Genomic DNA, 117783 nt, shown 5'->3' with positions numbered 1-117783 from the left:
ATTGTGGATGCTCTCAGGCCATCCACAATAGGAATAGCCCAGCAATAGCCCAGCCATAGCCTAGCCACTGCCACATCATAAATAGCCCAGCCATAGCCTAGCCACATCATAAATAGCCCAGCCACATCAATAGCCACATCACTAATAACAATTATATAAAATGAAATAATTAACAATCACACAATATACGGAATTTAATTTACGAGACATATACGGGAAACATTAATAATACTATTAAAAATTTAAAAAGTACAATAATTTAAAAATATTACAATAAATAAAAAAAGTACAATAATTTTTTAAAAAGTACAATAATTCACTCCTCGTCGCCGTCGTCGTCTCCTCCGTCGCTGTCGCCACCATCGCCTCCGCCTCCATCGCCTACTCCCAGCAGCTTCCCTCCGTGCCGCCTCCAAATCCTCCTGCATGCTCAGGAGCAATGTTTGAAGCAAACTCTTCTCTACGGGGTCCACCGCTGCCCGCCATTCGGCCATCGTCTTGACCATCTGAGCGCGCGTTTGTTGACGCGCGAAGAATTTGAGATCCGCTGTGGATTGGCCAAGGGGGGATGCCGACTGGACCTCCTGTGAACCCCCGGCGACCCCCATCGCCTCCCGTTGAGCCCGCCTGTGCCCAACCGGGCGAGTATGGCGAGCAAACGAACGAGGGGTCGGGACCTCCTGGGCCGTATCAGGGAGGTCGTGGGAACCACCGCTACTGCCGCTGAAATCACCGGAATAGTTCAGCCGTTGCTTCTTCGGCCAGCCAGAGACCAGAGTCGACACCTACTCGGAACTTCTCGGAGTCGTTCAGTACAAGATAGCAGTTCCAGTAGGTGAAGTCCTTGTACACCCCCTTCAGGGGGAAGGCTTTCTCCGCTATCCTCCTGCAGTCGTCCTCAGTTTGCCCACTGCTCATCATGCGGAGGGCGTTGGTGTACAAGCCCGAAAATCGGGAGACCGCAACCCTGATTCAGTCCCACGCCTTCAGGCAATTCTCCCCATTGCGTGGCCTCCCCTCCGGGCAAAACCTCTGGTAGGCTGCTGCTATCTTGCCCCACAAGTTGACGATCCTCTGGTTGTTCGAAACGAGAGGATCGTCGCAAACACTCACCCACGCCTTGGACAGCGCGACGTTCTCCGCGTCCGTCCACCTCCTCCGTACCGTGTTGTCGTCCTCACCCGGCTGCGAGGACTCGCCGACCCTTTTCCCTTTGCCTTTCTTCTTTGGGGCGCCCCGACCCCGCCCTGCGCCCCCGTTTGAACGGGAGCATCCGGAATACCGGAAAGATCTATCCTCAAGTCATCGAAGGAGAAAGTGTCAAACTGGGCAGGAGGCGCAGCCTCCGTTGGCGTCGATGTGTGCGACGAACCAGTCGAAAAATCAACACTGGGGCGATAGACGTCCCCCGGCGTCCCTTGCGTCGCCGGTACCCCCCCGGGCATCATCTGCATTCCGGGTGCCCACCCCGGCATCTGGACACTGGGTGCCCACCCCGACATCGCCGGAAACGCCCCCGGCGGACTTCCCCCCGCTGGTATCCTGGGCATCATCTGCTGCCACGAGTTCATGTTGTAGCATGGGTGCATCTGACTCGGGTGCATCTGACTCCATCCACCTCCCACGGGGATCGAGGGAGTTTGAGTTCCGCTACTCCCTGAAGTAGGCTCGTTGTTGAGATCCATTTACCGTTGTTGATCTTGTACAGTAATTTAGATAGAGAGAGTATTCGTTAATACAAGTGGTGCGAATGAAAATGACATGCAAGTCGCGTATATATAGTGTTTCGGAATTAAAAAAAAAAATTCGCGCTAGGCCGTGCGCTAGGCGATCCGGACGCTGCAATAGCGCCTAGCGGATTGCCTAGCGCACCGCCTAGCGTCGCGGAACCGCCGAGCGCTAGGCGGTATTTTATCGCGAAATCCGCTAGGCGGTTACAATAGATCGCCTAGCGCACCGCCTAGCGCCGGCGCTCGGCTAGGCGGTGCGCTAGGCGCTATTGTGGATGCTCTCAATGAGTTTTATGGATTCTATTGTCGGTTATCACATGTGAAAGGATATTTTCAATAAGAAATTGTACTTTTAATCGTAAAGATATTTTAATAAACCGTACTCAGATTATCTATACTAGATTTATATTGATATTACGATATGAGTATACACTATACCCACAGGCGGATCTAGCTAAGAACAAGTGGTTACAACTGTACTCCCAAATTATATCTTCAAGTAGTTACAATTGTACTCCCAAATTATGTCTTCTTAATGTTATTTTGGAGAGATTTCGAAAAAAAGGACTCAATTCGCATGCCTTTCGAAATTTGGGATTAAATTCGCCGACCTTTCGAAATATGAGATTGTGGCATGCGAATTTTTCAGAATAAGGAATTTTCACATTTTTAACTATTTTCTCTTCTTTTTCAATATAATTTTTCTCGTAATGTTTACAAATTGACCAAATTATCCCTAAGAGTTCAATTTTTTAAATGGGTAGTCAATTTATTTCAAAAAAATTTCACTTTCTCATTCAATTTATCTTCAAAGGGTTCATGAAGGAATAAAAAAGAGACGATAGAGAAGTGAAATGATACTTGTTGAGAATATGAGTGCACTTGTGCTCTATTTCTTCAATTTTCTGAGGTGGGGTTTCGTTTTTATAGTGATTTTTTTTTGTCGAAATTTTTTGCCTCTGTGTTTGGTTTGAGGTTCCTCCTTATCCTCTGTATTTTTGGGTGAGAAATGAACAGAGCAGAGTGGGAGTGATAAAAGAGTGGGAAGCGGAGAGAGTTAAATGAATCAAATATCCTTCTTATCATTTTTCTTAAATTTTCGTTCTTATTCTATTTAATACAGTGCAGTTATGATAAAAATTAAAAGTGCATCTTGAAAGTGATTTGCATAACTGCGTGTAAACAGAATTGGAGTACAAATATTAAAATTGTGGTGAAAATATTAGAGGCCAACTTGGTCAATTTGTAAATATCATCAAACAAATAATAAGGAAAAAAGGGAAAATAAGTAAAAATTCAAAAATCTCTTATTACAAAAAATTCGCATGTCACCATCCCATCAACGAATTTAATCCCAAATTTCGAAAGGCCTGCAAATTGAGGCCTTTTTCCGAAATCTATCATTATGTTGAGATTCATTTACAAGAATGTTAAGTGGCGTAGCAGTCAATGATAATCTTCTCGCAGCATATATCCGTGTTTTATCTTAATTAAAGATTTTAGGTAGTTTATGTATGTTCTTTCATTTTTATACTCCTTCCGTCCCGTAAGAGTATTCACTTTTGGTTGGGCACATGCTTTAATACACAATTGGTAAAGTAAGAGAGATATAAAAAGAAAAAATATTTAAAGTACTCTTAGTGGAGAATGAGTCTCACCTCATTAGAGATAAACTTTTTCCAAAATTACAGAATGAGTATTTTATATTTATCCCAATTATAATGTTAATATATGTGTATGGATTTTTTTTTTTCTAATTGTTATTTTAGAAATTAGGTAGTTGTATTTTATTTTAGTTTTATTAACATTCTAACACGTTGGTATGAATTCAGAAATATAATTAGTCGTCATTTTTTCTTTTTTTAGATATTAAGTAATAGTATGAATTTTCAGTTTACTTGTGCTATAAAATTAGTGTTATATTTTGTATTTTAATACATGTAATTTTAAAATTGAACATTGTTATAAAATGTTATACGATTTTAAATAATATTTTATTATTAATATATTATATATTTATTTATTATAAAATTCACCTTCCCAGTAAAAAAAAAGTCTGGATCCGCCCTTGGTATACTCAATAACTCGACCCTTGTGATAGCTGGGAAGAGAGAGTGATACCAATACTTGTATTTGGGCTTTTGACGCAATCAGTATAATTCTCTAATTCATATAGTTTTAGGCCATATAGAGGCCCACGGGCAACGGGCTTTTGTATCCTAATAAAATTGAGTGATTTTCTGTTTTTGTAAAAAATAAAATATTTAATTATTTTTATTTTATTTTATTTTCTGTTTTACTCTTTCTTATATTTCCTATCTTATTTTCTTTTTTTTTTTATTTTAACTTTTTCATTTAATCTTTATTTAATATTACAATTTTTTATCTCCGTGTTTAAAAGAAATTACTCAATTTAACTGGAGAGAATGAAATATATAAAGAAATTACTCAATTTACTGGGGAGAATGAAATAATTTTTAGTGCAATTCACGCGCCCATCCAGAATCACCCATCGTATCAATTTATGACTTCCAACTTATAAATTACACTCACAAATCATACTTGCACTTGCATCAAAATTTTAAAAGAGGATTCTTGTAAAAATTACATATTGACGCGCGAGTCGCGACAAGCTTATTTTATTTACTTATTATATCATTGATATAAAATTTCACATTTGTTATACTTTAATCTTTTCAATTCTAAATTTTCAAGTCTTAGAGCATCTTCAATGGTTGAACGGACGCCGTTTGTCCGTCCGTGCCAGCAGCACGGAGGAGGTCGTCCGCTGTTGTGCTCGCGCCGCTGGCACGGCGCTGCTCGATGCATCGAGCACGTCCGTGCCAGCGAGCAGGTGACGTGGCGGCACGCGATTGGGCAACGGCATAGCCGTTGCCTTTGAATATTTTTATTTTTAAAAAATTCGGTATTTAATTTTAAAAATCGATAAAAAATAAAAAAATATATTTTCCAAATCCCAAAAATATGGCCGTTTTTTTGCCTGTTTTTATGAAATTTTTTGATTTTTTTGAATTTTTCCCCCCAAAATCATCTATAAATACACATTCATCATCCATTTATCACATCAAATCATCTCTCATTCATCTCTCATTCATAATTCTCATACATACTATCTACACCTTCATCTCTCACTCAAAACCTTAAATGGATTTCACCCATCTTATGGCGGAAGCGGAGCGCGAAGAACAAGAATACTACGAACAACATCGTGCCGCTTACGAAGCATATGTCGCTGTGAATAGCCCCGCTCCTCCTCCTCAACGAACTAGATCAACTTGCCGCTACATCCATCGTGACCGGGAGGGAGCCCACGAAAGGCTCGTTGCCGTCTACTTTGCCGACCAGCCGCGGTTTCCGGCAGATTACTTCAGGCGACGTTTTCGCATGTCAAAGAGCTTGTTTATGCGAATTGTCAACACATTGTCCGCACGTGTTGAATTCTTCCAAACAGGTCCAGATGCAGTCGGCCGGTAAAGTATCACGCCATTGCAGAAGTGTATGTGTGCCATCCGACAACTCGCTACTGGGCAAACGGCCGACCTCTTCGACGACTATTTGCATATCGCTGAGTCCACTTGAATCCTTTGTCTAAAAATTTTTTGCGAGGGCGTTCGTTCAGCTTTCGGTGATGAATTCCTTCTGGTACCCACCACCGATGATTGCCAACGGTTGCTTCGTCTTCACGAATCAGTCCATGGCTTTCCCAGAATGCTTGGCAGCATTGACTGCATGCATTGGAGGTGGAAGAATTGCCCGACTGCTTGGAGGGGGCAATACCTAAGCGGTCACAAAGGCGGCGGCCCAACACTTATCCTTGAGGCGGTCGCCGACTACCGCCCATGGATTTGACATGCATATTTCGGCGTTGCCGGATCCAACAAAGACTTGAACGTGCTCTATTCTTCACCACTCTTCAATGATGTGATGAATGGTGTAGCACCGGCGATCGACTTCACCATCAACGGAAATACATACCACATGGGTTACTATCTCGCCGATGGTATCTACCTAAGGTGGTCGACTTTCATGAAGACGCTCAGCAACCCGCACGACCTGAGACGGGTTCTTTTTGTGCAGCATCAAGAGTCCGCGCGGAAAGACGTCGAAAGAGCCTTTGGGGTCCTTCAAGCCCGATTCAACATTGTGAAGGCCCCGGCTCGGCTCTGGTACGTGAATAATATCGCCAACATCATGTACACGTGTATTATCTTACACAACATGATCATAGCCGACGAAGGACCGAGGGCGGCTAGCTTCCACGACGAGGATGAAGCCGGAAGCTCAACCGCGAGGTCTCCCCCACGCCGAGGTGTGCATACGACGGTGGGCCAGAGGATCGAGACAAGGCACACAATGCGCGATACCCGAACCCACATTGAGCTACAAGGAGACCTAATCAAACACATGTGGGCGAAATTCGGCAACGAGTAGTGATTTTTTTTATTTTTAGTATTTTAATTATGTAATTTTTAATTTTTAGGATTTTAATTATGTCGTTTTTATTGTATTTGTCATTTGTAATATTATTTAGTTTTTTTTAATGAATTTTAATATTATGGAAATGTTTTTGTTTAATTGAATTTTAAATTGAATTGTGATCGTCTTTGCGGAAAAACACAGATGTGGGTGTTGTGCTCTTGCCAGAGAGCAGACAGAAAAAGTGGAGCCGGGCCAACAATCGTACTCGCTGGCAAGAGTACGGTTGGGGGTGCTCTTACAACGGTGAATGGCCTAACATTGAGAGATAGAGAGGTTTGGCATGGCTCTGGCGACGCCCACGTGCCGAATTCTATGTAGAATTGTTGCACAAACATTTTAAACGTTTTATTGTCTGAATTAGGCAGCTACTAACTATAGTGTAGACTGTAGTGTGTATGAAATGAGTAATTTCTTTTTGAGCGCATTTGTACTGGTGCGGTGGTCCCTGATCAACCCATGTTACTACCACTAACACTACCAACGTTGCTCTCACTATTATATTTATAATAGAATATGTTTGGAGGTGAAAAATGTATGTGCAGTACTTAAATAATTGAAGTTTTAAGATATTTTACAATGAAAATAATTTATAAATTTTTATTAATTTAAAATAAGTTATATATTTCTCATTCTAACAATTTAGGAAAATATTAAAATTTTAAATTAAATAACTATAAATTTAAGAATTTTTATTAAATATTGTATAGTTGAATCAAGCTTGAAATCATGTGAATATTTTCATATCATTTCTATTTTACTGTTATTGAAATAACAACACTAATTTCTAATTTATTTCAGTTAAATTTAAAATTTATATTATATACTTGCATAATTTATGTAGTTTTAGCTTTATTCCTCTTTCAACATGCAATAAATGGCTTTGATAACCGGTCTTGGGGCCGCACGATAAATTTTTTAGGCCTTCTCATCTACTATTTCACAATTATATCAGTGATAAATAGTAATAGTAATATTTTATAAGAAATATTGTTCAAATTAAGTACTCATTAATTAGTTCGTAAGTACTCCATTCGTCCTACTATGGCATACTTGGAAATTGACACGAGATTTTAGGTAATATTGTTTTGTGTGTTAGGTGGAGAGAGAAAATAATATATTTATATTAATGTGAGAGGAAGTTTTTTCCAAAAAATAGAAATGTGACATACTTTGTTGAACAAATAAAAATGAAACTGTGACATCTATTATGGGAGAGTATATTAATTTTCTGTCAGGTCATCCACAATGGGGCGGACGATAGCGCGCCCGATGCATCGGGCGCGCTATCGTCCGCCCCTGTGGCACCGCGGACGACGGATGATGTGTCGTCCGCGCCCGACGGTTAGGCCGCGGACGAAGCGCGGACGATAGGGCATCGTGCGTGTCATCGTCTGCCCACTGTGGGCGACGCGGACGATGGTGCGGACGATGCAACGCGTTTTTGTTTTTTTTTTTTAAATTTTAAAAATAAAAAAATTTGTTATATATATACCCCTGGCTTCACTTTTCATTTGTAACTTTTCGATTCACATTTCAACTCTCAAATTACGCTATAAAACGGATTCCGGTGGATACTCAAGTCCTAGTAGCCCGATGTTTGGAGATGTCCCACGGTGGCCGGGTACACAACCTGGCAAATATCGGTCGTTCGACGCCAACACGCAGTACGATCCGGACTTTAGTACGGATTCGTACGGTCTCTCCGACATGAAGCCGTCTCATTGAATAACATTTAAATTAAATAACAAAATAATAGTAAAATGCTTAGGGCGCGCCTTAGGGTGCCCCACTGCAGGTGAAAGGAAATGAGGATAAAATGCTGACGTGGCGGTACATAGGGCGGGCTTTATGCCGTCTTATATATGGCTTTGTGGACAACCTAATATTTGCCTAACTTTATCATTTACTGCCAAATTCAGTACCCAATCACATGCTTAAACTGAGATACGTGATGAATACGACTGCATAGTGTTTTTGAGTTTAAAAAAAGAATATTTTATCGTGAATTACAAAATTAACCCATGTAAAATGGATTCTGTACTTTTTGGATCTCTAAAATATCGATAATATAAAATAGTATCCTATATATGGCTTTGTGGACAACCTAATATTTGCCTAACTTTATCATTTACTGCCAAATTCAGTACCCAATCACATGCTTAAACTGAGATACGTGATGAATACGACTGCATAGTGTTTTTGAGTTTAAAAAAAGAATATTTTATCGTGAATTACAAAATTAACCCATGTAAAATGGATTATGTACTTTTTGGATCTCTAAAATATCGATAATATAAAATAGTATCCTATATATGGCTTTGTGGACAACCTAATATTTGCCTAACTTTATCATTTACTGCCAAATTCAGTACCCAATCACATGCTTAAACTGAGATACGTGATGAATACGATTGCATAGTGTTTTTGAGTTTAAAAAAAGAATATTTTATCGTGAATTACAAAATTAACCCCTGTAAAATGGATTCTATACTTTTTGGATCTCTAAAATATCGATAATATAAAATAGTATCGCGTTTAAAGTGGGCTTAGTATATACATTAAATAATTAGTATATACATTAAATAATTATTGAAAAATAGTAATATTTATAATAATAAAATCTATAAATTACATAAATGATAATTGTGTAAGAAAGTAATAATGAGAATAAAATGACTTATACACCCCTTCAAGGTTTCACGGTAAAATAATCAGCTGAACGTGAGTTTTCATATTCAACTGGAGGATAAAATAATCAGCTGAAAATAATAATGAGAATAAAATTCCATAAATGATAATTGTGTATAGATATTAAAATGGCGCTGAACTATTTCAAAAGTAAGAAATGATAGTGTTATCACTTATCAACAATTGCATTAGACAAGATAAAACTGAAGCCAAAAAATTATATTATATGTAGGACATGTTCCATCATCAGCATATGTGGATTTTATTCAATGATATTGTGGGTCATGTGTGTCTCATAAAAGGCAAAACTCTTCATTATTGAAAGTATCATTAAATGTATACATGTGCATATTATCGCCAGAAACTTTATAGTAATATTATCTGCGTCCAAATAGTAATTATTTCTATTTTGATACATCTTTTAATTTATACTTCTTCCTTTTCCTTCCTCTTTTAAAAGTAGAAAATTTTGAAATAATAACAGTTTTAATCCAAAATTAATAAAATAAAAGAGATAGAAAAAAATGTGTATTAGTAAAAAATGAATCTTACCTTATTAGAGAGAGATAAAGATAGATAAAAAAGAAAAGAGTTTCTATTTTTTGGGGACGGAGGGAATGTAATTTATATTTTTGAAATTTTTTAAAAAATCATTCTTTCTATCATAATTTATTTCATATAGTATCGCATTAATTTTTTGCAATAATCTTGTACTCCATTGTTTAAATATCAACTATTCAAACTATTATTGTTATATATGTAGGGGAAGTTAAAAAGAAAACAATAAATTAAAGTACTTTTATTAGTGAATGAATGTAACACAGAAATTAAAATCCCATGAGAAGCCAAAATGTTAGTATTATTATTTATACAATACGTGTTACTATCTTCTCGAGTGTATAATATTGTTGTGGGATTTAGTCCTCATATATTTGTATGGATACAAAATAATACTCATAGAGTCATAATAATAATAATAATAATTAATATCTATAAACAAAATTTAATAGTACTTGTTTGCATGAAATATGTCCCACAACAAATAGCAACATTATTTAACAAAAAAGAGGAAGAGAATACATACAGCTAGAAAATGAAAGGTTACATTTCTTTTTCTTTTAATTTTGGATAAGGATCGGTTTGTATTTTGTAATCAAAATTGCTTACTTAAGATAATATAGAAAGGATAAATTTAGTGCGTCAAGAAATAGAAGTCAATTAGTATAGTACCTCATATTTACATATAAGAACATTGCAATTGGATATAGAAGTATATTATATTTGTACATCGTTTTCGTCACATGCATATTCATCAATATATCAAGTTGTCTACATTATCTAAACAACAGGATCAAGTTTGTGCGCAGTTCCGTAGATTAGATTTTAGAGTAAAGGTCAATTTTGGTTCCAAATATATGCTCAAAATACGAATTTGATCTAAAATATTCACTTTTTTAAAAACGGGTCCATAACATACGAAAATGTTGTCGGTTTGGTCCTAAACATACGAAAACACTGTCGATTTGGTCCCTTTTTGACGATTTCGTCAATTTTCTGACGGTCAGCCTTGAATTAGCAAAATTTTGACCAGATTAGTAATTAATTAAAATAAAAAAATTAAAATAAAATCTCTCTCACATCTCTCTTCCTCTCCCCCCTCTCTCCGGCAACACCCAATTCATCACTCTCCCTCATCAATTCTAAAATATGAGATTTGTAGTTGTAGGACTAAACCATTAATTCCATCAAATTGCTTCAAACCTCCAACTCTAGTTGTTGATTCTTCAATGGCGTTTCAACGATTTCCACATCCTTCCCCATGATGCAAGGATTCGATAATCCATTCCACGAATTCAGCAGCTCACCCAAACACCTCGCCACCTCCTTCATCGACAGCCTCCTCTCTCTGCATGACCTCACGCATTCGCCGACACCATATTCCTCACCCTCGCATCCCTGGGCACCAGAACCCTAGGATCGTACTCACTCATGAATTTCCGCTCTCTTATCATCAGAATCTCCCAATCCACCACCAACGGCGACGAATTCACCATATCCAGCTCTGGCGGTCTAGAGAGCTAATCGGAGGCGGTGGGCCAGGTTAGGGGCGAGGATTGGTGTGGAGGAAGTCGTACAGATTGCCGTTGCTCATGAATTCGACGAGGAGGCGGCGGCCATGGGAGTTGGTGGAGAAGCCAAGGAGGTTGACGAGGGAGGGGCTGTAGAGGGAGGAGAGGATGTCGATCTCATTGTTGAGGTAATTGGCGGAGGGCTTCTTGGAGTTGGAGAAGTTGGCGGTGGCTAATTGGAGGTCTTTGTAGGTGAATTCTTGGATTTTGATAGGGTGGGAATGAGAATCAGATGTGGAGATGGAGGAGTCAATTTTGCAGGAGGTACCCCTTTAGAATTGATGAGGGAGAGTGATGAATTGAGTGTCGCCGGTGAGAGAGGAAGAGAGGAAGAGAAATTCTATTTTAATTTTTTTAAATATTTTAATTTTGTTTTAAATTAATTTTATTTTATTTTATTAAATTATTATGCATCATTATACTAATTAAGTCCAAAAAGCGTTAATTGGGTGCTGACCGTATGAAATTAACGGTTACACCAAATTAGGACCACTTCGTTAACAATTTCAAATGTTCAGGACCCGATTTTCAAAAAGTGGGTGTTTTGAACCAAATTCATATTCTGGCTATATGTTTAGGATAAATTTTGACCTTTTACTCTAGATTTTATTGCATAATCATGTGCATACACCAAAACTTGCGCCACGTTTCAAAATCATGTTTAGTAAATGGTACTTTGCAACCAAAAAAAAAGAAAAGAAGCAAATTTGGTCAAAATACTAGTCAATCATGTAAGTTTAAAAATCAGTAGCTAGTATTATAACTTTGACATTTTTATTATTTCTCATGAACTCAGATTTAAGACTAATCATGTTCGATGTGGCATCTGAAAAATATTACATGGACAAAACGTTAATTATTGAGAATCAAACTCGTAATTATATGAAAATCAGTTATACAAACTAACTTATACAGTACCGAGATTGTGATCAATTGAGGTTTTTAGCCTAATTAAGAATTGAGATGCATTATCAGCCACTCATTTTCATTAAATGAATGGTCCAGAATTTGCCACATGGAAAATATTTTTAAATTAATTAAGTATGAAATGGGAAAATGGTAATTAGGGGAATTTCAACGCCGCCGCGTATTTAAGGGGACTGCCGAATGCGCAAATGTCAGTCACCTCCGCCGTGTCGGCGACGCCTAATTCTCATTCCTTCCGCCGCCAGGATGAAGGATTCGGAGGCGAAGGCTTGGTAGTCGCGAGAAAATTGGAGAGGAGGAGGGGATTGTTGAATATCGACTTGAACGTTGCTCCGCCTGAGGCTGCTGATTGCGAGTTCGAGGCGGAGGAAGGCGGAAATGAACCGGAGACTCCGCCGGCTGAGGATTCCGTGAAAAAGCGGACTTATCTGACGAAGGTAAGGCGAATTTCAACGTGGAGGTGAAAACCGCCGAAATCGGCGGAGATGCAGAGGAGGAGAGGAGGAATATACATTGGATTGCGCTGCGCGAGAAAAAGGAGGAAGAAATCAGGAAGAGGAAGAGCGGCGACGGAGGAGGAGGCGAGGAAGAGGATCGGATTCGACGGACAGCGACATTTGGTGGCGGATTGGAATCGCGAATCTTCGGCGGAGGTGGTGGTGCGATCGACGAGGGGGTGGCGGTGGCGATGCCGAGGAAATACAGTGATTCGATGCTGGGATCGACGGCGGTGGAATTGCCTCGGTACGACAAGTCCGACACGATTTTTTGCATAAAGCGGAAGTCAACTACATATACAATTCATGTCAACTATACACATATAATGTCAACAATGTGTACAATCCATGTCAATTACATATATAATCCATGTCAACTACATATATATAATGTCAACTACATATATCTACATATATTATATGTAAAACGTTGTTGTTGAAATAAATAATATAGGTCGTTGACATGAAAATATTTGTTGTTGACATTAATTATTTGTAAAATGTTGTTGTTGACATAATAGTTGACATAAATAACATTTGCTGTTGACATCGTAGTTGACATAATGTCTCTGTAGTTGACATCACGCGAAAATGACAATTATGCCCCCTAGTTGACATAATGTCTCCGTAGTTGACATCACGCAAAAATTGTGAATGCGTGGCTGAAAATGCATCTTAGTTCTCAATTAGGCCCAAAAACCTCAACCTAACATGACCTATAGTATCATTCAATTAAATTTATAATTTAGGAGATATTATACACTCCATATATATACAATTTATGTACATTTATGGACAATTGAGAAAATTATTAAGTTTCAAACTTGTGAAACTTATCAAAATTTCTTAACTTTGCCCTTCTACATATATGACTTGCTAGTAAATACAGGAGTATAATCCATGAATCATTAATATTTAGCTATCTATTTAGGTCCACATAATGCATGCGCGCAATTGCATTCATATTTATAATTGTAAGTAATTATAATATGATACCTAACAATTACTCCTACATTAATACATTACGATCGATTAATATGATATACTTTTATTTTGTCGAATCTACGATCTATCTACTAATATGTGACACGAAACAGTCCAACTCGAAGCACGACGAGCCACCTTCCTTCGCCGCGTCCCTGACGGCCCTACCCAGCTCCGCCGCCCTCTTCCTCATCGCCTCCCCTTCCTCCGATGCCATGAGCCTCCGCACCGCATCCTCCACCACGTCCGCCTTCACGACCTCCGCCCGACGGGCCCAGTCCCTCACGACGAGGCCGATCCCGAGGACTCTGGCGATCAACACCGTGTTCCTCGGCTGATCCGAATGCATCGGCCACGCCGCGATCGGCTTCCCCATCGACATACTCTCCATGCAAGAATTCCACCCGCAGTGGCTCATGAATCCCCCTGTGGCCGAGTGCCCCAGGATATCCAGCTGCGGCGCCCAGTCTCTCACTACCAAACCTGTTCCTATAATTCTTTCTTCAAACCCCTGGGGCAGCTGGGCCCTGCGCCAAGCTGCCGCCTTGAACACATCTCCAGTATCAGCATCACGTAAAACCCACAGGAATTTTTGGCCGGATCTCTCGAGTCCCGTTGCCAGGTGGTGGATTTGATCGTTCGAGAGCGTGGTGGTGGTGCCAAACGAGACGAAGATGACCGAGTTCCGGGGCTGCCTGTCGAGCCACTTGAGGCATTTGTGGGGCTTTTTTCTCTTGGGTGAGACGATTGGGTTGAATGGGCCGAGGGCCCACTGCTTTTTTGCCCCACTGATGTGGGGCTTTTCCAGGAGGTCGAGGAACGGGCCCTCGACCTCCTTGCATGTGTTGTAGATGCGGCCCGAGTTGAGCTTGAGGTACTGATGCTGCTTCACCACGAATTTGAGGAATTCGGGGGTGAAGCAGCCCTCGAGGGCCGGGAGCCCCGAGAGGATCTCTGGGTCGACGGCGAAGGGGCGGCCGCCTGTCTCCCAGAGGAAGAAGAAGATGGTGTAGGCGGAGACGCTGTGGAAAATGTAGGACTCGGCGTTGGGGAATTTGACGAAGTCCTGGACCACGGAGCCCATGAGGGAGTCGTACACCACGACGACGCGGCGGCGGGAGGCGGAGAGGGAGGCGAGGAGGTCGGCGACGGGGCGGCGGAGGGAGTGGAGGGTGTCGAAGAGGGGCTGGAGGTGGCCGGGGAATTTGATGGCGGCGGAGGGGTCGGGCGGAGGGGCGGTGAAGTGGAGGGATTGGAATTCGTGGAAGAAGATGTTGGAGGCGGAGACGGGGTCCCAGCCCTGGGCGCGGCGGCGGGCCTGGCGGTTGTGGGTGGCGGTGCCGACGTAGTGGACCGACACGCCGCGGGAGGAGATGAGGCGGGAGAGGTGGAGGAGCTGGTTCAGGTGGCCCTGAAGTGGGAATGGAACCATCAGCACCGCCACGTCGTCTTGGAAGAAATTCGACGCCATTTTGTTGCTTTGGTAGAAAATGCAAAATTGAGTTGCGTCTCATACTCCATTTATGATGGTTTGGTTGTGTAAATTGCGCGTGCGTCCCACGCGTATCACCTCTGATTCGTCCACCATATGAAGAGTCATTTTGATTTGGTACATGTTTTAAGAAAGTATTTATCTTTGTGAATCACAAAAAGTAAAGATACATAGCGAGTTTAATATTTGAACCATTTTTAGTAGTCCATCCGTTCCTTATAATTCGTCATCATTTGACCAGGCTGAGTTTTCTTATAACGGGTTTTAAGAAATTTAATAAAAAGTGAGTTGAAAAAGTTAGTGACATGTTGGTTCTACTTTTATATATTCCTTTTTTTAATAAAATGTGAGTGAGAATGAGTTAGTGAAATGTGGGTCCACTACAAAAAAATGAGAGTAAAAGATGATAAATTTTTAGGGACAGATGAAAATGAGAATACGTGACAAATTTTCAGGACATATGAAGTATTATTAGTTTTATAATAAATTGTGAGGATAAAGAGTTAGTGAAATATATGGTCCGCATATTAAAAATGAAATAAAATAAATAATTTTTTATAATTGTGGACTATTTAAAATAATAAAATGACTCTTTAAAGGATGAGGATCCTCTGAGATGCAGTATAGCACAACAACTACTGTTCTACTGTGCTATATTGCACAGCAAGGATTCCCACTCGTGTTTAGTTATATGGTGGTAGAGGGAATACCAATTTTAGGTAGATGCGTGTAATACACACGTGGTGAGAGAATTAAGGAGTTTGAATATAAATTTGGGAGAGATTCACGTGAACTCCATATGGTTTTCCTTCCAGCTTATTTATGAAATATGAACATAGCGACTATAGTTTGTTTCCTTGTTCAATGAGTCTTTAGTTTTACATTGGTATCTTCTTATTGACTCGATTAGTACTGTTATATTCAAACTTCTTTCGTGCAAAAAAACACATGTATCATGTGTTTTCTAAGAGGTCACATTTTTGTTACACAATGTGTGAATCTATACATCATCCCACCATTACTTGTTCTGATCATGATTGCAGCAGTACGACTAAATTAACTTAGGATGTCGGAAGAATCTATTTTGACAATTCCTTGTTTTCAATTCAAATTATGTTATGTCAAAAACTACTCCACTACATATTACTACTATTAACCTAGATAGGCCTAGACTAAAAAAAAAAATACATATTACTACTATTAACCAATATATATTTATATACAAGGTGCAGCTAAATCTATATTAAGGAGAAATTTGATTTACCTGAGAAGTCATCGTTGATCGTACTCCATCCATTTATCATTAAGTATCCTATTCCAACCGTCCTATTGTAGTAGAGAGTAAAATAAAAGAGATAATAATCATTTTCCAAAATGAGTGCTAAACGAAACGCTTTTACTATGGTGAGATGGAGAGAATATTTTTTATCGGTGCGAATTTTAAAAACGTGTTTGACTTTATAAAAGAAAGTGGAGAAAAATAGTTAATTATATATTGATTTTATAATAAAATGTTAGTACAATGAGTTATTAGAATGTGTGGTTCATTTGCCAGAAAGAGTAAAGGAAAATGAGACATTTATTGACAGACGGACGAGAAAAAATGATCTCTAATAGCGGACATAGGAAGTATGATAGAAAATTAGGCCCAAACTCTTAATAACGGACAAAGGGAGTATGATTGAAAATTAGGCCCGAACTCTTAATAGCGGACAGAGGGAGTATGATAGAAAATTAGCCAACTCTAATAAGGTCATTGTTGGGATTTACGCACACAAGGCTTTCACACACTCAATAAGATCACACACACACTCACTGTTGTATGAGATCACACAATGCAGAAAACACACACACTCACACTTTGAGTATTGAAGATGATAATTTTGGAGAGAAAACTGGAAAACTCTTTATTGATTAAACTCTTTATTGATTAAACTCTACTCTAAACTACATACACGGTGAGCTATTTAAAGCTCTATAATCACGTAGCAACTGCTACTAACTAACTACAAGAAGAATCAAGAAAGCAAGAAGAATAACCGCTACATCTCAGCTAACTAACTGCTGCTCCAACGGCTAGTTCGGCTAGGTTGCTTCTACCTTCTCGGTTCAAGACCGAACTCCTTCTTCGGCTCAATACCGAACTCCTTCTCGGCTTACAACCGAACTCTTCCTTCTCGGCTCATTCCAGCTCAACGCCGAGCTTCCTTACCGAGCTTCCATACCGAGCTTCCATACCGAGCTTCTTTACCGCTGAGCTTACCGACTTCTGCCTTCTTCTTCTTCTCGGCTAGTTCCAGGCTAGTTCCAGCTCGGTAAGCCGAGCTTACCGAACTCCTTTCTAGCCGAGCTTCTTCCAACTGAAATGAGCACTCCATTATTACAATTCTCCACCTGAGGGCTCATCTCAGTTCTTGCACAAACATTGATCCATTTCTTGCAATGATCAAACTTGTCTCTACCTAGAGACTTTGTTAGCATGTCAGCCGGATTGTGCAAGGTGTTAATCTTAATCACCTTCACTCTCCCCTTTCCATCTGTATTCAGCTTGGATTTGTCCACCAAAATCCATGTTTTGTTCTTGAGTAAAGACTCTATTTCCTCATTCATGGCTTCAATCCATCTTTCTCTATCTTTACTCTGCATAGCTTCTTTATATGTGAGTGGATCTGCACCATCAATACCTTCAGCTGCACACAGAGCATAATACACAACATCAGAGAACTTTGTTGGTGGCCTTGTTTCTCTTCTAACTCTGTCCCTTGCAAGCTGATAGTCCCTGATAGAGTCTGATATAGACTCACCAGCCTGGTTGCCCTGAGTTGGAGCCTCTTCTTTATCTGAATCAGACTCACTCCCCGAGTCAATGACTCCACCTGCTCCTAGGCCAACCCCCACAGGCTCCACCTTGAAGAAATCACCCTCATCTTCATTGGAGTCCGGCTTATCTTTCAGGAATGGCATCTGATCCTCCAAGAACACCACATCCCTACTCACCAAGACCTTCTGCTTACCGGGCTCAATACACCAGAGCCTATACCCCTTAACACCTCTCTGATACCCCAGCAAGATACATTTCAGAGCCCTAGCTTCAAGCTTACTTTGCCTAGCATGAGCATAGGCTGCACACCCAAACACCTTGTATTTTGAGTAGTCACTGTGAGCTCCATACCACATGTAATCAGGAGTTTCAGATTTCAGGGCAGTAGATGGGCATTTATTGATGAGATAGGCTGCTGTATACACAGCCTCACCCCAGAATCTGCTGCTCAAACCAGACCCAAGAAGTAGGCACCTCACCCTCTCTAGGATTGTCCTATTCATCCTCTCCACAACACCATTTTGCTGAGGATTACCAGGAACAGTCCGGTGCCTCTTCATACCCTTCTCTTTACAAAACAGATCAAACTCAGCAGACAAGAACTCTAGGCCATTGTCTGTCCTTAAGCATTTAACACTTCTACCCTTCTCTAGCTCAACCTCCTTACACCATATCTTGAACTTTGTGAGTGTTTCAGATTTTTCTTTAAGAATATATACCCACAACTTTCTTGTATAGTCATCAATGATAGCTAGATAATACTTTCCTCCACCAATTGAACACACCGGTGAAGGCCCCCAAAGATCACTATGTATGTAGTCTAAAGGGGCTGTAGAAGAGTGAATACCTGTAGGATAGGGTGCCTTCTTAGCCTTTCCAAGTATACATTGCTCACAGGGGTCCATCTTGTTGAAATCTCCAGAGATCAGACCCTTCTTGATGAGTTCTTTCAAGCTTCCTTCGGCTGGGTGGCCCAATCTCTTGTGCCATAGCATTATGGAATCATCTGACACTGCATTGCTTTCTCCATCAACAGCCCTAGCCTTCAGATAATAGAGAATATGCTCTCTGTCAGCCTCCATCATCACTGCATCTCCAGATTTCACAAACAATTTTCCTTGACTCATCAATATGGTGAACCCTTTCTGTTCCAGCATTCCCAATGAGATGAGGTTCCTCTTTACTTCTGGAATATACCTCACCCCAGTTAGGATCTTTATAGAGCCATCTTGTAGGCTTAGCTTTACCTTCCCTATTCCTTTGATTTGACAAATGTGGTTATTTCCAAGAACAACCGTACCCGATGCTTCTTGAAGATCATGAAACCAGCTTCTATTGGGGCACATATGGAAGCTGCACCCCGAATCCATAATCCACCTATGACTGACCCCACTATCACTGATATTCATGAGTTGAGCCGGGGGATCAGCACTCTCCACACAATCAGATTGATTGTGTCCCTCTGAGGCCATCTTTCTCTTCCATGCATGACAATCTTTCTTCAAATGTCCAGGTTTCTTGCACCAATAGCAAGCTCTGGTTTCCTTCTGAGCATCTGAACTTGAGGGTTTAGGGCCCTCAAACTTCTTCTTGAAGTTCTGCTTCTTGAACTTCTTCACATTCAAGGCCTCTGCAGCTTGAACATTGGAGCTTGCAGAGCCTCTGTTGGCTGTCTTCTGGAGTTCTTTGGCCATCAAGGCTGAATATACTTCTGCATAGGTGATAGGTTTATCTCTTCCATAGATAATTGCATCACTTAGCTGGTCATACGAGCTAGGTAAGGCATTCAATGTGAGAATGGCCTTATCCTCATCTGAGATCTTGACATCAACAGATCCCAGGTCATCAATGATCTTGTTGAACTCCTCTAGCTGCTCAATGATGGACCTATCTCCAGAAAAACTATAGGCATACAGCCTCTTCTTGAGATACAGCCGGTTAGCCAAGGATTTGGCCAAGTAAACTTCATCTAACTTGTCCAAGATCTCCACCGCAGTCTTGGCTTCTTGAACTTCCCTCAAGACCTTATCTCCAAGGCACAGAATCACTGCAGAATGTGCCTTGAGCTGCATCTCCTCCATCTTTGCCTGAGCTTTTTCATCAAGCACTGGAGCCTTTCCTTTCTCATCTGGTTTTGCAAGAACTGCCGCCAAGCCTTGTTGAATTAAAACCGCCTTCATCTTCATCTTCCACAGGCCATAATCATTCTTGCCTGTGAACTTCTCTGCATCAAGCCTTGCTGCCATCTCTGAAACCGTTTGATCCTCTGCAAATCAGCTTCAATATCCCTTTCCCACAGACGGCGCCACTTGTTGGGATTTACGCACACAAGGCTTTCACACACTCAATAAGATCACACACACACTCACTGTTGTATGAGATCACACAATGCAGAAAACACACACACTCACACTTTGAGTATTGAAGATGATAATCTTGGAGAGAAAACTGGAAAACTCTTTATTGATTAAACTCTTTATTGATTAAACTCTACTCTAAACTACATACACGGTGAGCTATTTAAAGCTCTATAATCACGTAGCAACTGCTACTAACTAACTACAAGAAGAATCAAGAAAGCAAGAAGAATAACCGCTACATCTCAGCTAACTAACTGCTGCTCCAACGGCTAGTTCGGCTAGGTTGCTTCTACCTTCTCGGTTCAAGACCGAACTCCTTCTTCGGCTCAATACCGAACTCCTTCTCGGCTTACAACCGAACTCTTCCTTCTCGGCTCATTCCAGCTCAACGCCGAGCTTCCTTACCGAGCTTCCATACCGAGCTTCCATACCGAGCTTCTTTACCGCTGAGCTTACCGACTTCTGCCTTCTTCTTCTTCTCGGCTAGTTCCAGGCTAGTTCCAGCTCGGTAAGCCGAGCTTACCGAACTCCTTTCTAGCCGAGCTTCTTCCAACTGAAATGAGCACTCCATTATTACAGTCATTGATGGTTATTATAATTCCAAAGTTGAATTCATTATTCAATTTATTTTCAAATGCTACCAATTTTATGCATCTCATTCATCAAACTAAATGCTTATCAGAGTGTAAGATTCATCTTTATGATTGACGTATTTTTTTTAATGAGCAAAATACCTTTCGTGTCTTATGATAGAAGATGAAACTCATTTTCATTGCTAGTCTTTCAATCAACCCAAATATGTATATACGCATAATACCTAATCATACTTTAAATTTATAAGTGCGCAATAATATGAATATGGAGTAATAAATATGGTGCAACTAGTTTTACTCATGAAAGTGACGCGAGCAGAACTAGACCTTAGCTGTTTTGCAATTATTATTTTTGTTTTTACCTCATCAAATGAGAAAGTTTAAGACTATTAATACATGAAATAATGGTTATACAAGAGTTTTATGACCAATTTTAATCTTATCATCTCAGAAATAAATATTTGTCGACTTTAATTAGGAAACAAAATTGACTTCTACCTACCCATAGCCCATAAATATACGTACACTTGTTTGCTTATAGATATTCTCTCCATTCCGAAGAAGATAATTTATTTTGTAAGTGTTACTAAATTTTAGGCAAGGTAAAAAAAAAAATTAATTGATCCTATCTTTTATCAACTTATAAATTTTTATTTTGTCAATAACTCTTGAATTGATGTTGCAACTGAATTAATTTTAAAATAAATATTTCTTTGGTCCCCAGATAGTTGAGTCGTTTTTATGCACTCGTTTTATAAAAATGATAATAAATAATTAAAGTGAAAATAGTGCAATGTAAAAGAGAGAATATTATAGAGAATAGTCTCCCTCTTACTTTACTTTTTTCACTACTTTAACTATTTATTATCATTTTTATAAAACGGGTGCAAAAAAGAAACGCCCCAACTATCTTAGGACAAAAGGAATAAAAAAAGAAAAATAAATAAATTTAACTAACACAAGAAAGATTGATTACATTTTGAAGTTCGTTAAACAAAAATTCAACAAAAAAACCTCTTACATTTTGAAGTTCATTAAACAAAAATCCAACAAAAAAACCTCTTAAATAAAACTGCATTAGTATAAGATCTAATGAAACAAAAAGCATTACTACAAGAACATAATGAAACAAAAAATTATAAAAAGCCTTATAAAAATATAATAGTACAAGTACTCTAAAGGTGTTTTACCTATTTTATTATGATCATAGAATCGTATGTGACATAGGATCCAAATCGCTTTAACTTTTCAAAATTATTATAAGAATGTGAAACGAAAGAAAATGTGATATTCAGTTGGGATATGGACATATGGTTTATAATTTACAGTAAAAACATCTTACGAATTGCAAGTTGTAATGGAAATTGTCTTATGGTTCGTTTTGTATACGAATTGTAATTGAATTGGAATTAGAATTCTAGGAAATTGAATTGGAAGTATATTAACAATTATAGATTTGGGTTTTAGTACTCAGGCCTAACAATTAGAAAACTATATATTGGTTGTAGATTGTGAAGATTGAGTGATGAATCGCTGCAATCGAGCTACTACCTCAACACTAAAGAAATCGAGCAAGCTGAGACGCTTCAGCAGCCGTCGGATCACGAGCTTAAGATCGGATTAAATCAGGATCGTTCGATTAATTTCGACCATTAGTTAGAATAGTTTAAATAGCCATTAGTTTGTTTTCTGTTAGCTTAGCTTGTGTTTGTTTCATTCTCTAGTTTTCAATAAGATTTCTTCTCCACAAATTCTCTCTTGTTTTCTTCTCCGATCAAACACACACACTCACGCGAACACAATCCATCTTAATCGTAAAAATTGGCGCCGTCTGTGGGAAGCACGATTTGATAATCGATTCAATTCTTGCGAGAAGGAAGCGGATCTGCGACAGAGATGGCATCAAGGTTTGAGACGGAGAAATTCACCGGCAAGAACTATTTTGCCCTGTGGAAGATGAAGATGAGGGCTATGCTTACCCAGCAAGGTCTTGTGTCCGCTCTGACGCCGAAAGAAAAGGAGGAAGAGGGCAAAGATCTTGATGAAAAAACAATTCAGCAACGTGCGGAGGTTGAGGCGAAGGCGTATAGCACTATCGTTCTTTGCCTTGGAGATAAAGTACTCCGAGAGATTGCGATGGAGAAAACGGCTGCAGGTATAATGGCTAAACTGGAAGACTTGTATCTTACTAAATCGCTTGCAAATAGGTTGATTATGAAGCAACGTTTATATTCCTATAAGTTCTTGGAGGGAAAGGGGGTATTGGAGTAGTTGGAGGATTTTAATAAGGCAATTGACGATCTGGAAAATATAGATGTGTTGATTGGGGATGAGGATAAGGCGATTTTGTTATTAAATGCGCTCCCATCGAATTACGATCAGCTCCGAGATGCTATATTGTATGGGAAGGAAAAGACTGTGAGTTTTCTGGAAGTGCAGGCTGCCTTGAGATCTAAGGAGCTGCAACATGTTGAGGTGAATTCTGGAAACTCAGTCCATGAGAGCTTGAATGTAAAGAAATTCAAGGGAAAGAAACCATACAAGAAGTATAGTGATGCACCTAAGCCAACTCCAAATGAACAAAATGAAACAAGATCTTGCCATTGGTGCAAGAAACCCGGCCACCTCAAGAAAGACTGTTTTGCTTGGAAGAAGAAGCAGCAAGAAGGTGGGGGAAGGGTTGTAAATTCCATCAAAGAAGTGGATGATGGTGAGCTTCCAGTAGCATTAAACGTTACAGAGAAAAGGGAGAATGGTTCTTGGATTATGGACTCGGGTTGTAGCTTCCATATGAGTCATAATCAGTCATGGTTTGAGGAGCTGAAGGAGGCTTCAGGATCTGTCATCCTAGGGAATAATCAGGTGTGCTCGATCAAGGGGATTGGGACAATCAGGCTGAGAGTTGGGAATGGATGTGACATACTGCTCAACTCAGTGAGATACATACCAGATATTAAAAGAAACTTGATATCTCTGGGATCCCTTGAGAAAAAGGGATGTAAGTTTGAATCTGAAGCTGGCATCATGACTATCAGTAAATCTGGGAAGCTATTGATGAGGGCAGTAAGGAAAGGGAGCCTATACTACATGACAGCAGCTGTGGAGAGGTCTATTGTGGACAAGGCATATGTTCTTGTTGCTGAAAGCTTGAGGACTTGGCATTCTAGGCTTGGACATCCAGCTATTGGGACTGTAAAGGAGCTAGCCAAAAGAGGGCTTGTGCAGTGTGCTGAAACATCAGATGATGACTCATTGAAGTGTGAAGATTGTATGCTGGGGAAAGCCAAGAAGCTGAGTTACCTGAAGGCTGTCCACATCTCCACAAAGCCACTGGATTATGCTCACAGTGACTTGTGGGGTCCTGCTAAGGTGAAATCAATTGGTGGTGGAAGATATTACATGAGCATCATTGATGATTACTCTAGAAAGATATGGATTTTCATATTAAAAGAAAAATCAGAGGCCTTCATGAAATTCAAAGAATGGTGCATTTCTGTGGAGGCTGAAAAGAGCTCAGTCTTGGGCTGCTTAAGGACGAATAATGGCCAGGAGTATTTGTCAAGGGAATTTGATGACTTCTGTAAATCAAAGGGGATTAAACGGCACAGGACAGTCCCTCAAAATCCACAACAAAATGGTGTGGCAGAGAGAGCAAACCGCACTATTTTGGAGAGAATAAGGTGTATGCTGTTTGCTGCTGGTTTGGAGAAGAGATTTTGGGCAGAAGCAGCATCTACAGCTGTTGTGTTGATAAATAAGTGCCCTACATCAAGCCTAAATGGAGATATACCTGATAATAGGTGGTATGGCAGAGAAAACAGCTATACAAATCTGAGGACTTTTGGCTGCAAGGCTTTTGCTCATGTTAGGCAGGGAAAACTTGAGCCAAGAGCCATAAAGTGCATTATGTTGGGCTATCAACCAGGTGTAAAAGGTTATAGACTCTGGAGTATTGAGCCAGGAAATAGAAAAATCATTGTGTCTAGAGATGTGGTTTTCTGGGAGGCTGATATGCCATTAAAGAAGAAAACTGATGCAGTGGTATCTGAAGAGCTGGGTGATTCTGGGGTTACTGGTGTTGAGGTGGAGCACCAGAAGGCTCAAGAAAATACAGAAAATGTTGAAGCTGATGCAGATAATAGTCCACACTCACCTACAGATAATATTTTGCAATCACAGCTTCAACAGCCAGAATCTGAAATTGGGGGCAGTTGGAAGTTGGCTCGAGATAGAGTAAGAAGAAATGTGAAGCCTTCTACTAGATATTCAGATACAGAATATCTATTTTTCTGTTTATTTGCTGCTAAGGAAGTTGAGTGCTCTGAACCAAACACCTATGAAGAGGCAGTTGCCAGCAGAGAGTCTGAAAACTGGAGGCAGGCTACGATTGATGAAATTGATTCATTGTTGAAGAATGGCACATGGGTGTTGGTGGAGAAGCCGGATGGGAGAAGGATAGTCAGCTGCAGATGGATTTTCAAAAGGAAAATAGAAGGTGCTGAGGGTGATAAGGTCAGGCACAAAGCTAGACTAGTGGCTAGAGGCTTTTCACAGGAGCATGGGATAGATTATGATGAGGTGTTCTCTCCCGTTGTGAAGTATACTTCAATCCGAATATTGCTGGCCATTGTTGCTAGAAAGGATTGGGAACTCGAGCAATTGGATATCAAAACGGCCTTTTTGCATGGGGATTTGAGAGAAACAATATATATGGCTCAACCCAAGGGGTTTGTAAGACATGGAGACGAGAACAAGGTATGCTTGCTAAAGAGAAGCATTTATGGCTTGAAACAAGCCAGCCGACAGTGGCATTTGAAGTTCAATAAGCATATGGAAGAGAGTGGTTTTCAGAAATCTTCATATGATGATTGTGTGTACATAAAGAGTGTAGGTGAAGCAGCTGTTGCCTATCTGTTATTATATGTGGACGATATGCTGCTAGCTGGGGCTGACTTGGATGATATTCAGAGAGTGAAGAAGGATCTCAGAAATGCTTTTGAGATGAAGGACTTAGGACCGGCCAGGAGAATCTTGGGCATGTCCATAGTCAGGAGAAGGGAAATAAAGCAAATCTACCTCACACAATCTGATTATGTTGCTAGACTGTTGAAAAGGTTCAAGATGGAAAGTATAAAGAAAGTGGCAGTACCTATGGCTCAACATTACAGATTGACAGCAGACCAAAAGCCAAAGGATGAAGCTGAGGTGAGGGAAATGCAGAATATACCTTATGCTAACATCATTGGAAGCATAATGTATGCCATGATCTGCACAAGGCCGGACATAGCTCAAGTCATATCAGTTACAAGCAGATACATGACAAGCTATGGAAGAGAACATTGGTCTGCATTAAAGTGGCTGATGAAGTACTTGAGAGGGGCTGCTGATTGTGGGATCATGTTTGATGGTGGTGCTGAATATGTAGGGGATGCTCTGGTTGGATGAAGTGATTCAGATTATGCTGGGAACTTGGATACAAGGAGGTCTCAGTCAGGGTACCTCTTTACACTATATGGATCAGCCATTAGTTGGAAGAGCAGCCTTCAATCTGTGGTTGCCTTGTCTACTACTGAGGCTGAGTTCATGGCACTAACCTCGGCAGTAAAGGAGAGTTAATGGCTAAGGGGAATATTGAAAGACTTTGGTGTGCATCAAGATTCGGTGAGCATAGGTTGTGATAACAATAGTGCCTTATGCATGGCGAAACACCAAGTGTATCATGAAAGAAGTAAGCACATTGATGTGCGGCTACACTTCATTCTGGAAAGGATAGAGGATGGAGAGATAAAGATCTTCAAGGTTGACACAGCCGATAATCCAGCCGATATGCTGACAAAGCCAGTGCCGAGAGGGAAGCTGGAGCTGTGCATGAATCTGATAAACCTTAAGAGGGTTAGCTGATTGGCAGTCAAATCATCAAGGTGGAGTTTGTGAAGATTGAGTGATGAATCGTGAAGGGTGAGAGTCTAGTGAGTTATGCGCTTGCAAAATTCGATCTAAGCAATTGCTAGGTCGAGACACCACGCTTCTCCGAATTAACTGAATCACAGGGTCCAGTAACTCGAGGGATCGAATGGCGCTCCGGTCGTTGGGCACTCACGACTCTCCTTCAACAATTAAATTTTCTCAACCCGAATACTATGGATTAGTATAGGGAAGTGGAGTCGATCCCACAGAGATGGATTCGTATGGCTAGTATTGAGAGAATTTGGACAAAATGGCTGCTGCCACGCAAAAGGGGTTGAGATTTTAACTACTACTAGACCTAGGCACAAAACGTAAATACTAGACCGAAGAACAAAGGACTCTTAAACCAAGTAACAGGCAGAAAAGTTTATACAATTCCTAGACCGAGTACATAACTACCGATAACCACTAGACAAAGGAAATAAAAAGTGGGGACCATGAAATCCAAGCCTGCCAACGTACGGTAAAGCTGCAGCTAACAATCTTCATGCACTTTTCTAACTAATTCAGATTCGCAAATGGAGAAAACAGAGGAAATACCCAGATTCAAACATAATAAACAGATTTGGTCGACGGAAACTTACAATAACTCGAAGATACGACAAATCTACGTAAACTAGGCGAAATGAAATGTAAATACGTAAACTAGGCATGGAAATCAAGTACTCCTTCTCAGATTACGTCGGACGCTTAATCCACTCCGGATCCAAGCCATCCGAACCCAACAAACAGCAAAACCAACGCCATAACTCCGATTTTCACAGATCTACTCCAATCTCAATCAATCATGAACAATCTGCAAACAAATCACAAACTCCAGCAAAACCCAACCTTCGATTCATCCAAAAAGCAGAACCATTCTTCAGATCCAAACAACAAGTATCGGCAATAAATCAGAACCAACTGCAAAAATAACTAACTCCGACAATCCTAACTCGAAATCAATCGAACTCAACCAGCAAACCAGAAATGAACACAATAGACATAAGCGAAAGTAAAATCTGGAATAAAACCGGAAATATTGGTTGTCAAAAGAAAACCGAGCTTCGAACAGCGAAGCTCGGCGGAATCAGTGTAAATAGCAACGGAAATGTAAATTGTTTCTTCGCCCTTGAACTAGGACGGTGTTACAACCCTCGAACCATTGTCGGAAAGCTAAACGTGAACCACCAGCCAAGTGCTAACTGGAATCTCTCGCGAATTCAGAGTCAAGTGTGTGGAAAGGTGAATCGAGCAAGGAGCTGTTAGTGAGGCCTCTAGCCGAGAAGGTCCCTCCAGCCTGCATGCTTCTCCCTTTTATAGATGCGGACATAGCCTTCTAGAGTTTTCGTAGAAATCCCTATTCTACCCTTCAACTCCGAGGCTTCCTCCGTCTAGCAATTTTCTTCCAATTGTTCACCCTTTCGCCAGTTTCCTAGGACCATGCAAGCGTCCTCTTCTTTTCCTGGATCTGGCGAAAAACTTCACATACCTGACTTAATTCAATGCGTTAGACCCAGCAATTTCATGAAATGAACCCCTAGACCGATGCATGAAATTAGCCTTATCAAATCGCTGCAATCGAGCTGCTACTTCAACACTAAAGAAATCAAGCAAGCTGAGACGCTTCAGCAGCCGTCGGATCACGAGCTTAAGATCGGATTAAATCAGGATCGTTCGATTAATTTCAACCATTAGTTAGAATAGTTTAAATAACCGTTAGTTTGTTTTCTGTTAGCTTATCTTGTGTTTGTTTCATTCTCCAGTTTTCAATAAGATTTCTTCTCCACAAATTCTCTCTTGTTTTCTTCTCCGATCAAACACACACACTCACGCGAACACAATCCATCTTAATCGTAACATAGATGAATATTAATTCAAGAAGTTGTAGGCTTTCAACAAGGTTTTATGTAAGTTAGTGGCTAAGGGATTTACTCATAGAGAAGGAATTGACTAGAATGAGATATTTTCACCTATTATAAAACATAGCTTCATCATAATTTTATTTGCTATTGTGGCTCATAGAGATGAGGAATTACAACAGTTGATGTTAAAATGGCCTTTCTACATGGGAAATTGGAAGAAAGAATTCATATGTGATGCACTATTTATTAGCACTACAGTTATTTGCAAGTATACAAGATATGAATAGTATAGCTGATAAACACACATTTTGCATGTTTTTAAGACCTAAATTTGACTCGTTTCGATTGTCAATCATGCATATTATGTCCATTATTGCTTGTGTTTCTAAATTTTAGTTTTTTGAAGTGTTTGTTGGAATATAAAACTTAGAATAAGGTACAAAAATTATGTGCAGTGTATGTATTTTGTGTATCGTGCATAATGTAAGAGCTCTCTTACATTTCTTCTCCACTTACTACTTTACTAAGAACTCTCACTTACTTTATTTTCTCTACCTCTCTACCTTTTTCATTTCTTACTTTATTTTTCTTTACTTTATTCTTCTTTAATTGTAGCTATGTACTGTATAAATTATTCCCATAATATCCTAGTTCGTTTGATGCTTCCAAACGAAATCTTATCCCGAAGTTTACATATACATAATACGTGCTCAATATCTTGAAATAAATTCAATAATTTGAATAGGAGGTGATATGGCAGACAAATGAATACGGATGACGGTTCTGACTAATAATGGTGAATGAAAAAAAGGAAAGAGGGGGTGATGTGGGAGACATATACTATGATTTTATGATCAAGTGTATGAATTTGATTGTTCAAACTACTTACACGGTTTCTAAAAGTAAAAAATATGATATTTAATTAATATATTAGAGTTAATTAAGTGTTTTTTATTAAGCGATCTTTCGTTACACTTAAAATACTAACTTAATTATACTAAAATATCAATCCCAAATTTACAATTTTAAAATGAAAAATGCAAGTAATATGAGACGGAGGGAGTAATAAATAAGAAAAAGATCAAGAAAAAATGATTGACGTGTTATTAAGAGAAATTAGATGCTTTATTAGTGAAAATATAATATACTCGATAGATAAAGATTTATTTTTTTGGATTGATCAAAATGAAAAAATAAAATTAATTTTCATAGTAATATTATAAGGAGTTAAACACCAATTTAAATACATTAAAATATAAAGTAATATTTTATACATATCAGCTTGTAACTCAATTCAGATGACCATGTCGACAAGGGGCGATTATGAGAAGATATGTTTAGATACAGAGTACTTGTTTATTGCGAAATTTGGATGTTGAATAAAGATTGAGTGGTTGGTTTGCATCATCTTTTGTCAGCTACTTGAACTTAGCAGCCAAATATGCAGTTTTACTCACTTTTACATCTTTTCAGTTGATTAACTTATTGGATTATGTTTGGTCAAAAATGACTTTCGCTAATACTCCATCCGTTCCCTCATAATCTAGTCATTTTTTCATTTCGAAAAGTTCCCTCATAATTGAGTCATTCCATATATAGTAATTTTTTTCTGTTTCTTAATTTACTCTCTCTTACTTTATTCTCCCTACTTTATTCTTTCTACATCTCTCCCCCTCTCTCTCTCTCTCTCTCTTATTTTTTTTATCTATTTATTTAACGCACTCAACATCCATTTCTTAAACTTCGTGCCCAAAAGTTTCGCCTCAATTATGAGGGAACGGAGGGAGTAATAAATATGACTAAACATTTTATCTATGTTTATAATAGATGATCGTGATATATTCATTTTTTGAAATCCGATTCTCAATACATGAGAAATAAATAGATTAAAGTTAGTCACCATAAAATTAAAAGGAGCTATGTGAAAAAAAAACAAGGAATTAAATAACTAAATGTTAATCATCCCAAGTTGTAATGATAAATTTACTGAATTTATATATTTTTTTATTTTACTTAAATTTCAGTCATTTATTAATATTAAATAGTATTACACCTGTGCTATGCACAGACTAAAATATTTTTTAAAAATATTAATTTAGGTTATAAATTTATTAAATAAAATTAGAAACAATATCATTATATGAAATATGTATATAATAAATATAGATCAGTAATAAATATACTATGAAACAATTAATCACAAACTATAATATTCCAGTGTTAAATCATAGGAGAAAAAAATAAAAGTAATAAGTATGGATTATACGAGACAACACAACCTTGATCAAAACAAAACTCACATCTTCATCAAAGTCACAAAAGAAAATTTTGCAATGAGGATTATGCTATCCAATAACATACTCACACAAGACCTTGTTTAGCCACAATATTTCTAACCCACAAGAGTTGAACCATTTTTTAGCTCAATCGCACGATTTTCATCTTCAACAACATTGTATTCAAATCAATCTTAACTACACACATATATATGTAAACGTTTTTGCATGTTTAATTAAAAACTTTTCCACCTCCAAGCCATTCAATTTATCACCAAAAAACATTGCACTTCCACTTCCACTCCCCCTAATTATCACCAAAATAATTAAAATCTTTTTATTTTCTTAATAATCATAGCATTGTATTCAAATCACTCTTATATATATATGGGTGTGATAAACTACAAACCCTCTATAATACAAACTATACAAACTTTAATCCTACTCACTTAATATAATTAATCAATGGTTAATATAAGAAATTTTTCTAATGTCAACATTTCCTACAAATCTGTACACTCCATTGACACCGAACAATCAGAATTTGTACACCCCCGTTGACATAATTTGTACACCCCGTTGACATCAGCCCCCGTTGACAGAATTTGTACACTCCGTTGACATCAGCCCCCCCGTTGACAGAATTTGTACACTCCGTTGACATCAGCCCCCCCGTTGACAGAATTTGTACACTCCGTTGACATCAATTTGTATAGTTTGTATTATAGAGAGTTTGTATTTGATCACACACCTCTCTATATATATATATACAATCATATATATATATATATATATATATATTAAGTGTATAACTAGAAAGCAAATCTCAGCCACTCATTATCTTAATCCAATGATCAAAATAAGTAAACATTTTTAGTTAATAAAAACTACATAGGGGTATTTTAGGAAAATCAACTTTAGTTAATAAAAACTGCATAGGGATAATTGCTTTGTTAGCATTTGCTTTTGAATTCATGGCGACGGCCACAGTGGGGGTGGCGTCGGAGAGGATACTGGCGGCGGTGGGGGAGCTGGGAAAGGCGATCGGGACGGAGGGGCTGGTGGCGGGGCAGGTGGTGGACCTCAACTGCATCGGCGAAGCAAATGTAGGATTAGACACGTTGGAATTCATACACATTCACAATCATCGTGAAATCGGAATCGAAATTGAAATCGAAAGAATTTGCAGGTGAGGAATCCAAACCGAAATTGAAATTGAAATCGGAATCGAAATCGAAATCATTGAGAAGAAAGGTTTGTATGGAGTCGAGCCAAGCCAAATCGAATTCAGATGTGTTTTCAGCTTCCATGGATTTGTATGGATCTGCAAATAAGGTGTTTGCAAACAGCAGAATCAACATAGCTATGATCATCAAATTAGACATTATACTGCAACAGAGAAAAGAGAGAGGGATCAAAGTTCCAGCCCTCCAGGGAAAGAGATGTAGTAGATTAATCAATTAGAAATATTGAGAAATGATTTATGCATTTACTACGAAATTATTGAGTAATATGGTTATATGATTAATGGATTAACTTTATACACGTGCATAAGCATCGGTCCCTGCACCACTATATTTTGTTTTTTTTTATTGTGATGATCTCCCAATATGAATATGTTACGCAAGCTTTTAATATTAATACTCCTATTTTGAAAATATAAAAATAGTATTTGTGACGACGTAACTCCGGTGAACCTCAATCAACTATCTGAGTCGACCACTGAATTATGAAGTGTAACTTACTAACTTTGGTGATTTTTAAATTAACCTAAAGCAAATATTACAGAAACATCACTTTAAGCATGTTTTTACTCCACTGATATGAAGTTTCTGTGATCCTTGCTTATAGTGATCTATTTTTTTCATATCAGTGAAGTAAAAACATGCTTAGAGTGATGTATTCCATGGTTAGAGTGAAATTTATGTAATCCTTGCTTATAGCGATCTATTTTTTCATATCAGTGAAGTAAAACATGCTTACAGTGATGTATTCCATGGTTAGAGTGAAGTTTATGTAATCCTTGTTTATAGTGATCTATTTTTTTCATATCAGTGAAGTAAAACCCTAAAAACATGCTTAGAGTGATGTGTTCCACTGTTAAGTGATGTTTCTGTGATATATGCTTGTAGTGATCTATTTTCTTCATATCAGTGAAATAAAAACATGCTTAGAGTGATGTGTTCCACGGTTAAGTGATGTTTCTGTGATATATGCGTATAGTGATCCATTTTCTTCATATCAGTGAAGTAAAAACATGCTTAGAGTGATGTTTTCCACGGTTAGAGTGATGTTTCTATAATATTTTCTTATAGTGATCTATTTTGTTCACATCAGTGAAATAAAAACATGCTCAGAGTGATGTTTTCCACGGTTAAGTGATGTTTCTGTGATATATGCGTATAGTGATCTATTTTGTTCACATCAGTGAAGTAAAAACATGCTTAGAGTGATGTTTCTATGATATATGCGTATAGTGATCTATTTTGTTTACATCAGTGAAGTAAAAACATGTTTAGATTGATGTGTTCCACGGTTAAGTGATGTTTTTGTGATATATGCGTATAGTGATCTATTTTCTTCATATCAGTGAAGTAAAAATATGCTTAGAGTGATGTTTTCCACTGTTAGAGTGATGTTTCTGTGATATTTTCTTATAGTGATCTATTTTTATCACATCGGTGAAGTAAAACATGTTTAGAGTGATGTTTTCCACGGTTAAGTGATGTTTCTGTGATATATGCGTATAGTGATCTATTTTGTTCACATCAGTGAAGTAAAAAACATGCTTAGAGTGATGTGTTCCACGGTTAAGTAATGTGTCTGTGATATACGTGTATAGTGATCTATTTTCTTCATATCAGTGAATTAAAAATATGCTTAGAGTGAAGAGAAAGCAATCCATATAACGGCGCTCCCGACTTGTCCCCAATTGGCAATTGTTGTTCTCTCTCAAAATCTATTAATCTCAAAAACAACATTCGTCATCCATGAAATCACACTCCTCTCTCGCATAAACCCAAATTAGTAATCGAAGAGGAAATTCATCCGCAGCCATGGCAATTTCCTCCCCACTGCTAATCCTTCCCCTCTCTCTACCACTCCTCTTCTTTTTCCTCGCTCCTCGAATCCTGCCGCCGCGCCAAATCTCCATCTCCCTCCTCGACGAGCTCGACGACCTCCCCCTCTTCCACAAGGCCATCGCAATGGACTCTGCCAATTTCCCCCGCCGCCAAATCGCACCTCTCCTCCACCCTCCGCCGCCCTAAAATCGCCTTCCTCTTCCTCACCAACTCGAACCTCCACTTCGCCCCCCTCTGGGACCGCTTCTTCTCCAATGCCATGCTCAGCCAGTACAACATCACTTAATGAAATAGTGGAGAATCGATAGAGAGTTTGAGTAGAAGAGATGACGGGCTGAAGAAAAATTATCTAAATGAGAGAGATTCATGTTTTACCCAGCTTTGTTTGTAAATGACTATTTTACCCCCGCCTACTTATATTGTGAAGTAATTTTCTGGATCAATTTCGAAATCCTAAGCTGAGTTTTCAACCCTTGATTTCTTAATCTTGTGGTTGAAATTTATTCTCTAGTTATATATACTTAAGGAGTACTTGCCCTATATCACTACTCTATATATATATATATATATGGATGTATTATAATGAAATTGGACTGCTCCAAGCCTGCCATGTGGCAGGAGAAATTATATTAAAAATAAAAATAAAAATAAAAATTGAGAAAGGGTATTTTTGAGAGTTAACATTTCAGCGGTGATTTTTCCTAATTTTCTCTCCCAATTCACTCAACCTACAAATCACAAAAAGAAATCACCCCCACCCACTGCAGAAGCCAAAACAATCTCCAATTGCCTCCTCCAACCTTCCGGCGAAACCACTTCTTATTGTTAGAAGTCTCAAGATTGGCTTGATCAACCAAGACGGAGATGTCTTGATCAAGCCATCGATCAAGTGTGTTGAACAAAATGGTGACAAGATTGGCTTGATCAAGCCATCGATCAAGTGTGTTGAACGAAATGGTGACAAGATTGGCTTGATCAACCAAGACGAAGATGGCTTGATCAAGCCATCGATCAAGTGTGTTAAACGAGATGGCTTGATCACGCCATCGATCAAGCATGTGAATCATGGTCGTAATGGACAAGTTGAGCAAGCTGTGGACCGAGGCGCCAAGCCACTGGACCTCACTGTACGTTGCATCGATGCGAATGCGACAAAGAAGATTGAAGCACGTGCTGTGCAAGGAGAGCCACGAGCTGATGCCACGGACAAGCCAAGCAAGACAGCTAAGATGGAGGACCACACTTGTACTTGGAGAGACATGTTGATACATGGATTAAAGAAGAAGGAATCATTGCAGATTTATTTTTGATTAACATAGCTAGTTTTGATTAACGTTGTTAAAGGATGAAGATTAAGGAGAGATTCTAGATCTTTCCAATATGTAGTATATATAGGATCAGGCTGTAAGTTAATCAATCAATGAAACAGCAGCCGAGGCTCTTCACCAACTATTTTGAGTTATGTTCATTTACATTTTTCTTCGCATGATTTTCCACAGTTCTTTACATGGTATCACAACAAGATCTTCTTGATCTTGTCTCTATACCCCTTTCTCTACATTTTTGTTTTCTTTTCACAAATGGCAAACTCCAGCTCTACATTTGGAGGCATTGCTCAGGGTCAAAACAATCAGTCTTTCTATGCACAGCAGCTGCCCCCCATATCAGTGAAGCTGACTGATGCAAACTTCTTAATGTGGCAACAACAAGTTGATGTCACTGCCTATGGATATGGGCTTGAAGGATTTCTGAATGGAGAAAAGAAATCTCCACCCCAGACAATTGTTATTGCAAAGGGAGAAGGGGGATCTGTCATTAATGATGAGTTTATTTCATGGCAGAGGCAAGATAGGAGAGTTGCAACATGACTGCTTTTTTCACTCTCAGAAGGAGCTCTGGGCTTGGTGGTTGGCCTGAGGTCTGCAAGGGATATCTGGAGTGCCCTTGAGACCAATTTTTCAAGCAGATCTACAGCTAAAATAATGCAATACCGGCAGCAAATGCAGAATCTCAAGAATGATTCCCTGACCATGAGTGAGTACATTGGAAAGATGAGAAATTGTTTTGATCTTCTTGGATCGGTAGGCTGCAGAGTATCTGAAGATGAGCAAGTGATGCACATTCTTGGAGGATTAGGACAATCTAGTTGTGTGTGCAATCAGCTCAAGGTCAGACTCATGGAGTTTAGGTGATGCTACTGCTTTTCTACTCACTTTTGAGTCAAGGATGGAGACTAATTCCTCCAGCACAGAGGGGTCACAACCTCTTCTGAATCTGATGCAGCCATCAAATCAAAAGAAAGATTTCACTCCATACAACACTAGATTTGATTCTGGAAGTGGCAGAGGTGGAGCGAGAAATCAGAGAGGAGGAAGAGGCTATGGCAGAGGAAACAACAAGGTGGTGTGTCAACTTTGTGATAAGCCAGTTGTTTTCTCTTTCTCAATTGGTTTATGTTCCAACATCTGCTGTTTTATTCTTGTCAAAATGATTAGTCTTGACCTCGTCGTTCCGGTTGAGCTGTTGAACGTCGTTGTTTTATCCTTCTCTTTCTTATTTGTTTATTTGATTCATTTTTGGCGCAATATGTTTTTTTTTAATCTTAGATTGCTTGGTTATGTATTACGTATTGCATTTCTATGAACTCACAATTGCATATCTGTGTTACAATTGCACTTGTGAAGATTGAAGATTCGGACAGCAGTTCGGCCACCGTTTGGTGTCGCAGAGGGAGAAGGCTGTGAAGTTTCTAACTAAACCATTGCGTTGATGCGCGAAATATCGAGATCCATGTCACCATGACACTAGGAATTGCAGCCGAAAACCATAGATATTTAGCTAGGAATAGTACTTAGTTGTTTTCCTTGTATATTACATTGTTCGTTTCTGATTGTTCTAGTTGCATTTGTTAGAACTGTTGTCACACCTAAATGTATTTTTTTTTGGACGAGCATAGTTTGATTAATAGATTGCTTATTAATATAGTTGACATTGCTTGTTAGTAATAAAAATTTTGCTTATTACATATTATAAACCATTCGCTAGAGCACTCAATTTCATTGTCGTGTGAGAATGAGTTCTAGATTGCATATTCTTTTGTTGGTTTTTATTTATTTTCCGTGGAAGTTTGCATGCTCGTTTACATATGTTTAATAGATTGCATATGTTTACTAGATTGCTGATTACTATATTTTACATTGCTTGAATAATAGTATTTAAGGATTGCATACTACATTTTTTGAAAATATTTTTTAGTGCATTTAATTTCATTGTCGAAGAGTATGACTTGATTGCATATTCGTTTGTTGGTTACTACATATTTTAGGGGTAGTTCGCATGATCGTTTGTTATGCACCAAATGTGAAGATTACATATGTTTATTAGATTGTTGATAAATACAACTGACATTTCTTGTTTGTTATGTAAAGTTTGCATGCTACATTTTTTAAACATTCCATAGTGAACTCAATATCATTGTCGTAAAGAATGAATTCCAGATTGCATGCTTGTTTGTTGGTTATTGCTTCTTTACTAAGGAAGGTTTGCACTCTCTTTCATTTTAGTAATACCTGCATGAAAAACGCAATATCCTCTGCTACATAACACGTATGTTTTTGCATAAATCCAGATGACGATAAATGCCAAAAAAAACATGGCCAAACTATTAAACCAAGGTCAACAAAAGTTTAAAAACATCATAGTATGTAATAAATCAAAGACTAACTAAAGTCCCAAAATGGTCCTTAACATATTGCATTTTTTTTTGGTCCAAAACATTATCTTTTGAATTATTCGGTCCCTCACATTTAAATCGGATCACATTTGGTCCATTTTGGACGGTTCCGACAATTTTTTGACGGTTTTAATTACCGGGTCACAAATCCGTCACTAATTGGGAGAAACTGATCCGTCACTAATCCGTCACTAATTTGAGTAGGGCAGATTTATTGCAATAGGTAAGGTGACGGCGAATCAGAGGTGGAGGCAGGAATGGGATGCAGTGGTTGCAACCAAGGTAAGAAAATTATTTTATTGAAATTTTGGGGGATATTAACGACTTTGCAAAATTCTAAATCATCCAAGACATAAAATAAACAATTAACTAGGCACAAGAATCCCTTAGGAAAGTGATTTTGATAGATTACTAATTTGAAAATATTAAGAAAGTTGATAAGATTTTACATTTATGGAGTACTATTAATTAAATTCAGTTAGGTAATGGTTATAATTATTGAATTAACTAAGTATTTTTCTATTACTATATCTAATATATTCATTATTGTTCTAATACATAACCTTAATAATTAAATTAAGATTAGTGACGATTAGTGACGGATTTTGTGACGGATTTGTGACGGATCAGTTTCTCCCAATTAGTGACGGATTTGTGATCCGGTAATTAAAACCGTCAAAAATTTGACGGAACCTTCCAAAATGGACCAAATGTGATCCGATTTCAAATGCGAGGGACCGAATAATTCAAAAGATAATGTTTTGGACCAAAATAAAAAACCCAATATGTTAAGGACCATTTTGGGACTTTAGTCTAAATCAAAAGCCATCACAAATGGACAATTAGTTAAGCCAAAAACCCATCAACCTATCCATCTATATTCAAACAAAACAATGTACTATCAATTATCAATCAACTCATGAGGTTCATCTCCATCGGAACGAATCTCTGATCCACATTCATTATCTGATCCTTTGTAAGGTTCAGCGTATTGACTTCAACAGTCCTCTTCCGACTCTTTGGTTGCCATTCTTTTTCTAACCATTGTAAAACTGAGTATTGCGTTGCAAGCAATGGACACAATTGTTATAAAATAGTGGAACATAAGCAATAACCAAGCTATAGTATCGATCAAATGCTAAGTAATTAATAGATCCCAAATGTAGCACTTATAAAACAAACAAATAATAAAATTAGAAACAAGCAATGACTCATCCATTATCAAGCACATAAATACAATGCATTTTAACAAGCAATTATACTGACCACTTATTATGTAATAAATTGAACAAAAAAATAAGCAATCACGAACCACAAAAAAATGTAACCAAAACTGAATTATTCTTAAGCAATTATTGACCTTAAAAGAAGCAACTATGAATCTTAAGATAAGCAATTATGTGATTATCATCACTTTAACGATTACAGATTATCATCATTTTAAGAAGCAGGTACAACAATCAATTAGTACAGATTATGCATAAACCAACCCTTTAAGCAATTAAGAAAATGAATTAATATCGAATGAATACTTATCATGCATAGACCAACATAGTAAGAAACAATCAATGTAACTATTAGTACAAATTATCATCAATTTAACATATCAGCAATTACCCACCTTAAGCAGCAATTAAGAAAATGAATTAATATCGAAGGAATACTTATCATGCATAGACCAACATAGATAGTAAGAAACAATCAATGTAACTATTAGTACAAATTATCATCAATTTAACATATCAACAATTACCCACCTTAAGCAGCAATTAAGAAAATGAATTAATATCGAAGGAATACTTATCATGCATAGACCAACATAGTAAGAAACAATCAATGTAACTATTAGTACAAATTATCATCAATTTAACATATCAGCAATTACCCACCTTAAGCAGCAATTAAGAAAATGAATTAATATCGAATGAATACTTATCATGCATAGACCAACATAGTAAGAAACAATCAATGTAACTATCAGTACAAATTATCATCAATTTAACATATCAGCAATTACCCACCTTAAGCAGCAATTAAGAAAATGAATTAATATCGAAGGAATACTTATCATGCATAGACCAACATAGTAAGAAACAATCAATGTAACTATTAGTACAAATTATCATCAATTTAACATATCAGCAATTACCCACCTTAAGCAGCAATTAAAAAATGAATTAATATCGAATGAATACTTATCATGCATAGACCAACATAGTAAGAAACAATCAATGTAACTATCAGTACAAATTATCATCAATTTAACATATCAGCAATTACCCACCTTAAGCAGCAATTAAGAAAATGAATTAATATCGAAGGGATACTTATCATGCATAGACCAACATAGTAAGAAACAATCAATGTAACTATTAGTACAAATTATCATCAATTTAACATATCAGCAATTACCCACCTTAAGCAGCAATTAAGAAAATGAATTAATATCGAAGGAATACTTATCATGCATAGACCAACATAGTAAGAAACAATCAATGTAACTATCAGTACAAATTATCATCAATTTAACATATCAGCAATTACCCACCTTAAGCAGCAATTAAGAAAATGAATTAATATCGAAGGAATACTTATCATGCATAGACCAACATAGTAAGAAACAATCAATGTAACTATTATTACAAATTATCATCAATTTAACATATCAGCAATTACCCACCTTAAGCAGCAATTAAGAAAATGAATTAATATCGAAGGAATACTTATCATGCATAGACCAACATAGTAAGAAACAATCAATGTAACTATTAGTACAAATTATCATCAATTTAACATAACCGCAATTACCCACCTTAAGCAGCAATTAACCATCCCTTCTTTTTCTTTTTTTTTTAAAAGAAAAAAAAGCAGCAATTAACAAATCACAAAACTACAATCATTCAAAAAATTGTACTAAATAACAAAATGTAGGTTAATTACCGAAATGCAGATTATCATCAATTTACAAATCACAAATTTGCAATAAACCAACCCTCACGCAACAATTAACAAATCACAAAATCATAAAATAACCAGCAATTGACAAATTCTTAAGCAGCAATTAACGAATCCTTAAGCAGCAATCAACAATTAACCAACCCTTAAGCAATAATTAACAAATTACAAAACTTGAATCAGTCGAAAAATTATAGTAAAATAATGAAAAGAAGATTAATTACTGCAACCAAATTAGAACAACCAGTAATTAGAACCTCAACCAAATTTTAGCAATCAGTGATTTGAACCACAATCAAAACAGAGAGTGATTCACCATGAAGCACAACAAAAAACGAAAGTAAAATCAAAAGAAAAAACTAGGTCAAGGGCGTATGAAATAAAATGCAGAAAAAGAACTCTAAATTTTTTTTAAAAAAAGACAAACCTTCTCCAACGGCGAAATACACTTCCGAAGATGAACTACGATGCCAACAATAGAGCAGTAGAACTCAATCAATTTGAGGAACTAGATTTCTTGGATTCGGAAACCAGAGATTAGTTGTACGGGAGAGAGTAAGGGTATCCACTATGGATAGCCGCGGGTTGGGGCAGGCGTGGGGTGAACCATAGTGTAGGCGACGTCCGCCCCGGGACGGAGGAGAATTTTGGGGCGGACCGGCATTCGGCGAAATCAGGGCGAGGACGCGCCGGGCGGCCTTTCGCCGCGCCTATAGGCGCACCGGCCATAGTGCGCCGGCGATAGGCGCGCCAACGGTCCTCGAATTTTTTTTTTTTTCAAAATTCACTCTATAAATACCACTCCTCCACCACCCATTTTCACCATTTTCACACACTCTCCCTTCATTCACTATCTACACTTTCACTCTCTAAAAATGCATAGTGGAGACGATGAATCACCCGACTCGTAGGAATCGGGCTATGGCGGCAATCCTTCACAGGGATATGGCGGCTATCCTACTCAGCCGTCGGGATATGGCGGCTGTCCTTCTCAACCGTCAGGCTATGGCGGGTCTCCGTCCCAGCCGTGGAGTTGGAGTCAAACCCCCCCGTCGTGGGCATCAAGTCCAAACCTTCATCCATCTCAGTCGTGGAGGTCTTCTCCAACGCCCCCACCTTTTCAGCGGAATCTGAGTCGGTCGGCATTTGGAGATTACAGACCCAACCTCGACGCGCTTAACCAGCCACGTCCGGAGTCCCCTTCCCCATCTAGTCACTCTCCTTACACCGAAGTAGGTCAAGACGCACTGGATACCATGATGGGGCTGCTCAGTTCCGGCGTCCCGGATACGCCGGTTGCACGGGTGGAAACGCCCGTTCCGACCCGAAGCAGCGCAGGGGGCAGTGGCAGAAGGAGCGGCGGACGTGGTGGCGGTGGCGGTGGATCGGGAAGCACCGGTGGCGGCTCGGGCAGTGGCGTCGGCAGTGGCCGTGGCTCGGGGAACAAACGGGGCAAGCTCTACACGAAAGCGGAGTCCATTGTCGTGGCGAGGGCTTGGGATGCCATCACATCGGACCCCATAGTGGGCACCGATCAGACCGAGGGGAGCTTCTGGAGGCGCGTCCTGATGGCGTACGACGAATTCAAGTCGCGGGGCGTCCGAGAGCGCGACCCAGAACAGATCTGCAAAAAGTGGTCTCGGATTCTCCCGCCTACCAAGCGGTTCGCGTGCACATACCAGAACAACCTTATGTACGCTGAGAGTGGCCGAAGCGAAGCACACGTGAGGGCCCTGTCAATGGGCCAATACAGTACGGAGGGCTGGCTGAAGTTCACAATGTGGGAGGAGTATCAAGTCCTCGCGGATTGTCCGAAATTCAAGGCCATCTGTGCGCAAGAGGTCAGTGGAGCTCCTACGCCGAAGCGTACAAGACACAACCTTGCTGGGGACTACAGCAGTGGAAGCGGCTCGCACTCGTGCGAGCAGAGCGACGAGCAATTCGAAGAGCCCGCCCCTACACACACTAGGCGAGGACGGTCCCCGGGAAAACATGCCTCTATCCGTAGTGCCTGATGGGCTAGAAGTGCCTCCCACCTATCGTCGGCGCCGTCTGGATCGCGTTTCACGCAGCCCGCCCCAATCCCACCGCCGATGGTTCCTATTCCTGCCGAGGTCTTGAGGGAGAACCTCGATGCGCAGTTGATGCAACAACTGCAGGACGTCTGCGGCAAATACGGAGCGGAGACTGGCCCGTTCATCAAGAATATATACTTGAAGCTCATAACTCGGCTTCAGCGGCGTCTATGGTTGGCTGATGAGGCAACTGGGGCAACGACAGTCGGCAGCAGCGAGGGAGGCGGATAAGAAGACGAGGAAGCCGACACCGACACCGAGTAGACGATGGCGGAGTTTTTATTTGTATTTTTTTTGTATTGTATTTTAAATATTCGTTGTACAATTTTACCCTTTTCAATACAACGAGTATTCGGTCCCAATTATCTCGGTTTCTAATTATTTACACTGCGGTGATTTTAATTATACTTGATTGAAATAAAAAACAATGTTAAAATGAAAATTGATTATAAAATTTGGCGGCTATTGGAAGTGTCCACCATAGTGGCGGAAACAAAATTTTGGAGGTGTGGACAAAAAATTTGGGGCTATGGATAAATTTTGGGGCGGGGCTATTGGAGTGTCCACTAATGTGGACACTCTAATGAAATTGGGAGAGAACGAGTCGGTTTCTGGAATGAATTTGATCCGCCCTAATTTAGTAGGATTTTCCATATCTGATGCAAATCAAATTAGAGTAGATTGACAGAATTACCCTCGCCAGCAATATCTCCTATGTTAAACAGCGATCCGGAGTCTATTTCTACAAATCAATCTAATGCTTCCATATAAGAGATCTAAGGGTTATGATTAGTGGTATGGTGTCACTCTAAAGATGGTGTCATCCTAATGCTCCCATACATATATATATATATATATAGAGTTGTGATAATATGATAACCCCTAAATCACGTAATAACCCTATAACCAAATCTGAACCACACATATTTTATAATCTTGTGGTTGAGATTCAAACTTAGATTTACTTCATAAAAAAAGCGCGGGGGTAAATATGTCATTTCCCTCATTTAATTTCTGAATTTCGCCAAATATCACGTAAAATGATAAAATGATATATGTTAGGTTTATTGCATAGAATGATAGTTTTGCAGGATAGAATGATACTCTGAGTTGATAAAATGATAATATGTCATTTCCCTCATTCAATTTCTGAATTTCACCAAATATCACGTAAAATGATAAAATGATATATGTTAGGTTTATTGCATAGAATGATAGTTTTGCCGGATAGAATGATACTTTTGACTGACTGATAAAATGATAAAATGATAAAATGATATATGTTAGGTTTACTGCATATAATGATAGTTTTGCCGGATAGAATGATACTCTGAGTTGATAAAATGATACTTTTGACTGACTGATAAAATGATAAAATGATAAAATGATACTCCATCCGTCCCTGAAAATTTGTCACCTATTTCCTTTTTCGTGCGTCCCTAAAAATTTGTCACCTTTCACTTTTACCATTTTTGGTAGTGGACCTTACATTCCACTAACTCATTTACACTCACATTTTATTATAAAACTAATATATAAAAGTATGACCCACATGCCACCAACTTTTTCAACCCACTTTCTATTATATTTCTTAAAACCCATGCCGGGTCAAATGGTGACGAATTTTGGGGGACGGAGGGAGTATATGTTAGGTTTATTGCATAGAATGATAGTTTTGCCGGATAGAATGATACTCTGAGTTGATAAAAGATACTTTTGATTGACTGATAAAATGATATATGTTAGGTTTATTGCATAGAGTGATAGTTTTACCGGATAGAATGATACTCTGAGTTGATAAAATGATACTTTTGACTGACTGATAAAATGATATATGTTAGGTTTATTGCATAGAATGATAGTTTTGCCGGATAGAATGATACTCTGAGTTGATAAAATGATACTTTTGACTGATAAAATGATATATGTTAGGTTTATTGCATAGAATGAAAGTTTTGCCGGATAGAATGATAGTCTGAGTTGATCAAATGATACTTTTGACTGACTGATAAAATGATAAAATGACAAAATGATATATGTTAGGTTTATTGCATAGAATGATAGTTTTGCCGGATAAAATGATACTCTGAGTTGATAAAATGATACTTTTTACTGATAAAATGATACTTTTTACTGATAAAATGATATATGTTAGGTTTATTGCATAGAATGATAGTTTTGCCGGATAGAATGATACTCTGAGTTGATAAAATGATACTTTTGACTGACTGATAAAATGATATAGGTTAGGTTTATTGCATAGAATGATAGTTTTGCCGGATAGAATGATACTCTGAGTTGATAAAATGATACTTTTGACTGATAAAATGATAAAATGATATATGTTAGGTTTATTGCATAGAATGATAGTTTTGCCGGATAGAATGATACTCTGAGTTGATAAAATGATACTTTTGACTGATAAAATGATAAAATGATACTTAAATAAGATTTTACGTATTTAAATGAGCGAAATTTGTATATCTTAGGAAATAAGATTTTACGTATAACTGAACCTCATACATACGTGTAACTGAACCTCATACATCTGTATATAATGGGAAATAAGATTTTACGTATTTAAATGAGCGAAATTTGGATACATAAATTTTATCATGAGCAAATTCAGAAATTAAATAAGCGAAATGACATATTTACCCTCTGTGCCTTTCTTATGAAGGAAAGCTAAGTTTGAATCTAGACCACGTGATTTTAAAAATGTGTGGTCCAGATTTAGTTATAGGGTTATTACGGAAATTGGGGTTAATGCACCCCTTATATATATATATATAGAGTTGTGATCAATGTCGAACCTTTCCTAAAGACCGAACTAGAGACCAAATTAGGGCCATCCATTTTTCTTAATCTTGTATTTATGATTAATTTACAATTAATTTAGTATTTTATTCAATAAATTTTATTTTTTTTTTTTTTTATTGAATAAAAACTTGACGGAGTAAATAATGAACTATATTCACTAAATAATGAACTAAATAAACGTATATTATGAAGTAATTTTGACATGTCATTGAAATACATTAATGATACAACAAATTTTATTGTTAAACGTTAAGAGGTAGTAATGAACTATATTCAATAAATAACGAACCAAATGAACGTTAGTAATGAAGTAAATATGACATTTTATTGAAATACAATGTTAACTGTGTTAAACGTCAAGCAGTAGTAATGAACTTATTACTTCATTCAGTCATGCTATTACTTCATTCCATTAGTTTATTACTCCATTTAGTCATGCTATTACTTCATTCCATTAGTTTATTACTCCCTCCGTCCCATAGTAGATGTCACACTTGGGAGATGACACGTGATTTTAGCAGATGTTATTTTGTGTGTTAGGTTGTAATACTCCAACTTTTTCAACCCTTTTTATTTCTTCTCGAAAGGAAGTCGTTTACGCATCTGAAAAATTTTGGCCTTTATTTCTTTTGTCAAGAGAAGTATTTCATTTTTTTTGGCCTATAACAATTATTCTTTTCCTATCCCAATTTATTTATTCCCGAGCCCAATTCTTTTTGGAACTATTTCAGCCCAATTTTGGAGAAGACCAAGTTAGGTTTTATTTCATCAATTTTGAGGCCTTCTCCACTTCCTTTTTGGTTACCACATTTGAGAAGGAGAAAGAAATCATATTTTAAATAAAGGAGCAAATCTCGGTCATATCTCCAACATACATATCTCCCCATGATTCCACGTTTTTCTTTTGCTCAACAAGTTCCATCAAAATCGAGAGAGGAAACCGAGAGATGAGGGGAGAAAAAAAAGTGAGGCAGCGGCTGTGTCGCAGCGAGGGGCTGGCAGATCAAAGAGAAATGGCTCGAGGCGGAGCGCGATATAACGGATGGCGAAGACGGAGAGAGGGTGTGAATAAGGGCTGGGGCGGCCGAGTTCCGGCAAGGATGACGGTGGTAGCAGCCCCGTCTAGAGAAGTTGCTCGATGGAGAGCTCACCGTCGCTGGACTGTGGTGACAGCGGAGTTCGTGAGTTGGTGACACCAGCGGCAATGATCGACGTAGGAGAAATTTCTTGGATCGAATGGCGACGGGTAGCGTTGAAGCCATCGTGGTTCGGAGCAGAGACTGTGGCGAATTGCAGCGGCGATGAGAGAAGAAAGATAGGCGGAGAGTTGAGCCTTCGAGCTCGCCGACAGCGACGACAGAGTTACATTGATGGAACAAAACGAATTGGTAGAGAGATGAGTGATGGTGATCGAAAGAGGAAAGGAGATAGAGGCATGTGACACGTTGAGAGTTCTTTCTATGAAATCGGAGACATGAGAGTGAAGAGGGGATGACGAGAGATAGATGGAGGAGTGACAGCGGCGGTGCGATGCTGTTCGGGACAGCGATGGCACTGCTCATCTGCTCGACGAATCCCGAACAGCAGCAGCAGCGGCATGGCAGGCTGTCCCGGCGGAGGAGCAGCGCCCGATCAGCGGCTGCAGCGGGGAGGCAATCGCGAGAGACTTCGGGGGTGGTGACTTCGCGTAGGAAGGACGGCAAACAGCACGGGGAGTACGAACAGCAGCAATCGCGAGAGAGAAAGGGAGACAACGGTGGCCGCGAACTGAGGCTGGCCATGGCAGCAGCTATCGGCTCGACGGAGAGACAACGGCGCTGTAAAATAAGAAAGAGAAGATGGAGAGAAAAGCTAGACGGAGGGAGAGCTGGTGGGGAGACTTCAATGATATTTGAGATTTTCAATTGGGAAAAAGTTAGGAGAGAGAGATCGACGAGTGAGAAAGAGATGGTTGGATTTTGATTTATGTTGTGTTGGGCCATAAGATTGATTCAAGTGAATTGAATAAATAGTAGTATTAGGCTAAGTTTAATTTAGATGGGGCATGTGGTTGGAGTATTAAGACTAGTTGGCTGGCACGAAAAAAATAAAGTGACGAAGGGAACTAGTTGTGGTTTATGCTGGAAACATTAAATTGTGTTGGGCCGAAGGAGATAAAAAGCTCGGGCAGCCTTGGGAATAATTGGAAGAAGGGAAGAATGGACTCAAGGAAGGATTTTCTCCGCGAACAAAATTGGAGTCGAAGTAAGGAGCTCAAATTTAGAAAATTAAACGAACGGGGTGGGCTTTCGAACTAAAGTGTTTTCAAGAGCTTTCGTTTTAATATATCGGTTTGAGCATCATGTTATGTGTGATTGATTTATTGTATTTATTCCAATGATGAGGCGAGATATGTGATCAAAGTGAAAGTGTTGTTGCGCATGTTATGTGGTGCTATGTGTTGATTTATTGAGTGATATTATAAAGTGTTTGGCTTTGTTGATGTGATGTGAATTGATGCTCGACCTTGACAGCAAAGTGATTTGTGTTTCAAATACGTTTTTAAGGAAAATAAAGTTTGCAAAGGGAATATCATGCCAAGTTTTTGTTTTGAGAAATGTCTATCTGTTTGTTTAGCAAGGGAGTTGTCCCTACTAGACCTATTGAAATCGAATTCGGGTCTGACTAGGGAGTAAGTCCCTACTCAGGCTAGTGTACACCAATGGGGATCGTGAGACGTCTTTTGGGTCGGCCGGTCCAGTGATTGATTTTGCGGCCACATTCTCATTTCACATTATGATGTTGATGTTGATGAGATTGATGTTGATGTTGATGATTGCTTAGTGGGAAGTGAGTCCCTACTATGAGTTTAATCGAATTCGGGTCCTAGCGAGGGTGCATCCATACTCGGACTAGTGTACACGATGAGGACTGTGAGTCATCGAACGGGTTGGCCGGTTTTCGTGCTCGTGGAAAGTGGCCCCCTTACACGGCACCCTAAAGAACAGATATGGCAGTTTCTTAAATAAATCAAGGAGAAATGGTTGTGTTTTGAAATGATGAGGAAAAAGGATTGGAGGATGGGTTGAAAGTTTGTGTTGGAGATATTTTTAGTGTCTCGGGCCTTTTCAAGTTAAAACCCTAAGGTCACTCAATGGTGGCATGATATAACTGTTTTTATTAAAATGTTTTGGCATTTGTTCACTGAGTACATCAAGTACTCAGCCCTGCATGTGTTTTCCTTATGTGCAGGTTGAGCGGTGACGAGCGTTGTGGGTGTTGAGCATAAAAGTGAAGAATGTCTATCAAATGTCTAGAATATGTTGTGTCTCCATACATAACATTATTTTACTCTCGAAATGCTTCCGCTAAATATTGTTTCTTTTGAGTTCGTGTATTGTTGAGATATTTTCAATTGGAGTTGGTGATTATTGAAATGATACTCTGATTTTATTCGAACTATTCCCATTTGTTTCGAGCTATGGTCGAGTTGTGTTGTTTTCCCCTTTCTTCCCCGCTTCCTTAATGCTCCCCTAGTCGCGTTCAACCGTGTTTTCTATCCTTTGAAAATGCGGGCGTGACAAAGTGGTATCAGAGCAATTTTTCTTTCCGCTCTGGACCCGAGAGTCTTTTTTCAGTCTTAATCTAGATTCGATTCTCTAGAAAAAAAATGTATATTGAAGGCTCAACATCCTGCTTCGCCACGCTCAACCATGAAAGAGGTAATTTATTTTTATGAGAATTTTTTTAATGCGAAAGTTTTGGAGAAATGAAGATGAGAAAATTTTTGAGAATGAAAGAGGAGAAAAATGTTTATACGAACAACGAAGTAAAATCTTTCCGTGAGGGATTGGTTTCAAATTGAGAATAGTATTTTCTAATGTTTAAGAAAAGAGCAAGTTTTGAAGAGAAATTATGAGTTTGATTTTGAGTTTGAGTTTTAAAGTGAGAAGATAGTTCAAAATATTTTTAGATAAGTGAGAGTATTATGAAGATGCTTTGTTTAGAGTCAAAACCTTTTAAAGTTTGAAAGTAAAGACTTTTGACTTTTGAAGAAAAAGTGTGAGTTTTGAAGAAAATGTTTGTTTTGAAAGTAGATGCGAAATGTGAAAGCGTTGTGTTTTGGGAAGCGATATGTTGTGTATTATAGTTGTTATTTGAAGTATAAATGACTTTAAATGTGATATTTGTTGATCTATGAGGTGGTGAAATGTGTTGTGAACTAAGAGTGCCTAAGACTAAGCTAGATGGAACGTGCGCGATCCATAGTTGTAAGTTGACAATTTATCTATCGCTTTCCCGAGCGATGAAAACTAACGGGAAAGGGAAAGTGGGGCGAAATTCCTAGATTATCGAAATATGAGACGAGAGGATCGAGATAGAGGATGGACGCCAATGGACAATGAAACTCTTTCTATTCTTGGAATGGCGCGAAACGTTGGAGCAAGCTTGATGTGTGAACTATTTTACTATTTCCTACGTTTTCCCTGAACGACAAGAACAAAAAGAATACGAGGAAGATTTCAAGAAGTGGAAGATAGCAAAGACGAAATGAAGTTCAAACGCAAAAGATGGTGCAAGACAAGGAGGGATGATGCGAAGTGCGCGATTTAATTCAATATAGTCTAACCTCGCGTAATTTATTAAAAATGGCAGCGATGTGACTTTCAACTACAATGTTAATTAAACAATATGAGGAAGGTGCTTGGAAATTGGAAGACAAGATGATGGAGAAATTCTATATTCGAAGGACGTAAGCAAATTTCGGGATGAATTTTTTGTTAAGATGGGTAGATTGTAATACCCCGACTTTTTCTACCCTTTTTATTTGTTCTCGAAAGGACGTCGTTTACGCATCAGAAAATTTTTGGCCATTATTTCTTTTGTCGAGAGAAGTATTTCATTTTTTTTGGGCCTATAACAATTATTCTTTTCCTATCCCAATTTATTTATTCCCGAGCCCAATTCTTTTTGGAACTATTTCAGCCCAATTTTGGAGAAGACCAAGTCAGGTTTTATTTCATCAATTTTGAGCCCTTCTCCACTTCTTTTTCGGTTACCACATTTGAGAAGGAGAAAGAAATCAAATTTTAAATAAAGGAGCAAATCTCGGTCATATTTCCAACATACATATCTCCCCATGATTCCACGTTTTTCTTTTGCTCAACAAGTTCCATCAAAATCGAGAGAGGAAACCGAGAGATGAGGGGAGAAAAAAAAGTGAGGCAGCGGCGGTGTCGCAGCGAGGGGCTGGCAGATCAAAGAGAAAGGGCTCGAGGAGGAGCGCGATATAACGGATGGCGAAGACGGAGAGAGAGTGTGAATAAGGGCTGGGGCGGCCGAGTTCCGGTAAGGACGACGGTGGTGCAGCCCCGTCTAGAGAAGTTGCTCGATGGAAAGCTCACCGTCGCTGGACTGCGGTGACAACGAAGTTCGTGAGTTGGTGACATCAGCGGCAATGATCGACGGAGGAGAAATTTCTTGGATCGAATGGCGACGGGCAGCGTTGAAGCCATCGTGGTTCGGGCAGAGACTGTGGTGAATTGCAGCGGCGATAAGAGAAGAAAGATAGGCAGAGAGTTGAGCCTTCGAGCTCGCCGACGGCGACGCCAGAGTTACATTGATGGAACAAAACGAATTGGTAGATAGATGAGTGATGCGTTGAGAGTTCTATGAAATCGGAGACATGATAGTGAAGAGGGGATGACGAGAGATAGATGGAAGAGTGAGAGCGGTGGTGCGATGCTGATCGGGACAGCGATGGCACTGCTCGTCTGCTCGACGAATCCCGAGCAGCAGCGGCATGGCAGGTTGTCCCGGCGGAGCAGCAGCGCCCGATCAGCGGCTGCAGCGGGGAGACAACGACTGTTCGGGGGCGGTGACTTCGCAGAGGAAGGACGACGGACAGCACGGGGAGTACGAACAACAGCAATCGCGTGAGAGAGAGAGGGAGAGAGAGCGGTGGCCGCGAACTGAGGCTGGCCATGGCAGCAGCTATCGGTTCGACGGAGAGACAACGGCGCTGTAAAATAAGAAAGAGAAGATGGAGAGATAAGCTAGACGGAGGGAGAGCTGGTGGAAAGACTTCAATGATATTTGAGATTTTCAATTGGGAAAGTTAGGAGAGAGATATCGACAATTGAGAAAGAGATGGTTGGATTTTGATTTATGTTGTGTTGGGCCATATATTGATTCAAGTGAATTGAATAAATAGTAGTATTGGGCTAAGTTTAATTTAGATGGGGCATGTGGTTGGAGTATTAAGACTAGTTGGCTGGCACGAAAAAAATAAAGTGACAAAGGGAAAGTGGCCCCTTACACGGTTTTCGTGCTCGTGGAAAGTGGCCCCTTACACAGTGGAGGGCCTCGAGAGGGGCGCAAATTCGGACCAAGTTATATTGAAGATAACCGAACCGATTGGATCAGGTAGCAAATTTCGTTGCCACTTGATCGATGCAAACTTGCTCTCACTCGTTTCCTACCACTGTAATTTGTAAACTCCCAATTTTGCACTACTTTAACAGTAAAGCGGCAAGTTCGGGGTCGATCCCACAAAGAAGTTGGTGTATCAAGTGTGTGAATAGTGAACAGGGGTTTGGCTGCTGCCACACTTTAACTTGAGAGTTTTTAACTACTGATTTTACTCTAGGCAGGATTAAACTTACTAACTTGATCAGGGGAATTTTAACTACTGGGTCAAGTGCATCGTAACGAAACTGAAACTAAAGCGGTAAATGTGAGGATGAAAACTAAAACAACTTTGGTTAAACTAGAACAGTACAGCGTGAAATTTAAACTAAGCTAACTTTCTGGAAACTACGAAAGCAATTAAAACCGAGATGGTCCTCGGCGAGAAATTTAAGAAAACGCCGACAGATATCAAGTATTCTGCAGCGCTCCTTCGATCGCCCTTTCTAACTAAGCAATAATTTATCTAAGCTAAGCTAAGTTATTCTAGAGAACTGAACTAAGCTAAAGAACTACACTAAACTAAGACGGAAAGTAAAGGATCAGATTCTTTTTATGTGGTGGCACATCCTCTATTTATAGGCTCGGCACGACCTCCAGCTGGATAACGATCTTGGCAGGGAATATTCGCTCATGCTGAGAGTGAGCGACTCATTGATTGCTATGTGCTCTTCTTCTAGAATGATGACGCTTTTTAGTAACAAATTCGTGACTCAGCTCCGTCCTTGCGTCTCATATATCAGCACGTGTCCCCTTCTAGAACGTTGTCCTTGATAACAGAATGTTGCGCACCATCCAGCTCATAGCCTCGCGTGTCCTTCTTCTGACATCCAGCGGTCCCCTCCTTAACTGCTTGATTACTCCCCTTGATCAACTTCCCCTGAAATCTGGCCTTTTTCGCCTATTGTACTAGCTTGATCAGTTTGGCCTTGTTGCCTTGGTCAAGCGGCATTCCTGCACATTTAACACTTGTTTTGCGTGATAAAACCGATCAAGTAGAGTACATTTTACCCTTAAACTGATCAAGTAGCGTAAATGATTGTTGAAATGATACTCTGATTTTATTCGAACTATTCCCATTTATTTCGAGCTATGGTCGAGTTGTGTTGTTTTCCCCTTTCTTCCCCGCTTCTTTAATCCTCCCCTAATCGCGGTCAACCGTGTTTTCTATCATTTGAAAATGCGGGCGTGACATAGGTGGTGAAAGAAAATATAATTTTATAATTGATGTGAGAATAACTTTTTCCAAAAGAGGAAATGTGATATCTTTTGTGGGACAAACTAAAAAGAAAAGTGTGACAGCTACTATGGGACGTATGGAGTACTTGTGTTATGACATAATTATCTTTCAGTTGAAGTAAATTTGGTAGGTAATGAATGCGAAAAATTAGTTCATAACATACATTCATTTAGTTCATTATTTAGTGAATATAGTTCATTATTTACTCCAACAAGTTTTTATTGGATAAAAAAATTAAAAAAATTAAAAATAAATCAATTTTTTTTAAAAAAAATGTAAAAAATAAAAAAAAATGAATAAAATGTTAAACTAATTGTAAATTAATCCTAACCACAAGATTAAGAAAATAAAGGGTCCTAATTTGGTCTCTAGTTCGATCTTTAAAAGTGGATTTGTGAATAATGATTCTCTCTATATATATAGAACGTTTTTGCATGTTCAATTTCCCCTAATTATTACAAAAATAATTAAAACCGTTTCACTTTCCTAAATATAACACAAATAAATAAAACCTTTTCATTTTTCTAATTTTATTAAAATATTCACAATGGCAAAACTTGTTATTTTCTTCAAAACTCCCCTTTTATATATGTATAGAGATTGTTGATAAATATTCTCAATCTCACACAATTAATTTAAAATAAAATAAAATAAAATAAAATAAAATAAAATAAAATAAAATAAGAATATAAGTAATACACATGGGCCAAACAAGAGTAATAAAATCCAAATTAATAAATTACAACATTTGGGTCTAACAAATAATTAAAAGGAAAATAAAAACAATTGTTGGAGCCAATTTGATAAGGCCCAACTAGTTTTTCCTACGTCAATTTTTTTCAGCCCAATAAGCCTAGAAAATGACTACACGTCTTCACACGTAATTTCTCTTCTTCCTGCAGCAATATGCAAGCTCGTAACAGATTAGTGTCAAACCCAATTGCATAAAATAAATGTAGGCACTTTCTCAAGCTTTTAGAGTAGCCCACCTAACATACAAGAACTCATAACTTGTCACACATAACAACTTGAATAGAGAAAAGAATGCCAAATGCCCGATCAAACCATCTTGAGTAAATGCAGTAGCAATACCGACAATCAAACCATAATGCAGTAGCAATACCGACCCCCAAATCCGAAAGGAACGACTCCATCCGTTCTCCATTAACTGTTCCTTATTTTCTTATTTGGACGGTCTCCAATAAATATCTCATTTCATTTTTACTATTTTTGTAAATGGGCATATTGTGGTCCACATTCCCACTTACTTTTGTTCACCGCTTTCCATTATAAAGTCTAACAATTTCTTCAAACTCACACCGGTTAAATATGAGACATTTAATGGAGACATGAAAAGGGATTATCTGGAAATCCGACATGGAGGGAGAAGAATTGGATGGCGACAGCAACTGAGGCGACCAAGTCGTCCAATGATCAAAGTCTCCGCACAAGGATGGCAAGTCGTCCACGATGTCCCACTCGCATAAGTCACAGCGCATGTGCTAAAGTCCAATGAAATTCCCATCATAAATTTCCTAAATAAATAAAAAACCATATAAAGTCATATGAAGAATTGAAGACAAACATCAAAATTTTCAACATTTCAATTATTAATCAAAAGGAGGAGAAATCAAAGACCAAGCCGTATTGCGTTAATAGCTCCAAACATGTAAAGTTGAATCATAAAACTCTAGCAATTTCCAAACATCATCATCATCATTTCTTTCTTGCAGTCCTCAAGACAACAACATACATAATTGAAAAAATCTGATATATTTTGTTACATGCCTTGCAGAGACAGCGCAGTTGATTTCAGAGCGGCACAGTCGCAAGAAAAAAAGCTTATATAAACGACAACCACACATCCTTAGACACCACACCAGTAAATTGAAAAAAAAACCTCTCCAATGGCAACAAACCAAGAAGAAGTCCCCTTGACCGTGTTGATGGTGCCGCTGCCGGCTCAGGGCCACCTCAACCAGCTCCTCCACCTCTCCCGCCTGATCGCCGCCCGCGACATCCCCGTCCACTACGTAGCCGGGGAGGCCCACATCCGCCAAGCTCAGACCCGCCTCCACGGCTGGGACCCATCCTCATCCCCCTCCGTCCACTTCCACCACCTCCCCACCCCACCCTTCACCAACCCACCCCCCAACCCCAACTCCCCCATCAAATTCCCAGCCCACCTCATCCCCTCCCTCGTCTCCTCCATGCACCTCCGCCAGCCCGTCTTCGAGCTGGCTCAGAGGCTCGCACCCACCACCCGAAGGCTGGCCGTCCTGTACGACTCCTCCCTCCCATACGTCGTACAGGACGTGCCAACCCTCCCCAACGCCGCGGCCTACTGCTTCCACAGCATCGCCGCCTTTTCTGTCTATTCCTTCCACTGGGAATACACTGGAAAAACAACCAAGCTGAAGAACGAATCCTCTTTTATTGAACAAGTTCCATCTGCAGAAGGATGCTTCCCGCCTGAATTCGCGGAGGTTATGCAATTTCAGCATAACCTCCCGAAGATCAGCTCAGGAGACATCTACAACACGTCGCGGGTGATTGAGGCCACCTACCTCGATCTCCTCGCCAACGAGAAATCTACCGGGACCGGAAACATCTGGGCTGTCGGCCCGTTCAATCCAGTTTCGGTATCCGAAAGCAAGCAGTTTGAAGAGAGAGAAGCATGCTTGAAATGGCTGGATGTACAGAGCTTGAATTCAGTGATTCTGGTTTCGTTTGGGAGCACGTGTTCTTTATCGGATGATCAAATTTCGGAGATTGCCGAGGGATTGGAGAAAAGTGGGCAGAGGTTTATATGGGTGATCAGAGACGCCGACAGAGGTAACATCTTCGAAGGAGATGTGAGAAGAGCTCCGTTGCCGGAAATGTATGAGGAAAGGGTGAGAGAGAGGGGGCTGATTTTGCGGGATTGGGCCCCGCAGTTGACGATTTTGGGCCACAAGGCGACAGGTGGGTTTCTGACGCACTGTGGTTGGAATTCGTGTATGGAGAGTATAAGCATGGGCGTGCCAATGGTGGCATGGCCCATGCACTCTGACCAGCCCAGGAACGCGGTCCTCATGACCAAGGTTCTTGGGATAGGGGTGGAGGCCGTGGAGTGGGCCCATCGGGACAGGGTTGTCCCATCGGGCGCAGTGGAGAGCGCGGTGAAACGATTGATGGCTTCCGAGGAAGGGGTGGAGATTAGGAAGAGGGCTGAGGAGTTGGGGGATGCGGTGAGGAAATCTGTGCTTCAAGGAGGGATTTCTGTCAAGGAGATGGACTCATTCATTGCCCACATCACTAAATCAGATTGAATGTACTTCCGTTTTAATAAATATGAAATATTTGGTTTTCGGCATCAGATTTCTTATAATGTTGTTTTGTTAGTTAACTAAGAGGAAATAAAGTAAAATAGATGAAAAAGTAAGATAATGTTATTTTTATTTTAAAAAATGCTTCATTTTTAATGAGATTTCGCCCAAGTTTGACCTAGAAAGAATGGGAAGAGATACTCCATTTCCAGAGGAGTAACAAGTGGTTTAATCAATTACGACACCGACTATAAATAATTTATGATATCAGGAATGAATAATTCTCACAAGATAACAAAAAATTCAGTCTTATCAATGTTAACTTCAATCAAACAAAAACATGTATTTCTTCCGTCACATATTAGTAAAGACGTTTTATTTTGAGCACTTATTTAGAAAAAAAAATAATTTAAATAAAGATAAAGTAAAATAAAAGAGATAATAATGAAGAGAATAATCTTATTTACATTATTATTATATCTCTTACTTTACACTCTTTTCACTTTAACTATTTATTATCATTTTTAAAAAATAAGTGATTGAAACGAAACGCCTCTACTACAGTAGAACAAAGGGAGTACCAAGTAGAATGATTATTTTACTTTTATTTAATTTTTACGTTTTTTTTATTTGAAACATTCTACTAATTAATTGCTCACCAATTTCACCGTCTCTCAATAAATGCCCACCTTCCATACCAAAACAAAAGTAGTCAAAACAAGTGTTCAATGATGGAGAAAAGACAGTGCAAAGGTACTGTGTTCTAAGAAAATAAAGGAGTTTGCAACGAAACAAGGATAATGCATCGATGCCAACTTTTAAAGTCTATCACAAGGGCATGAAGAGAGAAAAAAAATTGAAATCAATTTTTATGTGTTTCGAAAACATACAAATTAGTTGAACTTTTGTTTTAGAGGTTATCATCAACTGTCAATAAATTGTAATATTGAAACAAAATTTATCGTTATATTTACTAATATTGATATCATGTTTGGTACGTTGATGGAATGCAATGACATTTCTATTTTCATTCTATTTTTGGTTTTATGCATTTAGCCATGGATTGGTCATTCCATTCCACTTCTCCTTTTCTTCTTATTTTAGATTTTTAAAAGAATATACTCACTCTGTTCCATGTTATTTGCACTGTTGCTTTTCGGCTCGTCACAAACTTCTTACACTATTTATAGTATAAATTAGAATTAATGCATTTAATTAATATGTATATTTAAGTTAAGAGCTTCTTTATTAAGTGATGTCTCATTACACTTAAAATTCTAATTTAATTACACTAAAAAATCAATTATAAATTTACGGCTTAAAATGAAAAGTGCGAGTAACATGAGACGGAGGGAGTATAACATATTACTATATTATATTTCAAACTCAATATCATCTAAATCTTATACAGTAATTTTTAAAATTTTAAAAATTTTAATTGTTGAATTTTTCCAAACACTACACTCACACGCTCACATACTAGACACACACTTATTCACACAATACATACGACATAGACACACTCATACACACACACTACATGTAGTGTGTATTGAGTCGCAAAACAATTATACTAGTACTCCCTCCGTCCGTCATTAGGAGTCTCGTTCCTTGGCGACACGAGTTTTAAGAAATGTTAAGAAAAATTGGTGGAAAAGAGTTAGTGGAATATGAGTCTCACTTGTATATATATATTAGTTTTAAATGACATGTGAGTGGAATGAGTTAGTGTAATGTGGGACCCTATTACTGTGGACCGACTAAAATGAAAAAATGAGACTCCTATTCACGGACCGAAGAAGTAATATTTTTTACTTTTAATATCTTTATAACCCCCAATTTAAAATTCTGATAGTCATGAAACAATTGATAAATGAATTCCAAAAAATGTGGCTGTTCGTATAGAGCCAGGTACAAAAAGAAGAAGACAAGTAAATGTTCAATGATCTGCTAGCCAAAATCATCAAAAGTTCAACACTAATCTCATTTTAAAATCAAATGCCAACCCCAAGAGTGCTTCCCAATTCTAATTTATGTCCAAGTAGCGCAAAATTAAATAGAATATGAGATGAATGCAAAATACTCCATCCGTTTCCATATAAATTTTAAGAAATGTAGTGGAAAGTGAATGGAAACAGTTAGTGAAATGTGAGTCATACTTTTATATTTCCATTTCATAATAAAATGTGAATCAAATGAGTAAGTGGAATATGTGGTCCATTACCAAAAATAGTAAAATGTATGAATGTCAATTAATAGAAAACGGATGAAAGTTGAAATTGGTATCAATTAATGAAGGACGGATGGAGTAAATGATTGTTAGGCAATATAGGTCCAAAAATGCATGAGGGGAGAGGTAAATGGAGGGGTAAAGTCATATAACTACCATATTTACATTTCTTTAATGAAAAATCACATTCCAAGGGGAGAGGTATTTGAGAAGGTATTATACATCTTTCCCATTTTAAAGAGGTATCTTTACCTCTCCATCAATGGAGAGGTAAAATCTCATAACTACCATATTTATCTTCCTTTCATGAAAAACCATTCTCCAGGGGGAAGATATTTGAGAAGGTATCACACTTTATATTTTTTAATGCATTTTATACTATTATTTTATTAATTTACCTTTCTTCATACCTTTTTCCTTTGGAATGTATTACTTTTTAAGAGTGTATATTTTACTTTATGAGAAGGTAAATAGATAGTATACCTCTTTCATTTATGTCTTATCGTTGGAGATGCTCTTATAAGCCAACAAATGAATTAGATGATAGTAGTACTTAAGAAAAACATGAATTAAATGGCACTAAAAACCAAAATATAAAATGTAAGGGTATGTTTGGAGGCCCATAATTTCAATGGGCCTTAGATTTAGGGCTCTATGTTTTAATTGAATAATTCAAAGATCCAAAAATGCATGCATGCTCAATTATAAGCCAGCACATGAATTAGATGATACTCCTAGTACTTAAGAAAAACATGAATTAAATTGCATTAAAAAGTAAAATATAAAATGTAAGGTGATGTTTGGAGGCCCATAACTTCAGTGGGCCTTAAATTTAAGGCTCTATGTTTTAATTGAATAATTCAAAGATTCAAATTCGCTGCAGTTAGTATGAAAATTAAACTATAAATAGAATAAATTTTAAGTTAACTAATATCAAATTTAACATATAATCACTACACTGCATTACACCTATCAAATAAGAGGGAAGAATGGAGTAAAATACAATGCATTAATGGAAAGAAAAAACTCACGTTAATGAATTGTTGGTATAAAATTAAATTACTTTAATTGAACATTAATTAGAATACCCAATTAGCATGGAGTTGTCAATTAGTAGTACTTCTTATTTGGTCCAACTAATTTAAAATAAGAATTTAAGAGCTTATCAGATGGCGTTATGTCACCAATTAATATGTGGTGGGATTTTAACGATAAATTCTTATTTTAAGATAGTTTCCAATTGAACCACTCTCTTTAGGTTGATTCTCAAATAGATTTTAAAATCACTAATTTCGATTCTCAAATAGATTTAATTTCATCTACCTTATTGGTTAACTGGACTGGAATTTTATTTGATTTTTCTTTCTTTTTCTCTCTCGTTTTCTTTTTCTCCCCTGCGAATTAGAGTTTCTTCGGTCTACTCAATTCAACATTCTATTATCCAATTATATCGTTGACTATAATTATTTAAAATAAATTTTAAAATATATTAAAATCATCTTCAAAGTTTGTATATAATAGCCAATAAAGTTCGATATTATGTCAATAATTAGGGATGTACAACTCCCAAAAGTATGAATACAATGAAAAACATCACTCTAAGTTTTAACTTATTTTCCCTACAAATAAAATATCTTGAACTACAGATAATAATTTTGACAAAATGTGGCGTAGATAAATTCCAAGTTCCAACTCATCCTAATTTTGAATTTCAACAAATGAACTAAAAACACCTCCTCTGAATTACTTTTATTAATATTTTCCAAACTTTTTGTAATTTCCCCCCCTCCTTGCCTTAAGGCTATTTAACAATATTTAATCAATCTCTCCCTATTTATTTAATTTCTCTCTCTCTCTCTCTCTCTCTCTCTCTCTCTCTCTCTCTCTCTCTCTCTCTCTCTCTCTCTCTCTCTCTCTCTCTCTCTCTCTCTCTCTCTCTCTCTCTCTCTCTCTCTCTCTCTCTCTCTCTCTCTCTCTCTCATTTAATTCATATTTTCATCTAGGCGGCTGAGAGCATCCGCAACGCGGTGCCGTCGCCGTTCCTATGCCGTTCCGGAGGAACGGTTTCGCGGCGGCACGCGTTGCAGCGTGCGTTCCGTCGCCATTCCGTGCCGCCACCGTTCCCATGCCGTGCCGCGTTTCGTTCCTCCGGAACGCGGAACGAAACGTTCCGCCACGCGCCGAGGCGACGTGGCGGACTCCCATTCGACGCGTGAAGCCCACTCGCTGCCCCGCGAGTGGGCTTCGTCCCGATGACGCAATAATTCATTTTTTTTTTAAAAAAAATTCGAATTTAATAAAAAAAAAAATTTTTTTTTTTATTAACGGTAATGAGACCGTTAATTTTATAGCCGTTTTTTTTTTTTAATTTATTTATTTACTCTATAAATACTCCTATTTCATACTCATTTCAATCACAAACACACATCTATTTCTCTCTATTTCCACCCCAATTTTCATCTCAAATCAACTCTATTTTCCTTCTCCCAAATTTAATCAAACTAATGGATCCTTATGAACAAATGCGTCAAATATTGGAACAATCACTTGAAGAAGATCGACGACGGGAGGCGGAAGAAGCCGCTCCGCCCCAACGTCGCTCCCGTACGTACATCCATCGTAACCGGGAGGAAGCCGCCGCAAGGTTAGTACGCGACTACTTCTGCGATAACCCGGTTTGGGGAGATACGTACTTCCGTCGCCGTTTCCGCATGGGGAAACCGTTATTTCTCCACATCGCGAATACTTTGGCAGCCCGGGAAGAGTTCTTCCAGGAAGGGTTCGACGCGGTCGGACGTCCCAGCCACACGACGCTGCAGAAATGTACTGCAGCAATCCGCCAGCTTGCGACTGGACAAACGGCCGACATGTTCGACGAATACCTCCACATCGGAGATAGCACTGGGCGAATGTGCTTGCTCAAATTCTGCAAAGGCATCCGGGCAGCCTTCACCGACGAATTTCTCCGGAGGCCAAGCACGGCCGATTGTCAGTTCCTTCTCGACCTTCACGAAACAGTGCACGGATTCCCAGGGATGCTCGGCAGCGTCGATTGCATGCACTGGCAATGGAAGAATTGCCCGGTGGCGTGGAAGGGGTCCTACACGAGCGGCCACAAAGGTACCCACCCAACCGTTATACTCGAGGCTGTTGCCGACTACCGCCTTTGGATCTGGCACGCGTACTTCGGGGTCCCCGGGTCGAACAACGACGTAGACGTGCTCAACCAGTCCGACCTCTTGACCGAAGTTTTGGATGGTAAAGCGCCGGCCATCAACTTCGTCGCCAACAATCGGCTTTATAAAATGGGGTACTATCTCGCCGATGGCATCTACCCGAAGTGGCCTACCTTCGTGAAGACGTGCAGTGGGTCTGCGAACCCAAAGCAGGCTCTTTTTGCGCAGAAGCAGGAGGCTGCTCGCAAGGATGTGGAGAGGGCGTTCGGGGTTCTCCAAGCGCGCTTCAACATCATCAAAGCCCCGGCTCGTACGTGGTTCATGGAGAACATGGTCGACATCATGTATACGTGCATAATCTTGCACAACATGATTGTCCAAGACGAAGGACCCGAGGCGGGAAATTGGTTCGACCCCGAATCCCCCGGAAGCTCAACCGCAAGTAGTCCGCCTCGAAGTGGAGCGCATCCGTCTATACAAGAACGGTTATCTATTCGTGCAAGGACACGCGACTCTAGCGCCCACACCCAACTCCAACATGATCTAATTGAGCACATTTGGGCAAACTTTGGCGGATGAAATTATTAAAATTGTGTACTTTTATTTTTTTATGATTTTAATTGTGTGCTTTTTATTTTTTTAAGTTTAAGTTGTAACTTTGTTTTAATGTTGTGTGTTTTTTAATAAAATGTGTTTGTTTTTTTAATTGAATTGAGTTGAAATTAAAAAAAATGAAATTGAATGAATAGTAATTTAAGGAACGGTTAAGGAACGGTTAAGGAACGAGGGTTGCAGGTTCCGTTCCTTAGTTAAGGAATGGAGTAAAAAAGTACAGTGGGGCCCTCAAATAGTGGTTTAAGGAACGGTTTAGGAACGGTATAGGAACAGCGTTGTGGATGGCCTGACACTTCAAACAAAAAGAAGAAAAGATAATTACACAGACATTAATGTGCTTCTCAAATAAATAGTATTCCTTTCTTTTCTCTATTTTTTCTCCCTTTCATTTATTTAAATTATAATTTCTTCTACGCGGTTTAGGGTTATTACTTTTCAAAACAGAACTTTTCCTAGATGTAAAATTTCTTGTGCATTTACCAAAAATATATCGTTAGTCTTTGTCTCTTTGATATTGTCAAATATGACGAACTAAATCCTTGGTCCCTTGCATTATTTGAAATTTCATTCGCATCGAGAACTAGGTCTTATTATTCTACTATTATTACTTTTATATTCGTACAATTAATTAATTTATTATGTGTATATAATTATTTTCATATTCGTTGATACCCTATTCCTACTCAACTTATCTAACATAAGTTTCTTTCAAGTCAATAAATTGTCACTAAAATTGAATTTGTAGATCTCTCATTTTTTTAAGTACTAACAATTACTACTATCAATGAGAAAAAATAAGACGAAAGAATAATTTGAAAAATGGAGGAAGAAATAAGAGTAAAAAAGTTGAATATAGTGGACATAGTTATTAGTAGATAAAACCTTTTAGGGTAAAAAATTGAAGAAAATAGCATAAAATGCACTCCCTCCGTCCCAATTAAGTTGAGTCGTATTCCTTTTTGGGATGTCGCATTTAAGTTGAGTCATTTCCTTTTATGACAAAAACAAAACATCCAATCAATCTTACTTTATTCTATTACTCACTTTACTCTCTCTTTATCTCTCCTATTTTATTTCTTCTCTCCTACTTTTCAACACAATTTCTGAATCTTCGTGCCCAAAAATTTTGTATCTAACTTAGTTGGGACGAAGACGGAGAGAGTAATAAAATAGTGCAAAAGTTATTCCAGTGATATTATGTTAATGTCCGATGATTAATTGTGCTAATAAAACTCATTAGGGACCTCAGAGTTGAAAGTAGCAATATGCATGAACAAAATTTGAAGTTCACTCTATATAATAAATAGGGCAAATGACCGAAATAGCACAAAGTTTGGTCAATTTTTAGTCATTCATGCAACTTTTAAAAACAGCCGGTTCTATAATCTTTATTTATTGCCCCATGAAAAAAAATCCAGCACCCTACTAATCTTAATTTATTGATGTAGCGCTTACATATGTCAAAATTAATATGCGAATGACTAAGTGTGTGTTAAACAATGTCGTTTAAGTAGTAGAACATTTTTGTCTACTTAATATTTTCCGACTGCCACATCATACATGATTTCCTCCCAATTTAATATTATTGGACAATTAAAAAAATGTCAAAAAGTTTTACCGTATATAATTAGCTATATTTAAAAGTTGGAAGATTGATATAACTGAACAATCTTGATATTTTGTTCAACAAGTTACTCTATAAAATATAAAATAAATGAAAAATAAGAGATGAAATTTATAAATAAGAAAAATGAATGATATAATGTATAAAAATACTAGTGCATGCACTAAAATTTAAAGGATGTTTATGGATGAATCTAATGAATCTACTGAATTTTATGGATTACCAAATTAGAAAAAATGAGTCTATAATTTTAAAATAAGTGGGGAATCTGGATTTCTGACATGGTCACTTGAACCTTTAGCAACGGTCTAATTTTTAAGGCTGAATGGTTCCCACAATTTTCTTCTGAAAGACTGGTCACTATCTTCTCATACACCATCTTCATCATATATCATTCCTTTATCTAAAACAAAATTTTAATACTACTACTACTACTAATCATGAATGAATTTATAAAGATCTTTATTGCTTATTTAAAAATATCCCTTCAATTGATTGCAAATAAAATAAATATCCCTTCAACTAATTGCAAATAAAATAAAATTAGTCTTCGGTTTTATTAGTTATAGTATTGGCTTCAGTCTTTAGAATCCATGGTAATAGTATTGGGTTCAGTCTTTAGGTCTATCGGGAAAAATGTCAATTAAAATAGTGTTGATTTAGTGGTACTTCACGCATATTTTTGTGATTAAAATAGTGTATAATCAATATTTTATATAAATAAATGAATATTGTTTTTCAAAAATAGAATTTTTTTCTTTTTGAGTCGGTTATTTAAAAATAGAAACTTTTTATTACAATAAATAGATCCCACAATCCATTAACACTAATTTCACTATTTTTTCTCTTTCCTTCTCTTATTTTATTTATTTATTTTCTTCATCTCTCTTACTACTTACTAATTTTGCATTAAAACTCGTGCCGTTTTCAAAGTTCATATATTTAGGAAACAGAGGGAATATAAATTTAAAGGTTGTGCCACGAAGGATTCAAATTCGAGATCTTTAGCCTCAGACATTACCTCTCTATCGCTTGGCCAACTCACACACACATAATCAATTCTTCAATAATACTCCTTCCGTCCCTTATTAGTATATCTCTCAGTTTTTTATTTTGGGATATTTATTTTAATTGTTTCATTTTATTTTTATAACTTTTAATAATAGACTCTATCCATTAAGTCTCATTTATATTTTATATAAGATTAATATATAAAAATAATAGTCCATCCATCCCACAAGAATATGAACTTTTAGTTGGGAACGAATTTTAATACACAATTGGTAAAATAATAGAGAAGTAGAAAGAAAAAATAATTAAAATATTGTTAGTGGAGAATGAGACTCACCACATTAGATAGAAAAGAGTTTCCAAATTAAGAAAGTGTTTTTATGGGATGGACTAATGAGGAAAGAGTGCACATTTCTGTGGGACAGATAGAGTACTACTTTTGTAAGTTTAGGTTTGGTACATTAGTAGGTAATTTCAAGTTTAGTGATAGGGCGTTTCGAATAAAAAATATTCACTCCGTCCGCGAATAGAAGTCTCATTTTTTCATTTTAGTCCGTCCGCGAATAAGAGTCCATGTATATTTTACTATATTTGATAATAGGGTCCTATACCACTAACATTCCACTCACATTTCATTTAAAACTAATAAATATATACTATGATCCATATTTCATTAATTTTTTGCTACCTACTTTTCTTAACATTTCAGTTAAAACTTAATGATCAAACGTGTTTTGACCAAATTACTGACTTAATTATGAATTTATTAGCCAAATTAACTTAGTTAATTTAAAATTAAAATTTATAAACTTTTTTACATATAATAAAAATTAAATAAATTAATATTTATAAAAATTAAATTCCATTAAAATTTATAAAATATCTTACCTATAATAATAATTATTATTAAATTTGTGAATATTTTACTTTTAATTCTGATTATAGGTAAAATAATATTTTATAAATTTTAATATTTTTTGTTATATGTAAAAAACATTTTTATGAATTTTAATATTTTTTATTGTAGGTATTTTAAAAATTTTAATTGTATTAAATTAAGTATGTTGAATTAGCTAATTAGAATCATAATAAATTACTAATTTGATAAAAAAATCACCGTTAAATTTAATGAAAATGTTAATTTTATGATACAGGCTTCACGTATAAATATTGTAACTTTGTTTTCCAATTTACAAAGAAGTGACTAGTTGTTAATTTTAAGTTCTAACTCATGAGTTTTAACATTGGCCACTTGCATTTATTTTAATTTATTAATAATTAAGCTTGATTCCCACCTATGTCCCAGCGTGTTTAACTCGTTTTGAATTATAGTTTATTGTAGTATAATATAATTATTTTTTGGGCAATGCATGTTACATCATTAATGAGGTCTAATACTCTTTGCTTTATGTACTACAACATGGACTCACTCAAATCGATTATTTTATGTTTTATGTTTTATGTTTAAAGGCATGTCGTGGTGGATTTATCTATTAATTTAACTAACTTTTTCAAATAATTTGGCAATGGAGCATTTCCTCTGAAATTCTAGATATGTTTTACGTAAATTTTGATCTATGTGTGCACAGTAAATTTTTTTTTATGAATAAATAAAAAGAATATCATCAGAACTTATCGTTTACTTCACATCATACTCTCGGACATATTCGAGGAGAAATATCGACAACTAGTCAGCAAGGAGATTAAGCATAACAAAATAACATGGGCAAGCCCATGAAAGATATAGTACTACATAAGATCAACATAACCTTGTGAATAATTAAATTTCACGAGTCAACTTTGGGTATTTTTTTTTATAAAAAGAAAGGCTCAAATCATTCAGAAATGGTAAACAAAAGAGTACAAAAGCTTGAACAAAAACAAAAGCTCCCCAAAAGCAAAGAAACACCATAAAAACGACAAACTAAGCACAACCTACCACCACCTCATAGACGCAAGCCCAAGAAGAGCACTCGACAACCAAATGACCACTAACAAAGGTCCAACCATCCACAACAAAGTTGAATAGCCACACTCACCGGGTATACTTCATTTGTGTCCCAACCATCTTCTAGGTTTAGGCAAGTCTTCGCATACTTACCCAGACGAGTAAGGAAAATTTGGACATCACCCTTTAATCCATGATCCAAGCCTCCAAAGAAGTAGGAGTACTAGTTTTTTCTCTACATCCCAATTTGCTTTCATCTTTTCGAATATATATTTTTTCAATCTCTTAAAAAAAACTGACTTTTTGATGGAGTATATATTCCTACTAGTACTCCCTCCGTTCCACCGAAGATGACTCACTTTCCTTTTTGGTTTGTTTCAATCAAGATAATCCATTACTAAAATGAAAACATCTTTATCTCTACTTTATTCCCTTTCTCTTAGAGTGTCCACAATAGGGAGCCGCGGCTCCCGCCCGAGGCAACGGCTGGGCAGCGGTTCCCTACTAGCTGCGGAAACGGAGGGCCGCGACGGGGGGTTGGGCCACGGCTCTCCCCAATGTTTTTTTTTGGATTTTTCATATTTTTCTTCTATAAATATACCCATTCCTCTCATTATTTTCACACCATTCTAATCTCCAAACTTCAACATTTTTCTCAATAACATTTTCAAAAAATGGATAGCGACGAGGAGTATCAACAATTGATCGATTGGGCCTTTTTTATAGTCCGTTAATTTTTATTCTAATTGAATTAAAATACACCATTAATTGAAAAAAATAATGTGAGTTGTGGCTGTGGCTTGTCCACTATTGGGGTGGACAACTTTTTTTTTGTGGCTGTGGACAAATTTTTTTGCCCGTAGACAGAAAAATGTGACTTGGCTCTGAAGTGTCCAAACTATTGTGGACACTCTTACTTTACTCACTCCATCTAATACATAAAATAAAACTGTTCCAAGGAAGGGTCATATCCTTAGGACATAGAGAGAACTTGATAATACTAGTAACAATTTTTCATGCACGATATTATTCGTACACTACTATTATACTAGTATTAAATTAAATTACAAATCACGATACAATTGATTTTAAAATAACTCCATTATGTATTCGGTTTTCTTGTTTTAAAGCAGAATAAAACATATATTTTTAATATTTCATGTATATATACTAAATCCCTGATTATAAATTCCAAATAGATGCGAACATTACATTTACTGTAATATTTTACTCATTTTCTTTATTCTCAGTGTCACAGTGCAAAAAAGTTGGTAGCTTTTTTTTTATGTATTTTCTTTTGTTTTTGGGTAAAAGTTGGCAACTTTTAGAATTGGGGAAAAAGTGAGATTTGCACGCAAAAAGAGACGCCGCAAACGTCGGCTTTTAACCCTCTTAGTTATCGCTTCTCTCCTCTCCTTTTGAATTTCCCTTAAAGCTTAATTTATTATTACTTGTAAAAATATGGGATTGTTTGTTTGACAAGATTTTATTTAGAAATTAAATATATATTGCATGTGATTGATGAGATTAAATTTTATAATTTAATTTTAAAAAAATAATCATATTATAATTAGTCACCTAGTCATCCTCTTTTAATTAAAACAATTTTATAATTTAATTTTTGATGGATTATCATATAATAATTAATCATAGTAATTGAATGACATCTATTATTATAACTGCCATCTTAATTCTTGGTAATGCATATATGAAATTTGTTCAAAACAAAATATTGTACTGATAAAAACTATTCCCTCAACCCCAGAAAGTTTGTCACATTTTCCTATTTTCGCTTGTTCCACAAAATTTGTCAAATTTCACTTTTTACCATTTTTTGTAGCGGATTTCATATTCTACTAACTCATTCACACTCACATTTTATTATAAATATATAAGTAGAATCTGCATTCCACTAACTTTTTCAACTCACTTTCTATTACATTTATTAAAACATATGACCGTTCAAAGTGTAACAAAATTCATGGACGAAGGAAGTAATAGAAGAGACATTTCCTTGATCTTATTCAAATAGAGGCTCTAATTTCTAACATAAGAATAACAATTAGCATTAGCAGTGGGCGCCCTAAGGGATGCCCTAAAGCCCGCCCTATGCACCGCCACGTCAACATTTTATCCTCCTACCCTTCCATTTGCAGTGGGGCGCCCTATAAGCCACCCTATAGGTTTCATTATTGTTTTGTTACTTAATTTAAATGTTTTCAAATATGTCAATGCAAAATAATTACAAAATACCACGATTAATTAAAAAAGGCAAATCATACATTGATTAAAAAAAAGTTTTACACGAGTCAGAAATGAAAAAAGTTGACTACTCTACAAAAGTTGACTACTCTACAAAGGATGACTCATTGATTAATTAATTTTTCAGAATTAAAAATAAAAAAATAATAAAAACGCATTGCATCGTCCGCGTCGCCCACAGTGGGCGGACGATGCCCTATCGTCCCCGGACGATCTATAGGGCGCGGACGATGCATCGGGCATCGTCCACGCACCCACAGTGGACGGACGATGGGGCGCCCGAGGCATGGGGCGGACGATCATCGGGCGGCCTATAGTCCGCCCCATTGCGAATGCTCTTACTAATACAAACCACATCTCTCCACAACAAATAAATATGACCAATACTACTTTTTATATGAAATTGTATTATAACATAGTACTATGAAATTAAAATTGATCTTGTGTTAGCCTTAGATAGAGTGGTTAATCTTGATACTTGAAATAGGCTTTGGATTTGAATCCACGTAACCTTTAAACTTTTATTCATTTATTAATAAAAAGAAATCGAATATATTGATCTATATGTTATCTAGTGCAATCAATAGGATAGGAAGTTTCATTAATTTAGATTGAGGAAGCAATAAATTAACCTGCCCTATGACTTCATATCTGCAAATAGTCGTCTTGGAGTGCTAAACCTAAACCCACATTTTTACAATAATACTCTTTCCTGTTTTGCTTTATCCTTACATTTTGTAATTTCCAAAGAGTTTGTTTGTATAATCCAGTGTTTGTAATTTATATGCCATGTGAAAAAACAATTAAATTTCAGAATTGAAGATAGGAATAAAGGCTTATGGAATTAAAGTGCATAGTACAAGTTTTGTACTCCTTAAAATTTAATAGTGATATTATAAGATTTTAGGTGAACTATTATTATTTATCCATCACTTGGATTTCATTCACTCCTACTTATCTGGTGGATGCTTACCGCATAATTACTTTGCATAAAAATAATTGCATTGATATTGGTAACTAACAAGCTGAGTGAAATATGTAACGAGTTTTTATCCACATCTAAAATCTCATAAAATCATAATACGCTACTTGAAAATAATATAATCATCAATCCATTATTCCCCAGCTTCATTTTCAGTTGACTAATGCGATACTTTTTAACAAAGTAACATTATTTCAAGAATTGTTTTAATATTTTTGGTTAAGCTTAATAACCTTCAAATTTCAAAATGAAGATTTCATATAAAAATTTTTTATTCCTCTTTTTCCCACAAACTCTACGGTGAGCTTTCTAATCCGAGTTATTTTTACAAATTATTACTAATAAAATTATTATAGCTTTTATAATTACTATTATAGTGTTACCTCGTTCATTAAGGTAAGTATTTTTCAAAGTGACGCGAATTTTAAGGTGTTAGAAAAATTTACATTGCGCATAATTATGTAAATATAAATATTGAACACCAACTTTAAGGCCTTTTAGTGGCCTTTTCTCTATTTTCAATTTAGCTATTTTGATTTTCAATGATGACCATGCCTTGTTTAAACAATCAAAAGAGACACAACTACGAAGGGCGAGAAGGAAGAATAATGTTCATACAATAATTACTACTATTAAAATTATTATAAGACTGTATAATCTGGCAATGATATATATATGCATATAATTTAAAAACCACAATTTGAAATACAAATAACATGGGAGGGAGGGAGGGAGGGGACAACCTTTTACTAATTGGATCCAGTCAAACAGTTTTTCTATACTTAATTTAATCCACAAAAGGCATTTTTTTGTTTTTATTTAATAGCTTCAAGAATCATGCAATATAATTAGCTGTCACTGTTTACTCTTTTTTCAGTCTCCGGTCACGCGTTGATAACTGAAAATACAAGTTGCTTAAGAAATACAGGAAATAAATTAAATTAGGCTAAATTAATTAAATTTTTTTTCTAAATCATAACTTTTTATTAGAGGATAATTTGATCAATTCATAAATAATGCGAGAGAAATAATAAGAAAAAAATAAAAAATAGATAAAAATTCAAAAAAAAATTGACGAATTTAATTTCAAATTTCGAAAGGTCTGCAAATTGAGGGGAATTAACTTTATTTTCCTATTTATATCCTAATATGAAAGGTGAAAACATAAATTAAATAATTCGTCACATTGTCAAAATTAGTATACTTGAGTATTAATATCTGTTTGAAATTAGAAAGCAAGCTTTGCTTACACAACTCAAATACCCTCTTTCCTCTCCTATCTGTCTCTCTCAGAATATACAGCAAGAAAGGAACTCAGCACACCTCCTTCTTCCCTAAAACCAAAACCACATTTCATATATTCCTCTTTCTTTGTATTGTAAGAGCAAAAATGGTAAAATACCAGAAAAATTTTCTGCATAGCCAGTGGAGAAAAGCCAAAGAATACGTGTTCATTGTAGATGAAGACCACTCTCTTGGATTAATCTGTTCCTCTCACAAGAGATTCAAGCCCAAGTTTCTATATTTCGCATTTTTGGCCCTTGTTTCTTGCATCTTGCTTTTGTTTCCTATGCTCTTTTCCCTCACCTCCACCTTCTCTCTCTTCTGTAAGCCTTCTTTCTCCTTGTTTTCTTCCCATTCCTTGATTTCTTGTGTTATTTATTTGTTTGTTTTTGTTCTGTTTTGCAGATGAATCTGAAAGAGGTGTCAAAGGTTTCCTTTGCTTCTCTATTCCCAACGGTTAGTTTTAGCTATTCCTCTTCTTCTCTCAAATTCTTCTGTTGTACTAGTATTTTTTTGTGTGTGTTGGAGGGGAAGGTTGATGAGAGGAGCTTTAAGAAATAGAGTTACCTTTCTCCTTGTTTATTGGGGGTTTTTTTAAATTGGATTTGAACACCTTAGGTGGGGATTTTTGAGTACTATTGCAGTGGGGTAGGATGATCACCTCAATGGGAGTATTTTTGCTATTCACCAACTTTTGCTATTCTTATGCTTAATTAGTTTTTTTCACATTTGTTAATAATGTAAGGATGAAATCTTTTTGTGACTGATGAACATATATCACTCAAAATGCAGATACTCTTTGTTGTGATAGAAGTAGCACAAGGTCAGATACATGTGTGATGAAAGGGGATGTAAGAACTCATCCTGCCTCCTCATCCATCACCCTCTACCGTTCCGGTGGAACGGCCCCATTCGATGAGGAGGAGGTAATCCAGCATGAAAAGATTAGGCCCTACACAAGAAAATGGGAAGCCCATGTCATGGACACCATTGATGAGCTAGACCTCCTTGTCAGGAGTGGCTCGGCCCCCCACCACGCCTGTGACGTCCGCCACGACGTCCCGGCTGTGTTCTTCTCGACTGGAGGCTTCACGGGAAACCTCTACCACGAGTTCAACGACGGGATCATCCCCCTCTACATAACCTCCCAAGAATTCAACAAGAAGGTTGTGTTTGTGATTCTTGAGTATCATAACTGGTGGATCACAAAGTACGGAGACATACTGTCCCAGCTCTCCGATTTCCCGCCTATTGATTTCAGCAGGGACACGAGGGTCCACTGCTTCCCCGAGGCTATCATGGGATTGAGAATCCACGATGAGCTTAGCGTTGATCCTGCCTTGATGGAAGGCAAGAACAGGACCATATCCGACTTTCATGATCTCTTGGACCGCTCCTACCTGCCTCGTATCAGCAGCCTTGTTCAGGACGAGGAGCGTGAGGTGGCTGAGGCGGGAATAGTGACACGGGAACGCAGTTTAACCAGGCCTAAACTGGTCATAGTAGCCAGGAACGGGTCAAGGGCGATAACCAATCAAGATGCATTGGTGAAACTTGCAGAGGATATTGGATTCTTTGTGGAAGTTCTCAGGCCCGAGAGGAGCACCGAGCTTGCTAAAATCTACCGCGTTCTCAACTCAAGCGATGTCATGGTTGGGGTCCATGGTGCTGCCATGACTCACTTCCTTTTCATGAAGCCCGGTTCAGTTTTCATTCAAGTCATACCACTAGGTACAGACTGGGCTGCAGCCACTTACTATGGGGAGCCGGCGATGAAGCTCGGGTTGAACTACATTGGCTACAAGATTCTAGCTAAAGAGAGCTCATTGTATCAAGATTACAGCAAGGATGATCCTATACTGATGGATCCAGACAGTGTGAACAAAAAGGGATGGGAATTCACCAAGAAGATCTATCTTGATTCCCAAGATGTGAGGTTGGATCTTCGGAGGTTTCAGAAGCGATTGCTTCGCGCATACTACTTCACCAGAGCTCGAAAAAACCGGCCTTTGCGCCGTCCGTCTGTGTAAACACATTCTTTTGTTTAGTGTATAGCCTCACTTTTGTAAATCAAATACAGAGAGAGAGAGGGAGAGATGGTTGTAAAGATTAGTGTAATGTCATTTGTACATCAAACTACTCACTGCATTGTTTGTTTATTGACTAGTGTATGAACAACTATATGAAACTTCGAAATGCTATCCATGAGGATTCCAACTGACATCTGTTGAAATAATTCCAACTCACTGTGAATTTCTAACCTGGCTCTGATGTGAACTGGGAAGGCCAAATTTAGGGGTGTCAAATCTTGCCGTTTGGGTCATTATCGATTTAACTTTATAACGATCCAACCCAATAAAGTCAAAGTCAAACAGTTGGGTCTTTATTGAGTTGAGGAAACCCAATAAGGTTTTACCCAAACCCGATCTGTTGAGGAAATTCTCAACTTGAACACGATATAGTACGAGTTGATACGACATAATAACATCAGGATATGACACAAACTTGATTACATGATTAAAATATAATATTACATGATTAAACATAATGTTTAACGTAATTTACACGATAAAAACTCGATATATATGATTTAAACATGCTTTACACCAATCTAGAGAAGAAAATTTAATTATAATTAGGGATATTGACATCTAATATCATGAAACTTTCAAAAAGTTGGATTTTTTCCACGAACTTTAAAATTGACTAATAATATCACGAACTTTATCCCGGATTTGTTTTTTCCCAAGAATGAAAATATTCCCACAAATAATATTATTATACGAATTTTTTTTGTTATTTCTCGATAACAATTTTGAGAGCTTCATGTTTTTCAATATTTGAAGATAGTTTTTCTTGAAGCACGCCCTCCAAAATTGTTCTTCAATCTATTAAAATAACATGAATTTTTTCATTCATGGGAAAAAACAAACTCGGGGTAAAGTTCGTGATATTATTTGTCAATTTTAAAGTTCATGGGAAAAACTCAACTTTTTAAAAGTTTCATGATATTAGATGCCAATATCCCTTATAATTATTCAAACAACAACAACAATAATAATATAATAATACTTAAACAATAATATTATTTTTAGCCGGTTATTCGAACTCAAGAATCTAATTTAACCCAAACTTATCGGGTTCCTATCAGACAAACCCGATAAGAACACAATGTCAATAAGGCTTGACACGACGAACTCAATAAGAATTGACCAAACTCATTAATTTCATGCACTCTTATATCAAATTTATGTGTCGTATTGAAAATTGTGAACCCTAAATAAATCCACACATTTCTGGTTGAAATACCAAAGTTGAAAATGAAGCAAGACTGAGTGATGCTAATTGCTAAAATCACCAATCCATTATTTAATTTTAGATCTACTTTAGTTTCGAAATTGATTATTCAATGATTTAATCGCGTAACTTCCATTATGCCGCGTATTACGTAAAAAAAAAAAATACTAGTATCATTTCATATACAATTTGTAATTTAAGATTTTTTGAAGTTTGCTTATTTCTACAGCAGCCAATTTTCTACTTTAAAGTCCGTAAATTTCTTATTTGGGTATACACATAGTATATTTCTTTTACTACTAGTATATTAAATATTTTACAATATTAGTATCAAGCATGTCATCAAGAAATGGCATCTAATTTCTCATTAAAATCTCATAGACAATGGCATTTGTGTCAATCAAGAATCCATTTTTTCTATTGATTTCCCGTACAAAAATTCTACAAACCTTGAACTTCTGTACAAGAAATCAAAATGTCAGCTTCTCCCAATTTGGTTCGAGCCAAAGCAAATTTCCTTGCGATTTAAAGCCAGCGTTTTGTTTACTTTGCGGAAGCTCGAACCGGAGGGGGTGTCTTGGCATTTACACTCTCATTTCCATCTGCAGAAGAGAAAGAGAGGTTCAAGCAGTGTATCATAAGTGATATCATAAAATGAAATCTTGTCCTAACTAAACTCACAAGGATCGGTTGGAATGCCCCCGATCGAAGATCGTCTAGATCTTTCTGGTGGCTGTATGCTTGTCAATGACTGCCTCCTCAAGGCCCTTGGGTTAGATTATGTTGGAGACTTAGGATCATGCATCATGCCAGTACTTTTAAATGATGTCATTGGTTTTGTTGGTCGCTGCTGATGGTTCCTGCATTTTCACATAAATAGGTGAATTTGCAGATAAATGAAACTCATTTAAACAATAGTAAGCAAGAATAGGACTGCCTACCTCTTCTCTGAGCCATTGATGAATTTCCCAATAGGCGTCTGGCCACAGTCAGTTGTCAGCGGTCTCTGGATCTCGTTCCTTGATTTTATCTGTGGTTCAGGTGTTTTTGGCGTTTGTAACGGAATCACCCTCATGTTCGCTGTATCAAGCTTGATCATCGGGCTTTTCAGAGAATACCTTATTGGGCTACGAGGCGCCCTTTGATCAAGCTGGCTATGATTTTGCAGACTTCTCACTTCTGGCTTTGAGATCTTGGTTATCGGTTTTGGTGATTTTATGAGGTTGGAATCCTTCTGTACATTCCTCGGACCTTCTAGACTCAATCTTCGTGAACGAGGGGTCTTGGCCCCCTTTTCCTCATGATTCTTGGATGCACCTGCTGTTATAGTGGTGCCATTTTCAATGCTTAACCTTCTGCTCCTTGGGGGAGGCGTTTTTTCCGCCCTTCTGTCATCATAATTCATAGATACCCCTGCTGTTTTAGGGGTGACATTTTCAATGCTCAACCTTCTGCTTTTTGGAGGAGGCGTTTGCTCCGTCTGTTTAGGCTTTGCGGAAGGAGTTTTAGCCGCCCTTCTGTCATCATAATTCATAGGTTTCTCCAGTGCCGTGTTGGAGCCATTCTCGATGCTTAATCTTCTGACACGTGGGGGCGTTCGTTCTGTTGTTGGTCTTGCTGATTCTGTTACTTTCTTCATTGGAGGGGTCCTAATCTCCTTATCATCCAATGCTCTTTTTAAGCTCTCTATCTGCAAAAACAATGGAGCTTCCATCAAGCCGCATAATCATATAATCTCATCACGAGCATATATTTGGCGGATTAAACAATTTTGAGCTCTTGATTGTATAATCTTTCTATCTGCAAAAAATACAATTGTATAACATGCCTGAGCTTTGAGCTCTAATACCTCACTGCTGCTCTCTTTATTTGCACGAGCTGCACCGAGCTCTACTGTTGAGACCCTCTATGCGAATTTCAATGTACTCATTGTCTCTCCGAAAGAATCACCCTCTGGATTCACGTGAGCAAGCATCAAGGTTTTGGAATTTCCTCCTGATCAGGTAAACTCCAATCAGTAACATTGCATCACACTTCACTCAAATTCAGACTGCAATTTTCTTGCCATTAAATGCATAAAATTACATAAAAGAGTATTTCATATTGACATAGATATAGCATTACCTAAAGAATTCTGAAGAAGTAAAGTGAGCTTGCTGTTTCTGTAGGGAATATGTGAGTTTTTCTGAGCCAAGGCTGTGATAACATCAGCCAAACAAGAAAGAGACTTGTTTATGTGCTGTGCTTCACGGAGCCCATCACCAGTTACTTCCGACTTATCTACCCGTTCGCTGCCAGCCAGATCTACCAGATGGAGGCAGCTCCGAAGCATGCTTCCAGAAGTATCAGCACCATAGACATGAACGGACAATACGCTACAGAAACAAAGTTAGTGTCTGCTATGATGAAAATGTCGAATTGACATAGGAAGTGAACTACTGACCTGTGTGAACGACTACTTCTACTGTTGATTGCTGTGGAACCAATAGATCGTCTCATGTCACCAAGCTTCATCAAGTTTATGGCATCCATTGTTGACTTCACTGGACACAATGTAGCATCAGGAAGGGCCAAGCCGTTTTCACTCATACAACTCCGGATCTCTAATGTGCTGATAGTTAAGAAACCAACTATGCAAAAGTATAATGCATACATAAAGAAACAGAAAAAAACTATATTTGTCCATTCTTTTGTTATGCCATTTAAAAAAATCTAATGAAGTTTTAATCAGTGGCTAAATGAGAAAGGATATTTCTTAACGCCTGAATCTTCAGCAAGAAGATCATGGACTTGTTCATTGTAAATCTCAACCATCTGGACTTGAATTTCGTACTTGGTGAGGTCACTTCTTTGATCAGAAAGCTTAAAGAGATCATTCAGAGCCAAATAACTGATTCCCCACTCCTTCGTTGATCCACCTGGAGGGCCATACTGTCAATAGCAAGTGTCAAGCATTGCATATTAGCATATGTATATGTACACTAAATTTAACAGGAAAAGAGATATATGCATTCTCACCATAGTATGTGTTTTGCCTGATCCAGTTTGACCATATGCGAACATACACACATTGTAACCATCCATTACAGATCTAACCAGAGATTGTGCGTCTCTGAAAACCTCATCTGAAAGACCAGATATAATTACAAACATAAGAATGGTATACAATTCCAAGCATTACATACTTATGAAAGAATTTCATACCTTGAGAGGATGATGGACCAAAGACATGATTAAATTGGAAAATTTTCTTTCCATCTTTCAGGGGTTTTGGGTCTTTTACCACTAGAGACCCGTCTTCTCCAATGAAATCAATAACATTTTGGACTTCAGGACTTACAGGTCTAATTCTACAATATACTCGAATATTTCCTGAAAATTGGTAGAAACATACATCTAAAAATAACTAAAAGATCAAACTTCTAAGATGGCAAGAGTATAGTTGTGTATCTCAGTTGATATATTCTCCACTAACCTTTTAAATCCTGAACCATATTATATAGTTTTCGATTCTCTACTACAGCCTTTTGATAACCAAGAGCAGAAGACATCTCAAGCACTTGATCTCCTGAACCATGTGAACAAACAGAGAATGACTTCTGAGAGATTCATGATGCTCTAAGCAAGAAAGCATTTCCATTAAGAAACATGTAGCACAATGAAGCACGTAAAAGGGTTCTCTGAGAGAAATATACCAAGTTGTTTCAAATCACTTTGAATCTGAGCTTGCAAGCATTTAGCCTCTTGCTTGGCACTCGACAACAGCGATTTGATGTTCTGCAATAGAAAATGGAATTCGATCAAATTAAACCTTTTCAACTATTACGATACATATCCCTGTTAGATAAGCGTTGCAAGATAGGACTTGCGTTTATAATTGAGAGGAAAATAAATTACAAGATATCACATGCTGACAACATTGCTTAAAACTAAATCATAAACTAACCAAAAGTTCACCCTCTTGCTTCTTAACTTGATTCCGGTGGTTGCAAGTACCCTTCTTTAAGCAAGCTCTGCAACACTATTGATGAAATAATTCATCCATGTCAAATATAAAATATAAGTCCCTGCTTAATGGATACAAACTCCAAATGTATGTACAGTTGACATATCTAAGAGTTTTGAAGAAAAGTAGATACAGATTACTCTGTTTATGCTTCTTAGAATGATACCTTACGATTTTGCAAATTCGACAAATCAGCAAGCGGAACTGACTTGACATGCAACGGTGAGCAACTCCTTTCTCTTAAATGGTCCATACTGAATTTCACCTGGTTATTGATATGCAAACTTTAAAATGTAGATATCTAGGACAAACTCAAGTCACCAAACTTCCAAGTTTTTTTTTCTAGGCAATATTGACAAATTTGAAATTTAAAAAATAATGGCTATGAGATATTTTCTAAAGTAGGGAACTTTTGTAGCTTACCTCAGGATATTTTTTTTTGAATTCTTCCTCAAAACTCGATATAATCTCGTTGAGGAAAGTCGCCGGATTCTATTGAAATAAGAAGGTAGATTTAAATTTTTTATTTCTCAATAGTTCCAGAAAAAAGAGTGATGTCAGAAATTACGTACCACCTGCCCACTACGATATGAAGCAATGAGGTTATTATCTATGTTCTCCTTTGAGCAAACCATATGTTCAGCTAGAACCTTGACAATAACATCTGTGGAAGTTTACAAAATGTTACTTAGTTATAGACTAGGACATACTCAAACAAACATGATGATGTAGGCATAAATGCCTCTTCTTATAATGCAGCGATAGGCAGAAATAATATGTGAATATTTGGAAACAAGTTAAGCTACCTTCGACTTTCCTAATATTGCTCTCTGATGGCGCTGGTTTGTTGCTGCTTCCCGTCATGTCTAATCGCCTGGAACTGTTGGAAGAAACTACACTTGGAGTTCTAGGACAAATTCTACCAGCTGAATTTAAAATTAGCGGTGATCTGGGCGGTTTATAAACTCCGAGGCCTCCTGTCATTTGCTTCCATTCATGGTAATCTTTTAGTGCCAAAATACACTGAAAAATGAAAGATCATATCCTGGATTAATTATATGCAAATAAAAAACAATAAATGGCTGCGATTTATTTCGAAAAAATTCGTCATGCATGCAGATTTTTCATTAATTAATCAAAAATACTAATTACACAAAACTAAATTCCAAGAAACAATCCATGTGACGACGAACAAACAATACCTGCTTCTTCAGCCCTTCTCGAAGCCAAATCCAACACACCAACTGTCCCTCTACTCTGCGAATCCTCCATCAAAGCTGAACTACATTGCCATTAACCCAATTACAAAGAAATTAATTAAAAACTCTAATCAATTCCACGCAATTGATCCCAATCTCACACACTAACACAATTACAGAAATAGGTTAAACACATTGATTAAAAAAATTGAATTCATATCCAAGAACATACTCCAAAGATTTATTTCCACAAGTGAGCCTGCTTACATAGAGAGAAAACAAATCCAATAAAATCTCCCGTTTAGAGAGAGTAATCAAGAACAGAATGTGGATTGTAAATTGCAATCTCAGCTGAAAAGAAGAGAGAATGTTAGTGTGTGATTAATTATAGACATTTCATTTCCTTCTTTACTCTGTTAAAAAAAAAGTTTAGGCTCGGGATTCACGAACCTGAAGGCTCGGGAATCGTAACGTTACTCGAGTAAAAATTTGAATCCGATCGAGGAGTCAACTGATCGGAACCGTTGATTTTTTTTTTGGGTTAAAAAGATGCTTTATGGGCTCGTTTCATTTGGGCCTTTGTATTTTTATCATATCAATTATTTTGACTAGAATGAAAAATAAAATTTTTGGAGCGTTTATTAAATTAGAGTGAAGATTTATTAAGATTATTTTCCAATTACGTAAACTAATCAAAGATTCTAATTGCAATTAATATCCAATTAGTTTATATCTTTTCTTGTTTCGTAATTTTCCATATTAGACAGTTGAGATTGACCAATACTTGCTTGTATTTGTATCAATATTGGTAGAAAAGGCGGATTTATGACTAAAATTCATTTTATTATGTAATCAAATGCAAACTCTAAATATTGTATAAACTCTAAATTATTATTCGTACAATTACAAAATGTCAGCAGATGCAGAATAATATCAACAAAAAATGTCAAAATGTCAACGGTTGATATTGTGTTAACATTATGTTGATATTTTTTGTTGTTGTTATTTTATTATTTTATTGATATTTTTTAATGGTTCAGTTCATAGTTGGGAGTTTGTATAGTATTTAATTTTTTTTATCACTGCCCTTATTCTATGTAAATAATTTCTAGGTTGAGCTTCTCGATTACACATTTATGTATTGTCTAATCATTGTGAATTTTAATTAAAAATAAGTTAGGCTCTCGACTCCACTGGGAAACCCATTTTCTTTTTGCTAGATCAGAGTAGTTTAATTTCATTATATGTTCTCTATGATTGTTCTTATTATTTTGATATGGTCGATTATATCTTGCGATTGTAATTTACTTTTATGTACTTGATATTGTTAATAAGTTCAACGAATTTTTTTTAACACTATTGAAATACCAATATTATGCACATGCATATAAGAATAAAATAACACATTGTATTCGTATTGTTAGCGGGTAATGAATCGGTCCATGAATTTCAGACTGGACTGACATCACTAATTGTTAGAATGCACTATCTCTAATTTTTGCTAATAATTGCAATGTTTTTAGTTTAAAACACCACCATATTTATGCATCTCTCCGATCAATACTAATCAAGTATAAAGAGTTGAAATAAATAAACTTTGAATTTGTGAAATTCATTGATGAATAAATGATTGTTTGTTTTTAGATATGAGTAGTATATAGAAAAAGAGTAAAGATAAATTAACATAAATTATATACAAAATGTCCTTAAAGTTTAAATCGGTTTTATCTAAATTGGCTTTCTTATTGATATATTATTTCCTTCCTAAATTCCCTTTTATTTATAAAGATACCATTAAAAAAGTTTTTGATTATTTCCATTTATATAATCTTTTAATCATAGAAACCCTGAACATTAGGCCAATTTAAATTGAATTGTCCTTTTTGTATTCCAAAGATATAAAATTGTCTCTAACAAATATATATCTAACGCATTAAATCCTATAAAGTTCAAAATAATATTTTCAAAATTTTTAACTTATTTCTTGTAACTAATTCATTTTTAAAAATTTTAAAATTTTAAAACTTATTTTTATTATGTATTTCAACCCTTTAAACTTCGAGTAACATCCAAGTTTAACATTATTGGGATCGATTTAATAGATATCAATTAGTTGGATAATATTATCAAAAAATTAAGTATATATATATAGGGGAGCGTTATTCTCCTTTTCACATCTTAGATCTTTTTTCCTTCTTAATATTACGCGTTAGATCTAATGCATCAACAGATCAGATTGATTCTATAAAACTGGTTCCGTGTTGCATTATAGAAGGTGGTTGTATGCATTACAGGGTTATTATTGACATTTGACGGAAAAGTAACTGCCACATTTTGGTATCTGCGAATAATGCACCACATGGTCACGAATAATGCATATAATTGACTATATAATGCACAATATGTTAACTGCAATGCATACGAATAAGATGTACCATGTTATGATGTTTGGACACACGTTTCTTGTTTCCCCTAAGGGTTTAATAAGCTTAGGGGCTAGGGTATAATACGTAGACACGTATGTAATCTTCACATGGTAACGAGTAATGGATATAATTGACTATATAATGCACAATTTGTGAACTGCAATGCATACGAATAAGATGTACCATGTTATGATGTTTGGACACACGTTTCTTGTTTCCCCTAAGGGTTTAATAAGCATAGGGGCTAGGGTATAGTACGTACGCATTAATAACAAATTATAAAACGATACGAATAATTCACCAAATTGTCACGAGTAATGGATGTTATTAACTATATAATGCACAATATGTGAACTGCAATGCATACGAATAAGATGTACCATGTTATGATGTTTGACACACGTTTCTTGTTTCCCCTAAGGGTTTAATAAGCTTAGGGGCTAGGGTATAGTACGTAGACATTACTAACAAATTGTTGTTATTGGAATATACGTATGTGCATTATTTGGTTTAGGTAGTGCATTATGTAGCTGTTAAATGTCATTATCTCAGTATATTATGCATTATTAGAGGTATTGTGTATATGGGTTAATCAACGGATTGGAGATTACATACGTGCATTTAGTAATGTCTATGTACTATACCCTAGCCCCTAAGCTTATTAAACCCTTAGGGGAAACAAGGAACGTGTGTCAAACATCATAACATGGTACATCTTATTCGTATGCATTGCAGTTCACATATTGTGCATTATATAGTTAATAACATCCATTACTTGTGACAATTTGGTGAATTATTCCTATCGTTTTATAATTTGTTATTAATGCGTACGTACTATACCCTAGCCCCTAAGCTTATTAAACCCTTAGGGGAAACAAGAAACGTGTGTCAAACATCATAACACAACACATCTTGTTTGTATGCATTGGAGTTCACAAATTGTGCATTATATAGTCAATTATATCCATTACTCGTTACCATGTGAAGATTACATACGTGTCTACGTACTATACCCTAGCCCCTAAGCTTATTAAACCCTTAGGGGAAACAAGAAACGTGTGTCCAAACATCATAACATGGTACATCTTATTCGTATGCATTGCAGTTCACATATTGTGCATTATATAGTCAATTATATGCATTACTCGTGACCCTATGGTGCATTATTCGTAGCGGTTTCCAGCCATTATTAGATTACTATTGTACCCTCATAATGCACAAAATAGGACAAATAATGCAACACGGGATTAATTACCCAATGTTGATCTTGACCGTCCATTTCTCTAATCTAATGGCTGATATTAAGAAGGAAAAAGGAGGAAATATAGGAAAAGGAAATGAATACATCCCTATATATATATATATATATATATATATATATATATATATATAGGGTTTTGATCTATGAAAACTAGATTTAAATACAGAAACGCAGAACAATATCATAATTAAGCAGTTTTTAGGTCATGGTTAGTGTATTTTTAGGTCATATTAACCAAGTATGACCTAAAATGATCTTAACATGACATTAAACTCAAATCTTCTAATATGACCTAAAACTGCTTAATTATGACCTTCCGTATTTTTGGTTAATTATTGACCATTAGATCATCTAATCCTAGGGCTGAGATTTGGGCTGCATTTCTGGATTTAAACACATACTTATTTTGATCATCTCCCTATATATATATATATATATATATATATATATATATATATATATATATATATACAATCCTAGGGTCTTCATCTATCAAAAAACGCCCTTAAGTATAAAAATACAGACCAAATCTGGAACGAATGATCTGATTATGAACGGCCACGATTTAATCTTGTCAACCATTTTGTTAGGTCATAATAATGACGAATTGAGGCATAAAAGGGTAATTTGGGTACTAAAAATAATTTAAACCGACGTTCCGTTTTTAAACCCGGAAATCATGGGATCATTACTCCACACGCCATTAACCTGATTGTTCGGTTCCCGCTCCATTGAATTCATCTCTCCCCCCAACATATCTACTCCACCCCAAAAAACCCTAGTCCATAAATCAGCAACTACTTCTGGGCATACGAATCGGCAAAACAATAGAAAGCTCCAACCACTTCTCGTTTCGACCGAAGATTAATCGGATACTTCACATAAAGCGGCCACCCACAAGAAGCGTTCCAGCCCAGAAAATCTATCCCGATTCCAGCAAGCGACGAACAAGAAGAGCCAACAGTCAACTACGACAATGGTTAATACTCGAGCATCTGGATCTTCAACTAATGACGGAAAAGGTTAGATGTTTGTAGTATCCCATGACCTACATCCCACAAACTAATTCAAAACTATAATGTCGTTTATTTTGTTCACCTAGTGTATCATAGGACAAACACTAAAAACAAGCCACCGCGGATCCCTAAAGCTCAGACGGGTAAATTGCTTTCTCCTTCTAGTTTTTTTAAGGAGGTACTACTGTTTCGATTTTGGAAGCTAGTATGTAATTGTGAATTTTTTTTCATAAGCAAAAGGCCATTCTGCATCCAAACCAACAACTGAAGCAAGTGATGCTATGCATGACATAAATTCCACATGCGTCAGATGAAAAGGCGGCTGGAAATGATGACCCAAAACAAGGTTAATGTGTTATTTTTTAGGTTATTATTATGTAGTACTAGGTTATTATGGTTTTCTACACTAAAACAATGAATTTTGTCTACAAATTGAGTTCAACTTAGGATCACATACTCGGACTGTCGTAGTGGATGTTTCATAGGCTGTTAAAGGTTAATGTGCTAAGCTACACAAATAATGAATGAGGTCATAGCTGTGACTGTTTTGTGTCATAGTTCAGAAACATTGATTGTTGCAATTTTATTTTTTAAAAATTGGAATGAACATAGCTTAGTGTTATGGATTGTTTGAGGTTATTCCACAACATTTTTACTTTTTTTAAGTCATTGTTAGTTTATGTTTACATAATTTTATGGCATGCTTAATATCATAACATAAAAAAACATATTAAGAATGACCTTTGTGTTGTCTAAACAGGCCGTATGTAATTTAAAAGTCTGGATTTGAAAAATACGGATGTCATTATTAGATCATTTTAGGTTATGCTTTCTATTATGCCCTAAAAAGAATAAGAATGACTTCATTTATCTATACAGGTACTGTGGTAGACAATGTTGATGCAGCTGAATTACAAGAACTCGAAGGTCGACATTGTAAAAATGATAGCAAACTACATATCTTAAGCAATTGTTATGTCATAAATCAAAAGACTGAAACTTTGTTTCATTTTTTATAGTTTACCACTGTTTTAAATTAAGGATGTTTGAACAGTTCAGCTTTACATATTTGGATGGTGTTTTAGAAATGACATTTAATGTTATTGTTTCTTCAATTTATATATGAATATGGGTCATTTTTTAGTGTCAAACAAGCTCCTTTTTATGTCATACTCTATGCGTGTTATGGTCATGTTAGCAAAAAAAAAAGAGAAACGTAAAAATAGTCAAACATGCCATATTTGTGTGAATTACTCCATAATGTCATACTGTTGCCAGTTTGTGTCATACTAATTAAATTTTCGAGTCATTACAGAATACATAGGTATACCAGGAAAACGGTATTCGAATCCGTCAATGTGAGTACCCCCAGAATCAATTTAAGTCATAGAAAACACAACTTAGGGTCATCATGAGAATAACAAGACATTAAATGTTAAAACAAATACCAAATCCGTACATGAAAATAGTAGCATAGAAAATGAGCTGAGGTGAGTTAAACTTGAAAAGACATAATATTTACACTTTGTGTCATACTAAATATATATTTGGGTCATTTCAAAATATGCATGTTCATGTCATAATATATGCATGTAAGAGTCATTATGAGCATAATCAGGCAAAAAAATAATAGTATCTGAGAATTCATACATTGGGTCATAGTAAATGAATATTTGGGTCATAGCATCGTATGGTTAATTTGTGTCATAATAAACCAACATTTGGGTCATTATATAACGCTAAGGAGTACCGGAATGCGTTATACAAAGATACACGCAAACGACGACGGAGAAATAAACAGATTGAAAATGTGAATCGGAGCATAGCAAACAAATGAAAATAAAAACAATGACCATAACCTGTATTCCCAATAACGTCATCGGAGTATGATTGATTAGCTACATGCGAAGTAGGAAGAGTTTCGGATTCCATTTTTAAAGTTTGGAGACTGCAAACTATGATTAAATATAATCGAAAATTGAAAAGATTAAACTGCAACGCAAATGGAGTTGTGATCTTCAAAAGATGATGATATATATTTGACACGTGAAAATAATAATCTGGAAGAATTAGACTGCAAATCTTGGGTAACAATGGCTACAAAAGATGAATCACGAAGAAGATGCAGTTGATAAAGGTAAAACCACAATTGATGCGTATGCTTTGATAGAGATAAATTAAATTGCTAGATTATAGGAGATCAATTAACCAACAACAAATAGATAATTACTTCATTAACCTTTCCGTATTTTAAATGATTCAAATAATAATAAAAATCTAATTACATAAACCGTAAGATCTTATTAAATCAAGATGATCTCAGACAATCCAATGGCTGAAAAACGGCCTGCATTTCTTTGTTTAAGGCCATACTTGTTTAAGACCATTTCATGTCATCCTTACTATAATGACGTAAAAATAAGCTTACAATGACCTAAAAATGACTTTTGTATGCTTGGTTCTGCATTTTTGTATTAAGAATGGTTTTGCATAGATCAAAACCCTATATATATATATATATACATATATAGGTTCATGATCAATTGAGATTTTTTAAGCTAATTGAGAAATGAGATGCAATCTCAGCCACTCATTTTTATTAAATGAGTGGTCAAGAATTTGCCACATAGAAAATATTTTTACATTAATTAATTGTGAAAGGGCAGAATAGTAATTCTATATTTTTTTAAGATTACCGCTCACCCACCCCCACATTCCCTGCCACACCATCGAATTTCCCCTCAAAACCTCCCCCATCCCCCGCCGCACCACACACCTCCACCCTTCGCCGCCGTCGATGCTCCGGAGAAAGTCGTCGAGCTCGGCGACCAGATCTCGAACCTCACCCTCGCCGACACTCAGAAGCTCGTCGAGTACCTCCAGGACAAGCTCGGCGTCTCCGCCGCCTCCTTCGCCCCCTTCGACGTGGTGATCGACGACGTGCCAAGCAACTCAAGGATCGTGACGATTAAGGTGGTTAGGGCTCTGACGAGCCTGGCGCTGAAGGAGGGGAAGAAATTGATTGAAGGATTGCCGAAGAAATTCAAGGAAAGAGTGACGAAGGAGGAGGCGGAGGCGGCGAAGAAGCAGCTCGAGGAGCCCGGCGCGAAGATCTCCATTTTAGCGCGATGCAGAGGAAATTTCGATCGACTAATTTTGTGCGGTAAATGAATTTTGATTTCTGGTTGATTTCGTCTGAATTTGGAAATAGATGAGTAGATGCAGTTCATAATCTGAATTTGTGATTCAATTGAGCTCAATTTTCTATTTCAATTCCCACTGCCGAAAAATTTGTTTTGCACTGTGCTATAAACAAAAGCTGTTGTTTATTAAAGATAAACAAATTTGAATTGGTAATTTTAAAATTGAGAAATTTCATCATACGTTTGGGAATGGTAATTGAATTGTAAGAAATTCAAATAGATTTGGAATTGAAGCTCCGATTTGGAATTGAAGCTACGCAAAAGCGTTGTTGCTTGTGTGGATCAGATCAAAGCATTTGGTGACGTTGTTGCTTGTGTGGATCAGATCGAAGCATTCGGTGAATCCTTATAAGTGTTATTTTTTAGTTGTTGACATTTTAATACGAGTTGTTGACATTTGATATTCTCGTAATTGATATGTGAATTATAAGTGTTATTTTTAGTTGTTGACATTTTAATACGAGTTGTTGACATTTGATATTCTCAGTATTCAAATGTGAATTGTAAGTGTTATTTTTTAGTTGTTGACATTTGATATTCTCGGTATTCAAATGTGAATTATAAGTGTTATTTTTTAGTTGTTGGCATTTTAATACGAGTTGTTGACATTTGATATTCTCGGTATTGATATGTGAATTGTAAGTGTTATTTTTTAGTTGTTGACATTTTAATACGAGTTGTTGACATTTGATATTCTCGGTATTCAAATGTGAATTGTAAGTGTTATTTTTTAGTTGTTGACATTTTAATACGAGTTGTTGACATTTGATATTCTCGGTATTGATATGTGAATTGTAAGTGTTATCTTTTAGTTGTTGACATTTTAATTCGAGCTGTTGACATTTGATATTCTTACTATTGAAATGAAATGACACTTATACCCCCGTGTTGACATAATGTGATAGCTGTTGACATTTAGTTAATCTTGTGGATTAGTGGCTGATATTGCATCTCATTTCTCAATTTAGCTAAATAATCTCAACCTAACAGGACCCTATATATATATATATATATATAGGGATGTATTCATTTCCTTTTCCTATATTTCCTCCTTTTTCCTTCTTAATATCAGCCATTAGATTAGAGAAATGGACGGTCCAGATCAACATTGTGTAATTAATCCCGTGTTGCATTATTTTTCCTATTTTGTGCATTATGAGGGTACAATAGTAATCTAATAATTGCTGGAAACTGCTACGAATAATGCACCACATGGTCACGAGTAATGCATATAATTGCCTATATAATGCACAATATGTGAACTGCAATGCATACGAACAAGATGTGTGGTGTTATGATGTTTGACACACGTTTCTTATTTCCCCTAAGGGTTTAATAAGCATAGGGGCTAGGGTATAGTACGTAGACATGTATGTAATCTTCACATGGTAACGAGTAATGCATATAATTGACTATATAATGCACAATTTGTGAACTGCAATGCATACGAACAAGATGTGTTGTGTTATTATGTTTGACACACGTTTCTTGTTTCCCCTAAGGGTTTAATAAGCTTAGGGGCTACGGTATAGTACGTACGCATTAATAACAAATTATAAAACGATACGAATAATTCACCAAATTGTCACGAGTAATGGATGTTATTAACTATATAATGCACAATATGTGAACTGCAATGCATACGAATAAGATGTACCATGTTATGATGTTTGACACACGTTTCTTGTTTCTCCTAAGGGTTTAATAAGCTTAGGGGCTAGGGTATAGTACGTAGACATTACTAAATGCACGTATGTAATCTTCAATCCGTTGATTAACTCATATACACAATACCTCTAATAATGCATAATATACTGAGATAATGACAATTAACAGCTACATAATGCACTACCTAAACCAAATAATGCACATACGTATATTCCAATAACAACAATTTGTTAGTAATGTCTACGTACTATACCCTAGCCCCTAAGCTTATTAAACCCTTAGGGAAACAAGAAACGTGTGTCAAACATCATAACATGGTACATCTTATTCGTATGCATTGCAGTTCACATATTGTGCATTATATAGTTAATAACATCCATTACTCGTGACAATTTGGTGAATTATTCGTATCGTTTTATAATTTGTTATTAATGCGTACGTACTATACCCTAGCCCCTAAGCTTATTAAACCCTTAGGGGAAACAAGAAACGTGTGTCAAACATCATAACACAGCACATCTTGTCCGTATGCATTGCAGTTCACAAATTGTGCGTTATATAGTCAATTATATCCATTACTCGTTACCATGTGAAGATTACATACGTGTCTACGTACTATACCCTAGCCCCTAAGCTTATTAAACCCTTAGGGGAAATAAGAAACGTGTGTCCAAACATCATAACATGGTACATCTTATTCGTATGCATTGCAGTTCACATATTGTGCATTATATAGTCAATTATATGCATTACTCGTGACCATGTGGTGCATTATTCGCAGATACCAAAATGTGGCAGTTACTTTTCCGTCAAATGTCAATAATAACCCTGTAATGCATACAACCACCTTCTATAATGCAACACGGAACCAGTTTTATAGAATCAATCTGATCCGTTGATGCCTTAGATCTAACGAGTAATATTAAGAAGGAAAAAAGATCTAAGATGTGAAAAGGAGAATAACGCTCCCCTATATATATATATATATATTATGTATATATATATATCTATATAGGGGTGTGATAAAATACAAACTCTCTAAAATACAAACTATACAAACTTTAATCATACTCACTTAATACAATTAATCAACGGTTAATATAAGAGATTTTTCTAATGTCAACATTTTGACATCGAAAAATCAGAATTTGAACACCCCCGTCGACAGAATTTGTACACTCCGTACATCCCCCCGGTGACATAATTTGTACATTCCGTTGACATCGACCCCCGGTGACAGAATTTGTACAGTCCGTTGACATAATTTGTACACTCCGGTGACAGAATTTGTACACTCCGGTGACATAGTTTGTATAGTTTGTATTTTAGAGAGTTTGTATTTGATCACACCTCTATATATATATATATATATATGGATGTATTCATTTCCTTTTTGCATATTTTCTCCTTTTTCCTTCTCAATCTCAGCCCCACGATTTTGTCATTCGACAGTTAGATTAGTGCCACGTGTTATTTAATAATGCAGATTTTCCGTTGAATAATGCACACCGACTAATAATGCACCATTATAGTGTAATAATGCAGATTTTCAGTTGAATAATGTACACCGACTAATAATGCACCATTATAGTGTAATAATGCAGATCATCTGGACCGTTGATGAATGAGATCTAACGGCTCATATTAAAAAGAATAAAGGATCTAAGGAATGAATAGGAGAATAACACTCCCCTATATATATATATATATATATATATATAGGGATGTATTCATTTCCTTTTTCTATATTTCCTCCTTTTTCCTTCTTAATATCAGCCATTAGATTAGAGAAATGGATTGTCAAGATCAACATTGGGTAATTAATCCCGTGTTGCATTATTTGTCCTATTTTGTGCATTATGAGGGTACAATAGTAATCTAATAATGGCTGGAAACCGCTACGAATAATGCACCACATGGTCACGAGTAATGCATATAATTGACTATATAATGCACAATATGTGAACTGCAATGCATACGAATAAGATGTACCATGTTATGATGTTTGGACACACGTTTCTTGTTTCCCCTAAGGGTTTAATAAGCTTAGGGGCTAGGGTATAGTACGTAGACACGTATGTAATCTTCACATGGTAACGAGTAATGGATATAATTGACTATATAATGCACAATTTGTGAACTGCAATGCATACGAACAAGATGTGCTGTGTTATGATGTTTGACACACGTTTCTTGTTTCCCCTAAGGGTTTAATAAGCTTAGGGGCTAGGGTATAGTACGTACGCATTAATAACAAATTATAAAACGATACGAATAATTCACCAAATTGTCACGAGTAATGGATGTTATTAACTATATAATGCACAATATATGAACTGCAATGCATACGAATAAGATGTACCATATTATGATGTTTGACACACGTTTCTTGTTTCCCCTAAGGTTTAATAAGCTTAGGGGCTAGGGTATAGTACGTAGACATTACTAATAAATTGTTGTTATTGGAATATACGTATGTGCATTATTTGGTTTAGGTAGTGCATTATGTAGCTGTTAATTGTCATTATCTCAGTATATTATGCATTATTAGAGGTATTGTGTATATGGGTTAATCAACGGATTGAAGATTACATACGTGCATTTAGTAATGTCTACGTACTATACCCTAGCCCCTAAGCTTATTAAACCCTTAGGGGAAACAAGAAACGTGTGTCAAACATCATAACATGGTACATCTTATTCGTATGCATTGCAGTTCACATATTGTGCATTATATAGTTAATAACATCCATTACTCGTAACAATTTGGTGAATTATTCGTATCGTTTTATAATTTGTTATTAATGCGTACGTACTATACCCTAGCCCCTAAGCTTATTAAACCCTTAGGGGAAACAAGAAACGTGTGTCAAACATCATAACACAACACATCTTGTTCGTATGCATTGCAGTTCACAAATTGTGCATTATATAGTCAATTATATCCATTACTCGTTACCATGTGAAGATTACATACGTGTCTACGTACTATACCCTAGCCCCTAAGCTTATTAAACCCTTAGGGGAAACAAGAAACGTGTGTCCAAACATCATAACATGGTACATCTTATTCGTATGCATTGCAGTTCACATATTGTGCATTATATAGTCAATTATATGCATTACTCGTGACCATGTGGTGCATTATTCGCAGATACCAAAATGTGGCAGTTACTTTTCCGTCAAATGTCATTAATAACCCTGTAATGCATACAACCACCTTTTATAATGCAACACGGAACCAGTTTTATAGAATTAATTTGATCCGTTGATGCCTTAGATCTAACGCGTAATATTAAGAAGGAAAAAAGATCTAAGATGTGAAAAGGAGAATAACGCTCCCCTATATATATATATATATATATTCAAAGAGTATATATATACATGTGGTACAACTATTATCATTTTAATTTATTTTTTTACTTATACTATATCATATCTAAATTTTATTTCACAAGAAAATATAGAGGATACAAGGAAATCGATTTAAAATATATACCCATGGAATGTACTCATTTTTACAATTTATAATAATAATAATAATAATAATAATAATAATAATTAAATAACTTAACAATAATGACAATTTTTATTTTTTATTATTTATACTATATTATAATACTAATTTCATTTAAATAATTTTACTTAGTGAAATTGAGATACAAGGAAATCGAATTAATTATTATCAATTAGTTTGGTAATATCGTTAAAAAAATAATTATTTTGTGCATGTAGTCATTTTATAATTTATAATTCAAGAATTTTTTAAAAATAAAATAACTGCATATTACTATCATTTTAAATTATATATTACTATTAAATATAATTCTAATTTTCTTTCATGTTTTTTTGCATGAAGATGTAGAATATACTCCATCCGTCCCCAAAGAATATGAACTTTGGGTTCAACACGGATTTTAATGCATTATTGGTAAAATAAGAGAGAGATAGATAAAGAAAGTTTTTTAAGTATTGTTAGTGGAGAATGAGTCCCACCTTATTAGAGAGAAGAGAGTTTCCAAAATTGGAATATTCATACTCTTTGGGGCCGGACGAAAAAGGAAATAATGCATACTCTTCCGTGACGGAGGGAGTAAAAAATTCAGCATAATGATCATTTAACTAATTGGGTGATATCACAAAGAAAAATTAAGTTTATGTACACGTAGTCATTTATATAATTTACACTCTTAAAAATATTTAATAATTAAATAACTGGTCTCTCTCCGTGCCATAAAATTTGTCACACTTTAATCAGGCACAAATTTTAAGAAATGTAATGAAAAGTGAGTTGAAAAGGTTAGTGAAATATGAGTTCTACTTTTATATATTAGTTTTATAATAAAATGTGAGTGAAAATGAGTTAGTGGAATATGAAGTCCTTTACCAAAAATGATAAAATGTGTAATGTGACAAATTTTGTAGGATGGACGGAAATGAAAAAATGTGGCAAACTTTCTCGGACAGAGGGAGTATCAATTTAACTGTTATACATCATAGCTATTTTCGTTTTACCAATTTTGCTTGAAGTTGCAGAATATACAAGAAAATTGACGTAACGATCAATAATTAGTTGGGTGATAGCATTGAGAAATTAAGTATGTATAATGTAGTTATTTTTACAATTTATAGTCTTAAAAAATATTTGAGAGTTTTAAAATTGTTAAAGTGTTAAAATAATTGCACTTTTAACCCATATAGAAATTAAAAAAATCTTAATTGGAGAAAATGGATAAAAAGGAGAATTTGGATTGGTGAATATTGTAATTAATATAATAGGATTTGAAAAAATGGTTGGTACTTATGAAATAACGATGAAATAATTTGGAGTTGAGATTTATGTTTAGGAAGCCTATGCTCTCTCCGTCCACAATTAGGAGTCTCATTTCTTGGCGACACATATTTTAAAAAATGTTAAAAAAATGGTTGAAAAAATGTTAGTGAAATACAGATCTCACTAGTATATATTAGTTTTAAATGAAAAATGAGTCGAATAAGTTAATGGATGGTGAGAGCCTATTACCCTTTATAGTAAAAGTGAACCAAGACTCCTATTAGCGGACGAATAAAAATAAAAAAACGGAACTCCTATTCACGGACGAAGGGAGTATCTAGTAAAACTCAAGCTCAATCAAATTAAAATGGTAATAAAATGTGAATTAAAGCAATAAAGATAATGCGAAAACTTCAACGAAATTTGTTTACGATAAGTAATACTCCAAAAAATGACAAGATTGAATCTCCAAAAATAGAAATAGCGATTTTGTACATTTAAATAAGACTATTTCGAAATATACAATCTCAATGACAAGAAATGGTATATCTTATTCTGTTTCTTCAGCAAAAAATGGTACAATTCCTACACATAAAAATTGAGTCACACATAAGTAATGAATAAAACTTGAGTCAGTTTCTTGAGCATCACCTTATTTATTTGCTTCAATGAATTCTCTGTACTCTTTCTTCTTCTTCACACCTCAAATTACAATCAAGATCAACAAAACATACATTTTTCTCAACGACAACGTTTTAGGTTCTAACAACGTATTATGGTAAGATAAGCAAGTCATTATCCCTGCGGCACGAGCAAAAACATCACAAAGCTATCTAGATAAGATGAAAAATTAGGTTGGTCCTATATCTGAGATGAATGCAACTGGTTGTTGTACATAAAGGAATCGAAATGTTGATGGTTAGGACAAAATTTAACCAACCTGATCATTTCCTTGTTCTTGAAAAATTGTACACAAGGTGTGCCCATGATTCCTGCAGCCTCAGCTATCTCTGGATCTTCCTCAATGTCAATCTCAACCAAATGGACGTGCTGGTTGAATTCATCTATGACCTGCCCACATCGAGAGGTTACAGATAGCATTGTAATTTGGTATGCAGCGGGAAATGGGTAGACGAAATTCAAATACTTCCATCATCATGATATACAAAATTTGTAAATTATGCATTTGGAATTAATTTTCTACTTAACAATATGCATAGAGAGTGTCTTAACCCAAAACCTGTGCACCGTTAATTATAGACTAGACAGAGACATGTACCTTGCTAAGAATTGGTTTCAGTGTTCTACAAGGGCCACATGTCGGTGATGTATAAAGCACGCATACGAGTCTTGGGCTTTCATGGTACAGCTTCCGCAAAGCATACTGGAGAGAGAAGGACGCAGCATGTAATAATAGTATAACGAGCAAATGAGTAAATGAACTTCATGAGAAATTCATACCTGACCCCTGTGCTTTGTTACTGTCATATCAAAACCTTCTTGAACATCTCTGTCAGTGAATTCTTTCTTAACCTCTTCAGTAACAGGCTGTACTTGACAGAAATATAATATTAACTTGCATCAGCATGAAACATGCAATAGGCATATGGCACAATTTTTAAATAGTTCGTTTTCACTCAATCACTTTTAATGAAAAGTGAATGTCAGATGTAATAAGAGTAGCTTGCCTGGTGAAATTCAATCAGTAGGTTTTCACTTGTTAGATATCTTTCAACAGAGAGAGCAGCAATGCATCCCGATCCAGCTGCAGTTACTGCTTGCCTCCACTCATGATCCTATTTATTGATAGCATATAAAATTGTAGTCATGAGATTTTCACAAGGCCGATACTTTGGAAAGTAGTGATGAATAGAAGGGTACGTAAATTTTAAATTGCATGCCGTAAAGCATAACATGTTAGCCATGAGAAAATAGTGATGAATGCAACTGTTTTTTAAAGATTTTGTTACAGAAAGGCGAAAGCAATCAATAGTCAACTGCAATAAAGATATCAAGGTAACGCGACAGAAGAGGACCTATGGAATACTATACCTGTACATCACCAGCGGCAAATAAACCCTCTACTGAAGTTTTAGCAGAACCTTCCTGGACCAAAACATAGCCAGTGGAGTTGAGATCAACCTGGCCATCTAATAACTGGCTATTCGGTGAATGACCTATCCCATAAAACAAGCCTTTCACTTCCAAAACAGACTCCTCATTACTCTCAATCTTCCTGACCAATATGCCTGACATCTGCCCTTTGTTGTTGCTCACAACATCCACTGCTTCTGTATTGAAGTGGGCGGTGATATTTGGATAGTAAAGTACTCTGAAACATTCGCCATAATCAACCTGTTAAACAAACATTCAGGGAGTTGAAAATTAAAAAACATTGCTGATTAGTAATTGAATTGGCCCGAAAAAACAGTCAATAATATACATGTATGGAAGCATCATAGCATTTCTTTTTTTCCCCCATAAGTAAGTTCTTCAATAATACATGTATGGACAGTTAAATGCTATTTTCAGTTCTAATATGCTATACTCAATTCTACAGTGAGCCAGGATAGTGTATTCTCGAAGGAGGTGTTTGGTATGATGGAATGGAATGGCGATAGGAATGCCTGGTATGCACAGGAAATAGAAAAGGAATAAAATAATTTTGTATTACTAAAGTACCCATTCTTCTTTCTAATTCTTATTCAACACAGACAGAGAGAGAGGGTGTGTTCACAGAGGTTTCTAGGAGAGATGCCATAATTATTCTAAAGCTGATATTATAATTATACATATGGGTAATTTTATCAAACATAAATTTAGAAGGATCATGAATGGCTAATAGCAAGGGTAAGGGAAGGAATGACTATCTATTCTAGTAGGAATATTGATTCAAGAAAAATATATTCCAAGCAAAGGAATGGAATAAAGGTAGGGATGGCCATTCCATTCCCTCCTCAAATACATTTGTTAAAGCAAACTGCAAAAATTCCACCACACAACTTCAAAGATATGTTTGCATAAGTACATATGTGTTTACCTATCTTGCATTGCCTTCGATGCCCTAAGATGGTCCTTACGAACAAGTAAGTGAACATGACGAGCATATTTAGTCAAGTACAAAGCTTCCTCAGTAGCAGTATCACCTCCCCCAACCACAGCAAGGACCTGGCCTTTAAACAATGGGGATGCTCCATCACAAATAGCACATGCACTGATTCCTCTACACCAAAATTCTTCTTCTCGAGGCAATCCCAGTCTCCTTGCTGTAGCTCCAGTAGCGTAGATAATACTGTGGCAGTTGACCTGGAAAGCCAAGAAGGAATTATAAAATAAGTTCAATGTTCTTTGAAAAATTGAGCTGGGGATACACAAGAAAGCCATCTATCAATCAAAGAATGTAGTAAATGCAGAACTGAATTTGGTATATAAATTGCAGAGTAGACAGATTTGGAAAGATATGAATCCATAAATCCAAAAAGATTGTTTCTAGATATGTCAGCCAACACAAGGCTTACAGCACATGCAACTAAAAATGTGGAGTTGACGAAATAAAAATACCAAATAATCTGCATCACTATCTTAAGAATGCAAAAATGTACTTAACATTTTTCACTATGATATGACCTATCATTCACTGCAAGGATGAAACCAGACACTTCATGCAATTATGGGAAGTAAACAGATGATAAATAAATTAAGATATAACATCAAATTCATGAGAAAATTTCAAGCCATATAAAACAAACTTTTAGTTTAGAATTCAATAGTGAAGGATCAGATTTTAAGAAGATGAATGATCAACAAACAGAAAAATACTAAGGACCTTCTTCGTATGATGCAATGGAATGTCATTCCTACTTCCATTCTATTCATTTGCTTGGTACGATGGAATGAAATGAAAATGCAAAGGAAATGCATAGAAAATGTCATTCCATTCCATTCCATTCCATTCCATTCCACTCTCTTTTAATTCCATTCCATCATAGCAAGAAGGGCCTAATTTAGATATCAAACATATAAGAAATGAAAATTGCCAAAACAAGCACCACCTTGCGTTCACTACTTTTCACAGTAAAGGGTCTGTTTTTCAAATGGATGAATTCCACATCTTCTTGATATAATTCTGCTCCCCAACGCTCAGCTTGTTTCCGCATCCTGGTCAAATAAACACACTACATTCAGTCAGAAACACGAAGATTAAGAATCTCAACATGGCAAATCAAGCCAGAAGCAGTTCTTGAATCCCAGTACCTATCCAACAAGTCCGGACCTGTTATTCCTTCGGGGAAGCCAGGGAAGTTCTCCACTTCAGTCGTGGTCATCAGCTGTCCTCCTGGAACACCACCTACTTGGAATCCCTCAAACACTATCAGCTTCAGGTTGGCTCTAGCTGCATATATTGCTGCTGTGTATCCTGCTGGACCTGATCCTATTATTACCACATTCTCGATTCCCGCAGCTGCAATGGAGAGAGATTGGCTTCATTAAAGAGAGATGCTGAAAAAATACATTTCCATCAATCCATGCACAATAACTTCCCCTCTGTCTCTCTCTCAACAATCAACATTGACAAATCCAAGAACAAGAACCTCGCTCTCTCTCTCTCTCGACGAATCCAACGGGGGGGTACGTGAACTTCAAACATAACGAGTTGCATACAAAAGGCACAATTCTACTCATACAGACCTCAATTCTAAAAACTAACTGGAAAGGTTTCCATACAATCCATAGTAATTCATGATAGTTGATAACACACACAATTTCTATCAATTCCTCTCAACAATTCCTGCATAAATATCTGCTCTCTCTCTCTCTATACATATATAATCAGGGTCATCACAATCATGAATGTCAGCACATAAACGCAAATGAAGCATGCAAAATAATCACTACTTAATTCAGTAAAAAACAGTCCAAATCACAGAAATTCCAATCTCGTACCCGAAGATGTCGGTTGCTCATCCACCGAACTCGCAGCCGAAATGGCGAGGCGCGGAGAGCTGCAAATCCGGAGGTGACTCGGACGGCCCGAGAATCCGGCCGCTCTGAAGGAAGATAAAATTGCTGCGAGAAGGAAGGAGGGCGTTGGAGAGAGTGGTCGCCATTGCTGAGAGAGAAGGAGGGACCGGAATCTGAATTGAGGTCCGGCATCGGAAACGACGCCGTTTGAATGAATGCCATTGGTTTCGGACACTACGATCTCTCTTTAAAGCCATCAAAATTCTTTTGGAATAATACGAATTTGATTTCTAATTTTAATTTTTGCAACATTACTTTACTTTTCCAAAATTCTGGAATTATACAATTTATAAAGAGAAGATTATTTCGAATACAGTGAAACACTTTCTTTTTATAAAATTAAAAAATAAAATTATACACATACAAGCGGCTCGGATTGTGTTGTTAGTATATCTAGCATGACATGTGTAATTCATTGAGGGTTCAAACGACAATAATGGAAAACTATAAACGACAATGAAATTGTGATATGGTCGAAATTTTGATTTGTGAGTTCTACAACTATCATCCCGCCTATAGTGATGTAGGCAAAGACACTGAGGACACGTTCGGTATTCGTTAAATGACCACAAATGGGGTCAAATCACGGCAAAAAAGTTGGTTTGGAGTTCCGTAGATGAATCTGCATGGCCCTCAATTTCCACTCCGGCCCGCACTGTTACGTTTGACTTTCGAAGATGAATCATGCCCACTTGATATTGGAAAACTCATCCGCTACAATGTACAAGAATTGGTGTAGAGATTACCAAAGTATCCTTCAAATTTTTGGGTGTCCCCATTAACACATGCATCTGCATTTTTTAGTTTTGCATTTGGGGATACTTTCTCTCACTACATTGCACTCCTTGGAAGCTATTGAAGACCCGGTGGCGAATATCCACATATTTCTAGCGCTTCCAAACTGTCAACGCGTTAAAAAGTTGATCGGTATCATTGTGTCTAATATATAGCCCTTTCAACGTTCGTCAAATCTATTTTCCTGGATCTAAATTAGTTTTGTGTGCAGTTTCAAATCCGATTGCTAACAGAATGAGGTGAAAGACTAAAACCGATATTTTGCAGACGGTGGTTGCTAGAACCACACTTTGAAGAGTGATTGCGTATGGGAAGCTGGATGTTGGCGTGTATTTATGCGGTGATGTGCCACGGAGAATGCCAAAGTTTTGGAGGGTAAATCGAATGTTTCATTTTCGGTTTACAGCTTAAATCGACGGAAGGGGTACTAGAGGGAATTGTGGAGAAGTGATAGGGACATATTCGTCAGACGCCATGGACTTTGCTTGTGTGTTGTCAGCCAAATATGAATCACCAAACGCCCACAACTATTTCCTGTTTGGTGGGACCAGCCTGTTTTAATTAAGTCAACATTCATTTCTTACTTTTCCAAATAGGAAGAAGCTAACAAGTTCTGAAGTTGGACCTTTGCTAGAGCATCCGCATCGGTGCTTGTGGGAAAGGACGGCGTCAGTGCCGTTGGCACGGCATGCCCCTGTCCGCCTTTGTGCCCTTGCCGACGGCATGGCTCTCCTCGATGCATCGAGCACGTTTGTGCCGCTGAGCAGGGCGACGTGGCGCATTTCTATTGGCCAACGGCAATGCCGTTGGCATTTTCTTCTTTTAAAAAAATAAAAAATAATACCAAAAAAAAATCGGATTCCAAAAAATATAGCCGTTTTATTACCGTTTTTTTGAATTTTTTTGATTTTTTTTTAAAAAATTTAATCCCAAAATCATCTATAAATACACACATTCATCATCCATTTTTCACATCAAATTATCTCTCATTTATATTTTCCATACAACTCATCTACATCTTCATCTCTCAATCAAACCCTCTCTAAATTAAAAAATTGATATCAACGAGTAGTGAGTTTTTTTTAATTTTATGAATTTAATTATGTAATTTTTTATTTTTAGGACTTTAATTATGAAATTTTTAAATTTTAGGATTTTAATTATGTAATTTTTATTTTTTTAATAATTAGTAATAGTGGTATTTTTAATGCATTTTAATATTGTGGAAATGTTTTTATTTAAATTGAATAATAGAATGGTGGGATCCTTGAGCATGTCCATGCGAAAGAGCATGGATGTGGGTGTTGTGCTTTTGCCAAAAAGTGGTGAGTAAAAAATGAATAAAAGTGGGTCTGGGCTCACATCTATGCTCTTTGACAAGAGCATGAATGAGAATGCTCTAAGGACGGTGTAGTCGGATTTTTGTTTCACCTTTTACGTCTTGTACGTCATATCATTGAATGGAAGTGGCATTTTATTTAAGAAAAAGATAAATGTTATTTGAATCATATATATCTGAAATTGGAGTATAAAATCATAGTATTTTTAAATTTTTCGCAATTAATCGACAATGATCAAAATTGAAACTAATATGAAAAAATATCAGGGTAACATCAAAACAACCTTGTTTTGGATAAAATGATGTTATTCTATGTCGTGTGTCAATTAAAACAACTTTCATTTATCCAAAATTACATTATTTTGTGCAAACATCAGTATTTGATTTTATATTGTGACTATTATGGGATGATTACGAAAAATTGAAAAATTCTTATAATTTTATATTACAGTTTCATAATATAAACTTGATAAAAAAAATCAAAGGAAATTGTGATTTAAATAACAATCACTATTAAAAAAAGTTTGTTTGCATGTTGGGCATTAAAGCTGGTGTTATTAGATGAAGGCCCAATATAATTAATATGGTAGTCTGAACTCCTTCATTTGTTTTTAGGCCCAAAAACAAAACTAGTAGAGTAGTAGTACTTTGTTAAGCAAAAGTTGCAAAATGAATTAAAATACAAGCTCATTAATTACAAAATACGATGGAATTCTCAAATTATTAGGTCATTATGAAAAATTAAGAATTGACATAGGTAGTAATCTCATAATTGAAATAGAAATAGAACACTATCTTGATAATAATAATTATAATGTAGTATACTATAAATCATGCAATACTACATTAGTTGAGTTTCACTAAATATGTATTTAGTACGGTATAAATTATCTGGAAAAATTATTCAGTTTGACTGAAAAAAGAATATAGTAATAATCTCTTTATATTTATCGGTGAATTGAATTAAAATCAAATTGAATGATTATTCCCAAAGGAAAATCGCCGACTAGTGATTAAAAAAAGAAAATATACCAATAATTTGCATGAATTAATGTGCAAAGACCTCAAGCATAAAATCTAATATCATAAAAAATGGATTTTTGAAATCTCAAACTCGAGATGTATAAAGCATGTTTTCGACTATTTAATATCTTCTGCGCTTATTTCATGCACACGACACTAATTTTTTTATGCGATAGTCTTGAGATTTAGAGTATTGGCATATATTTAAATAAGGTTTATTCTTCTTTAAATGATTAAATTATTAAGTTTTCTAATTTTGTACTTAGTTAAGATTATATATCATGTTGATATGACTTGATAACTTACTTACATAGCACTATTTTTTTTACATGGTACTATTAATTGTCAACCAATACAATGCATATTATGGGCAGCAAACAACGCTGATTTATGATAAATTAAGTAATTTTATTTGTTGTACTTTCCTTCCATCCAGTTTCTCCCTCTCACTACATTCTTTCTTAATATAAATTCTAATGAAACAAAATGAAATTATTTAATTTTATATAATACGACGTTGTTTTGTTGTCAACAATGTGACGATGTTTAATTGATGTCGAATTGTACCATGTAAATAAATTAGCAAGTCATGTCAATATAAAAAAAAATTTATTGATTGCAAAATCAGAATAGATCTAAAATTTGATAATTTACTGATATATTTGAAAGCTACTATGCATAACTAGAATTCGATGAAAGTTTAAGAATTTAGAGGCAAAATTACTCGTTAAATAATACGCATATATTTAAGTCGAAGATGAGTAGTGTTTTGTTATGTTCTGAGTCACTAGTATACTAATATGAATATAGGGGAACACTACACTCCCTATACACGTATATAGTTATAACATCCTACTAATATGAACCGTTAGATATACCGATGTGGGGTTGTGATTTCATCAATTGAGATTGTAATTTTAGCATTTTCGTTGCATTAAAGGGTAAATTAGTCAGTTTGTGTATTTAACCCACTCTTGTAATTTGAGGCGCGAGATTTCAGGGATCATTCAATTACACGATCCGTCTGCTCATTCAACTCATTTCGAACCTTTCCACTCTCTTTCCAATTCATTCAACTTCTCAGTTCCGCCGCGTTCACTTCCAAAAACCTCCAAAAACACATTCTCAATTCAAAACCCTAATCCAATCCCGCCGCTCACCACAGTTTCGGCGACAACAAAGTCCAGCAATTTCATCAACATAGCATAAACCGCTTCCATCAACCGATCACCAATTCGATAAATGTAAAGACGAGAAATTTCAAACACCGCAGAACCTGATGTCAAGAATCTTCACGAATTGGTAATTTCCTGCTTGTTCCGATTCTTGTTTCGTGAAGTTCTGTTTGCTGATTCAATTGCTTAATCTGTTTAATTTCTTTTTTTTGTGTATTTAGATGTTGTTCATTATGTCGATTTGGTGTGGTGTATTTTCTTAGCGTTGTATTCCTTTTGCTTATTGCGACTGCTTTGTTTCTTAATTTTTTTTTGTTTGCTTAATTCGTGATAAATATGCTTTTTGTTAGATGATATTAGTGTGTTGAAACGTTTTTCTTAAGATATTCGAAATGTTGCTTTTTTCTGTAAAAATAATTGCTTACTTTGTGTTTAACTATGCTTAAATTTGTGTGTTGAAACGTTTTGCTTAAGCTATTCGAAATGTTGTTTTTTTCTGTAAAAAAAATTGCTTACTTTGTGTTTAACTATGCTTAAACGTGATAAATTCTTTTTTTTTTGTTTGCTTAATTTCGTGTTAAATGTGCTTATTGTTTTGTGATATTTGTGTGTTGAAAATTTTTGCTTATGATATTCGAAATCTTGTTTTTTTGTACAAAAGATTGCTTATTTACTCTAAACTGTGCTTATTTTGGAAACGATAATTAGCTTTTTGCTCACTCTGTACAGTGTTTAATTTTTTGGACATTTTGCTTATTCTGTTCGAGAACATGCTTAATTTCATGTTAAATGTGCTTATGTTTGTTTGATATTTTGTATATTGAAAATTTTTGATTGTGCAATTCGAAATGTTGCTTTTTCTGTACAAAAGATTGTTTACTTTGTGTTTACCTATGCTTAATTTGGCTACAAAAAGTTTTGCTTAAGCTATTCGAAATGTTGCTTGCTTATTGAGATACTTTGCTTACTATCTTGGTCTGAATCGAGTTTTTTGTACATTTTTAGTTCACAAGCGATGGAAAGAAAAGAATCCAGCTGATGGCGACGTTGAACAGTGCAATGAGGAAGGGAAGAAGAAAGGGCTAATTGATGTTAAGAAAATGATAGCAACGTACTCTAAATAGTGACACATGAGAGTTTATAATTGTCAAGCGCTTGCTGTTTTCTGTTGGATACAATGTTGTGAAGTAACTTTTTACCGTACGATGCAATTGATACTTGTTGAACGTGCAATTATGTTTTTCTGATTCCAATCCCGATTTTTCAAATATTTTTTCGATCTGTGATTGATTCTACAGATTTCGATCTATGCGATGATATATTTAGATCTAATTCAACGTGCAATTATGTTTATATTATAAGTTTGTGATGGAAACAATGGTTTATGACTAAATAGTTTTTGGAACTGGTAGTTGATCCTTATTTTTTTACTTGGAGATGTCCTATTGTAGTTGATATGTGAATCAATTTTTTTACAGTAATGTGAATGTCTGTTAATGGTGATGCAATTATTTGTCTGTTAATGGTGATGCAATTATATATGTTTAGCATGCAATTATTTTGTGTAGGTGTTATGTTGTCAATTTTTAAATTTTTTTAATTTTCATAATGCAACTTTGTCTCCACTGTAATGCAACTTCATCTCCACTGTTATGCAACTTCGCATGGAAAGTAATGCAAATATTGACTTATGAATTTGATCAGTTCATGCTGAAATAAAAATTTTAACCTATCCTAATTCAAATGGAATTGCATTGTTAAAACTGTAAAGAGGCATTGATACAATGCAATTGTTTTCGAAAATGCATAATTAAACCAGCGTATGCAATGTTAATATAATACTAAAACATAATTGTTCTTCAAACTTTATAGTTTCAGCAAGTAAAACAAAAATGTTCTTCAAACTTTCTCCTTCCCCTTGCCCTTACTCTGCCTACCACAATTTCTCGAGTCGTGGTAACCTAGTTCATTGCATTTTGCACATCTTCGTTGTGGTTTACTAGCCTTTAGGATAGCCGCCTCTTTTTTGAACAACCACCGCCAGAAACAAATTTCAAAGTTACTTTTGCCAAACAATCACACGTCTTTGACAAACGACGCCGCTTGTCTACGAAATCCTCCCATGCATTTATTTGGTCTGTGTAGTCCACCTTTCTCACTCCTTGGCGGTTGCATACTACCTTATTCCCTTGCTTATGGGTATCAAAACCAGCCACACGCGCTTAAGCATCGTAAAAATGAAACACCATCATCTAAAGTTCTGAATTTCTTTCCTACAACGAGCTTCATCTCATCCGGACACTCAGGTATGCATCGCACTGAAACAACAACATAATTCGCAGTACATAAAATCTACATGATATCAAAAGCATAATATATACCAAAAATTGCATCAAAAGTAGTATATGTTGCATTGTAATAGATTGTGGTTCTCCGGAATATGTGTGTTTATTTCGAAAGTTGTATTGCATAAACATATGTATGTGCAACTCTGATTACAGACCTAGGCCATCTTCTAGCACAAAAGCGTAAATTTTATTGGGATTCACATTCATAAATGCGTTCTTCATTAATTTATATTCAATGAAAAGAAGTCAAATGAACAAAGGTAATAAACTGAAATTTAAATTCAATCACAGAATACAAAAAATTAAGAGTGGATTAAAACATCAACTGAACGTGAATCAACCAAAACAAAAAACTGACCTTCGCATGAACTATCTAATTCCATTGATGCCATTCTTTGGTGATTATAGATTTCGGTAGTGTAAAGATGGTATATTCTGTATTGTATAATTCGACTGTGCAGACTGTATAAATCTTCTTCAACCGTGGAAACGATGAAATCTTGGTGAATAATGATTAATTTAACCGTAAACAAAGTAAAGATTGTAACTTCTCATTTCTTTCCCATAAATTACGTCAGTTTAGTGATTTAATATAACTGGTCAATATGTACATTCCAAGCTTACCCTTCGTGAATGCAAATATGAATATTAAATCAAATTCCAATCAAGTGACGAGGCACAATCATGTGCGTCCATAAAAAATCGAATGACCTATATTGATGGGAAGTTGTGAACTTAAACTGTGATATTTTTGAAGTGCATCCCTATCCCTATGAATATAATAATTGTGTGTAGTTAGGTCGATTTATGGAGGGGCCATGATATCTTGAATGCATCTATTGGGGCAGTTTTCTGCTTGGGAGAATAAGAAAAAAAAAATCGTGTGGGGATTATCCTGTCATTCACAAAAAGACACATTCGACATCAATTTAGTACCAAAACATAAATAATAATAGTAGTAGCTTTAATGAATAATAATAATTCAATGTATTTTGTTTAACTGTTTAATCTCTAACGTATGGCCTGCTGCCAACGACCGACACTCACATAATTCAATGGAAAGCTTTCTTTTATTTCATCTATGGATGTCTATATCTAAAGAAATACTACTATATTAAAAAAAATACAAAAAGTAGTATTAAATGTATTTGATTTACACTCGACTCATCATTAATTTTGTAGGTATACGGATTGAATCGAATCCATTAACCAACATCACCAAGCTGAAAGTATTAATTGTTTCTTCGTTTTCAAAAAATAAAATTAATATATAGCATATAATGTCTGTATGTGTGTGGAGTTTCAATATTTTAATATACTGTAGTAGAAGGCACAACTGTGATGATAGATACATATTTTATTTTGTTTTTAGTTTATAAAATAGCATCGTTCCCATAAATATTGATGACAACGACTATACTGTATTTATCCTAGTATGTGTACAATAAATATGAACTTCGAACATATCAATTTACTGATTCTAATAAATACATAGACCATCATATATCAATATTCTTGTGATCAACTTCATTTTCTATATAATTTCATAAACTTCCTCCGTTCCATAGAAATAGATCATTTGAAATTTGCATAGATTTTAATATATAATTGATAAAATAAGATAGGAGAAAAAATAGTTAAATTATGTAATGGATGTTGGGACTCATAAATGATAAAATAAAATAAAAGAGAAAAATGTTGCAATAAATGAACATTGACTATTTTTAAGGGACAGACGAAAGGAAATATGACCTATTTTTATGGGACGGAGAAAGTATAATATAGTCAATAATGCCTCGTATATAGAAATTGGTTTTGACATGATGATAATACATTATGCAAATTTTAATATAAAAAAATTTAATAGTACTATTTGAACATGGTGCTATATGGGTTAGGTACTAGGTTAAACTAAGTGAATGAACATGGTTAGAAATTAGAAAGTTGGCACATGTTTTGTGGATGATTTCAACTATTAATGATGATTAGTCAAAATAGAGCAAAATCTTTGCATATGCAATTTGTGCTGTTAATTAAATAGTCCTAATTAAACTAATGATAGTTAGGATTATTTTCTCTATCCATGTAACCGCATATTATGGAAGAATTGTAGCCATGAAAAGTCTTTGGGCAATCATGGTGAACACCTTTTCAATTTGTTAATGTAATCATTTTGTAACGTGTGATTAATGCTTTTTCACATGTTTAATTAGATGTAAAGTTTAATGAACTTCTTCAAATGTAATGTTTATCAGAATTTAAGGTAACTGCTCAATATGTGCATAATTGTAGTTTGATTTCCTAATACAACAGTGCAAAAGTTACATAAAAATATAAGTGATGGGATACGGACTAAACAACTAAACAATAATTGCGAGCCCAATAGCAGTGACGGCCCATCAGCCCAAAACCCAAGAAAGAGTATCAGTTCGGCACAACCAAAGAGTTCGGTCACAGCCTATAGCTCGGAAAGAGTATCAGTTCGGCATGACCAAAGAGTTCGGTTCGGCACAACCAAAGAGTTCGGTCGCAGCCTACAGCTCGGTAAAAGCCAACCAATCAAGCTCTACTCTCAGATCGGCAAAAGCTAATCGGCAAAGTTCAGCAGTTCGGTCTCAGTGTTCGACCGAACAAGGAGATAGTGGACCCATGCAGGATCTCCACGACCTCCATTACACCCACGATCTATTTAGTGGTGTTAAACAGTTATCAACCATCCACGATCTAGTGAGTGGTGCTACAAACCACGATCTTAGTTCAATGTATAAATAGAACCTAGATCAGATAGACATGGGTTAAGCTCTCTAGATCCTGAATCTTATAGCAAATCAGTATTGTAATCTGTAAGCAAGACCAAGCAATACAAATTTGCCCTCTCTTCTTCCCGTGGACGTAGATTTACCTCAGTAAATCGAACCACGTAATTTTCCGTGTTGTGATCATTTATTACTTGCATTTATTCCCATCAAAAATTCGCCACATCATCACTGGCGCCGTCTGTGGGAAACAGAGAACCAAAACTGTGATAAAAGCGAGTTTTTGATCCTTTTCTACCAAAAAAAAAATGCGTACCAGATCACATAATACCCATACTTCCGTCCGTGATGAAGGTGAGGAAGCTAGTCCAGCCCATAGGTCTGGAAAACAGCCTCGGGAGAAATCTGCCTCCAGTTCTCACGGTGAAGGAACAAACCACTCAAAAAGTCATCGCACCGAGCCTCCCCAGCAGCTCGCTTTGAATGAGGCTGTCAAGTCGTTCTTGGCTGAGAAGCAGGATGAGTTCCTAACATTCCTGCAAAAGAGCCAGAAGCCGGAGAAGAAAACAGCGGATTCTCCCTCCCCCTCCAGACATGAAAGCCACTACCGCAGTAGTGTCGCACCTTCCAGGAGAAAGAATCCTCACCACCGATATGTTCCTTCTCCTTCTCGGTACCGAAATCACAGGAGAACTCCATCTCCACCATACCGAAGAGATGTCGGATTCGCCATGTATGGAGCGCTGAAGACTCCATTTTCGGATGATATCACCCGAACTCCATTGCCACAGAATTACCGAACTCCGTCAATGACTTATGACGGGTTAGTGGATCCTCATGATTTCCTGGGACGCTATCAGTATAATATGGCGAACCAAGGTCTCAATGAGGTTCACATGTGTAAGCTGTTTCCCGAGCTGCTTATCGGGAACGCAAGAAGGTGGTTTGACAGCCTCCCTCAAGGGAGCATTAGATCTTACAGAGATCTAATGGATGCTTTTCACAGGAGATTCTTCCAGAAAGCGGAAGCCCGAATCACTTCGGCTCAGCTGCTTTCTATACGTCAAGGTCGCGATGAAAAATTAGCGACTTCATGACGAGATTCCACAAGGAATGCCTACAAGTAGATGATCTCAATGATCTACTTGTCATTTCGGCATTCCAAAATGGAATTCTGCCCGGAGCTCTCTACAGAAAGCTCGTTGAGTGCAGTCCGCAAACAGCTCAAGAGATGTGGGACATTGCGGACCAGTTTTCTCGTGCCGATGAGGCAGACCGTCGAAAACGGTCTTTAGACAGCTCATCCAGAGGAGACAAAAAGAAGCCCGATCATAGCGATCAGGGGCTTCCTCGCCGAACTCCTTTTGAAAGAATTCAAAGGGCACCGGTACAAGGCAGATTGGGACCACGTCTCGATCTTGAGAAACCGCCCGCTCAGTTCGTGCCATTGAACAAGTCGAGAGCGGAAATTTTCGAACTGCATTCTGATATGTTCGAAAAACCAAAGCGGATGACGAAATCAGCCACGCGCCGAAGTCAGGATACGTACTGCTCCTACCATCAAGACCACGGTCACGATACCGAGGAGTGCCAAAATTTGGCAGCAGGTATTGATGTTCTTGTGAAAGCAGGGACGTTAAAAAAATACCAAAGCAAGCTGCCGAAGAAGAATAAGAAACAGAGAGGTGCGAACTGCGCTCCTCAGGATCCTAAAAGGCAACAGGATCCCGAAGACGATGACGAGCCGCAATATGACGGAGTAATCCAGACTATTGACGCTCTCCCAGCCGGGAAGACTAAGTCGTCTCTAAAAGCAGAACGCAGAGGCGTCAATCGAGAGGAGCCTATGCATAAAAGGCTGAAGAAGGAGGAAGTAATCACGTTTTCAGATGCAGATCCCGTCCCGGCCATTTCTCCTCATCAAGACGCGATTGTCATTCAAGCCGGAGTGGCAAACAAACTGATCCACAGAGTGTTTGTGGATACAGGAGCGTCGGTTAGCATTCTTTTTAAAGAATGTTTTGATAAACTGGAAGTGGATCCAGCTCGGCTCAGTCCGGCCCCACTTCCTCTGAAAAGTTTCGCCCAGGAAGACACCCGCCCTGAAGGTACTATCAGCCTTCCGATTACGGTGGGAAGAGCGCCTACTAGCTCCAGTACGATGATCGAGTTTTTTGTGGTAAAAGCTCGGTCCCCGTATAACATCATCCTGGGAAGAGACTGGCTCAACACAGTTCGGGCCATTTGCTCTACTTATCACCTCACAATCAAGATCCCCACTAAAGGAGGGATTGCAGTCATCCGAGGTGATCAAAAGAGAGCAAAAGAATGTTTGCAGATTGCGCTTAAAAGTGCCGAGCAATCAGATCGGCACCATCAAGCATAGCAATCACAGCAGCCGGAGTCAGAGGCAGGCGAAATGACCGAAGTCACACCGGAGCCGAACTCGATGACAGTTCAGTTATACGAAGATGATCCATCCAGAACGGTCAAGATCGGTTTCGCGGGAACACCTCTGCTCCGGGAAAAGACCATCCAGCTCCTCAAAGAGTACAAAGATGTCTTTGCGTGGTCTCCGTTGGACATGACCGGAGTGTCTTCCGAGGTAATTACACATCGGTTAAATATTGATCCCTCAGTCCGGCCTATAAAACAGAAGCAAAGACTCTTTGCGGCAGAAAGAAATCAAGTCATCCATGACGAAGTCCGCCAATTACTGAAAGCGGATGTATTATTCGAAGTAAAATATCCTTCTTGGGTGGCCAATCCTGTGATGATCAAGAAAAAAGAAGGATGGCGGATGTGCATAGATTTTACCGATCTAAATAAGCACTGTCCTAAAGATTGCTACCCCCTTCCGAACATAGATAAAAAAGTAGAAGCTTTGATAGGCTTCGAAATTTTCTGTTTTCTTGATTTGTATAAAGGATACCACCAAGTTTTAATGGATGAGAATGATGCTTCAAAAACGGCTTTCATTACTGACTTCGGCATTTTTGCTTATAAAAAGATGCCATTCGGTTTAAAGAATGCCGGAGCCACATATCAAAGGATGGTAGACAAGCTATTTCGGCACCTGATCGGAAAAGAGGTTGAAGTCTATGTTGACGACATAGTTGTTAAAAGTAGAAGCACTTCGGATTACGAAGACAATCTCAAATCAACTCTCGACGTGCTCAAAAAAGCCAACCTCAAACTCAATCCCCAAAAATGTACCTTTTTGGTAGATTCGGGAAAGTTTCTGGGTTGTTGGGTTTCAAAGGACGGACTCAAGGCAAATCCCCTAAAGGTTCAAGTTGTTCAGAACATGGCAATGCCGAAGTCCATACATGATGTGCAAAGGCTAACTGGATGTCTAGCCGCACTGAATAGATTCCTTTCCCAAGCAGCCGAAAAGCAACTGCCGTTCTTCAATGTTTTGAAGAAGGCACCAAAGTTTGAGTGGGGAGCCGAACAGAAAAAGGCTTTTGACGAACTCAAAAGTTATTTAGCCGAACTCCCTATTCTCTCTGCTCCAACAGATGCCGAAGTGATATTCTTATATTTAGCGGCATCAGATCAAACCATTAGCGCGGTACTTGTACGAGAAGAAGGCCTAAAGCAGCGTCCTATCTACTTTACAAGCCGAGCATTAAGAGGTCCCGAAACAAGGTATCAACCTCTGGAAAAAATTGCTCTGGCATTAGTAAATGCAGCAAGGAGACTGCGGCCATATTTCTATGCTCACAAGGTATGCGTCTTAACCGATCTTCCACTTCGGCAAGTTTTGACTAAGCCTGAAGCATCAGGCAGAATTGCCAAGTGGGCCATAGAGTTGGGAGAACATTCAATAGAATATCTACCTCGGAAAGCCATCAAGGGACAAGCCTTGGCAGATTTTCTGGTAGAGGCAAAGTTCGATCAAGCAATCCCTATTATTGCCGAACAGAAAAGCCCTACCAATGATGAACCAACACAGCCCCAGGAACCCGAAGTAGAGCCGCCGGACTGTTGGATTGGATTCGTAGATGGAGCTTCGAATAAGACGGGAAGTGGAGCTGGTATTCTACTTATCGCTCCCGACGGACACGAGGTAACTTATTCACTTCGGTTCTTATTCCCAACCACTAATAACGAAGCCGAATACGAAGCCCTTCTTGCCGGACTTCGGTTAGCGCAAAGTCTATTTATCAAATCTCTCAAAATCCATTGTGATTCACAAGTCATAGTGAATCACATGTTGGGTACAAGTGAAGCCCGAGATGAAAGGATGAAAAAATACTTGGACAAAGCGCAAAGCATTAGCCGAAGTTTCTCTTATTTTCGGATAATCCGCATTCCCAGAGCGGAAAATGGCCGAGCAGATACTTTAAGCAAGTTGGCCTCATATCCGAGCTCAAAAGTGGAGGAATTACCGCACAGAAGCATTGATGATGCTGAGGTACTTTCAGTAACCAGCTCGCCGAACTGGATGACGCCAATATCAAAGTATCTAGATCAAGGACAACTGCCCGAGGATAAGAGAGAAGCTCGGAAAATCACATGCCGAGCACTTCGGTATGAACTTCATGAAGGAGTCCTATATAGAAAGTCCTACCTTCAACCGTTATTGCGATGTGTAGGACCAGAAGAGACGGACTACATCCTTAGAGAAGTTCATGAAGGATCGTGCGGCAGCCACATCGGAGCTAGAGCTTTAGCTAAAAAAGTTCTGAGATGGGGGATATTATTGGCCAACTATGGTACAAGAAGCAGTACAGCTCGTTAAGAAATGTACGAAGTGCCAAATCCATGCAAATATCCCAAGGATGCCGCAGACCGATCTATGTGCTATGCAAAGCCCTTGGCCTTTTATGCAATGGGGCATAGACATAGTGGGACCACTTCCTCAAGCTCCTCGGCAAATGAAATTCTTGATCGTTGCTGTGGACTACTTCACGAAGTGGGTGGAGGCTGAACCATTAGCTACGATAACGAGCTCAAAGGCATTAGATTTTGTCTGGAAGAACATAGTTTGCCGATTTGGCATACCCCATATCCTCATTTCGGATAATGGGACTCAGTTCACCGACAAGACATTCAAGAATTGGTGCCAAGAGTTGAATATTCAACAGCGGTTCACTTCGGTCTCTCACCCACAAGCAAACGGACAAACGGAAGTAACAAACCGTATTTTGGTGAAAGGATTAAAAGCTCGGTTAGAACAAGCCAAAGGACAATGGGTAGAAAATCTTCCTCAAGTCCTATGGTCTTACCGAACTACACCAAAAACCTCCAACGGTGAAACTCCGTACAGTCTAGTGTACGGCACTGAAGCCGTAATTCCGGTTGAGATCGGCATACCCAGCCCCCGAACACTCAATTTCTCAACAGAACTGAATGATGACGGACTGAGAGCCGAACTAGATCTTGCCGAAGAAAGAAGAGAAATGGCCTGCATAAAAGCAGCCAAGTACAAGGAGCAAGTAACCCGGTATTATAACCAAAGGGTGAAAAAGCTGCAGTTTCAAGTGGGAGATCTCGTATTGAGAAACAATGAAGTAAGCCGAGCAGAAAAGCTGGGCAAACTTGAACCCACATGGGAAGGTCCGTATCGGGTGTCAGAAGTCCTGGGAAAAGGGTCTTATAAATTGACTCACATATCAGGAGAACAAGTACCCCGAACATGGCATATTTCCAACCTCAAGAAGTTCCATTTGTAAGAGACAAGGTCCGGTCAGTCTTGTATCTAGTTCGGTCCTAGGGATATGTGCTTTCATGTTTCTATTTGTCCTTTATGCTGGTCGTTTTATAAAAGTTTAAAATCTTTTTCGTCTTTTTTATTTGTCTTTATGTGCGCTTAGTCTCTATGTGCGTTTTGTCTCTTATAAATATTACTGAGGTATATTGATCTTTAAAGGCTGATCCCTTTTTTAGATCATGTATTAAAGACAATTGTGAGTCCAAGCTTCTAAGGAAGATACAAGACCACAATTCAGCTTAAGAAACAAGCAGTTCGTCTGAAACGGACTGCAATAAGCCGAAAACCACTTCGGTCAACCAGGGAAAGTCCAATCCAAGCGATAAAACTCGCCAAATTAGGACACAAAGGGAAAGTCCAATCCAAGCGATAAAACTCGCCAAATTAGGACACAAAAGGAAAGTCCAATCCAAGCGATAAAACTCGCCAAATTAGGACACAAAGGGAAAGTCCAATCCAAGCGATAAAACTCGCCAAATAAGGACACAAACTAAGTCCGGTCAAAGAAGAGTTTTCTTCATAAGACTGAGGACGAGTCCGGTCAAGAAGAGTTTTCTTCATAAGACCGAGGACGAGTCCGGTCAAAGAAGAGTTTACTTCATAAGACCAAGGACGAGTCCGGTCAAAGAAGAATTTACTTCATAAGACCGAAGACGAGTCCGGTCAAAGAAGAGTTTTCTTCATAAGACCGCGGACGAGTATAATAAATGAAATAAAAAATCGCTGAACTGTAAATACGCAGTGATAGAAGCGAAATGAAAAAATTTCATTTATTAAGTCTTGTTCGGCATACAATTTCGCTGCCCTACGAGAAGGCGTTACACCATTACAAAGGACTATTCTACTGTCCACGGTTGCTAAAGTTGAGCCACCTATCCAAAAAATCCTCATGATGCTGAGTTCGGGTGTTCCGAACAGTTGAAGAATAAGTAGGTCGACGAGATGCTCTGATCGACCTACCGCCCCTTCCCTGAGTCCGGGAAGTTCTAGCACCTCGGCGGCGAAGAGTCTCTTCACGAAGCATCCGCTGATCTTGCTCACTCATAATCACAACTCCTCTACGAACTTCAGGGCGTTCTCGTCTTGACGTTTCCGGTTGCTCCGGAGTCCGTTGCTGACTTGGAGTACGTTCTCGTCTTGACGTTTCCGGTTCATCCTGAGTCCGTTGTTGGTTTGGAGTAGAATCTTGAGCAAGTGGGATTAGAGGTTTGAGTTGGAGTGTGAGCATCTGTTGCGGGAAACGCCTAAGGAATCTCTCGATTGAGGGACGCCGGGAAAGAATGATGTCGTACCGAGAAGCCAAGCGCCGCAATGACTTCACAACTTGTTTGGCAAGCCGAGCTCTCCAGCGCATTGTTCTTCCGGAGTACATGAAGCTCCTCCCACAGTTCATCAACTTGATTCTGAACTTCAGATATGGTCATTCCCCCGCGCCCGCAGATGAAATCCTCATATGCAGTCCTCTCAGCGATGACAGTGTCAGCTCGCCTCCAGATCTTTCTTTATGGACTTTAAGTCCTTATTGTTTGGACTCCAGCTCCACTAACCGAGCCAAGAGTTCTTCATACTTCACCTGGTCATCTATGGCTTTTTTCTCAGCTTCGTTTAAAGCCGAAGAGAATAGCCGCTTCCAGTGAAGTACCTCCAGCTCCTTAGAGTTAAGAATACAAAGCAGCTATGTCAGTTCGGGCATTTCAGTTTACCGAGGCAGGCAGTAAACCACAACAGGAGTAAAGAGATTACGAAAAGCTATAAAGAAGACACGAGTGTAGAAAGAAGAATTTTTTCATTCACAAGAAAAATTTTTTTCACAAGGAGGGCTTCAAGGCCATTTTACAAGGAGAGAAAGAAACTAAACTAAGAGAAGGGAGACGAAATCATACTCCGCCAGTTTCGTCTCCGCTCCTCTGTGGGTTTCAGCCTCCTTCTCCTTGTCTACTTCGGCTTCAGCCTCGGCCTCCCTACTCCCTCCAGCTGCTCGTGCCCCCCATCGCCGATCTGCTGCACCTCCTGCTCGCATGCCCGTCGCCGCCTGCTGATTCCGTCTGCTCGGTCTCCTGCCGGCCTCGTTTTCCTGCCCACCCTCTTCGTTAAAAGATTGAAGCGGGTGAAACAGTCCCAAGGAGGCCAAGATGGCCTCCATGTTCTCGTCCCGGTCAGCGCGGCAGTTACGGACTCTTCAGCAGAGAGCAGGACCGAGGAAGAAGCAAGCTCCTCAGGAGCGGCAGACTCTGGAGACGAGCTGAAATCTCTCGCCATACAGCGGCAGGACGACTTCGGTCCCTGCTCAGCGTTATCGTGTCATCAATCTTCAGCAGATCACCGATAAAGGCCGAAAATTGATTGCTCAAAAAGAGTTTCTCCGCGAAAACACGGAGAGCCTCCCCCTGAGCAACCCGGCGGCAGCCTCCCTCTGTTTAGATTGCTCTCTCTGGGATTGAGCTGGTTTTTGGCACGCTGAGCTTCATCCTGAGCCGAGATCCTAGCGGCCCTTGCCTTCTCAAAGTCTGCCTGAGCCTGTTCGGCCTGGTGACGAGCAGCATTCAACTTCCCCTGCATCTCAGCATAATCGTTGGACCGCTTTGGAGAGTTCAACGGCGACGAGCTTGGAGAGCATATTGTTCCTCTGAAAATGGAAAAAGGAAAAAGTCAACAGGGGGCCACCAAAAATATAGGACAAAAGCAAGCCAGAAATCAAGAAGAGAATTCACCTCTACAAAGTCCGTTGGCCATGCAAAAGGCTCACAGACTGTTCCGAAGGGGCCGCCAAGACAATGTCTTTCTCCGGCGCTCTTGGGGGTTTCTGAATCTTCCCTTCCCCTTTGCCGAAGTCGACTCCGCTTTTTTGGATCCGAAGAAGAGGTCTTCTGCCTTTTCGGATTCTTCTCGGCATCAGACGCCGAGCCGGTGGCTTTCTGTCTCTCCGGTCTCATAGATTCGGAGGATTTGCGACCGAGCTGTTTTAGCATGTTCACTGCCAAAAAGCAAGAAACAAGGTTAGTCTTCGTCGTTAAAGCAGTAAAGCATAAAAAAAGCCTCACCCTCAGTCTCTTCGTCCGAAGACGAGATCGAACACGAGTCACCCTTGACGAGCTCAGTTCCGAGTACTGTTTCCTAATCATGGAATCTTATTGAGCTCGCCCTCGAGCTCGTCC

The 117783-nt window shown here is 37.3% G+C and overlaps 3 protein-coding genes and 3 pseudogenes across 3 annotated transcripts; 3 read left to right on the top strand and 3 right to left on the bottom strand.

The window, feature by feature from the left end:
• Positions 1-13416: 13416 nt before the first annotated feature.
• LOC121746691 (zeatin O-glucosyltransferase-like) lies at positions 13417-15073 on the bottom strand. The gene has a single exon (XM_042140605.1). The coding sequence runs from the start codon at positions 14924-14926 to the stop codon at positions 13541-13543; it is 1386 nt and encodes a 461-aa protein (XP_041996539.1). The 5' UTR covers positions 14927-15073; the 3' UTR covers positions 13417-13540.
• Positions 15074-55068: 39995 nt separating this feature from the next.
• On the top strand, positions 55069-56541 carry LOC121749041 (zeatin O-glucosyltransferase-like). The gene has a single exon (XM_042143658.1). The coding sequence runs from the start codon at positions 55069-55071 to the stop codon at positions 56470-56472; it is 1404 nt and encodes a 467-aa protein (XP_041999592.1). The 3' UTR covers positions 56473-56541.
• A 15036-nt stretch (positions 56542-71577) lies between these two features.
• Positions 71578-73802, top strand: LOC121749528 (xylan glycosyltransferase MUCI21-like). Its single transcript, XM_042144097.1, has 3 exons — positions 71578-71924; positions 72007-72057; positions 72394-73802. Exons 1-3 carry the CDS (start codon positions 71708-71710, stop codon positions 73629-73631), a joined length of 1506 nt encoding a protein of 501 aa, XP_042000031.1. The 5' UTR covers positions 71578-71707; the 3' UTR covers positions 73632-73802.
• A 1456-nt stretch (positions 73803-75258) lies between these two features.
• LOC121749828 lies at positions 75259-80470 on the bottom strand (annotated as a pseudogene).
• Positions 80471-86912: 6442 nt separating this feature from the next.
• LOC121749335 lies at positions 86913-87977 on the top strand (annotated as a pseudogene).
• A 6914-nt stretch (positions 87978-94891) lies between these two features.
• On the bottom strand, positions 94892-99743 carry LOC121748602 (annotated as a pseudogene).
• Positions 99744-117783: the final 18040 nt, after the last annotated feature.

The sequence above is a fragment of the Salvia splendens genome, chromosome 9, assembly GCF_004379255.2.
Source record: "Salvia splendens isolate huo1 chromosome 9, SspV2, whole genome shotgun sequence".
Lineage (NCBI taxonomy): Eukaryota > Viridiplantae > Streptophyta > Magnoliopsida > Lamiales > Lamiaceae > Salvia > Salvia splendens.
Note: the sequence above shows the minus strand (reverse complement) of the source record. Positions and strands in the feature narration are given on the sequence as shown.

Bases quoted from the DNA above. Each gene is read 5' to 3' on its own strand.
- LOC121746691 (XM_042140605.1), bottom strand. From the start codon at position 14,926: ATGGCGTCGAATTTCTTCCAAGACGACGTGGCGGTGCTGATGGTTCCA.
- LOC121749041 (XM_042143658.1), top strand. From the start codon at position 55,069: ATGGCAACAAACCAAGAAGAAGTCCCCTTGACCGTGTTGATGGTGCCG.
- LOC121749528 (XM_042144097.1), top strand. From the start codon at position 71,708: ATGGTAAAATACCAGAAAAATTTTCTGCATAGCCAGTGGAGAAAAGCC. The intron at 71,925-72,006 runs GTAAGCCTTCTT...TCTGTTTTGCAG, and splicing joins CTCCACCTTCTCTCTCTTCT to ATGAATCTGAAAGAGGTGTC. The intron at 72,058-72,393 runs GTTAGTTTTAGC...CTCAAAATGCAG, and splicing joins TTGCTTCTCTATTCCCAACG to ATACTCTTTGTTGTGATAGA.